General features: G+C 39.1%; 2 protein-coding genes across 7 annotated transcripts; one reads left to right on the top strand and one right to left on the bottom strand.

Moving 5' to 3' along the window:
* Nucleotides 1–410: 410 nt before the first annotated feature.
* HLTF (helicase like transcription factor) lies at nt 411–52,224 on the top strand. 6 transcript variants are annotated; one of them, XM_078432259.2, is made up of 26 exons: nt 411–791; nt 1,913–2,120; nt 9,547–9,713; nt 11,196–11,329; nt 12,115–12,212; nt 13,777–13,851; nt 14,012–14,203; nt 17,075–17,170; nt 20,226–20,298; nt 21,585–21,675; nt 23,217–23,296; nt 23,382–23,423; nt 24,452–24,541; nt 27,413–27,510; nt 31,491–31,634; nt 32,755–32,893; nt 33,517–33,652; nt 35,138–35,317; nt 40,327–40,451; nt 40,906–41,096; nt 43,058–43,183; nt 43,501–43,613; nt 43,923–44,103; nt 47,013–47,093; nt 50,047–50,218; nt 51,051–52,224. In XM_078432259.2, exons 1-25 carry the CDS (start codon nt 772–774, stop codon nt 50,197–50,199), a joined length of 3,033 nt encoding a protein of 1,010 aa, XP_078288385.1. In that variant the 5' UTR covers nt 411–771; the 3' UTR covers nt 50,200–50,218; nt 51,051–52,224. The 6 variants fall into 6 exon arrangements, with proteins under 6 accessions (XP_078288385.1, XP_078288384.1, XP_078288383.1 ...); XM_078432258.2 differs by having other exon boundaries at nt 50,047–50,213; XM_078432257.2 differs by having other exon boundaries at nt 50,047–52,224.
* Nucleotides 52,225–58,657: 6,433 nt separating this feature from the next.
* On the bottom strand, nt 58,658–93,435 carry GYG1 (glycogenin 1). Its single transcript, XM_060638906.3, has 7 exons — nt 93,105–93,435; nt 90,621–90,756; nt 88,615–88,789; nt 88,167–88,329; nt 76,510–76,636; nt 62,021–62,240; nt 58,658–59,568 (listed from the first exon to the last, which is right to left on the bottom strand). Exons 1-7 carry the CDS (start codon nt 93,418–93,420, stop codon nt 59,395–59,397), a joined length of 1,311 nt encoding a protein of 436 aa, XP_060494889.3. The 5' UTR covers nt 93,421–93,435; the 3' UTR covers nt 58,658–59,394.
* Between the last annotated feature and the right edge of the window lie 50,744 nt (nt 93,436–144,179).

The following is a 144,179-nucleotide window of genomic DNA, read 5'->3' on the forward strand; positions in this document are numbered from 1 at the left end:
ACTAGAAATGAAAATTTTCCTTAAAAAAAAAAAAAAAAATGCAGGAGGTTCTCCTGAACTCCGTATGCTCAGATTCGATAGCGACACTTCAAATGAATAGTTTGAGGGCAAAACACTCAGGGTTCGCCACAGGAAGTGAAGGAAAGTAACTCCATGCTATCTCCAGAGCTCGGAAAATCTCGGGGCTTATTTAGAAGACTCCGTCACAGGTCACATCAAATGAGGAAATTAGAGGCAGGATGAGGTAAGGCCTGAAAAAGGGGTCTGAGACGTGAGGCCCGGGGCAAACAGTGGAAAAGAGAGTCGTCTCCCTGTGTTTGAACCAAGGGATCAAACAAAACGCAGACACCGCCAACACGCCACGCGAGCTCCAAGGGCCGCGTGGCTTTCCCGCGCGCCCGCCTTGGGGGCGGGGAAGAACCCGGATGGAACCGCCCCTGCAGCCGGGACCCCCTACAGTCTTTGAATCCCTGCGTGGGGCGGAGTTGCCCTCCTTTCTGTGCTCTGATTGGTTTTTTTTCCTAGGCCCCTTCCTCGCGATTGGACTTTGCCAATGTCAGTCACGAAGCGTCGCTGGTCCCCCAGATTGTTGCTAGAAGGCGACGGCGTCGACGTTTGACTAGCCTCGCGTCTTCCAGTCGTGCGCTTTTCCTCAGGCGCTCGGAATCTGCCCTGGGCTTCTCGGCTGTGGGGCCTGTAGGGAGGCGTATCGAGGCGGCTCGAGAGCGATTTGGGGCGCCCAGGCGTTCCGCTCGTCATCCGCTCAGCGCCATGTCCTGGATGTTCAAGAGGTGAAGGGGGCGGAGGGGGTGGGGCGTAGGGGGTAACGGCCTGTCGGCGTCCCCAAATGAACCTGACCTTCCCCGCGTTCCCTTCGAGCTCCCTTCGCGTTCCCAGTGCAGCTTGTATTCGTCCTGCTGGTGGCTCGTATCGCCGCGGGAGAAATAAATGCATAGCCTTGGCTGGAGAGGGGAGGCTCCTCTGGCGAGCCTCATGCCAGGGCCTTGGGGAAATCTCTCTCAAGGGCTGTGGTGGTCCTGGGGTTCAAAGCTCCTCTCTTTAGCCCGGACCTTGATTGAGCAAACACCGGTTAGATGCCCCCTGTGCGCTAGGCGATGTGCTCGAAATAAAGGGCCGATTAAGACAGCCCTTGTCCCCCAGTACCTCACAGTTTATGTGCATTCTTAGGCATGGAAATATGTATTTTCAGTGGAGCCAGAAGATTAATGTACGGCGTAAAAGGAAAACGCGGGGAAATAGCTTCCATCTGTTCTTGGCAGAGTGGAAACTTCCTGGAAGCGCCTCAGCCGGCTTCCTCTTATTTTCCATTTTTCAGATTGGTTTACACGCCTATTCCTGAAACAGTTATCCATGAGGGGTTTGAGGATACCCTTAAACCAACGGAGTGGGAAGCTTGAGTTCAGCTTCCCGTGATGGCGTGGTTTGGGTGCCTGAATAAAACAAGGGTTCTGTTTGGAGAGAATTAAGGTAGTGGATGCTCGATTTATCTGTAACGATATTAATAGCTTCACGTATAATAATAGTTCTATATTTGCAAGCCTTTTCTAGTTCAATTTCTGTTGAAATTCGGTATGTAATTAGAGTTACAGACATCACATACATCGCAATTTAAATAGATGGTCTTCACTAGGAAGGAGATTTGCAAACCCTTGTTGGAGTTTTCATTTTGAGTACTTGGTGGGTAGAAGAGGCATTACTGAACAGGTAGGGTTCTTGGAAACCTTCCCCACTCCACACCCTGCTTTACCCAGAGAAACTCTATCAATATGCGGCAATTCCCACTAAAGATTTAACATGTTGAAATGAGAAAACAAATGGCCAAAAATCTAATATCGTCTTTGGGAAATACTTGATTAAATATTGTATCGTTTTTCTGTGCTTTTTTTAATAGAGATCCTGTTTGGAAGTACTTGCAGACTGTCCAATACGGAGCCCATGGAAATTTTCCACGCCTCTCATATCCAACTTTCTTTCCCCGTTTTGAATTCCAAGATATTATACCTCCAGACGATTTCCTAACTAGTGATGAAGAGCTAGATTCAGTTTTATTTGGAACTTTGAGAGGTCATGTAGTTGGACTACGCTATTACACAGGAGTAGTGAGTATAACATTAGATATTAAGATGAAATATACTTAGAAGATAATATCTAGAAGATAAGAATTGGAAGGTGGCTTTATAATTAATACTTATTTTAAGTAATTAGAGTGTATCTGAGCAAGAGATAACAAATAACCTAATGACTAATTGTTTTTTTCCTTTTTCTGGGCACTTGTATCCTGTTTATAATATACAAAACACTTTTTCCTATATGGTCTCATTTGATGGCTGCAATGATTGTGTGGCAGATAGGACATCTATTATCCGCCCCCCCCCCTTTTTTTTTTTTAATTTTTAGAGAGAGGGCACGAGTGGGAGAGAGGGGCAGAGGGAGAGAGAGAGAGAGAGGAGAGAATCTTTACCAGGCTCCACTGGGTGCTTGATCCCATGACTCTAGGATCATAACCTGAGCCTGAAATCAAGAGCTGGACGCTCAACCAGTTGAGCCACCCAGGTGCCCCTATTAGCCCCTCTCTGTAACTGAGGAACTGAAGCTTAAGAAGATAAGATGATTTGTTCAGGAAGTACAGATACTAGGTACATTTGCAAAGTGACTTCCAAGTCAGTTCTTTGCCTTCTCTTGTGTCCCTCAGGATGTTTCTGTACTCTAATATTTTTAATTTAGGAAGATTAATTCCTACTAGATAAGGGAATTATCTGTTTTTAGGTCCTTTTTTTTTTTCCTTTCTGTAGTAAGACTGTCTCCCAGTTTTTCTCCCTACGTCTGTCTTTCTGTGTCTCTGTTTGCAGTGTGTATGTGTATGTGTGAGAGTGTGTGTGTGTGTGTGTGTGTGAGAGAGAGAGAGAGAGAGAGAGAGAGAGAGAGAGGTAGTATATAGGACTTTCTCTGGTCAGTAATTTTCTTTGTTATGGTTATGTAGTATGTTTCTGTGCTCTTTGGATGATATGTCTCTAGTTTTATTTTTTAACTTTTTAGGAAATGTTTTAAACGTGTGAAAGTAGAATAATGTAGTAAACCACATACCTGTGATCCAGATTCAGCAGTTAAAAAATTTTTTGCACATTTGTTTCATCACTTTTTCTTTTTCTTTTATCCTTTAGTCCTAAAAATCTCTATTGTATTAGTTTACATCCATTTAATTCAGTATGTATCTCTAAAAACATTCAGACTTCTCTTGTCATTTTCATACTTAACAAAATAATAATTTCTTATTACATCCAGCAACTAATCCATAATCTGTTTTCTTGATTGTTTAAAAATGTCTTTTTATAGGTCATTTTTTTAAAAATTGGTATCAAAGAAAGTTCATACATTACCTTTGGTGGTTATGTTCCTTTTCTTCATGTCATTGATTTGTTGCAGAAACTACATTTGTTTTGTGGGTTGCTTTTTTTTTACTTTTTTATTTTACATTTTTTGTGCTATGCAAGGTTCTGCATTTGTCAGTTCTTCTATTCCCTCATATTTTTCTTATGTCAAAGCTTCTCAAATAATTTTTTGGTTGTCTGAAGCATATTCTTAGGAAATTCTTTGGGAAAGAATTTCATGATATGGATTTGTCTAGTGTTTAATTCTCCTGTATTTTCTTTATATTGCAGCTTCTTAGATTATTTTGTAATTGTCTGAAATGTGTTATCTAGAAGATTCCTTAGGAAAGAACAAGATTTCCTGAATTTTTGTATGTTTGTAATTGTGATATTTATACTTAAAGAGCACTTTCGGCTGAATATAAAGTCCTTGACCCATATGTTCTCTCCATGATAATTTGATGTTGCATAAATGTTGCTGGTGAGAATTCTGATACCAGCATGATTTTTCTCCCATATATAAGTGAATTGGAAATTTTTGCCTTGATGACTAAAGGGCATTTTTCATAAGCTTGAAGCCTAGTAGTTTTATTAAGGTATGTCTTATGATTGCTCTGTAACTTCATTTTCTTCTATTTCACAAAAATTTTCTTTAATTACAGTTTTAAATACTTGCTTTGTCCTTTAGGGACCCCATTCTACTCTGTATGTATTAGATCTCTTCTGCATATATGTATGCCTGTGTATGTGGTTATTTCTTTCTCTGAAATACTTTCATATTTTTTTCACTTTTTAATTTTTCGTCCTTTATTTCCCTTACCATGTTTTCCATAAAGTCTGTGGACTTTTGTGTTCTTCTTTAGTTTTTAATTCTGAAATAGTTTTTCATTTCTGATTTTTTCCTGAAGTCAGTTCTTATCATGTCCATCTCTTCTTTAGTTCTCATATCCATCTCTGAGCTTTCCTATTTCTAATTTGTGTTTTTTTCAAAAGTTAGATTGTTTTCTAAATTATTTTAAGCCATTGTGAAATGCTAGATTATGGTTGTTTCTGATCTCAGAACATTCACTATTTGTTGATCTTAGAATAATTTCTATGACACTGGTAAGCTAATGTAAATGTGGTAAGCTCATTAAAAGTAATCATCGCTTTTTTAATTTTTCAAAATGTATTTTATAGGTAATACATATTCATTATTTTAAAATGGCTAAAAGAAAAAGCACTAAATCTTCTTGTAGTCTACCATCCTGGACCATAACTTACTCATTTTATTTTTCTACACTTTATTCTGTGAGCATATGCATGTAAATTGAAATCACGTTATGTATTTAAAAAATGAGATCATAATAAGCCCATTACAGTGATTATCCTTCTTTCTCTTGGTAGAATATTAGGAATATCTTTTCACATCAATACAAGTCTATATGGTACCTTAAATTTCCTTATTGATGGACATTTTGGAGTTAATCATTATTATGAAAATGTATTGTAATAAAAATTGAGGTATTTATCTGTTCATACTTACTATTTTCAACTTTTTTCCAGCTCTATTGACATGTGGTTTACATGAGAAAATGCACACATTTTTAAGTATATTATTCTAATAGTTTTGACAAATACATATATGTGATAATCACCATTCCAGTCAAGGTATAGATTATTTCCATCATCCCTGAAAGTTCTCTTGTGTCTTGCTGCAGTCATTTCTGCTGTACCTGTACTAACAACTACAATCTAAGTTTGTTGTTATTGATTAATTTAGCTTGTTCTGGAACTTTATATGCATTAAATCAAACAGTGTGTACCTTTTAATTCTAGCTTCATTCAAACTGCGCATGATTCAAATACTTATTGAGTCAATTTTGGCAACTTATATTTTTAAAGAAAAGCATCTATTTTATTTAAATCTCCAAATGTATTGCTACAGAGTATTAGTAACATTTATACTTGAAAATATTTTAAGTGTGTTTATGGTTATATACAGGTCTTTATTCTTTGTGTTCTATATTTGTGTCTTGTTTTTTTGTTTTGTTTTTAAGAGAGAGAGCCCAAATGAGGGAGAGGGACGGGGGGGGGAGTGAGAGAGAGGGAGAGATAAGGGCAGAGAGAGAGAGAGAGAGAAGGGCAGAGAAAGAGAAGCTTAAGCAGGTTCCATGCTTGGGGTGGAGCCCGAGGAAAGGCTTGATCCCATGACGCTGGGATCATTACCTGAGCTGAAATCAAGAGTTGGACGCTCAACTGACTGAGCCACCAAGGCACCCCATATATTTGTGTCTAGTTTTTATTGATTAGCCTCGATAGAGATTTATATGTTTCATGTTTTCAAGCAACCTTTCTTGGATTTTTTTTTTTCTGGTTATTATTTTTCTTTGTTCATTCGTTTTATATTCTGTTATCCTATTTTCGTTTTATTTTTAGATATTTGATTTGAACTTGTAATAATTTAATACATTTCAATCTTTTAAACATTCTTCAAAGTACTGCATTGACTGTATCATTTAAGTTTTGATATATAACGTTGGCATTGCTAATTTTTAACTTTTTTTTAAGTGTGTTTTTGGTAAGTTCATGGTTAAAGTTTTTATATCTAGACGCATCAAAGTGTTTTATAATAAAGTAGATTACTTCTTTCCTATTCTGAAAGTATTGTTATGATTAGTTGTAATTCTTTTTGTTATTTTAATTTTTTTTTTTAAATATGTCCTTTCTTGTCTTGGTGCTTGGACCATGTTTTCTTTGTTTTTATAGTCTCCAAAATTTTGATTTGTATGTATTATATTTTACTTATTTATTTTAAATATTTATTTTATTTATTTTATTTATTTTGAGAGAGAGGGAGAGAGAGAATCCCAAGCATGCTCCACATTGTCAGTGCAGAGACTCACACAGGGCTTAAACTCACAAACCATGAGATCATGACCTGAACCAAAACCGAGTCTGATGCTTAACCTCCTGAGCCACCCAGGCACCCCTAACTGGAATGTTTTAATTTCTCCTGTACTTTTGAAGGATAGTTTTATCCGATATAGAAATCTTGGCTGAAGTTTTTTGAAGCACTTTGAAAAGTTATTCCACTGTCTTTTGGCCTCTGCTTTCTGATGTTAATCTTACTAAGGATCCCTTATAAATGAATTGTACCTCTTGTTGCTTTCAAGATTTTTTTTCCACAGCTTGACTATGATGTGTCTGGGTTTGCATCTCTTTGAGGTTAGTTTATTTGGAGTTTGTTGCACTTCTAAGTAAGATGTATAGATTAATGTTTTTTATCATATTTGGGGGAGTTTTTGGCTATTATTTCTTCCCCTTTTCTTCTCTTCTGAGACTCAGTATGTGAATGTCAGATAGGGTTGCTGTTGTCCCACAGGTCTCTGAGGCCTGTTCATATTTCTTCATTCTTTTTTCTTTCTATTCCTCAGACTCTGTAACTGTTCCTCAGACTCAATAATGTAACTGACCTGTCTTGAACTTCATTGACTCTTCTGCCTCCTCATATCTGCTGTTGAGCCTCTCTAGTGAATTTTTTGACTTTATTATACTCTTGACAACAGAAATTCTATTTGGTGAGACCTACTTATTTATTGTGCTTTCTCCTTTAGTACATGGTTTTCTTTAGGTTTTTGAACATACTTAAAATTAAAATTTTTTTTCTAGTTAGGGCAAACACCTGTGCTTTCTTAGGGATAGTTGGTAGCTTTTTTCCTATGAGTAAACCATACCTTCTCATTTCTTTGCATGTCTCATTTTTTTGTTGTTGAAAAGTGGACATTTAAGGGCGCCTGGGGTGGCTCAGTCGGTTGAGCATCCGACTTTTGCTCAGGTCATGATCTCCCAGTTTGTGGGGTTCGAGCCCCGCATCAGGCTCTGTGCTGACAGCTTGCTCAGAGCCTGCAGCCTGCTTCGGATTCTGTGTCTCCTTCTCTCTCTCTTTGCCCCTCCCCCGTTCATGCTCTGTCTCTCTCTATCTCTCAAAAATAAATAAATGTTAAAAAAAAAATTTTTTTTAAAAAGTGGACATTTAAAATAATGTGGCAGCTGTAAAAATTAGATTCTTCATCTCCAGAGTTGTTTGTTGTTGCTGATTTTGGTAATTGTTGCTTGTTTAGTGACTTTTCTGAATTAACCCTGTATAATCTACTGACGTCTTTGCATGGTTAGCTTAATGGTCAGCTTATGATTATACCAGAGCCAGTACATCTGTCAGTCTTTAGTAAGAGAGGGTCTGTACATCTGTCAGTCTTTAGTAAGAGAGGGTCTGTACATCTGTCAGTCTTTAGTAAGAGAGGGTCTGTACATCAATCAGTATTTAGTAAGAGAGGGTCTGTTTGCATTTGAGGCACTCCTTCAGCACTCAGCCAGGCAGTTGACAACTCTGCCTTAACCTTCATGTCCTGGTTGTTCAGAACCTCAAGTTTATCCAGAGGTGAGAGCTCAGGGTCTTCTCAGGTCTTTTCCTGATCATGTGTACAGCCCTATGCATGTATATAGCCCTATGCTTGCATATGGCCTTCTACATTCCCAGGAATGTATTGGAGCTTTTCAAAGCCCCTATGAACATCTTAGTCCTCAGCTTTCCTTTTAATCCTTTTGGTTATTGTATTGTTTACTCCACTTGTTATCCACTGCCTATAAAATTGTTTTTGACCAACATTCACCCAAGGGAGTTTTTTTGTGGTGGATGAGCTGAGAGATCAAAGAGAAATCACTGCAGGTGGGGATCTTCTGGAGCACCTTGATACAGGTCAAATAATGACAGTTCTTTGGGAATGAATCTTTGAAAGATTCTGTTCCATTATACTCCCTCCAGTGACTGCTAGACTACACCAAGAATTTTCATAGGTTATTATTTTTTTTTAATGTTTGTTTATTTTTGTCTGGGATGGGGGCAAAAAGAGAATCCCTAGCAGGCTCCGTGTTGTCAGCGCAAAGCCGGAGGGGCTGTACCCCATGAGCCATGATGAGATCATGACCTGAGCTGAAATCAAGAGTCAGGCATTCAACTGGCTGAGCCACCCAGGCACCCCCAGAAGATTGTTATTTTTAAAGGCTATCATGCAGCTGAAAGCTGGAGATGGTACTAGGGCACTAATGTTCAGCTGTTTTTCTTCCTTGTTTTTTTTTTTTTTAATTTTTTAAAAATATTTATTTTTGAGAGAGAGACAGAGACTGAGTGGGGGAGGGGCAGAGAGAGAGAGAGGGAGACACAGAATCTGAAACAGGCTTCAGGCTCTGAGCTGTCAGCACAGAGCCCGACATGGAGCTCGAACTCACAAACTAGGAGATTATGACTTGAGCCGAAGTTGGATGCTTAACCAACTGAGCCACCCAGGCGTCCATCAGTTGTTTTTCTTGAATTAACACCCCTGCCCAGGGTTTCTCCAATATTTTGGCTGGTTTCCAGATGTCTGGAAAAGTTGATTCTGACCATTTCTGTCAGTTTTTTCATTGCTTTTATGCAAGAATTTTCAAAAGTCCTTACTCTTCCATTTTCAATGATGTTATCTTCAGCTAACTTTTAGTCAAGTGAAATCAGAAACGGCATGAGTTGAAGGTTGGATATGTTTTCTTATTCAGATCCATTCTGACTTATAATTAATATCTTTTCCCCTTTTAGAGTCTGGAGAAATCAGACTTAGGAACCAGCCTTCCTGGATTTAAATTCTAGCTCTGCTATACTACTAGCTTTGTGACTTTGGGCAAGTTACTTAACTTTTCTATGCTTTAGTCTTCATCTGTAAAATTGGGTGTAATGACAGTATCTACCAGTAGTGTTGTGAGGATTTAAAAAGTCAAATCTCTGTTATGTACTTAGAATAATGGTATGTAATAAGCACTCCATAAAGATTACCTGTTTCCAGAAGTTATGATGTTGAAAATTTTAGATAGTGTGAATCTTTTATTTAGTTTTGATTGTATCTTTCAGATATCAAGGATTTGTTAACTTCCCAGTGAATGTAAGTTAAAAAAATGTTGTAAAAGAATCATTATAAAATATACTTTTTATATTACAAGTATGAATCCAAGAAAATACATATTTCTTATATGAAGTGTTATTTGGTAAGCATTAAAAAATGAATGGAAATCCCAGATAAAGTTTGATGAAGAAAGCTCCTATTGTATGTTTATTATTTATAATAATATCTGTTCATTATTTCATTAGGTTAATAATAATGAAATGGTTGCATTACAACGGGAACCCAATAACCCCTATGATAAGAATGCAGTTAAAGTAAACAATGTGAATGGAAATCAGGTTGGCCATTTAAAGAAAGATCTAGCAGCTGCTTTGGCCTATATCATGGACAACAAATTGGCACAAATTGAAGGGTAATGTACTTTCAGAGTTTAGTTTTAATAATTGTAAGTTGCAGTCTTTGAATTTGTTAAGAGTCAGTATAGTTGCCCTGACATCTTTTGTCACTGTGCCTTTAGTATGTGTTCAATTAATATGTTAATTATTTTCTCATCTGCCTCTACTACCTTAACCATGAAACAACTGTTCTTTCACTTTCCTATTGAATTATTACCACAGAGAAAAATTGACTTTGCTCAGATATTAGGAAGCCCACACCATCTGTCCAAGCCTTTTAGTGCATAGTTTTGGGAGTTGGGAACTGTTTGTTTAAACCTGAGGTGGTAAACTGGTAGCCTGTGATCATATGTAGGTGCATTTCATTTTGCCTACATGTTTTACAATTTTTCGTTTATTTCCAGTATTCAAATACCTGGATACCCTACATTTTATACAGGGTAACTTTTTCCCTAATGTAAAAATTATTTATGAATATTTCTGTTGACAAATGGCAGATCTGACCTTCATTTTCACAGGACATTAGTTGACTGAAACAGAGTAGCAGCTCCTGCTTTAATACCCTGCATAACGCCCTTACTGCCTCTCCCAGTTCTACCACTTCTTTTTTTTTTTTTTTTTTTTTAAACTCCCAGTCTCCTTGGTTACCTTTTCTCTTTTAGGCATTTAGTTTGTGATCTCAGTTGAAGTATGGAATATTGAGGATATGAAAAGGTGAAGTTTGATGATAAATGTTCAGTAATATCTTCTCACTTTGTTTTCTCCAATCTCAGTTTATTAAATTTTTCAGATACTGAGAATAAACTTTTAGTGAATCCTTGATCAGAAAAACAGTTGACCCTTGAACAAAATGGTTTGACCTGCCTGGGCCCAATTATATGCAGATTTTTTTTTTTAATAAATGCAGTATAGTAATGTGAATGTATTTTATTTTCCTTATGATGTTGTTAATGTTTTCTATAGCTTACTTTAAGAACACAGTATGTAATTCCTGTAAACTACAAAATATGTATTGTGTTGTTGGTAAAGCTGCTGGTCAATATTAGGCTATTAGTTGTTTTGGGGGAGTCAAAAGTTATATGTGGATTTTTGATGGCACCAGAGGGTCAGCGTACCTAAACCCCATGCTGTTCAAGGGTCAGATGTAATTCTTGCAATTCAGTCCCCATTCTCAGAATAGTTGCTACCTATAGTGGTTCCTTTAGTGAAAGCTCCACCTTCTCAATTAAATTTACTATTTTACCTGTCTTATAATCTCAGTTTTAGGCTATTCTGCTTTATTCCATCTTCTCCGTTTCTTCTGGCTTTCTATTCCTAAAAACCACTCATTTGTTCTGGTTGTTTTTGATCCTGTTCCCTGTACTTTTTCTGTCTTTCTACTTTGCCCAAATAGTTCTTTATTTTACTTCTTTGCAAAATTAAAATGCAACACTTCTAATATTTAATAGTCACATTCAGTTCTAATTCCCTCCTTTTTTTTCTGCCTTTAAATATAATAGGGTCGTTCCTTTTGGTGCAAACAATGCTTTTACCATGCCTCTCCATATGACTTTTTGGGGAAAAGAAGAAAATAGGAAAGCGGTTTTAGATCAGTTAAAGAAACATGGATTTAAATTGGGTCCTGCACCAAAAAGTAAGTTTAGGGTTTAAGCTTCTATTATTTTGATATCATAAGATGCAGGAATTGTAAAACATTTTTTCTTGAGTGTGGCTAATAAATTTGTGTTGAAGGCTCTGAGTTGTAACTTTTCTCAGGAATCTTTTTATAAGGAAATCCCTGAATTTTTTTCTCTTTATTTTGAACTAATTACAGATTTATAGGAGGGAGTATGTGTGTTCGCGTACACGCACACATATGTACAAAAAGGTCCTATATTCCCTCCTCTAATTTCCCCCAATGATAATATCTGGAAATCCCTAATTTGCAAGTATTGTCTTTGATAAATTATAGACAAAAAGAATCTCCCAATAGCGAATGAAGTAGAAGTATTTATCTGGCAAGAGTTTGTTCAAATAATGTGGAATTATTTTAATAATGTATTTTTTAAATGACTTTTATTTTTTATTTTTTTTTAATTTTTTTTAATGTTTATTTTTGAGAGAGAGAGAGACAGAGTGTGAATGGGGGAAGGGCAGAGAGAGAGGGATTCACAGTATGTGAAGCAAACTCCAGGCTCTGAGCTGTCAGCACAGAGCCTGACACGGGGCTCGAACTCACAAACTGTAAGATCATGACCTGAGCCAGAGTCAGAGTCTTAACCCGCTGAGCCACCCAGGTGTCCCTGAATGACTTTTAGTTTTTAAAAAAATCTTTGAAATATATTGATTTTTTTTAATGCAACTTATACAAGTTCTAAAAGTTACTTACTGAAAGGTAATTCATTTGGTGATTTTATTATTTTCATTTGTAAATTGCAGCTTTAGGATTCAGTTTAGAAAGTAGTTGGGGCTCTGGAAGAGCTGGACCAAGCTATAGTATGCCAGTTCATGCTGCAGTACAGATGACAACTGAACAGGTATGCTTCTGTTTTATAATCTTAAAAGTAAATGTTAAATGTTGAAGATTGATGTTTAAAAGAATAAGATAAATATGTATATGCTAGTATTTGTGATCTTCAGATATATTAAGTTATGAAACATGCTGTAGAATAAATAGAATATATATTAAAAACATTTATGTAAAAGGAAAGTAATGATAGGTAATGCATACACATTCATACATATTTTAAAACACATGCATTGTTGTATAGATAGGCATGGGATGTTTTAGTATGTTTTAATATTTTTGTATTACATGAAATTTTTTTAATGTCCAAATATTAATTTTAAAAAATTGAAGCTTGAAACTTTTCATTCAATAAGGTTGCAAATGGAATGCAAAAAGAAATTAATTCCAAATCTTAGCATTAGTATAGTTCTTACTTTGTCTAATTTGTGAGCTAAGATACTGTTAGGCTGAGTTAACTTAGAAAAAAAGATGTAAAATAAATCAACGGAGATTAGTCTATAATTCACATCAAATCTTTTTTGTCTTTACCCATCCGTGTTAGCCTTTTTGTCTAATTGCAGTTGCCATATTTTACCTGATCATTCATTATTAGTAGGGCTTGAGCCTGTGCTAATGTTTTTATTTATTTTTGAGAGAGAGAGCATGAGTGGGGGAGGGACAGAGGATCTAAAGTGGCCTATGCACTGACAGCAGCAAGCCAGATGTGAGGCTCAAACTCATTATCTGTGAGATCGTGACCTGAGCCCAAGTCGGCTGCTCAACTGACTGAGCGACCCAAGTGCCCCTAGACTAGATCAATTTAAAGAACCAGCTAAATTAGTGTAAGATTGAAATCATCTCTTAATATTTTGTAGCACATAGCAAGTTCTTTGTTTTAGTAATAGTAAATGAAATGTCTTTGACATGAAAAAAGTCAAATGTGCCTGGTAGGATCTGCCAAAATGGTTTGAATACAACTAATAGGCTCATAGAATTTCAATGGCAGAAGGAACCTTAGAGACACTCTAAATCTAAATTGTCCCTTTCATTTTACAGGAATAAGATAAAGGGCCATAAAGGTTAAGTCTCTCACCCAATGTTGTATATGGGTTAGTTTGTGATAAAACTGGGACAAGCCTCAGATTTCTCTCTTCTGTATTCTTTTGATTCTAACACGGTTACCTTAAAAAAAATTTTTTTTTTAATGTTTATTTATTTTTGAGAGAGAGAGAGAGAGACAGGGCATGAGCATGGGAGGGGCAGAGAGAGGGAGACACAGAATCTGAAGTAGGCTCCAGGCTCTGAGCTGTCAGCCCAGAACTTGATGCTGGGCACAAACTCATGAACTTGTGAGATCATGACCTGAGCTGAAGTCAGTTGCTCAACAACTGAGCCACCCAGGCACCCCTATGGTTAACCTTTTATACCCAAAGCACCTATTCATACTGCTTCAGTGAACAGTGTAGCAACTCAAAGAATATTTTAGGTACCTTTTGGTATTCAAATCTTTTAGTTAATTAAATGATTTGAAAAGTCTGAAGTGAGATTATTTTAATTTGTTTCATGATGTTTCTTGGTATTATTTGTTGTAGCTTAAAACAGAATTTGACAAATTGTTTGAAGATTTAAAAGAAGATGATAAAACTCATGAAATGGAGCCAGCTGAGGTACTGAGCCAATATTTTCTATTTAAAACTATTTGGAATTTTAAAATATGCTGTGTATCTATATAGTTTTTAGCACAAGATCAAGTGTTTTCCAGAATCTACATGGGGGAAAAAAAATGATTTGTTTTATTTCTATTTAAGACATTCCGTTTTTTTATAGGCTGTTGAAACACCATTGCTTCCACATCAAAAACAAGCTCTAGCTTGGATGGTTTCACGGGAAAACAGTAAAGACCTTCCACCGTTTTGGGAACAGCGAAGTGACTTCTACTACAACACAATAACAAATTTTTCTGAGAAGGATCGACCAGAAAATGTCCATGGAGGAATTTTAGCTGATGATATGGGTTTGGTAATTATTTTTTTCTTGAATTAATTTTATTTTATTTTATTTCTAAAAAAAATTTTTTTTAATGTTTATTCATTATTGAGAGATAGAGAGAAACTGAGCATGAGCAGGGGAGGGGCAGAGAGAAGGGGAGACACAGAATCCGAAGCAGGCTGCAGGCTCTGAGCTGTCAGCACAGAGCCCGACGCGGGGCTCGAACTCACCAACCGTGAGATCATGACCTGAACCGAAGTCGGCTGCCCAACCGACTGAGCCACCCAGGTGCCCCTTGAGTTAATTTTATTTTGTAATTATGATTTTATAGAAGTAATTTTGAAGTCAATAGAGATATGAATATGTTGGTGTCAGTGTGGGACTAGATTTCACTTTCAGTATGGAACAGTTTTCTCTAAGTCTTTTCACTTAAAATGTGGCTACTTTTTTTCTTTTGGTTTGTTTGGTTGATTAGCAATAATGTGTAAACATGTGTTTCTCAGTTTTCAAATTCAAGTAGATTATCTTTCATGGATTTTCTTTAAAAAAAGGGAAAGACAACAATGTTACATGAAACTGTATTCTATCATAGTATTGTGATATACAGAGTATTAAATATACCTTTATGATGCCTTACACCAGCAGTTTTTATACTTTTTGGTCTCAGTAACCCTTAATACTCTTAAAAATTTTTGAGGATTTCAAAGAGCTTTTTGTTTTTGTGAGTTATATCCATATTTATAGTATTAGACATTAAAACAAAAAAATATGTTATTTTAAAATAATAGTTAATAAATACATTACTTGTTAACATAAATAGTGTATTTTTAAATGAAAAAGGACTATTCCAAAACAAAAGTAGTTTTGATAAGAATGGCATTGTTTTACATTTTTGCAAATCACTTTAATGTTTGGTCTAATAAGATGAATTTTGAATTGTCCTAACTGCTTATTCATTCAGTCTGTTGTAACATGGTGTTTTGGTATAAGTACATAACGAAGATTAGTTCTCATGCAGATATGTAGTTGGGAAGCAGGAGGAGGATTTTAATAGCCTTTTTAGATAACTTTTATAATTCTTTGATACAACAGTGAAATTAAGCAAGTATTAGTTTATTAAAGGTTAGTAGTTACAATGTAGAATTTAAAAATGGTATTAGAATGGTTTTGTATTCTGTTCCATTAAAATTCATTGGTTTAGCTTGCCCATTGAATGGATATTTTAATCATGCATGATTTTATAACATCAGGCATTGCTTATTTAGAAAATATTGGTTCATTGAGTTACACACATCTGCCAGATGTTGATGCATTTCATTGTATAGGATCAAAAGTTTACACTCTGATATTACTGCTGATCATATTAGGCATTTATATTTTGGGAAGCTGCCTGTGCTCATGGTGTCAGATATAAGTGTTCCAACATTCTAATTTTTGCTTGAAAGTTCAGATCTTACCATTAACAACAAATTTGTTTATTTGCCCTTCAAGATAGCCTTACTTTGTTCATTTTTCAAGAAAAAGCCTACCACTCAGTCATGAATAACTGGTTATTGGTCATTCTTTCAAGTAGAAATAATGAAGCATGAAAGAGTGATGATGCATGGTGGTGCATGGTGGCTAGTTGAGGCTGTAACCTCAGTCTCACAAGTAATGTTTCTGTAGATAATCCTCATATTTTGGTGTGCAACAGAAGTAATTTATATGTATTTCCCATCTTGTTATACAGAATATTAAAAAGGTGTGTACTTGAGGCAAGATTTAATAAAATTCATGTGTACTGCTTCATCAAGAATATTCTTACAGGGGCGCCTGGGTGGCTCAGTCGGATGAGTGTCCGACTTCAGCTCAGGTCACAATCGCGCGGTCCGTGAGTTCGAGCCCCACATCAGGCTCTGGGCTGATGGCCCAGAGCCTGGAGCCTGCTTCTGATTCTGTGTCTCCCTCTCTCTCTGCTCCTCCCCTGTTCATGCTCTGTCTCTCTCTCTCTCAAAAATAAATAAACGTTAAAAAAAATTAAAAAAAAAAAAAAAAAAGAATATTCTTACAGAACATTCTTAAAATGAAACTGGCTTTTTTTTTTTTTTTTTAAACTGTGAGTATGTGGCAGCTAAAAATACAATGTATAATGTAGTGCCAATGGCTTTGATTCATGCTAAGGCACCAGCAGTTTTACCCACAACTCCCTTTTGTGGCATTACTAAAGATATAACACAAATAATGTCTTGGTAGTATTATGAAAATAGATTTGACTGCACATACACTCCTGAGAGGGTTCTGGGAAATCCTAGGGCCTGTGGACTACACTTAGAAAACTGCTGCTTTAACTTTTAAAATTGCCAGAGAGTTCTGTCTGTGTTGCTAATTACAAATTCAGCTATGGAAAATAATGAAAGATTATGTGTTTTTATTTAAGAAAAATGCATAAGAAACACCATGTCCTTTATGCTTGATAAGTTACAGGTTTTAAGTATTACAGTTATCTTTAAATGAAATAAAATGATTATATCATGTGCATATTGGAATTACTAACCATTTTAAATTAGCCCTGAACTACATGGCAAGCAAATAGCTGTAGTTTCATGATAAAGCTATTAGTTCAGAGTTAAATGTAAAATCTTAGGACAGCAATCACTTAATAGAATGACATTTCTCAGGGATGCTTATAGTATTTTATGGAGTACATCATTTAATAATTCTTAATAATACAGTGTGGGAAGGCATTTCCTAATCAACAAAATGCTTTTACTAATACACAGATTATTTAATACAATAGTATGTTCCTATGGCCTTGAATACTATATAATATTTGCTTACTTGATTTTTAAATTGGTTTTAGAATGTTCTATGGCCAACTGAGTTTCAGAATCTGACCATTTGTCTTTTAAAACATTTTTTAAGGGCAAAACTTTGACAGCCATTGCAGTAATTCTTACCAACTTCCATGATGGCAAACCTCTTCCTGTTGAGAGAATTAAAAAAAGTCAACTGAAGAAGGTAAAGTATTAGAATGTTTTCTCCGAAGTCTCTGGTTCATTATAAGACCTTTTAATTTTACCATTAAAAAATAATTTGCCAAAAAATTGATAATATCCAGTGTTTTCAGAGAAATGGTGAGAGGCCTCTCTTATGTGTTGCTGATAAGAGTGAAAGTTGGATACTAAATTCTTGAGGGTAATTGGGTAATATATATCAAGAATCCTAAAAGTGTTTATAATCTGTGATTCGGTAATGCCATTTCAGAGAAACTGTGTAAGAAAGTTATTAGAAATGCATTTTTTTCAGAGATAGAAAAGTACAAATCTCTCCCCCGAACCCCAGCATTATTTTAAAGGCACAAAAGAAACTACTTTCAATAAGGTAACAGTTATGTTAATAAATAGTCATAAAATTTAATATTATGCAACTACAAAATCCTGTTCTTTGAAGAATACTTATTTTTATGATATTTTTAGTTTAAAAAAAAAAAGGCCAGGTACACATTTATGAGTTGAGTCCTCATTTTGGAAAGGCATATTTATGTATGTCTGAATATAGTCATACACAGTGCTAATTGTGTCCTAGTGATGATAACATGGGTAACTTTCTTGGTACTTACCTAATATATATTTTTACACATGACATACAAACACAATATATTTATATTTAGTTTCTAAGAATTAAAAGTGAATTCATTTTAATGGAAAAAATAAATGTTAGAATGAAACAATTGTTTTTCATTCTCAGATGAAAATCCAAAGAACTTAAAGTAGGAAACAGCTGAGAAAATGGCATATGCAAAATACCTCTTTTTTTTTTTGTTTGTTTGTTTTGGCTTTTCTAAGTTTTTCTTTATTTTTTTAAGATTTATTTGAAAGAGAACAGGGGAGGGGCGGAGAGAGAGAATCCCAAACAGGCTCTGTGCTGTTAGCACAGAGGCCGACATGGGGCTCAAACCCATGAACCATGAGATCATGACCTGAGCTGAAACCAAGAGTCAGACGCTTAACTGGCTGAGTGACCCAGGTGTCCCGTAATTTTTTAGTTTTTAAAGAGGCTGCATATCAGTTTCCTGCCACTGCTAGTTGCATTTTCTTCTTTGTACTTTTATTGGGAGTTTAACTCTGTCATTTGAATGTCTGAGATTCAACTGCTTACCATGAGTAGTTTGATGCTTTACATCCTGTTCTTCCTAATTTGGTAATTAAAACAGAAGAACATCACCTAAGACTATACTGACAGCTTCGGTAGCAATTAATGCCTTAAAAAATTATCATCAGTAAGGCTTTCCCTCCCCACCACCCCCTGCCCCAGAATCAGCCATGCATTTAAGGTATTGTGTTTAAGTAGGAAGGTTTTAGGATATTTAGTTTGCCACATTCCTTAAAATTGAGGCTAAAAATGTGATTTCTAGCTAAGAATTTATTGCAACAAAAATTACACTGTTTTAAATAAATTTAGATATTCCAGGCTTACAGAGTGAAATGTCACTGATTTAAGTTCCATTAGATTGGAATGTAGTATGATTTAATAGGCTGGACTTCGTAGGTTTACATTTGAACTCTCAGAAGAAAAAACTTAGCAAAATCATTTAATATAAAACAGTAACATAAAGGACATTTTTTTTTATCATTTAATATAAAACAGTAATGTAAAGGACATCCACATTTATTTGTGGATGAATCTCTAGATTCTTTTTTCCATGTTGTTAAATATAAATGGTTGTACTAATTATTGAAGAAGACTAGGTATAACATTTGATGAGAAGCATTTTTAGCATCAGTTTCTTGCACTGGGTGTTGTATATAAGTGATGAATCACTAAAATCTACATCTGAAACTAATATTGCACTGTATGTGAACTAACTGGATTTTAAATAAAAACTTTAAAAAAATCCATTTGTCTAGCTTGTAAGAAAAAAAAAACAATGGTGTAATACTGCTATAATAAAAATGACAATTTTGGATTGTAGTGTATCGTATTTAATATTTAATGGCTGTGCAGTCTTAATAAATATTTGACATTGGTTAAAGTAAAAATACCCTGAGCTCTGAAAAAAAAGATAACTTATTTATCTAAAATAATTCCTCTAGTTACATTTTTCTACCTGTTGTATTTTAGATTTTCAACATATTTAGACTCATACCGTTAGAAGGAGATGGATCTTTTCAACTACATTTTTAGTAAAATTTAACTCTGGGATTCTATAAGATGTTTCAAACTTTATTTTTTTTAAACTAAAATCAAACTATCCATTATTTGCCCTAATCTCAGCAGAAATTACTTTTTACTCTTGACCACCAGTTCTAATCTCCATTCAATATGACTTCATCACCTCTCTTTTTCAATGGGAAGAATTAAATTCAAACCAATTGGCATTTGTCATTCCTCCCTACAGAATCATTAAGTCAAGAATTAAAGATTGGAGGAACCCTTCCCATTAGAATCATTTAAAAATATTTTTACAAAGAGATATAAAATTGTACTTTTATAGAAGTTTTTGTACACATGTCTGCATTGATACATTTTGAACCAAAGGGATATACATGAAGGGTAAAAGAAAAAGTCCGGGCTGGCAAGAAAATCCTCAATAGAATATGATAGAATAGAATATCCTAGTACTCTAGGATCTGTACTATTGCATCTACCCCCTGGGAGTTCCAGAGAACAAGGATGGCAATGAGGGCCTCATTAAAGATAAGTTATTTACTGAGTAGGGACTCTTGGTTTGAAAGTTTGTAGTCTGAGAATTACTTTTAATTCTAAAGTAAATTCCATTTCACAAGTGTTTCTTACATTAATGAATATGCCATTTATAACTGAGTTTTGTTATTTGTATTTCTTTTGAACAGATAAAGACCAACTAGTGTTCACTTTTGAGATAGCTGTGAAAAAATTTTTAATTGGTTTATTTTTCCTCTTCACTTAATGCATCTCCCCCAATTGCCCCAGAATGGGATAGCAATATAAGTAATCTTTATTATGTAAAGCAAAGCAGTATAAAATAGGATGCTTTTTAAGTTTATTTAAAACTGACAGCAGTGCTTTGTAAGAAATATGCCTTTTCATCCAGGAGTGTAATGTTAACGATCAAACTATGAAACTTGGAGGAAATACCAGTGAAAAGGCAGATGGACTAATCAAAGGTAAAGTTTACTTTTGAACCATGACCCCATATTTGATTTAAATTTTTCCAGTTTGATGATGTAATTCAAGCTCTGGCTTTGTAATATACAAAAATTTTAGATATTTTTTTCTAAAAATCTCGGGAGAACTGGTAGGAAAAATTTCATCAAGGAGGTCATGATGGAATTGGGTGGTTGTATACCAGTCAGAGAAGCTAAGGAAGAACAACATAAAGAACAACATAAACCTATTTTGTTCTGGGACCTCAGAGTAGTTTATGTTAATAATGTAATATGCATGAATAATAGCAGATAAGAATAGAAAGATAGGTTAGAGCCAAATTGTGAAGTTAGATGATAAATGAAAAGAGAACTCTGGATTTAGCAGTTAAATAGCTGGTGTAGCTGTTAATGGCCTTTGGAAAATTAATTTCTGAAGATTGGTTAGAACAGAAAAACTGAAAATATTTTCAGATAGAATAGTAAGTGAAGAATTGGAAATGACAGTTGTATGCTATTATGTATTTTGCTAAGTTTGAAATAGGAGAAACAGAAAAATCGTTGGAAATGAAGGCAGAGTTGAGGGTTTTTTTTTTTTTTTGCAGGGGAGAGCATTATGAAAGAAATCCGTGGGTAAGAGATGTGGGATAAAATGGAGAGAATAATTTTTAGGCCTCTTGGCGGGGGCGGGCAATGAGACCAAGAGCATAGATAAGTGAATTAACGTTAGAAGGAAAGAAAGTAAGGTTGATGGGAAATATTTAATTGAGGGAATTTTAAAAAGGTAGGAAAATTGGGATTATAGAAAATGGTATTCAGTTTTCTTTGAAGGTGAAGTAGGTCATCATCTAGGAGTCAAGGGAGTGAAGAATCTAGGCAAAGGGTCCAGTATATACCACTGTGGTGAGTGGGTAGGGAGGCTGAGTGATACATAAAAGAGTTGCTAAGTGACACAGGCAGCAGGTGAGATTTGAAAATGTAAACTTGTAATGCCACCTATTTATTGTTCATTTTTTTCCAGCAGCTCTTAGCTGCCTTGGTGTACAGCAGGAAATTCAGCCAGCCAGTTTGGGAATTGGCTGGATGACTACAGGGGAAAGACTGGGTACAAGAAATTGAAGGTATTTTTTAGTGAGAATATACTATACTTAAAAACTAGTAGAGAGAATAGCTGGCTGATTGAAAGAAAAGGAATGAAGATACTAAGAAAGTTGAACTATTGAGTTGGAAAACCAAAGTTTTAAGGATACTCAGTCAAGACAGTTTACTAATACTCTGTATATTTGTCCTTTTCTTTGAAATGAAAGGATCTAGATGTAGTGGAGAACCCAGTATTTCAGATGTCAAGGGAAAGAATAAATATCCCAAGTCAGAATTGTCTAGCTCCCGCCCCAAAAGGTAAATTTTGTTATGGTTTGATTGTATGTAATATTTGTTTAAACTCTTTCTCCATTTTCTTATATATAGGAGAGAGATAAGACCATTATATCTCAGTTATATAGTTCTTTCAAATTCATTCTGTTATTTGAAACTACCAAATCACTGTTACTTAGGCAGGTTGGGTGTTCCTATTTTATAGGTGAAGAAAAGCAATACTAATCTATAAAAGAAGTGAATTGATAGTTTCTAATAATCACTTAACCTTTCTACCACTTTCTTTCCTGTTCTTTTACATAGGAACTAAGATCTAGCTTCCGAGTTTTTTGTTTTTGTTGACTTTGGAAGAGTTTTCCTATTATTTTCAGGAGATAAAAACTGACAGCTATTTATTAGATGACTTGGTAGAAACACTCTGTTCATCTCAGTTCTTTCTCTCTTCACCTTTAGTAGAAATAAAATATGATGAAGTTATTTATGGAGACTATTGTGTTAATGTAGACTAGAGGGAGAATTTGAATAAAGCGCATAATGCTCCTCTGATGTTAACTTGAATCTGTTAACTTTATAAATTTCATTTACCCTCTGAAATAGGTCTAAATGACTTTTATTTGTACTGTATTTTCTACCATTAATATCTGCAGATGTGATTTCAAATCTGAGTCTCTGTTAGCTAGTCCAATAAGGATCTCAAAACTGGGGCTTTTAATTATTTTCTTCATTAATACCTGTCTTAAACTGAGCACAAAACCAGGGCACCTCAGTTTCTCATCTGGATCTCAAATCTTACAATTCTGAGCTGACCATGATGAGCCTGAGAGTAGCACTATTAGGTTGACCAGATAAGATTAAAGGACATGGAAATAAAAATAAAGAGGACATGGGAGAAACTAATAACCAATACATATGATAATTTATACGTGTATGTTACTGTGCAACAGGCACTATTTTAGGGGCTTTGCATATAGTAACACATTTTATCCTATGAAGTGAATTGTATTTTTGCTCGTATTTTCCAAATGAGGAAATTAAAGCATAGATGAATATTAAGTAACTTGCATAAAGTCACATAGCAAATAAGTAGCTGAATGGGATTTGAATACAGGCAGTCTGACTCCAGAGGCCATTATTTTTAGCAACTTAATCACTGTAATGTACTTTCTACACAAAATACATAAAATTTTTCATTGTGAAAGAATTATATTTTTCTCCTAGCTGCTCATTTTATTATATTGGAATTATTTTCTTTGATAAGAGTTATTCTTAGTTCTAGTTTTATATAGGTGTTTCGTTTGAATTACTGAATATTAAATTCAATATTAAAATGATTATTTTAGGATGGTTTTCTTTTTCAAATTTAATAATAGTGGTACTGCATTTTGTATATAAATGTATCTGGCTATGAAAACAAAATGCTTTTTAGGAAATTTTACTTTCATTTGTCAAATTTCCTTGAATTAAAACAAATAATAGGAAGCATTATACTGCTTTTATTAAAACTTATGTTTTCATATCTCATTTTATTTTGGTTTGATAAAAAATTTGTGTACACTTTATTTTAGAAGAAAAACTGTTGTCCAGTATATTGAAAGCAGTGATTCAGAAGAAATTGAAACAAATGAATTGCCACAGAAAATGAAAGGTAATGTGAAATGGATTTGATTTGATAATGTGTCCTTTATTCTGATTTCCTACTGTGACTATTTTTATATTTGGTTTTGTTGTAGGCAAACTGAAAAATTCACAGTCTGAGACTAAAAGAGTAAAAGGTATGTATATACATCTCAGTATCCATAATCTACTCTTAAAGATTATTAAAGTAAAACTCCATAGGTTTGTATCTCTCTAGCTTAGAATTCTTTAGTAGCAGATCTTTTTTTTAACTTATTTTTTTCTAATGTTTATTTATTTTTGAGAGACAGAGAGACAGAGCATGAGCAGGGGAGGGGCAGAGAGAGAGGGAGACACAGAATGTGAAACAGGCTCCAGTCTCTGAGCTGTCAGCACAGAGTCCGATGTGGGGCATAACCCACGAACCGTGAGATCATGACCTGAGCTGAAATCAGACACTTAACTGACTAAATCACTCAGGCGCCCCTCTTTAGACTCCTGTTCACGTTTGAACTATTCCATGGAACTTATCAAGGGTGGTAAATGAATGAGGTAAAGTGAAAGATTAGTTTCAAATTAAAATCTAAGAGAAATATTTAAACTAACTTTAAACACAGTAATTTTTACCACTTATAAAATTACTTCAATAAAACCTTATTTGTATATATATAAATTATAATTACAAAAGTTGGGTGGGAGCATCTTCTGGGTAATAATTGTTCGTATTGTCATACAGATGTAAAAATAACCAGTATCATTACTTTTATATGTTACTTTAAAACATAACTCTTTATTTTTCTTTTCTTGTAAATCAGATCATATTATATTCCTAATTAGTTGAGAAAGTGTATTGCATTTGGAAAATAACTCGTTACCACTAACTGATCTGAAAATTTGGCAGCTTCATCATTAGAAGTCAAACACCTGTTTCCTTGAAAGTATTCTTCCACCTGGAAGCTGATTACTTTGCATATGGCTGCTCCTACTTTCACATCTCTTCTCAAGAGAAGTAACACTTTATGATAAGTGACTACATATTCCTTCTCTGAGTTAGAATGATTCTTTTTAGTGTCAGGTCACCAGATATTTTGTTTTTATTTAGTAGTATAAGCTCTTAAGATACAGAGATATAAGCACAGGGGAGAGTTCGTTTTCTAGTATCTTAATGATTCTGTGGTTATTTCAGCAGGATCTTCTAAGGTTAAAGAAGATGCAGAATTTGCATGTGCACTTATTTCATCTACCCCTGCAACAAAAAGGAGAATGTTGAAAAAAGGTCAGTAAATCTTACGGTTTTTTAGCTTTCGTTTTTTTCACTGCAAAACAATTTTAACATGGTACAAGAAGTTTAAAAAGTAAAGAAAAGAATGGGGTGCCTGGGTGGCCCAGTCAGTTAAGCATCTGACTTCAGTCTAGGTCATGATCTCTCCATTCCCAACTTCGAGCCCCGCATTGGGCTCTGTGCTAACAGCTCAGAGCCTGGAGCCTGTTTCAGATTCTGTGTCTCCCTCTCTCTCTCTGCCCCTTCCCCACTCACACTCTGTCTCTCTCAAAAGTAAACATTAAAAGAAAATTTTTTTTAAAGAAAAAGGTACAGAATCCTGTTGTTCTTGGAAGTGCATGTTTATGTGTTTTCCTTCTAATACCTTTTCTTTTGTTAATTCTGTTTATTTTAGTTAGGTCAGAAATATGATGGAAAAGAGATCCTTTACTCATCTTAGTAGCAGAAATATTTTCTTCTACTGAAGGCCTAGAGCAATTGATGGCTATTTATTTTTTTCATTAAAATATATATTAGTGTTTATTTATTTTGAGAGAGCACACATGTGCAGGGAAGGGGCAGAGAGAGGGAGCAATGGCATCCTAAGTGGACTTTGCTGTGTCAGGAGCCCTATGTGGGGCTTGATCTCATGGACCAAACTGTGACATCATGACGTGAGCCAATATCAAGAGTTGGATGCTTAACTGACTGAGCCACCCAGGTGCCCCTTGATGGCCCTTTAAAACCTAATTTAATATGAATTCTTTAAATTGTAATATTCAGTTCTTAGTATGAGTAGAATTTTTCACTTATGAATGTTAGTGACCTTTATTATAATTTTATATTTTGTAATTCATAGGAAAACACTGTAAGACTCTAAATATTTGAGATGCAAAGAGATTGATCTCTAGGGTTAAGGAGATCTGGGATGAGTTACTATATTTCTGTCCCTTAGTCTCCTCTGTTTTACATTTTGGGGATATACCAGATAAAAGTCTGTTTCATAGCTTATGTCTAATGGTGGGGAAACATAAATAATTGAACACAGAACTTTAAATAATAAGCACTGTGAATAAAATAAAGGTGGATAGTAAAGAATGATGAAAGGGACCTGTTAAAGAGGTTATTTGACGCATCACAGAATGATGTTGGTCTAAGAATCAGACAGGAATGGAAAATAGGGGTGCCTGGATGGCTTCATCAGCTCAGGTCACGATCTCACAATCATGGGATCAAGCCCCCTGTTGGGCTCCACACTGAACGTGGAGCTTGCTTGGGATTTTCTGTCTCTCCCTTTCTTCTGCTCTTCCCCTGCTTGTGTGCACATGTGCTCCCTCCCTCCCTCCCTTCGTAGCTCACTCTCTCTCTCAAAAATAAATAAACTTAAAAAAAAAAAGGGATGGAAAATACAGGCATTTCAAGTAGAATACTCAACCCTAATTTTAGAAATTTTAAGAAATGTGGAATTTTCTGTTGAGATAGAATTAAGATAGAATTCAGTTAGAATTAAGTTCACACACAGAAAGTTCTTTTTCCTTGCAGGCACACAGCCATAATAATAGAAGAGAGAAACTGTAAAAAATCATAGCTGTGAAAAAACCCCAAAAAACAAAATAAGCATATTTCTGGAAGAAAAGCAGAATAGAAACAAAAATCAGTGAGTAGAGACAGAAGTGGTATTGTGTGGTAGACAGTGTTTTCTAAAATAAGACACAAAAAATTATAAGGAAAAAATTGATGAAATTCTACTACATTTTAAATTTCCATGCATCAAAGTGCACCATAAACGAGGTAAAAAATAAGACTGAAGAAGATATTTCTGGTAAGTGTAAGTTACAAAGGATTAGCATTTAGAATGTGTAAAGAAACCTCCACAAATCCATTGGAAAAAGACAATCCAGTAGGAGAAGAGCCACTAAGAATACAAATGTACATTCCAAAGAAAGAAAACACAACCAATAAATGTGGGGAAAGATAGGCAGATTCAGTCATTGAGGAAATCAAATTAAAGGAACAGACAGGTACTATCTCACCCATTATATTTACAAACATTTAAAAATCTCACAGTGCAAGTATAGGCAAGGTTGTGCAGCAACAGGAACTCCCAGGTACTATGGAGTATAAGTTACCATGGTATGAGCAATTGGGGCAAAAATAATGAAGATAGATAAATCACCTAGATATGTAAAAGGATACCTGAAAAAAAAGTTTTTATTGTGTTTTTTAGAAAAATGTTGAAATAATATAAGTACTGTCCAGTAGGGAATGGAAAATAAAATTGTAGTGTGTCCTTTTATAGGGTGCCTGAGTATCCTTGCAGCATGGCAGCTGGCTTCTTCCAAAGGGAGTGATCAGAGAAGGGGGGGTGGGAGCAGTGGGGGGGAAACTTAATCTCAGTAGTGGTGTATCACCATTTTTGCCATATCCCTGATAGAATGTGGGAGGGTACCATGTGAGGTTGTGACAGTCAGAAAGTGGATATTATTAGGGGCCATCTTGGAGTCTGGTTACCACATTAACTATAGCACAGATTCCAAAAACTGCATAGAACAAATGTTATCTTAATAACTATAAGTAACAAATACATATCAGGAAATATTCCAGATTTTTTCCATGTGCCCCCTCTCAATCATAGTTTTCTACCTCCCATAAGTAATCAGTGTCTAGATTTGTAGTTATTTAAAGTGACAAGGTAAAAAATAATAAATCGACAAGGTAAAAATCTAGTTCCTGTTACTTCATCATGGCTGGAAACAGAAGTCTATCTGCTTCATTTTAATTCTTCCTAATTACTCTTTTCATAGAAGCACATATTGCCATCTCTTTATTGACTTCATATATATGCAAAAAAAGCTGAAGACTGTTTCAACTGATTCACTCTTTTAGGAGCATCTGCAGTAGAGAGTTCAAAGAAAACTGATGTTGAAGAGAGACCAAGAACAACACTGATCATCTGTCCACTTTCTGTGTTAAGCAACTGGATTGTAAGTCTTCACAGCCTTTTAAAATGTGACATAATTTGTATTTTAGTTTTCATCTTGAAAAGTATTTTGTTAAAGTCATTCATTAGGAGAAATATGTTTGGTCAGCACTCTATGTCTAAGTCAAAATAATTTGTTAGGTGACTCGGGGTTTTATTTGCTGAATTGAAGTACTTCTTTTTTTTGAAGATTTATAGTAAAAGAAACATCATTAATTATTATCATAAGATTTGGTTTATAGTTCTTCCTCTGCCATTTCTGTCCCCCAAGGTAGGAAAAGTATATAATTTTAAGATTCCACTATGTTTATGAGCTATTGAAAACTCTTTTCTAAGAACTACACTAGCAATATCTTTTGTTTATATAACAACTTGTAACATTTAGTGAACTCGTATGTACTCCGTTATTCCCTAAGCTCTTCTCATAGACTTTCTCGTTTAGTCCTCACAACTATTACACTCATTTTCCCGGTGACCAAATTGAAACACAGAGAAATTCAGGAACTTGCCTAAGATCATCCAGCTAATAAATGATGGAGCTAAGATATAATCTCCAACATTCTAATTCTAGAGCCTATGCTTTTACGACTACCAGAAAATTTTTTTTCTTCCAGATTGAATTCTATTCTAGAACATTACATTAGAATAGAACCTCTTTCTGTGTTATGTATAAGGAACAGCTTGGTTGTGTTTCCTTTCCAGTTTGAGCTTCAAGCTGCATGTTATAATGAAATAATGACTATAGGAAGCATTGTGAACATAAGGACCACTGGATGTGAACTTCTGTTCTTGCCATGTCAAAGGTTATTTGCATCTCTCCTGGCCTTTTCTCCTCTAATCTCAGAGGTGGAAGAGGTCCCACTCTTTGTAAGACCATTATCTTAGTCTAGGCATTGGATTCCATCTCTTTCCACCTTTGCATTTTATCTGTTATTTTTCTCTTTCCCTGGTTATTTAGTCTCTTCCCAGTGGCTTTTTCTTGACACATACTCAGATCTTTTTCATTTTTAACTACTTCCTCTTGATTATTTCTCACCTTTAAGTTGCTGCTCTTATCCTTTCCTTCTCTGTCGTACCTTTTGGGGTTTAATTTCCACTTTGTGCTTTTACTTCTTAGCCTATAATCTGGCTTCTGCCACTTGTTCTCTAACTTGATTTGGAAAAGATTAGTAGTTATTGTCTAATTGTCAATTCTGTGCCTCTTTATTTTCTTCTTGACTTTATGTACTTGTGCCTTCTTTGGTTCTTTTTATTATAAGTTTTTGGTGTATATATATAGATATAGATTTTTAAAATTAACATCTTTTTCTGATTTGTGTGTCATTTTTCCTCTTGAGACCAGAGTGAGGTTTAGTTCCCTCTTGCTCTTTTTTTAATTCCAAAAAAACTATCCTCTTTTTTTTGAGATGTAGTTCATTGTGGGAAGGACAGTACACAGGTACTAGAATGACAGTTTCAGGGTGAGGTTTACAAGTATTAAGGAAGTATAAACAGAACTATGAGTCTTTAAGAGCTTGGGTTCAGGATATGTTTTTTAAAAGTGGCTGGTCAGTATTTCATTATAATTTAATATTTGGAAAACAGCAAAATTTTTATAATATAAACTTCAGAAAGGAAACCTTGGCAAAGTCTTGCCTACTGAGATTATGGAGAAAACTGATTTTTTAAGGAATGAGAGCTGGTTGGGCATATATGGAATCCTGGCTGAGATTAAAATTTTGCAATCTCTCAATAAGCTAATTCTTCCTAACCCCCAAGTAAATGACCTAGCACCCTAGTGAGTAGGCTAGAACTACCTTATCATCCTTTTGTTGTCTTCAGATCTGGGAAGGAATACAGTTAAAGCTGTAAGAGACCATCACACTTCCACCACATATTTATTCTGAATACTTGGACAAGTTACTTCTCCTCCCAATGGAAAACAAAATAGTATCTATTTTATTCATATACAGCACTTAGCACAGTGACTAGAAACTCAATACTGTAACTCTCTTTTTCCAGGAAAGTTAATTTTTTTCTATTTCAGTTCTAGTCCTTTCACAAATACGTTTTTTTTTTTCCATTTCAAAGCAGCCCATTGATTCAGTTTTCTATTGGATTCTTTCTCTTTTCCTTTTCCACCGGTTTTCTTAATAAAATTCTCTGCATTTTCACCTTAAGTCTTTCATGTTTTATCCTCTTTTCTTAATATTTATTCCTTCACTATTTCAGGTATCATTCTCTCTTCAGCTCATAGTAGTCTGGTTTTTGCTCTCACCCTCTATAGTAACTATGAAGGCCTTCAGTGACCTCATTGTTGCTGTGTCCGCTGAGTTCCCTTTTTCTTTACTTCTGCGCTTTTTCTTTTTACAGCATTTTGTTATGTTTTATTTTGTAAGACATCTGTAGGCTCCGTGCAGTGAGCCTGACGTGGGGCTCAAACTCAAAACCATAAGATCATGCATGACCTGAGCCAAAATCGAGTCAGATGCTTAACCAACTGAACCACCCAGGTGCCCCTAAACCTTTTTCAGAGAGAGGGAATGAACATAAATTACAAGCTAAAAAAAATCTACCTTGTATTCCTTCTTGAAATTTTAATACTTTTCCCCTCCCCACCCTGTCCAATTTTGTTGCTCCTCCAGGTTTCTGACCACTACTTTTCTCCCATGGTTTCTATTTAGTCTGCCTTTCCCCCCTGCTTAACAAGCACGGTATCTTTTTTGAAATATTAGAAAATTTTTTAAGCAAATCTGCATTTACTTAAACAAGATTCAAGAATTTCAAAAGTTTGCCACATTTGCTTTGTTTTTTTCTTTGCTGGAATATTTTAAATCCTGTCCTAGTAGAAATAGAGGCCGACTGTTTAAATACTATCATTTTGTAGGCTCTTCTCCTAACCTTCTTTTCTCATTATACATGTTCTTAGAATATCTTACTCATTCCTAAGCTTCGTGTACTGTCTGCTGATAACTTTATAAAGTCCATCTCTACATTGTATTACAGTCCAATATTTAAATATTTGTAGTATACATCTCTAGTCAGACATTCTGTAGTGGCCAAAAATTTTAAATGTCTAAAATAGTAATACTATCTTTTTCTCATTTTTATACCTACTTTCCCCTTCTTTTTTTAAACTTATATCTTTATCACACAGTTCTAGGCACTCACTAAGTATTAAGGGCTTTTTTTGTTCTTTGTTTTTTTCATATCCCATATTTATGAGTCCTCAAGTCCCATCAGTCTCTTTTTTTTGGTATTTTTCTTTCATACCTGTCCTTTTTATTCTCTTCTTACTTCTGACATTCTGGTTTAGGGGTTTATCATCTCCTACCTAAGAATGAGAGCTTTGTTTCTCTGGTGTCTTTTTCCCCCAATCTAATCATGATTTTTTTTTTCCTGCTCAGTCTCTCAGACCTATTGTTTTCATGATTTAAAAAAAAGTCAAGTGCTTTAAATTGATTATGTCCTCAGAGAGGGCAGGGACTAGGTCTTATTTTTCTTTTTAGCTATACCACCCTTCTGGTTGATAATCTGACCGATAGTAGGCCTGTGATAAATGAATAAAAGTAGATACTGAGCTTGAATCTCTGCCTACATTCTTGAAAATATTTGTTGTTCTTTTGCTGTTTAATTTTGATATTATCAAGTTTACTTCCTGGGAGCAGTAGAGCCTTTCTATTAATACTAAATTTTTAAAAAATTAATTACTGTTTAAAAGACTTGGTTGTTTTTCCTTCTAAAAATGAAGTGGCTGCTCATTGGTAGGGCCAGGCAAAATTTATATAGTGTATTATTATGGCATATATGTCAGTTTTCCTGACAATACAATAATAATTAGTGTTGTTACTATCATGGTTGTTATTTTAGTTTAAATAGCAGGAAACTTGATTTTATGCAATTTTAATAGTTTGATTTGTGATACTACTGCCAGGACAATACTTTTTTATATTATACCCGACACTAATCTGCTTACTATTTAAAATATTTCTAATTTTCTTCTAGGATCAATTTGGACAACATATAAAATCAGATGTGCACTTGAATTTTTATGTTTATTATGGTCCTGACCGTATAAGAGACCCAACCTTGCTTTCAAAACAAGATATTGTTTTGACTACATACAACATTTTAACTCATGACTATGGAGTAAGTATGCTGAGACTCCTATTTCAGAAGTTGAATTTGAGAAATACACTTCAGGTTTCTAAAGTGTTCTAAAAATCAGACTTTGTGCTCTTTTTTTCTAAATACTTAAGAATATGTAGGAAGTAAATAGGAGATTGTTTCTTAATACTCTGCAAAAAAAGTTCAGCTTTCTTCAGCTAATTATGAATATTTTCCATTTAGAACACTTAAAGCTACAGTTTTACATTAGAATTGTAACTAAGTTTAGATAGCAGTTTGTAAGTGAATTCTATTTTTTCTTGTATTCTAGAATATTATTTTCTATCACAATGATTTAATTATCTCAGTTTAAAAATAAACTTTTTTTTAATAGCTGAAATTTATGAGTTTCCTGATTCATTTAAAAGTTTAATTTTTGTTTGTTTGCCTATTCCAGTCATTAAAATGTTTTTCAAAATACCTTATTGTCAAAATTTTGGTCTTCTGGTAAGAACGTTAACTATTACATAAAAGAAACTAATTATGTTAAATTCAATAATTCTTACTACTGAAAATTTTTCTATCATTACAGTTTTAATCTGAGGTGAAATTAGCTCAGTGTATTGAACCAAAGTCGCAGTAGAGAGCTAGACTACCTAGGTTTGAATGCTAGCTCTGCTATTTCCTAGCTGTAGTACTTTGAGTAACATACGTACTTCACACCTTGGTGCTTCAGTTTTCTCATCTGTAAAATAGGAGTAACAATAATATTTTGTAAGCTTTTGAGCATTCAGCAATTAAAAAAATTGTTTTTAATGTTTATTTTTGAGAGAAAGAGACAGTGTGAGTAGAGGGGCAGAGAGAGAGGGGACACAGAATTGGAAGCAGACTCCAGGCTCTGAGCGGTCAGCACAGAGCCCGACACTGGGCTCAAACTCAAGAGTGGTGAGATCATGACCTGCACTGAAGTTAGACACTTAACCAACTGAGCCACCCAGGCACCCCGAGCATTCAGTAACTTAACGTGTGTACTGCTTAAAGCAGTATCTACCACATAGTAAGCATTGATGCTAAAAAATAGTAGCAATGTGTATTTACCAAATTACGTGAAATACTGTTTTACTTCCCTGTGTTTTTAATTCACATGAAACATTTATTTCAGACTAAAGGTGATAGTCCATTACATAGCATAAGGTGGCTAAGAGTGATCCTGGATGAAGGACATGCGATAAGAAATCCAAATGCTCAGCAGACAAAAGCTGTACTTGATTTAGAAGCAGAGAGAAGATGGGTATTAACAGGTAAAAAGGTTATATTTAAAAAATTCTCAAATATGTATCATTAAGTGAGTTAGGTAACTTGTAAGTTTTATGTGAATATAAAAAGTTTGTTCTGTAATTAATCATTGAGGTCATTTAATAAAATATTTTGACTTGTTTTTCACAGTTCCCCATGCTATGGCAACATTGAATAATATAATGGAACAATCACTAGATTTCTTTTTGAACCTTGGAGATTGATTAGACACTTTAATTCTCAATCAGAATCTTGATTTCCCTATTTCTCATCTTGAAGCCAAGCTTGTGTGCTACTTGTGACGTCTGTACTAGTCATTTTTTCCTTCTTGTTAGTACTGCTGGTTTAAAATCAAATAAATACATGTTCTTGGATAAGGAGAAAGTTGAATTCACTGGGCTGTGGTTTTTTTCTTTATTAGTATGGCAAGTAAGAGCTAAAAATTAGAGCAAAACTGTATTTTGAGATTGTGTATGTATTTAACAAAGGATTATAGTTACAGCTTGATAGAGGGTGTGCCTAGTACAGAATGCCTATTTTCAACTGTTGTTTTCTCTGATTGGGTCAGATGGATATTCTGAATGGATATTCTGGTTGTGGAGTTACAACAGTTTTCTGTTATTTTTAGGTACTCCGATTCAGAATTCTTTGAAGGATTTGTGGTCTCTTCTTTCCTTTTTAAAACTTAAGCCATTTCTTGATAGAGAATGGTGGCATAGAACAATACAGCGTCCTGTCACAATGGGAGATGAAGGGGGACTTAGGTAAGTAATTTCATGAAAACGGATTAATATTAGCAACAAATAACTGTAAGCAGCTTGAACCAATTGCCACTTTGAATACTATTTTAACTTCACTGTTGGCTTTCTTCTCCCAAAAGCATTTATAGCTTCATGCCTTTGGCTCTCAGAACCTAATGATTGTTGGCTGGGAAGACAAAGATTTCTAACTACCACTAAAACAAGCTTTTCCTTTCTTTGATATTAGTCTAACTAAAAGGAAAGGCAGAGCTTTATGGTCTTTGTGTGTTGCTGTTACCCCTGAAACCACCATTAGTTGGTTAAACAGTGGCAGGAAAAACTATATGCTCTGAACATCCAGTATGCACTAAATTTTCATAACTTACCTTGTATAACTTTATATAGTGGTAATCGAATGGTAGGATATACACTCGCATCAATAAGAGAGAAAGCTATTTCTCATGGAGACATAAATAAAATTCAACTTGGTGATAGCCATTTCACAGGGTACTCCTCTAATAATGTGGTTTAAGGTTTTTGGCTAGAGCAGTGGTTTTCAGCGTTTGGGATCCATTAGCAGGTTGTGAAATCATTATAAAGATGGCAGCTAGCCTTATAAAACAAAGTGAAGTAGAATAGAAGGTTTAAGAAAATAGAGCATATCACACATAGTAAGTATTGTTTTTGTGAGATGTTTCTGTTATATGTGTATGTGTGTTTATATAATAATGTTTGCTGGATGGTATGTGTTTCTTACTGTGGTTATAGGGAAAAAGGTTCAGAAGCCACCAACCTAGTTTGTAGTACTGTCTGCTTGCTTTTCAGAACCAACTATGTAAATTATAATTTAAGAAATTTTATTTATATTTCAGTGTTAGGAAAAACTTTCCCTTAAAGAATTGATGTGCCTCCTTTTTTTCTGATAATGAGAAGGGAGTATAAAGGTTGTAGAACCTAGAAGGCATTTCTCCCTTCTTCTGAATTGTCACATTGTGTTTTAATTTTTTTGGCAATTTTAAATTTTTTTAAATTTTTTACTTTGTAAAAATTACTTATTTTGTACTGTGATTTTCATATTACTGAAAAAATATTTTTGAAAGTAAGATGTTTTCTCATTTGGAGTTTATGAAATTTGTATAATGCCTTGCAATTACTGTAGGTACTTAAGAATTTGAGTGTTGAATATTGAGTGATGTAGTTAACAGAAATAAGTAAAAAAGTTAGTGATTAGAACAAAAATGGGGAGAAGTTAAGAAAAATAAAGGCAAGATAGAAGATTAGACTGTGACAAGTATTGAGTTGAGGGCAATCAGTGCATCGTTGCTACAATTTTATATTTGTAGAATATATTTCTTATGATATCATATTGGATAAAACTCCAAATAAGGGATTTTTAAAAAACTTACTAGGTTATAAAACAGTAATATATTAAAATACTTTTTTTGTTGTTGTTAAGTCAGCTTACACAGAAATGAAAAGTTATGTAATTATTTGTTTTATTTTGACTAGGCGTTTACAATCCCTAATTAAAAATATTACTCTTAGAAGAACAAAGACCAGCAAAATTAAAGGAAAACCTGTTTTGGAGTTACCAGAACGTAAAGTATTTATTCAGCACATTACACTTTCAGATGAAGAGAGAAAAATTTATCAGTCTGTAAAAAATGAAGGCAGAGCTACTATTGGAAGGTATGGAAAAAAGAAAGCCATTTTAGAAAATAATTTTTATTTTCTTTCCTATTTAACTGAATAGTATTTTTTAGAAATGTCAGCAGTAAAGTCTGAAGTATACTGAAAGATAATATGCTTCTTTATTTAAATTGTTTTTCATGAATTTGTAGTTGGAAGTAAATGAAATTGTATTACAACTTACCAGGTGAGTAATTCCTTAAGTTAGGAAAAAAAATGAAATGATGAATTATGAATGGCTAGTTAGACCTTGTTTGTTCTATTCCTGGCTCTCTATCATGGGAGTAGATAAAAACATTGAGGGAAGTATATATATAGAGAGAGAGACAGAGACAGAGAGAGATAAAAAACCTATTTAAGGACCAAAACTTTGGGGAATGTCCACATTTAAGAAGTAGGAAAATAAAGAGAAGTTTATGTAGAAGATTCTATCAAGGGCAGAATTATGAAGAAAAGTAAAGAAAACTGTTGGAGAAAGAGGGAATGGTTAGGAGTGTCAGATAGTATGGAGACTTAGAAAAGCCATTTAAATGGTGATTCAGGAGTTATTGGTGTAAAATCTTAACATAGGTTCACCAGAATAGTGAGGTGTGTACCAAATTGTAGGTGTAAGGGAATTGCAAAGAAGTAGCAGCTGTAGGTAGGGGTAGACCACTTTCATGAAGTTTGTAAACGGAAGAAGAAAGTGAGACTGGTACATAGGATTGCTGGTTGGTTGCTCTGTCAATGTTTTGCATTTTATTTGAAAAATCTGCCTTGAGAAAAGAAAGCATAGAAGAGACTACACATAGAAAAGAGAATAAAGCAGATTGGTGGATAAAAATGAAGCCTAGTGGGGGGTAAAGACTGCAGTCAGTGAAATATGAGACAAAGGGTATCTACAGAGAAAGGTGGTGGGAAGTTGAAGATAGCTGGATTTGCAGCCATTATAAAAAGTTGTTAAAGTTCTTAGAGTGGGATACAGGCTTCATGTAGTATTGAATATATGTAGACTTTCCAACAACACGTGAAATCTGGGACTTTCCAACAACGTGTGAAATCTGGGGAATAGGAGCTGATCACGTAGATTATAAAGGGATTGGGGATTGGTAGAAGGTGAGAAATTCTAGTCCAAGCAAGAACATGTTTGATGGTAGTGCTTATGGAACCAGAATGAGTAGGAGACAAGTAAAGGCAAAAGAGGGCTGAGAAAATAGGCGAATCTTCAAGATACGAGAACTTCATTGAAATACGAAGCAGGTTTAACAGGAATTAGTTTGAAAAAGATTATTCTAACTAAGTAAGTGATTTCAGATATCAGAATTTTGCAGTGGTGATTGAAATTTCATTCATACTCATTCTTTCAACCAGAATTTATTAAGTGCCTGTGTAATACATTTTGAGATACAACATAATAAAATAGACAAAAGTCTTTACCCTCAATGAGTTTATATTTTAATGGCAGGAAACAATTAAAAAAAATTAAATTTTATGGAAAAAAACTAAAGCAGAGAAAGGGGATAGGAAGTGTTGAAGCTAATAGGTTATTCAGTGAAGACCTTACTGAGGTGATATGTGGGAATAGGTCTAAAAGAGACTGGAATTGGGGACATTTCAGAGGGAACAGCAAGTATAAAGACCCTGAGTTGGGAGCATGTTTGGTGAGCTTAGAAAGCAACGGAGGCAAGTGTGGCTGGATGATATGAGCTAGATGGAATAGCAGTGATGTCAGAGAGAGATTGGAGTGGGGACTACATGGTGGTTTTGTAAGGCATTACTGCATATTTCAAGGACTTTGGCTCTTACTTTCTTTAGTTTAGAAAACTTTGAAGGGTTTTGAGCCAGGAGAGTGATATAATCTTACTTATATTTTAAAAGGATCACTGACTGCTGTGTTAAGATTTAGATTCTAGGAGTACGGGCATAGATAGGGAGAAGAGTGGCAGTAGTCAAAGTAAGAGATCATGGTGGTTTTCACTACAGTAGAGTGGTGATGAAGGGGGTGAAAAACGGTTGGATTCTGTCATAGTTTGAAGGCAGAGCCAACAGAACTTGCTGATGGGGAGGGAGACAGGAGTCAAAGATAACACTGAGCTTTTTCACATGAATGTGACTAGAAAGTTGAAATTACCATTTGCAGAAATAGGTCTGTGGGAGGAGCAGAGTTTTTTCAGGAAAGATCGGAAGTTCAGTTTTGGACCCATTGACTGATGCCTGTGAAACTTCTAAGTGGAGATGTCTCATATATAGGAAACTAGTGTTCATGGGAAAGTTCTTAATGTAAGTTTGAAAGTCACCTGTGTGTAGATGGTAATTAAAGCATGAGACTGGATGAGAAGAGAGCTAACAAGGAAGACAGGAGTGGCTGGTGGAAGAGGAGTGGTGGAGGCTTCTACTCTTATCTGGGACTCAAAAGAGATCGGTTAAACTGAAATGCTGACTATTAGTGTAGTAAGTGACCATGCCAAGGAATAGACTAGTTGTAAAGGTTATTCTATTTGAAAATGTTGAGAAGAGTTAACTATTGAAACCGCAGAAAAGAAATAGATTGTTTTAAAAGTTTTCTTTTTCTTTTTTAAATGTTTGTTTATTTCTGAGAGAGAATGAGCAGGGGAGGGACAGAATCCAAAGCAGGCTCCAGGTTCTGAGCTGTCAGCACGTGGGGCTCGAACTCAAGAACCGCAAGATCATAACCTGAGCCAAAGTTGGATGCTTAACTGACTGAGCCACCCAGGCGCCCCTAAAAGTATTTTCTTACTATGTAATACATTTAGTAACATTTATTGAGCACTTACTAGATGTTATGCATTCAAGTGCTTATATGTTTTAATTCACAACAATCTTACCAAGTCAATACAATGATTACCCACATTTTCTAGATAAAGAGTCTGAGGCACAGTAACTTGTACTAGGTCACACAGCTAGTGAATGACAGAGCTGGTATTTAGATTCAGGCAGTTTGGTTCTAGAGCTTGTGAGTTTAACCTTTATATTATATTGCCTCTTCTTTGTACTGTTGACTATTTAGAATTATTTGTTGACATAATACTACTATTACTAATAGTAACAGCAATAGATAGATGGATAGATATATGACTTAACCATAGTCCAGACACTATTCTGAGTGTTTTCCATGTATTAACTTTTTTTAATACAACTGTCTTATAGTGTCATGGTAATAATACATACCTCATAAAGATGTGACAGCTGAAGACACAGGTTAAAAATCTACCCGGAGCACCTAGGTGGCTCAGTTAGTTAAGTGTCTAACTTCGCCTCAGCTTATGATCTCACAGTTTGTGAGTTAGATCCCTAAGTCAGGCTCTGTGCTGACAGCTCGGAGACTGGAGCCTCCTTTGGATTCTGTGTCTTTCTCTCTCCCTGCCTCTCCCCGACTCATGCTCTGTGTCTTTCTCTCTCAAAAATAAACATAAAAAAAAGAAAAACCTACCTAAAGTTTCACAGTTAAATTGGCAGAGCCAGGTTTTCAACTCAGTCTAGCTCTAGAGTCTGTGCTCCTAATCATTAAGCTGTACTTCTTCTATTGCCTTAATATACTTATAAATGTGATTGTATATAATTTTTGGATTACCCATTCTTCTTTCAGAAACCTGTCATTGTCCTGCTGAATTTTCTGTTGGATGTTTCTATTGAAAACCCTGATTTTTTTTTAGGTTTTTCTTTAAAGTCCAGCACCAAGACCTCTCTCTCTTGATTTTTTTCTGGAACATGTGATACTGTTTAAATCTGTAGATTCTAGGCTTTTCCACCTCCTCCTTTTCCTGGAAAGTTTTCTTTAAATGTTGTTTTCTGTTCCATTTTTTTATCTTTGTATGTTTTAGATGTTTTTTTGTTTTCCATTGGTATCATTTTATTCTAATCCTTTATATCTTTCTGTTAAATTTTATTTTTTCTAAGTTTATTTTTGAGAGAGCGCATAAGTGAGGGAGGAGCAGAGAGAGGGGGAGACACAGAATGTGAAGCAGGCTCCAGGCTCTGAGCTGTCAGCACAGAGCCTGATACGGGGCTCGAACCCACGAGCTGGGAGATCATGACCTGAGTTGAAGTTGGACTCTTGACAGAGTCACCCAGGCGCCCCTGTTTAATTTTATTTTTTATCTTTCTGTTTCCCACATTCTTGTTTATGTTTATGTCAGTGGCTTGTCTCTTTTATGCTGATTTCAATGTGGCTTTCATTTCTCTGATGGTTCACTTTTCTCTTTCACACTTCTGAACTGTACCACCTCAGTTTTCATTTGTTTTGCCATGATAGTAAATCATGGCAGTATCCTTGTTCATAATTTTTATTTGCTCTGTGGCAACATTTTTTTGGTGAGTTTTCTTTCAGTGCCATTTGTTCCTCCCTTGCTCTTTGCTGGTTATTATATTTGAATGTCTCGAGTTCTTTCTGGACTATTTATAAGAAGTTAATATGAAGGGGGAGGGCCACAGCTATGTCACAGACTAGTAGGAAGTATCCCTATATAAATTATGACTCAGGGTTATATATGAGCCTTTTAGGTTTTATTCGTGCTTATACAACAGAGATCAGAAGCTGTAGATTCCTTGTAATATGGAATTTTATGCCCATAATCTTTTCTGTAAACACAGTAGGTCTGTTGTATTTCCTTATTTAGCTGGTCTTCTCTCTTTGGTATAAAACTTGTCCAGGGAAGTTCAGACCACAGCCATGTACCCTGTTCTGTTTTTGCATATGAAACATGTTGATTTTCCCCTAAGGGTTGTGCCATCTGTTTTGAAGAACTGTGCTCTGGCAGGTCTCTTTGAGATCTGCAGTCATCTCTCTCGGTATCTTCTATCCAACTTCTATTGTAACTGGCAACCATTTCTCATATATCTTGCTTCATTGTTACAAGTCTCTTATTTCATTAAAGGTGGTTTGCTTTTCTGTTTTCCACTGTTTTGATTTCCAGAGAAGAAGGGAACAATGCCATTTTTATTCCACTATTTTAGAATAGGGAATAATATTGTTTAAAGGCCTTCATAATATTTAACATTTTTATCTCTAGGTATTTTAATGAAGGGACTGTCCTTGCACACTATGCAGATGTCCTGGGTCTTTTGCTTAGATTGCGGCAGATTTGTTGTCATACTCATCTTCTTACGAATGCAGTGTCTTCCAGTGGTCCCTCAGGTAAGTAGATGTGATTGGTTTACACTATTATATTGGTTAGGGATATTTAAATCAGGATGAGAAATTTTTCATATTACCTGAATACAGTTTCTTATTCGTCAGATGAACATTGTTTTTAGAATAGGACTCAAGAATATACCCACAAATTCTTACCAATGAAATGGAGTAATAATGATGTCTTCCAGGATTTCCAGTGACAGATAACAGTGACAAATTGGATTTGCTTTTTATTCTGTGGTAGTATGTGCAGACTATAATGATGCTGTTGTGTAAGGTATATTATGTGGGTTAGCTACTATTCTAGCATCTGAATTTTTTTTTAATTTAAACCATGCTTTTTGCCTATGATAGAAAAAACCTAAATAAGGACTACCCAAGCAAAACTTTTCCCCATATAAGGAAGATTAACTTGTCTAGTCATATTACAAATCTTGCTGTGAAATTAATTTTTCAGCCTTTTCTCTAGGAAATGATACACCTGAAGAACTACGAAAGAAGTTAATAAGGAAGATGAAGTTAATTCTGAGCTCAGGTTCTGATGAAGAATGTGCAATTTGCTTGGATTCTTTAACGGTTCCTGTCATAACACATTGTGCACATGTCTTTTGTAAGCCCTGTATTTGCCAAGTCATTCAGAACGAGCAGGTTAGTTTATGCTAGGTACAGAGTCAGTGTTTGATGGAATGGTGCACTAGTGAGTCTTGAGTGTAATGAAAACCGAAGTCCAACAGATTGTAAAGAGTTGGATTTACTTAGACTTACTAGTGCACCTTTTATGGTTAATTATGTCAGTATTTTATAGGTAATCTGTTTCTTATAATTAAGTCCTTTTAAACATAAAAAGACACCACACATTTGGAGGCATGTTCACAGTTAATATCCTAGTTCTGTTAAGATCATTGCTATCCAATAAATGGATCAGTAATGTGAGACACAAAGGTAATTTTAAACTTTCTAGTAGAAATAGGTGCAGTTAGTGACATTTTTGTTTATCCAGTATATCTAAAATTGAGATTTTTACATGATTTTTTTACTTTAAGTGTTCAGAGTGTGGTATTGTACAGTTACAGCACACCTCAGTTTGCCTTTGCTGCATTTCAGGGGCTTGCCACATGTGTTTATTGGCTATTGGATAAGGTAGGTCTAGATTCTTAGATATGGTAGAATTTTTGAAGTGGAATAATCCTTTAAGCAGTTCTTCAGCTGAGGTAGAGTTTTTTTTTAAACATTTTTATTGGTATACTTGTAGGAAAAAATGCCTGTCATGATTGTGCAGTTGAGTGAATTATGAAGTAAACACATTCATTTAACTACTACTCTGGTCTCCCTGTGTCCCCTTCCAATCATTTACCTCCTCCCTCCTCCCCAAAGCTAACACCACTAAACTGACTTTTAACATTGTTTTAGTTTCACCATCTTTTTTATTATAATAGTATTTGGTATGTAGTTATTTTGGAGACTGTTTATTAGCTTGTGTTGGTACAAATGGACACAAAAAATGAGCCTGATAGGATTTAACAGGTCTTGACTAGCTTTGTAAGCCATCTAAAAAGGAAAAAAAAAATTTAAGTTTATTTATTTATTTTGAGAGAGAGAGAGAGAAGCAGGATGGGAGGGGCAGAGAGAGAGGGGGATAGAGGATCCAAAGCAGGCTCTGTGCTGACAGCAGAGAGCTTGATGCAGGGCTCAAACTCACAAACCATGAAATCATGACCTGAGCCAAAGTTGGACACTGAACCGACAGAGTCACCCAGGTGCCCCAGAAATTTTTTTTTTTTTTCCTAAAGAACAGTTTCAACTAGTGTGCTGTAATGTAGTTAGGTTCAAGATACTATTATTTCTGGTTTCTTTACTTGTCTGCAAATAGTACACTTCACCCTGAACAAGGCAGGGGTTGGGGTGCTAACCCCCTGTGCAAAAAATCTGCCCTAAAACTTAACTACTAATAGCCTACTGTTGACTGGAAGCCTTACTGATAACATAAACAGTTGACACATATCTTTGTTATATATTATATGTGGTATTCTTACAGTAAAGAGAAAATACTAAAATCGTAAAATTCATTTATAGTACTGTACTGTATTTACTGAAAAAAATCCTCATACCCATGTTCAAGGGTAAACTATATTATAATATTTGTTTCAAGCTCCTGTTGCTAGTCAAGATGACATACTTTTTGCTCCTTTTTTTACCCAGTCCCACTTGACACATTAGAACATTACATCTGCCTGGAGTTTAGCATGTACAGATTTATCTCAAGTGGATGAATCTAAAAAGTCTAATAAAATGCTAGCTATTAAGGTTTTAGAATTTACCATGCTTTTTAAAAATTGAGGTAAGTTGGGGCACCTGGGTGACTCAGTCGGTCAGACATCTGAGGTAAAACACCCTTGATTTTAGCTCAGGTCATGATCTCACGGTTCGTGAGTTTGAGCCCCATGTCTGGCTCTGTGCTGATGGTGCAGAGCCTGCTTGGGATTTTCTTTCTGCCCCACCATCGCGCACTCACTTGCTCTCTCTCAAATAAACTTGATAAAAAATTTTAGGTAAGTTGATATTTGTTCCTCTGATAAGCTTCATTCATATCTTATTCTTTTCTTATATAGCCACATGCTAAATGTCCTTTATGCAGAAATGATATACATGGAGACAATTTATTAGAATGTCCTCCAGAAGAATTGGCATGTGACACTGAAAAAAAGTCTAATATGGAATGGACATCCAGTTCAAAGGTAAAATATACATGGGCAAATATTTGAGTATTTGTTTTATATTTATATAAGGATACCATTTATTAAAATCTTTTCATCCTGTCATTTAAATATTATGCTCTGTTAGTGTTAACTTTTTAATTTTCTAGTGGTGCATTTGAGAGCAAAGAAGCTTCAGTTTATGAGTGCATTTTTTCAGTGTCTTTAAAAACATTGTCTTTTACTTTTGCATTTTTAGGGAAATAATGGGGCAGGGCCTTTCTTTTCCTAATAAAAAAATTATACGTATTTTGCCTATTCAAAATGGAATCCAACAGGTGTTCTAATTTTTTTTGCAGATTAATGCACTAATGCATGCATTGATTGACTTAAGAAAGAAGAACCCCAACATAAAAAGTTTAGTTGTTTCTCAGTTTACAACATTCCTGTCTTTAATAGAAACACCACTCAGGTAAATTCAGTATTGTTTCTCACTTTGAGTAAAAGGATTTTATGTAAGTGTTTTGATAGGGATAGCAAAAAATAATTGTCTTACCAGTTACAGTCATTTCATCTATGTAAAATGATAGAGTCACAATATTTCCTGGGAGCATAGGATTTTAAAGATAAGTCCTGAATTTATCAGAAAAAATACTGACTGGTGGTTAGTAAATATTTGTCAGAATAAATGAGTGGAAGAATTGGTTGAATGAAATTTGTAATTAACATGTTTTTAAAATAGTATAGAAGGTGTTACTTGTCTCTTTTGTCCTTCCATTAGAGCCTCTGGATTTGTGTTTACTCGTTTGGATGGTTCTATGGCACAGAAGAAAAGAGTTGAATCAATTCAGTGTTTTCAAAACACTGAAGCAGGATCTCCAACTATAATGCTTCTATCTTTGAAAGCAGGTGGAGTTGGTTTAAATCTTTCTGCAGCTTCTCGCGTGTTTTTAATGGATCCAGTAAGTAGTTCTGTAGATTTTAAACTTTTTTAAAAAATGAACTGTTTGGTAAATACCTTTATAGTTATAATTGATTGTGAAAACTCTGAGGCAAACTTTAGAAATAGATGATAACTTAGTAAATGTGTATTGAGGGCTTTTTCTTAAGCACTTTACATATATCAAATGAAATTGTCACAATATCCCTATGAGGTCAATGTATTACTGTCCTTACTTTACAGGTGAGGAAACTGAAGCACAGAGAAGTAAAATAACTTGCCCATCAAAGTCCATGTTTTTAATTTGTGTGCTGCAGTTTTCTACTTCTATATATATGCAATTAGTTTCTGTTATCTGTCATGCTTTTAATGTAGTGGTTTCATCCATTTGGCCAACAAATAATGCAGTCCTATGTTGTGTCAAGGAGTCTTACAGGCACTAGGAATCTGGCTATAAACAAGGTAGACAAAGTAGCTACCATCATGGTGCTAATAGTCTCAATTTTTAATGTGCAAAGAATTAGGTAAAATGTAATTTCTGACCTCTATCCTCAGAGATTTAGGAGTTCTTAGATGTGACCCAGGAAGCTGTTTTAATACAGACCATATGTGATTCAGGTGCAGGTGTCCAGCATCACAATTTTAGAAACTAATACCATTCATGGAATATTTTGGATAAATTCTAGCGTCTAATAGGGTGCAGTCACTTGTGGTTGGTATAATATAGGTTTAGCTGTAGAGTGGGAGCTAAAATTCAGACTGAATTTTACTCACTAAACTGACCTAGGAGGAACATCCACAGAGGAGCAGCACCTTGTTCTAATTGCTCAAAGAGGCTGTTTGAGCTGCAGGCATTCTGGACTAATTTAGTTTCTAATTTGTACTGGGTTACTGTTTGGGCTAGAGGCAACCGTATTTGCTATTTCTGTGATTCATAGATTTGAGATTTGTGGTTTTAGAGCTTGTTGCCTGAAACTCAGAAAATTTCATAACCAAGTTTACTGAGCTACAAATTTGAGTTCTTCTGGTTAGGCCATCTAGTTTATGTATGAACGCACCTCTTACCAAGACTTTTTCCTCACCTGAGGGTAATAACACCCACCCAGTTCAATATTAGCCAGAGCCATATTTTGGCATTCACAGACATTAATGTCATGGAAGGCAGTGGTCTGTTGTGTTTTCTTGCCTTAGTTTTGTGGATGAAGTCTTAAATCTTTGCTAGAGTCTTAACTAACCTGATGATATTCTTAAAAGATAATTTTTGGACAGATTCCCAAATTATTTTTTTCTTCGGTTATAATCTTAATATCTGATAAGGAAAAGATTGATACCAAATATAGTTTTATAAAACTGATGATCAAAAACTATATTCTTTTATCAGTTTACAAAAACTTCTGGAATGTTTTAGTAATTCATAGATTGATTTTCATTGAACATTTTAAATGTTTCTAACTTTGAAATGGAAGCCACATTCCAGGAAAATAACTCATGAAAATCTTTGACCTTTTCATGGAATATTGCATAAGGGCTAAGGTGTATTTTAAATGTTTGATTATGAACTTTTGATAAAGCTAATTACCTTCCTTCATCAGTACATGTGAGAATGAAAACTGTCAGTTTTAGATCATGAGATAAATTTAGATTCCTGGTAGTCATACTATACGTATATTGTCAGCTCATTAGAAGGTTCCCAGATAAAATACAACAGAAAGAACATTTTACCTGGGCTCTTGGTATAACGGTTTCTAAGCGTGTCCAATTGTGAAATACAAAATATGTACAAAATATGATTATCAGTTTTAGAAAACCATAAGCTAAATATTTCCTTAAAATCTGATTTCTGTACAAAAACCACCCAAAACTCAGATTACAACAGTAGTAAAATCTCCTTTTCCCTAGAGCTCAAAGGAACTTTAAATAGAAGAAAGTAACAGCCTGAGTATGAATCCTACTATAAACTTACTTACATGTGCATTTATGATTTTGTTTCATTTTCAGATAGTACTTTGCTGTGTAAATGTTACTTTTCCCTCAACAACCCATTTTCAGCTTCAAGAATCATCCCATAGTTTAAAATTTAATGATCCCTACACTGATAGTTCATAATAGTATTTCCAAACCATTTGACTCCTGTATTTCTAGACTGAAGAACTCTATATGTTTCTGCTTATTCTTTTCTTCGCTTCATTGTTTTAGTCTTCACTTTAAGACAGTCCCCAAACAGGTGCCTGGGTGGCTCGGTTGAACATCCAACTCTTGATTTCAGCTCAGGTCATGATCCCAGGGTTGTGGGATGGAGACCCCGCCCCCAGCATGAAGCCTACTTAAGATTCTCTGATTCTGTCTCTCCCTCTGCCCCTCTCCACAGCTCTCTCTTTAAAAAAAAAAAAAAAAAAGTCTCCATGAGAATGCCTTTAATGTTACTTTTAGTTCAATTTTGAAGTCACATTCAAATATAGATACAAAAAATTACATCAACAGAGCCGTTAGTTTTAGGACTTTTAACAAATGGAAGTAAAAAAAACCAGCAAAAAAAACTTTTTTTCATAAATGGACCCAATTATGTATCTTTTCTGATGTAAATTAAGCCATTTAAGAGGATGTGTAACCTTTTATTCCTTTGTTAAACATACATCAACTTCAAAATGAAAAAGAAAAGATACTATTCGATGACTTAATCACTAATGCTGGGTGCTTTCTATGCATCAGGCACTGTTATTGGATACTAGAAGCAGTGGAGTGAAATGATGGAGAGTAGCTGCTGGTCATAATAGCAGAGCTGGTGGGGTTCCCAGAGCATTTATGTCAGTATCTAATTCAGTCAGAGAAATTTGAGTCAGTAATAGATAAATGAGTAATACTGAGATGAAAGGATATGTGCAGAAAACTCACAGATCAGGGTGGTAATAAAGCCGTTCATATTCTTGTTAGGCCTGGAATCCAGCTGCTGAAGATCAGTGCTTTGACAGATGCCATAGACTTGGCCAGAAGCAAGAAGTTATCATCACAAAAGTGAGTTTTTAAGCCATGTGTTTTAAAATTAAGTTGATTTGGTTTTTAAAATTACACAAAAAAATGTATGAATATATTATTATAAGATTGCAGAATTATGCAGAACAAAATATGAAGATCACCTTTAATCTCCTCTAGAGGAAACCACCATCAGTAGTTTAACATGTTATTCAAAGTCCCTTTCTCTACTTTACATAGATTCATTTGTATGTATACACCTCTCCTTTAAAAAATTTCTTTTAAGGTAAATGGGATCATACTTTTATTTTTCTCCCTTAGCAGTATATATTGGGAACTACCATATAAGTACATATAGAGCCTATTCTTTTTTTTTCCTATACTAGTAAAGTATACATAAAAATAGCTGAAGTAAATACTGTGAAGTGTCCAGTTCAGTGGCAGTACTTACTTCCATACTGTCGTGCAGTTATCACCATCATCCATCTCCAGAACTTTTTCATCACAACTTGAAACTCAGCCCTCAGCAAACAACCTTCTGCTTTCTGTGTATTTGATGACCCTACAAAGCCATTTTCTTTTAACATCTGCATATAGATACATCATAATTTCTTTAACTAGTCTAATGTTTTGCTAATAAAAACAGTGCCAGGGGCGCCTGGGTGGCTCAGTCAGTTAAGCGTCAGACTTCAACTGAAGTCACGATCTCGCCGTCTGTGAGTTCGAGCCCCGCGTCGGGCTCTGGGCTGATGGCTCAGAGCCTGGAGCCTGCTTCCGATTCTGTGTCTCCCTCTCTCTCTGCCCCTCCCCCGTTCATGCTCTGTCTCTCTCTGTCTCAAAAATAAATAAACGTTAAAAAAAAAAATTAAAAAAAAAAACAGTGCCATAATTGACATTATATTACATAAAAGTACTTCTTCAGGATAGGTTAAGGAAACTAGAATTCTGGATTTAGAACTCTTACAGCTTTCAAGTTGTTTTCAAAATAGGCTTAATGATATATAAGCATGATATAAATTTTTCCTTACGTGATGGTCAAAAAGGTACCCTTTAAGGGCACCTATGTGGCCCAGTTGGTTAAGCATCTGACTTCACCTCAGGTCGTGATCTCATGGTTCATGAATTCGAGTCCCACGTCGGGGCTCTGTGCTGACAGCTCAGAGCCTGGAGCCTGTTTCAGATTCTGTGTCTCCCTATCTCTGTCTGTCCCTCTCCCAAGAGCTCATGCTTTCTCTCACAAAATGAATAAACATTAAAAAAATTTTTTTAAAAGTCCCCTTTCAATTTACGTATACCTAAAACTTTGAGTATATTTATATTTCGCTTATCTGTTAATATTTTTTTCTATGAATTGGTGTTTGCCCAGTTTTCATGAAGTAAAAATATAGTCTTTAATAAAGGACTCTTTTATACAGTCTGATTTAAAATTTGGTAGGTATATTGCAGACGGTTTGTTATCAAGCTTTTCCTTTGAACTGGTTGTGTTTTTTATGATTTTAAAACAGGTCAGCTTTTTAAAAATACCTTATGGATTTTAAGATCTTAGAATTTATCTTCGAATTTAAAAACAAATCCCTCCCATATTCTTTTAAAATGTTTTATCTTTTAGGAGTCATGATATGCTTCTTTTTTCAAATGAAGAGCGGTGTGCTCCATCTTTTTTTTTTTTCTAAAGTATATCCTTTTTTTCTCCTTATTTGAAGTGTCACTTTTATCATAAACAAGTTCATATATATAAACGTGAGTCTCTTTCTGGACTTTTGCTCCTGTGTTCCGGTTTCACTAATTTCTTTTCCTAAGCCCAGGACAATATCACTTTAATAATTATTATGGTTTTTTAAAGTATGCTTTGATAACTAGCAGGACAAAGTGTTCTCATTAACCCTTTTTTTTCAAGATTGGTTAATATGATTATTTACTCTTGAATTGAACTGTGGATTTATAAGTTACCAGATCCCATTTAAGAAATCTTTTTTGGGGTTTATTGAATTTATGATCAATTTGAGAATGGTCTCCTTTATAAATAAGGAGTGTTCCCATACAAGAATTTAGTATGTCTCTCTACTTAGGTCTTTTCACATTGTATAGTTCATCTTGTTTAATTATTACAGTTACTGGGATCTCTACACAATGTTGAATAGTAGTAGTGATAGTAATCATTCTTGACCTGTTCCTTTTATTGTTTTAAGTGTACTGTACTTGGTAAAGTTCTAGTGGGATACATTTAAGATTGAGGACATTTATTTGTAGGTTAATGAGGATATTTTTTAATCAAGGTTTTTATCAGAAATGTTTAATTTTTTTATTTTTGAGAGAGAGCATGAGTGGGAGAAAGGCAGAGAGAGAGGGACACACAGAATCTGAAGCAAGCTCCAGGCTCTGAGCTCTACACAGAGCCCAACGTGGGGCTTGAACTCATGGAAACCATGAAATCATGACATGAGTCAAAACTGGACACTTAACCTGACTGAGCCACCCAGGGCGCCCCTATCAGAAATTCTTCTTAGGCATCTTTTTTCTCTTTAACTTTTTCAGATTGTAGGTTAAACCAGGTAAAGGCTTATTCCATTTCTTGGAAAATCTCATTTGGCTATTTAAATATAATGCTAAATTTATATTGCTAATTCCAGTTACAGAGTTGCCTATAAAGTTTGCTGGTTTTGGTGCTGTTGTAAAGATGTAACTTTATGGCCTTACAGCCATATTCTTTATACAAGAAAGCCATACTGAGTGATGAGGGAAAGCAGTGTTCAGCTGTAGTTACTATGTCATGTTCTGAATATACTCACTGCATATTGAGGAAAAAAAGAGCTAAATAGTTTATAATAGATTATTGAGCAATTTTAAAAGCTTTGTAATACAGTAGAAAAGCAGATTTCCTTATAGTGGACCAAGATTTTATCATGTCTTAATTTTTTTTTTTTTTTTTACATTGAAGATTTTAAATATTGTAACCTAAAAGTACTTACCATTTTTTTTTTTTTTCTTTTTAAAGTTCATTGTGAAGGATTCTGTTGAAGAAAATATGCTGAAAATACAAAACACAAAGAGAGAACTTGCTGCTGGAGCCTTTGGAACTAAAAAAACAAATGCTAATGAAATGAAACAAGCTAAAATTAATGAGATCAGAACTTTAATTGATTTATAATTTGTGGGATTTTGGTAAGGTCAGTTTGATTAGATATATACAGAAATTTTGGAAATGAGAAAATACAGAGTTTTAGAAATGAGATCTAGAGAGTATGTCTTCTAAAAGGAGCATATCGTTTTATATTAGTAAAGTATGATCTCTTCTATATATGAACCTATTTTTAATGATATTTCAAATAGCAATAAGTTCTGTTACATACTGTGGCCTCAATTTTTTGAGAAAAAAAGTTACTTTTTCAATTTTTCATAGTATCTTTGCTGAGTATTTTCATAGATCTTTCAAGTACTCAGCTTTTTCATATTTCAAATAAGGTCAAACCTTTTATACTTTTGACTGAATAAAGAGTTATTTTCTGTGTTGGACATACTTCATTAATCACTAGAGCTTCCCATTTGTGATGCTATATAGATTCACAGTCCCTGTAAACGATTAGTATATATAGACTATATACAAGAGATTTTATTACTTTGAAAAACCGTATTTACATTCCAGAATCAAACCTTAAATGAGAGACCCAATTCCAGGTTAGCAAGTTACTTACAGTTTTTTTTTGACAGTTTGAGATACAATTCACATTGGTGACTTGCAGTTTTATGTTTATGAAAATATTAGGGACTGTGTTAGAACATTTTTTCTCCATTTTAGTCCAGTTAGTACTATTGTTGTTTAAATGTAATTTGATGTGTTAGTGTGTAAATACAGTCTGTGGGGGTGAGAAGTAACCAATTCTACCCAGTTTGATTTGAATATTTAAATTATGGCATTGCTGAATAGATATTTCTATATGTATAATTTTTATTTATGTAGCTTTTTTTAAAAAAATAACTTTATAAATTTTTATAATTCAGAAGACTACTATATGTGAGAGGCGTGATATCTGGATGGAAGTTGGGCTGGATGACCTCCAAAATCGTTTCAACTCTTAAAGACATCTTAATCCTGAATGGAAAAATTTCTTTGTTACTGTGTTTAGAATCAGACTTTGATTTTGGAACTTCAGTAATTCATCCTTACATTTATCTATAAAATTAGTCCTCTTTTTCTTCCTTTTTGTTAATAAGCAGACTCACAGTAGTTGCCATGGCATTCTAGAGGACTCTGAGTCACATTTAAAACAAGCTCTACATTTGGCAATCACATTAGGTAGTCAGTAGTGTTTTTCCTTAAAAGAAACTTTGTTCCAGAGACAGATTAATTACTGTAACAGAAGCTTCTGTTTGACGATACAGACTTAAGAACACCATATAGTTTATAGTGTTAAGAAATGACTTAAAGAGGATCTTGGAGGCAGTGTTGTGTTCCAGGGCATACATCTAGATATGTGCTAAACCCATCAACAGCTAAATTCTCCCCTCCCTGTGTTGTCTCTTGCTCCAAGGGCAGCAAGAATCTTTCCAGTCTCTTTTCTCTTTGGCATCAGGTAAGGCAGAGGGCTGGTTAAAAGATCAACAGACTTTTCTGCACAGATAAGAGTGGAATAATAACTTCGGGTTAGTCCCCTGGCATTAGGAGCAATGGGGAATTTCTGTACCTTGTAGAACTAGCATTACACAAAATCAGGTTGATCAGAATCTGATGAAATACAGTATGTGGATTTCTAAGTGCCAACACACTTGTGAGATTTAAGTACAAAAAGTTTTCAACAAAAAAGACATAATCTACTCTTCTTGCTTTATAAAGGCAGAGCCTTGCAAACATAAAAGTGAAGATTTTGCTTGCTTCTTTACCCATTTATAGACTTGTTTTAAAACTCATAATGATAAATTTGGCAAGTCATTTAAAAAATATCTTTTTTGTGAAGTCCTATTAAGTGGTGTTAAAAAATTTAATTCTGCCTAAGAAAATCTATAAACTACCAGAATGAAAAGTTCATATTATGCAATGCTGTTTCATCATTATGTAGAATAATAGCTTTAGAAATATCTTGAACACACTGTATTCCCACTTGTGGTTCAAACTGAATTTTGTGGTTCAAACTGGATTTTGTTTTGAATTTGAAATCAATAAAAGTTTTAAAAATTGGCTTCAATGCCATAATTTTGGTGACTTTTTCTCTGAAGAAAATTTATCTCATGCTGTGAAGATACCTATATTACACAATTGTGTTTTTTACTGACAGTACATAAAAAGTACTATGAATAACAAGAGTTTCCCCATTCTTCCCACCTTTTTTATTTTGGTCAATTAGGTTCCATTTCTTGTTTAGAAATCAGAGTGTATATGTGTTTAAAGTTTGTTAAATGTCTTGATCTTCTAAAACATCGGTTCCGAGTCTTTTTATTTTCTCATCTGCCAGAAAAGAGGGATGGTAATACCTATGTATAGTGGTATCAGTAGCATAGCACTCTGAATTGTAGGTTTTGCCTAATCTAGGATTGAAATAGTAATATCAAGAAAATGTTTATTACTAGTGAGTACCAATGAAATTATCTTCAAGCAGTATATTCTGTTGGGAGAAGTCAAAGGCTTTGTATTTTTTACATTCTTTATGGTACTTGCCGAAAGTTCTGTTCATTAGGATTTGGAAGATGCATTAAAAATATGAGGATGGCGTGCCTGGGTAGCTTGTGCTCGGTTAAGCGTCTGACTTCAGCTCAGGTCATGATCTCGCGGTTCATGGGTTCAAGCCCTGCATCGGTTTTGTGCTGACAGCTCAGAGCCTGGAGCCTGCTTCACATTCTGTGTCTCCCTCTCTCTGTCCCTTCCCTGCTCACACACACTCTCTCTCAAAAAATAAACATTTAAAAAAATATACGAGGACAAATTTTATGTTTGGTTTAATGAGAACTCAAATGTTCAGTCTTAAGTTTTTAGCTATATTAACTTTAAAATATTTGCAAAAGGCATAATACAGTTTTCCCTCATTCCTTAATAAGTGTGTAGTAACCTTCCTTACAAGTTCTACATTCTGGAATGTGGAACCTTATTTGTGCAGTACTTGTGAATAAGAAGAGCCAAAAATACTGGTAGCTGTGAATAATGACTGAGACGCTTCCCTACAGTAATGCCTACTTCAAAGGGGAAACTTGATTAGAAACCTTGTAAGCAGACAGGTTATCGTCCCGTATTAATATATTCATACTTCTTATAAGGGAGAGTAGCCTTTTATATGAAGCCATAATAACTTATTCCATTTTAAAGGATAAATGACTTATTCTCAGTTTTTGATTAAAATGAGGTATTTTTTTAATGTTTATTTGAGAGACCGAGCACGAGTGGGGTAAGGGCAGAGAGAGGGAGACAGAATCTGAGGCAGGTTCCAGGCTCTGAGCTGTCAGCACAGAGCCCGACGCAGGGCTCGAACTCAGGAACCCTGAGATCATGACCTAAGTGGAAGTCGGATGCTTAACCAACTGAACCACCCAGGTGCCCCTAAAAAATGAGAGGTTTCCAGTTCCTTATTCAACCTTCCTGATCAAGAGTCTCCTGACAAATTTAAACCCATTTCTACTTTTAATATAAAAATTGATTTCTATAGGAAAGGAATACAAGTTTAATAATGTTTGTATTTCAATATATATGGCATAGGCCACCCTCATTAACCTGAACCAAGTGTCCAAAAGTTTGTATTAACTAAGGTTACATTGGGACTTCATTTAGAAGGCCATCAAATGTCAAAATGATTGCTTAGATTGATGGCTAAAAAAGAAAAAATTCTAGGACAGGTCTTTGCAGGTTGAAACTCAATTCTAAGAGGCTATTTAATGGGACCAGAAAGGATATTAAGAGTCATCAAAGAGTATATGTATTGTTAAGTATGTGCTGCACTTACTGAAGAGAGAGGAATATTTCAAGAAGGTTTTCACAGTAAGTTTGCTGCCTTTTCAACATTCTAGTTAATTAAAAATAAAGGCAGATAAAATTAACCAGGATAAAGCTTCCTGAATGCTTAATTTATCCTTTTTATTAGGCGAGGGAAGGGCTATTCCCTAGTGGTACATTGTAGCATTTTAAAGAAATCTTGCCCTGGTATCATTATGTTGATAAAGAAAAGGTAAATTAAGTATTTCATGAGAAACATTCTAGTGAAGGAGATGGAGACCTAATAGGCCGCTTGCACATACAGGTGAAGTAAGGAGCTAAACATTTAATTTTTTTATTTTAAAAAGTATTAGCAGAAGAGAGGGACGGGAGGGGTGGGGAGGGGGGCGGGGGGAGAGAGAGAATCTCAAGCAGTCTCCACACTTGGCACAGATCCCACCTGGATCATGACCTGAGCTGAGATCAAGAGTTAGACTCTCAAGCTACTGAGCCACCCAGGGGCCCCAAGATAACCATTCATTTTGTATATGCATTATAGACCTCGAGCAAGCATGGAGCTAATCTCCAAAGGCATGAATCTGACCTTTGTGTAGGCAAATTTGTCTTACAGCCTAAAGCTATTCTACCACTGTTCACAAGTTTTTTTTTTTTAAAGGATACATTGATCCTCTACAAATGTTCTTATAATCCGAGTTATTTTTGCCATTTTACACATCTTACTAGGTGACCTTTGGTATTTTAGGATCCCTGGAAAAGATTTTACAGTGTAATTGTGCAACTTTGCATGGAAAAGTTAGTACTTTACCTTCATTAAGGCATATCCTTGGAAGATAAAGGAAAGAAATCTGTCTAGCCTAGTTCAGGGACTTCTCATAGCCTCTTGACACTTTTATGCACATGTTATGCTATTTTCTATAGTATGCTTATCCTTTCAGATTCCAAGTTAATTAGCCTTCAATATATACTTATTTAAAATAAGTTATGTAAGCCTTTTTAGAGTTTTAGCTCTTATGCAATGTAAAACAGGAAACAAAATATTAAGGCAAAAAACATGGAGTCATAGGTTTGATTTCCCCCACACACACCAAATTTGAGGCTTTCATATCTTTTCTCAATGGTAAAAAGAAAAGGCTTTGAATCTTGTAGTTCTTTTGCTACAGATAAGTTCCAAAATACACTTAACTATCTGGATTACCTATTGCATGGCCACAATAAAGCAGTATTCGTTGTCTGAAGACTGGGTTTCTGTTCATCTCAACCAGGGAGGGACCCAGGAGCCAGAAAGGCCTTGACCACCTAAAATAATAGGCTTCAGTAAATCCATATACAGTTGACCTTTGAACCAACTATATATGGTGCTGACCCCATGTGCTGTTGAAAATCTACATATAACTTGATTCTCCAAAAACTTAGCCTACTAATAAATAGCCTACTCTTAGCCAGAAGCCTTACTGATAACCCTCAACACATACTTAAAAAAAAAAAAAAAAATACAGTATAAAAAGTATATATAAAGTTTGTGCAGGGGGGCAGGGGAAGAGCAGAGAGAATCCTAAGCAGATTCTGCACTGTCAGCATGGAGCCCAATGTGGGGCTTAAACCCACAAACCATGAGATTATGATGTGAGCCAAAATCAAGAGTCAGGTACTTAACTGAGCCAGCCAGGCACCCCTATTACATACTGTATTCTTAAAATGAAGCTGGAGAAAATTATTAAAATCATAAAGAAAATACAGGACACTGCGTCCAAAAAAAAAAAAATCCATGTATGAGTGTACCCTCACAGTTCAACCTGTGTTGTTCAAGGGTTAACTACTAGCATTCAAAGGCCCTATTTCTGAACATTTGACTCTTCCTAGAGTTTTTATTCTAGGCAAACAGTAGTGAGAAATGGTAACTGTCAGAGACTGAACATCAAGAAACAAGTGAATACAGAGTAAGTAAGTAGATGACAAGAGCTGAACTCCTTAGAAGGTTTAAGGAGCCCTTGTCCTTATAGGTAAATGTTGACCCTGAATACATCACAATATTATAGCATAGTCCTATAACAGAAGTAGTGTCTCTTTTAGGCCCATAAAACTGCTGAAAACAGGATAAAGAGAGTTGTAGGAAACAAAGTATGTTCAGAAGCTGAATCATGTTTGTCTCAGCCAAAACTCACAACAAATTCTATCCTTGGGTTTTACCCATTTATTTTTACATTATAATTTCAGTCAGCCTATTAAGGAATGCCTTTGTGAAAGGTATTTCCCAAGTCCTATTTCAAGCCACCGTCCTTATCCCTATAGCAAAATGAAAGCTTTTCGATTAAATTGTGTTACTCCCCAGAGATTTCTGGCATTTGTATTTCTGGTTATATAGAGGTTTCTCTGATCTCATGGTCTGTTCTAACCATACATTTGTTTAAAGCAGAGCAGAGCTATGGAGCTTGGAGTACAAAAATTTGAATCGTCTGCAGAGTATTTACCTCTCTTATTCTCTGATTATCTGCAAAATGAGTACACTATATATACGTCATAGGATATGAGAATTGAGATGTAAATGCCCAGTAAGTTTTCTTTCCTTTTTGCTTTTTTTACAGTTTTATTTATAGGAGATTGAATTTCAGCAGCTGAAACTCAGAGAAATAAGTTAATCAAATAACTTACCCAAGTATAAAAAGACTGTAATCCATTTGTGTATTTGTAATAACAAGCCGAGAAAAAGCAACCCATAGCAGACTATTTTAAGGACAAGCCAAATCTTACTTAATGCTCCAAGTCTCAGTGACATTAAAAAGGTAAACGCTACACAAATACATTTATAGATGTTATTTATGGTAACGTTTCCTCTATTACTCACAGAGCCAAGATTGTCTTTTGGAAAGGCTTTAATCAGAAGGTGGCCCCCCGGCTATGCAACAATCACCTCACCGCTTCATGCCTCTTCTGCTGAAAACCTCACTCCCTATTGTATTGGTATAAATACCTCAATGTATCTAGTGGTTCTCAAATGTCATTTGGGACAGTCTTTTGGATTGCCTAGTAGTTACTTGAAACGGAGATACTATGGCCTCAACCAAGACCTACTGAATCAGAATTTGTAAGTGATGAGGTGTAAGAAACTGTACTCACAATTAAGTCTCCAGTGTTTTAGGGAGCAGTGAAGTTGGAGACACAGTTGCTCGAGCGCCTCATCTTCTGTTCCTCCTTTCTCCTCACTCCTCATCCAAGCCATCGGCGACTTTGCTGCCTTCATCCTGGTGAAAGTTATGCTGCATTACCACTGTCTCTCTCCAGGACCACTACAGTAAACTAACTGTCCTTCCCATCAAGTCTTTTGTCCTTCATTCAAGCTGTTTTCCACCAGTTGCAAAAGGAGTGTTCTTAAAACGTAAATCCTAAAGGTAAGGCAATTAGATCTTTAGGAACAACTGCAATGGATTGAAACTAACCACATTAAAATTCATTAATTCATAATGATGCTTAGAACATAATCCCCCCCAAAACCACACTGGTTACCTTTGGAGGATGCCAGCAAACCAGTTCCTTATTTGTATACACATCTTCCTCAACTTATGATAGGGTTACATCTCGATAATCCCCCCCCAATACAAAGATCCTGGGATTTAGGAGTATCTTGAGAAGAGCTATCAAAGCACCTGATGCATGGAGGCACTTAAATCTTTGGTAAAAGTGCTTTGTATACTTGAGGATTATAGCAACTCATTCTCCACCAGTCCAAATAATTGTAGTGTTATCTTCAGAAATCACTTATTTAATATTCTACAATTTTAGGGAAGTCCTCAGGTTCTTCTGGAGCTCTCCGATAGCCAGCCTCCAAGGTGGCCCCACCCATTCTTGCCTCCAGAATTCCATACACCCCTCTATTCATTCACACCCACATTGAATAGGGCTCACCTGTGTAACCCAAAGGATATTGGGGAAAGAAGGGCAACCTTGGTTGATTAGGCCATAAAAGCCATTGCAGTTTCTGCCCAGTTAACGCTCTCAAGTTTCTTCTCATCATGGTCTTCTCTCCTGTATTTTTGTTTTTCCCCAATAGAATGATCTCTGATTACTCACATTGGTTTTAAAAGGTCATTTTGGGGCACCTGGGTGGCTCAGTCAGTTAAGCATCTGGCTTTAGCTCAGGTCATGATCTCATGGTTCGTGGGTTCGAGCCCTGTGTTGGGCTCTGTGCTGACAACTCGGAACCTGGAGCCTTCAGCTTCTGTGTCTCCCTCTCTGCCCCTCCCCCACTCATGCTCACTCTCTAAAGAATAAACAAACATTAAAAAAAATTAAAATAAAGGTAATTTTGGATCCTGCCCTTCCCTGGCTTGCCACATCCTTGCAGCCTAGAATCATCTGTGCATTTAATTAATATCCTTTATACTTCTCATTTTAATTCATGAAGACACCGGTTCCAGTACTAACTGTCCTGAAAGATTATCAAATATGTTCAGAGACTGATAATGATTTGATGCTATAATATTTTCCAAAATCTGAATACTCAATATGGACGTAAAATGCGGGTGACAGATTAAATACATTTGATCTCACTTTCCTCCATCAATCACACCCATTACCATCACTGGAGAACACAATATTTAAATGTTTCTAGATATCTAGAAACCAATTCCAGTGTCAAGTGTTACACTGGTTTTTAAAACACTGACCAATTCTAAAACTCATGAACAACTACTTGATGCGTTTTTTTCAAGGGGAATGGGAATCCTTTATTTAGACAACCAGGATATGGCAAGAAGTCTTTATTTTCATACAGGGTGCCACTGCAGGTAACCATCAGAGAACACATGGCTGTTTATAGATACAGAGAACTGAACAAAAGCGTTTTCGCATGCTGTAAACTGTACATAGAAAACTGGTGAACAACTTCAGACACTGAAATTAGGAAATAAAATGGGTTAACACCATCTGTTGATAGGTTTATGAATCCCTCAGCAGTGTTCTAGGCTGTCTTTACCTGGAAGCACAATTATAATCGCTCTGGTGGCCTCTGGGCAATTCTAAACTGTGGGTCTAGTCAAAGGTATAACAAGCAAGCACGAGAGAGATACCCTGTCCCAGTCTGAAGAGAGGCGGATTTAGAGCCTGTCTTGGCACGTTTCTAGAGTCGATACAGCCAATTTAATAGCTTGAGTTTCCCTTACCACATAGGTCAGCAAAATCCAGACTCTCTGACCGTCTGCTGAATAAGCCTAGGGTTAAAAAGCAGAACACTGTCCACACATAACAGAACTGCTACTTCACAACTTTTGCCCAGTTCTCACCTGTTGTCCTGCCAAATCCCCTCATCTGATGAATTTTAATTTTAGCAAAGCTTCTAGCAACTGTAACAGACCTTGCTTAACCCAGCTCTAGATACTAAGCATCCGAAACAAGTGCCTGTGAAATGGATGTGTCCATGGGAAAATGGCAGCGTTTCTACTGGAGGTAAGTGTCAAGTTTCCTCTTGATGTTGTCAAAGGAATCTGCTCCCATGTAATCGGCCTGGCCCTGTTCCCACCGCTCCTTCCGTTCTTCTGAGGACACAAAAGGCTGTGCTGTAGCCGGGATCTCCCCGAGGGACAGATGTGATACGGCTCCTGAGACACCTTCCTAAAAAGGAGAGCATAATTAGACTCCTTGAGAGCTGCAAAACAGACTGTTTTAAAAGAACGCAGGAAGTTGAAGAAGGTGAGAAAAGCCAGGATGAATTATCATGCAAAGTAGCAAAAACTGAAAAGTATTACATGAAACAAACAAACAAAAAAGACACAGGAATACAAGGGTCATATGATTTTTTTCCTAACGAAATGAAGACTTCTGGACTCAGTGAAAACATTGGGAGAACAAAGTAATTAGGGTTAATGTTTAAGTTCTGCATACCTTTCTACAGAAGCCACAAGAGAAAGCCAGTGTATAGACCAAGTCTGAAAGCTGCAAACAGTTCATTAGAAAGTGTAAGATGGATGGACAAGGGAACACAAGTCTCACGATAAATTCTCGATCTGTGTGGGCTCTGAAAGGTTGAGAACTTAAACAAAATGATCCCTCAGAGTCTAAGCTTCACAAAGGACCTAACCAGAGAGCCACACCACATACACAAGTTGTCAGGTTAGAAACGTGAGAGCTTAATTGTTTGAGACTATGCACCAAACGTCTCTGCTTGTTGAAGCTTATTATCAAGCATCTCATCTTGTAGCATGTGTGAATTTAATTGGCTTAATCTGGATCAACTGTTTCCATTCCCATCGCTTTTCCTTGGTTCCTAATTCTCAGTCCTTGGGTTGTGGAAGCAACAGGGTAAATGTGCAGGAAATGGAGCAAACCTACTCTACGTTAAATTAGGTTCTCATGACTTATACAAAGGCAATTAACTTCAAGTGCACAATAAAAGGATATCAAAGCTATTCTTCAAAAAGCTCTGAGGTGAGAAGGTACTAGAACTAGCAGAGAAAAAGGAAGGCAAATGAATCCATACAGGTACTGCTCTATAATGGAGGAAACGGTAGAACGAAATTTTTGATTACTGGTTTTTGTTGCTATACATATGTAAGTGTGTATGTGTGTGTTTATATATACTGGAACTCCAAGGCATCTGGGCAGATTCCAGAAGATTATTTTATAGCTGAAGCAACATTAAGTCCTTACCCTAGATTAGCCCTGCCTTTGCTTCCACTTGCAACAGGAATGATACAGGGAGTTTCTCTACTTCATGATATCTGTCAGAAGGTAACAGTCTTGCAGACCTAGATTTGAGTCCCAGTTCTGCTTTTGATGAGTATGTTATATAACTAACAGAGGTTATTTAACTTCTTTAGGCCTCAGTTAATGTTAATATACAAAAAGAACATAGTAACAATAATACTTGATAGAGTAGTTGTCAGGGTTCTGTAATAATAGCTAACTTTGTTTAAGCACTATGTGCCAGGCAACATTCCAAGTACTGTGCCAATATTATTTCATAGTCCATAGAAAGCAATTAGAATAAGAATGTTAGTGTTATTTATTTTTCCCTTTCTCCATTTTACATATTGGTACAAGTGCTAATAAGTAAAATGGCTAAAATCTCTACTATGGCAAATAAAAGGATCTCTTACAACTTTTAGCCTCTTATAATTATACCAAGGTAATTAACTGATTAGATTGGATTATCATTCACTCATTCAATTCTATTCTTTATATCTTAATATGCAGCATAAAAGTATAATTTCTCATCCTCTTCCCATTTTTCCAAAAGAATAAACCTCACAGGAAGACTTTTAAAGTCAGAAGAGTCTAAGCAGTTTGGTGTTTTAAATGTTAATGTCATCTTCCTCTTACAAGGAGATTTTTTTCAAGATCCTACGTAACCATAAGAGCACAAACACAGCAAACCAAAATAATCCTAGAAAAGTATCTGTTGTTCCATGTTCATGTTATTGTAATGTTCACTGAAAAATACATTCTTCTAAGCAGATGGCAAAAATAAAATATATTTAAATGTTTGCAGTTTCTTTGAAAAAGTGTCCATTCATCTAAAGCATGAAACAGGGCACTATCTAAACCTTAGGAATAATCTCAGAACCTTAGGACAATGAGCTAAGAATTCTGTAGATTACACACACACACACACACACATATATATACATACCTCTAAAACCCTTTCTTATGCTCTCAGATCTAATCGAAATTTGCCACAAAATCTACTACTTTAATCTTTGCTGGCACTATTTCTCCCCTCTAAGATGGACAATTTTCTACAAAAATCTTTTTATTTATGTATTTATTTAAATTTAAATTCAAATTAGTTAACATACAGGGTAGTACTGGTTTCAGGAGTAGAACCCAGTGATTCATCACTTACACATAACACCCAGTGCTCATTCCCACAAGTGCCCTCCCCTTCATGCCCATCACCCCTTCAGCCTATCCCGCCACTCATCTCCCTTCCAGCAACTCTCAGTTTGTTCTCTGTATTTACGAGTCTCTTATGGTAAAATACCACTAAATACTCTACCTCTACCAGTCTATCAAGTTAAAAAAAATTACAGCATTAAATTACCGGAAAGGGTAAAACAGAACCTACCACATTTAGGTACGAGTGGGGATCTTTGACAAGGCCAAACTGTTGAAGCAGAGGTAAAACGTTGGTGGTGAAGATGTCCCACCACAGGTTGAGAAACTCTGGATGAGTCATGGTGGGATCATGGGACTCGCTTTTGACACTTTTTGTTTTAGGATCATAAGTATAATTCCATGGTTTGATTCGCCCCAGGAAATGCACAACTTTGGCATTTGCACCAAATCTGCCAAGGGAACACAAGTTGAAGCCATTAGTGGATTCCGAGCACTGACAAAAAGATAAATAGCACTTTGTTCTGTAGCCTGAACAGTGCACCTTCCATCTTGTAGTAGTGGTTGGTTGGAAAAGATATGAAGCTCACAAATTTTTAGACATGCTTTTTAAATCATTCAATTGTATGTTAAATATACACAAAAATCCCAGAGTAGTGGTGGATCAGTGCAACAACCAACACACCAATCCACTGCAGGAAAGGTACAGCACGTGGAAAGCCATTTGGTATTACCTCGTAACATTGAAAATGCTCGTGCCTCTGGCCTGGAAGCTCAGCTCCTAGGCACACATCCTAAAGAAGCTCTTAAACATGTGCAACAGGAGACATACTCAAAATGTTCACGGCAGCAGCACTGTTTGAAGCAGTCATCACTGGATACAACCCAAGTGACCGTAACTTACTGGGTTAAGATTGCTCAGGAAGTGTTCACTCCGTTTCCCAATCTCCACAGCAGGAATGAGATTCCTGCCTCACTGATAAATTGGGCATGCTCACAGCACTTGCCTTTGGCCATGAAATGTGGGCAGAAGTGACACTGCCTTTTAAAAACAGTCCCTGCTTGTTTCTGTTCCTTCTGAGAAGCTGTGACCTCTTCCAGCAGAAGAGTGGATGAGACCCATGGAGCAGATCTGGATCAAACCTGTGGCCTGGCTCCAAACCCTGCTGAGATGATCAGAGCTGCCTCAGCCTACCCACCAATATATGAGCAAGAAATACATACTTACTGTTGAATGTCACTGAGATTTTATGATTACTTGTCCATTTTTTTTTTTTAATGTTCATTTATTTTTGAGAGAGAGAGAGACAGTGTGACGGGGGAGGGGGCAGGGCAGAGAGAGAGAGAGAGAGAGAGAGAGAGAGAGAGATACAGAATCTGAAGCAGGCTCTAGGCTCCGAGCAGTCAGCACAGAGCCCGACGCGGGGCTCGAACCCACGAACTGCAAGATCATGACCTGAGCCAAACTCAGACGCTTAACCAACTGATCCACCCCATTTAATCTTTTTAAAGGATAACTTATGGTGTATTCAGATCATGGGATGTAATACAGCAGTCAAAATAAACAAATTGTAGCTATACATATCATGTAGCAAATGGATAATTTTTTTATATTACAACAGCAAGTTTAATTAACATCCATAACTGCACACAGTTACATTTTTTTCTTGTGATGTGATGTTGTAAGATTTACTGTCAGCAACTTTCAAATATGCAATACAGTACTGTTAACTACAGTCATCATGATGTACATCACATCCCCAGGTCTTTTTATCTGATAACTAGAAATTTGTATCTTTTCACCACCGTCACCCATTTTGCTCCCTCCCTACCCTCTGCTTCTTTCAGCCACCAATTTTTTTCTTTGTATTTGTGAGTTTGTCTATTTGTTTTTAGATTTCACATATAAGTGAGATTTTATAGTACTTGTCTTTCTCTGCCTTCACTCAGCATAATGCCCTTACAGTCCATCTGTGTTGCCGCAAATGGCAGGACTTCCTTCTTTTTATAGCTGAATAATATTCCATCTTACATGTACATATACATTTTCTTTATACATTCATCCATCAATGAACACTTGTCTTAGCTATTGTCATTAATGCTGCAGTGAACATGGGGTGTGAAAATGGATGAATTTTAAAAATATGATGAAAAATTCAAATTCAAATAGAAATACATGCACAGGAATCCACTCCCATAGTGCAAAGCAAAGTACTGCTTAAAGAGTAGAAACCTGATCAACATATAAGTGTCATGATGTTGGTTACCTCTGGGGGAAAGGGAAGCATGATGGGAAACAGACACACAGGGGCTTCTGAGGTACTGGTTGTGTTCTATTTTTTAACTTGCATTTAAAAAAAAAAACATTTTTTATATATACCCTTTTGTGTATGCACTGCATCTCACAATAGTATCCTAAAAAGACTAAGAGTTAAGAGTGGTCCTGTTCTGGCTGGGAGGAAATCTGTGTATATAAAACCAAATAATAAAGGTAAAGATAACATGTGCCAGAAGAAAAATGGGAACAGTGAGTGCTCTGGGAATGCAGAGGCAGGGAGGTCGTGGAAGGTAGGTTCACTGGGGCAGAGACTTAAAGCTTGTACAGCAGACTGGATCTGGGTAGCTAGCACTAATACGGAGAATTCTAGGCAGAGGGATAGCAAGTATCAGGTGAGCATATGTGTGTTAGATGGAGGGTCCTCCCAGTGGAGCCAAAGAGGAAATTTTGCTAGGAAAGGAAGAATGGGACAGGTACTTGGGTGTTGGGCTCAAGTGTTGGATTTTAGTGGATTTATCCTATAGGCAACCAAAGTAGCTGAGCATGATGTACAGACTGAAATAATGCAAACTCTATTCATGTAACTTTTCTGATCTTAAAAAAAAATTTTTTTTTAATGCCAGAGACCTATTACATAGCTATCACTATCAGAGTTTCCTATGTTTGGGGCCCAAATTCTTTTAGGGACATGATTGGGAATAAGAACAGTCTGGCACGGTAGACCTTACTAATGTGTTAACAGAGGCTCTTAGAGGCCAGTGAGTTGCCTGCAGCCCTATAGCTATTAAGTAGCAGAAAAAGGATTTGGCACATTTCTGCTTCTTAAGCCTGTCCTCTTAGCAATCCTACCATGCTGCCACTCCAAAACTGAGAAAAATAGAGCCTATCGTAAACTTCCTCCTAAAACCGCTGGACTATTCCACAGTTCATTTCTTCTGAAAATGCAGTAGATACCTGGTATCCGCAAGTTTACTCTTTTATTTTATATTTTACACACCTACACACATAACCCACAGGTACACAAACACATGCATACAAATACTCTCAACTTTATCCTTAAAAGGATAGAAGTCCTAATGCTCAAAATTTGTGCAGATAGGGCTATCAACTAAATAAGCACCTGCTACGCATAAGGCACTATGCTCAGTGCATGACCCCAAATGATTTTCGTCCCAACAGGGAGAGGGGTCATCTAACGTAAAAATAAGAAACGAGCACAAACGAGGCAACGAGTCAGGGCTAGCAGTGCAATGCTGACATTAGGGTCTATGAAAATGCCAAAGCAGTTAGTGCAGGTGGGGATTTTCAGAAGAGGCTTTGTGCAGGAAGTGGGGTCCAGAGGAGACCCCGGGCAAGATGGCAGTTAAGATAAAGGCCTTCGACAAACATTCTAATGGTGACGGGGGAGCCCACAGCCCAGAGACCTGACGCTTGTGTTGATGGGGCTGGCGGGCACTGCCTCATCTACAACACAAACACGCCTAAAACCAGAAGAGAGCACATGTGAAAGAACAGGTGTTGCTTCCGCCTTCTCAGACATCCCGTCCTCCCGACTCGTCTTGCCTGGAGCAAGAGCCTTGTGTGCTCCTCCTAGAGTAATTGGCCATTAATTTCAATCCACGATTTCGCCTAGACCTAATATGAATGTCATAAATTATATGAAAGGTAATACTACTTAACATATATTAAAACGTGAATATAGCATAAACTCTATTCCTTTCTAACTTGCTCTTGGGACGGTTTGCAATAGATCAGGCAGGAGAAACAGTAATAGCTAACATACATGGAGTACTCACACATACCACACTGCTTAACATCTGCATGGTTTATCTCATTTAATTTCCAAAACAACTGTGTGAGGAAACCAAGGCATGAAGGTAATACCTTGTCTAGGATCCCATGGCTGGGATCCCACCCAGGCGGTCTGGTTCCAGAGCCAAGGTTCTTAACCACAAGTAGGCTGTTACTGAAAGACACTCCCAGAATTTTAAGGACATCACCTGAGAGTGACATCTGTTACCTCAGGAATTCCCTGCCTACAGATGGTCAATCTGGAAAGTGGAAAGGATGTGCCTAATGAACCATAGAAATACTCCAAACATAGTCAAAGACAGGTAAAAGTAACTACCAGGAAAGAAAGCTACAGAACAAGCAACTTAGGGCCACCTGAGAAAGACTGTTCTCAGAAGGGTTCGGTTTGCACAAAGGTCAGGGAAGGTGGGTGGGAACAAGAAATGGATGGTGGTGTGTTTAGGACCAGCAGCTGACCCCTAAGTGGACTGTGCTAGACCTTGTCTAAGGGCCACCTCAGCCCATGAACTGGGCCTTTAAAGCTCATGCAGAGGCAAGGCACAGTGACCCAGTGCGGTGCCGAATGCCATTGGGGTCTGCAAACACCTCACAGTGAGACCGTCCCATCTCTTCTGGAGGCAGGAGTCTACACTTCTGCCCCTGGCTCTGTCTGTGCCCCCAAGGTGGCTCGGGGGCCTCTGCAAACTGCCTGGAGACTGGGCTTCATGCTGCTTAGATCCCACCCCATGTGGCTCAGGGCCTTCCCCTTGCAGGTCAACAGAAACACCATTTGGGGGCATTCCACATCCTGCATTTCACTGTGGCTCAGACCTGGGATCTACCTTCCTGAAGCTGTGATCCATAGTGTGTCTTTAATGTGAAATCATGGATACCCTCTGTGGCTAGAGGAAGCATCATCCTTCCTCAAAATTACCTTCTTTACCTAGTCTATCCTAACACTGTGAAAAATTGTATCCACTGGACAGTCTTTTCATAGACAGGGCAGTCTTAGTTTGAAGAAAGACCTTGATAAGCCTGTCTGAGGTAGAAACCGAGATCATAAGGGATCCTAAATGTGGACGGAACTGCCCTTTGTGCCCAAAGGCAAGGGATTCTTTGGTGCCGGTAAGATGGGCGGAGGGAGAAGAGGTGAGCAGGGTTGTGGAGATGTGATGTCACCGCCCAAGAGATACCCAAATTTCAGGAAAAACAAAACAAATCATGAAATGCATGATATGAATAGGTTTTTATTGCAGCCCAGGGGTACCAAGGGACAGACCAAAAAGAGCTCATGAGGATTCAGGAGTGTTAAGGCCAAAGCTGCAGGTGAGAAGAAGTAAGAAAGATGCTAGGGCACACAGGAGTCATGCACAGGCTCCAGAGGCCATGAGTTCAAGCCACGATTAGCCCTACTTCTGTATGGTGAAGAACGAGAACTCTTTTTTTCAGGTATCTGAGGTATTCCTTTAACCTAGCGGCCACACACCAAACAGATCTATGGAAATGAGTAGGGGCAGGAGAAAAACAAGTTTTAGAGCAAGGATTCTTTATGAGAAGTGCAGGCCTGGACAAGTCACTGAATGTGGAAGGTTCTGGCCAGCCCACAGGCCCTTTGAGGGTGGGAGGATGGGGGCAGGGCGCAAAGTAAGGCAGCTGCTGAGTGGGAAACATGGGGCTCTGATAGGAGGGTAGGAGGAAAGTGAAGACAGTCCTGCAGTTTTGCGTAAGGTGGTCATACACAGCTGTGTTCTGGGAAATCACCTGGGGCAGCCCTTGGCTTGATAGAAGGCGGACTGTTAGGCCTAACACTGGCCACTTTATAGGATGATGCGTGAGTTATATCGGTAAAACCATGTAACTGTGCTCTAGCTGTAAAAACAGAACAGTATTTATTTACACAGCAGAGCAGCCTCAACGGCTTGCTCTATTAACTTTCATAATAAAGCGCTTTGTTTGCAAAACAGATGAGCAAAAGGTCTCAGACACTGTTTTTGTATCCAGAGTTTCAATTAATCTAGATATGAATTTCATGTAATTATGTTTAGGTCTTAATCCTGCTCCCCAAGGAATGTTTCTAAAGATTATTTCCTATCATTTTAATCAATTCTACTTTTCAGTTATTTATGAAAATCCAAAACAACGATATCAAAATGAAATAAGTAAAAGCACAGGTCATAACTGAAAGGCGAAATTACTTGTTGCTTAAAAGAATTATTTTAGTCTGGCACCCCTGGGTGGCTCAGTTGGTTGAGAGTCTCTTGATTCCAGCTCAGGGCATGATCTCACGATCAATCGTGGGATTGAGCCCTGAGTCAGGCTGGGTGTGGAGCCTGCTTTGGATTCTCTCTCTGCCCCTCCCCAGCTCTCGAGTGTGCACTCTCTCTAAAAAAAAAAAAAAAAAAAAAAAAAAAAAAATCAGCCTAAATCCAAAATTTGGGTATATTCTTACAGGAGGGTAAACTCAGGGTATTTTTCTAATTCTCTCCCTCTCTCTCACCAAAAGCAGCAATCAGGTACCAGTCAGAATTTATATCACCTGGCTAAAGCAAAATAGGTAGCCAGTGAATAAGGGGACATACTGATGTCAAAAGATAAAGTTTAACTGACCTCGACCAGGAACAAGGAGAACTAGAAGATTCACTGACTCACTGCTTGATTTACCCACTAATTTTATCAGCCAGGAATAAAAACAAACAAACAAACAAAAAAAACATTGGGTACATATTACAATTGTCTCTAAATTACTGAGAGCCATTCATTCTGACCCAGTAATGGGGATTTGTCTCAGCTTGCATACATCTCTTAAAATAAGTGTTCTAATTTTAACTTGATAGAATCTCAAAAGAGACGTCCAGATCACAAGACATAGTTTGAACCTGAGCCAGCAATAATACTGCTTATGTTAGCCGTTAAAATAATCCCTGTGACCTGATGTTACCAAAAGATCAGATAGAATTTTCATGACTAGTTTAGCAGCTGGTAACGTGTGGATAAGACTACAGAAGTGTTTAGCATGGAAAAGGAACTACCTCCGTGACAGTGCACACGGGAGCCATTTTACTTCTCGTGAAGCGTTTTTACGTGTGATGTTCAATTAGGCGCCAAAAACAAGAAACACGGTACTGCTTGTGAGAACTTTCTCTGCGAAATGGGGCAGCACTCCCAGCCACCCACTGCCCACCTCAAGGACTCCTGTTCTCTGGCACATGGCCACTCACGCCTGTACCTCCTTACGCACAATCCCTTCTCCCACTACCAGTCAGCCACCCTTCCTCTCTCACCCTCTCACAGTCTAAATCAAGGGTCATGAGCCCAGTGCCCAAGGGGTGTGCTGGTCATGCAGAGTAGGAGTCAGTTTGGTGAAGGGGACCACAGAGCACAAGTGAATACATGTTCTATCACCAGAAGACAGTAGATACTCAGAGGAAAACATCTGTGGCCACCAGGGACCCACCTGATTTTTCCTTGCCTCTCAAGCTAAATAACTTTTCTCAATCATGCCCTGGAAATCAGAACAACATCAGTACTCAAATGTGGACTTTAATAACCTACACTAGGACCTCGTCAACTACTTCACCTACCAAGGTGGCCTGTCCTCAGAGTAGGCCTGGCCACTATGGAGACTTTCCTGGTAGTATGTCAATCTCAGTCCCTCCTGGCTGACTGCTTGCTCATTCATTCATTCAACCAAAAAATATACCCACCTACCTTCATCTGTATCCATACCCTCTGCCTTCCTTTGTGTTACAAGAATTGAACCATCCTGGCTCATAACGGACACCAGCTTCCCCACTTGTGCACCAGGACACATCCTCTTTCAGCTTCTCAAAGACATGACTTCAGTAAGTCTCCCTTCAGTTTCCTGCATTATTAGTGCACTCACTCTTTCTCTTCTTGATCATGCCCATCAAGATACCAATATGCTTGAACTTCTCCCATCTTCAAAAAAAACAACCCCTACCACCCTCTCTGGATCCTGTATCCCTACCTAGCTCCCAGCCCATTTCTCTGCTCTCTAAGATGATGCTTCAGAAGAGCAGTCTACATTCAGGATCTCTAATTCTCCCCTCTCTTGGATCCACTTCAAACTGGCTTCCTCCCACCACTCTACCAGACATGCTCTTGTCAAAGTCACTAGTGACCTCCACATTCTAGGTCAGTACTCATTCTCAACTGTCCTCTTATAGGAGTTATCACAGCATCTGAGACAGATGGATCCCTCCTTCCCCCTTGGAACATTTTCTTTGGCTGGCATGTGCAGCACCTCACTTTCCGGGGTCTCCTCTTGCCTTACCGTTCTTAGTCTCAAGTCCCTGCTCCTCCACATTTTCCTATTTCGGGACCTTCAGGACTCTTCCATCATAATCACTCTCTTGGTTATCAGTCTCATGGCTATAAATATCACTTATATGTTGACACTCCCATACTTAGGTCTCACTTGGACCTCTCTCCTCAACTCCCCACTCTTACATCTACTTACTTTTCCACCCTTTCACTAGGATGTTTAAATTTTTTTTAAATTTTTTTTAATGTTTATTTACTTTTGACAGAGAGAGAGAGACAGAGCATAAGCAGGGGAGAGGCAGAGAGAGAGGGAGACCCAGAATCCAAAGCAGGCTCCAGGCTCTGAGCTGTCAGCACAGAGGCCGAGGCGGGGCTTGAACTCACAGACTGAGAGATCATGACCTGAGCCCAAGTCGGACGCTCAACCAACTGAGCCACCCAGGCACCCCTCACTAGGATGTTTAATAGGCACCTCAAACTTAATATAACCCAAACTTGATACACTCAGTACATCTCTGGTCAACCCCTGCTCCCACAAACCTGCTTCCCCCACAGTCTTCTCCATCTCAGGGAATAGCAACTCCTTTACTCCAATTGCTTAAGGCCCCAAACCAGTAACAGTCATCAAACAGCTTTCTCCCACATCCCACCAAATATCTGATTTTTTTTCAAAAGAAACTGACAATCTAGGTTTCATGTGAAATTTCCTGATTTCTAAGCACTGGCCACGGAGTACAAAAAGAAGAAAACTATGTAAGGAAGACAAAAACACACTGCTCAGGCAAATACAGTTTGCAGCCCACCAGTCTGAGACCTCAGAGGAAGGTATGTCTTCTGCTCAATCCACACACTTTTCCCCTCCCAGCTCCTACTGAAGGCATTTCTCACTTAGACTTCTGTCCACGAGATATCACTCTTTGTGCCTTTTTTGCCCAATGTCAGAGCTGCTTTTAAAGGCTGGGCTGGGACTGATGGGGAAGCTTCTCCCTTGGTGATAAGGGCTGAGATAGGGGAATGGAACTGATGACAGTAATATCTGAGGACAGATCATCTGATGAAAAGAGATGAGGTCAGAAGGAGCAGAGGGCCATGCTGGAAACTGGGGTACCTGGGGCCCAACAGGCATCACTGACACCCATAAAGGAGGAACAGGACAGTCATGCAGCCACTGCTTGATTCTTCTCCAATGCTCAAATCATGGACTGTGCCACGTGACATACAGAAAACCCTCCACATGTAAGCAGATGCAAGGCTGATTAGACTCTAGCTCCCTCATTCATCTTTGCGGCCCTCAGTGAGCAGATTGTGTGGTACCAGCTCTGTGCCGCAGGCCTACCGACTGAATGAACGGGTGAGTGAACAAACAGAAGGCAGAAAAAATAAGACGGATCCAAACTATAGGGCCTCAGGGTTTTAGGTGAAGATGTAAGAGTGTGAAAGTAATGAGCACAGAAAGGCTAGGTCTTCAAGGACAATAGTCACAGTGGGGAGCTGGACCCAAGGGTGTCTCAGGGGCCAAGGAAAAATCAATCGAATCAGAAATACACAAGAATGACAGAATTCAGGACACCAAAGGTTCAATTTCATTTTTGGAAAACACTGATTTTAAAGAGGTCTGATAAGGTCTTAGTGAATAAGCCACATTCCTGAAAAAGAAATAATGGACACGAACATCCTCAGAAGAATTTAAAGCAGTAAACAAGTGGAGAGAAAGAAATCTTTTAGGTTTCTACACTTTTCTGAGACTAGACCAGGCCAGGTCTCAGATCATATCTAAACTCAAGTAAAAATATAAAGTTAAAATATTTGGAAATTATTTGGTAAAACAAGCTCTGTAGTCAATCAGTATGACTAACTAATTTGCATGGCAATTTGAAGCAAAACCAGTGAATTCATTCCCTTTGCTTTAGGCCCATTTTATATGGCATGAAATACCATGAACAGCTTTCAGTCAGCAGACAGAATAGAAAGTGAAAATGGAAGTAAATGGCTGATTTTTAAAAAGGCTAATGAGATTTTGCCTAGCACTATGCACCAGCCAAATTCTAAGTGACATCAATAAAACAGACCCTCTAGATGGAGAAAACTTCAAAGAAACTAATGTTGACTAAAAGCCTGTCATTTCCTAAACATCATGCTAGGCACTTTCAGAAATATCATTTCATTAAGAAATGCATATATGAACTTGTTTCTCAATATGTATATTGCAAATTACCTTAAAAATTACTAAACCAAGTATTTTAGCTCTCAAATTATGTTGTGTTCAAGAGGGTCTTCTATTATAGAAAACAGTACTCATTTGTTTTTCAGAAGCTAGATTTGAGCATTCATTCAAAGTGGTAGAACCATTAAGTGTTTCCTTTATGTTTTGTTCTATCTAAACGGTATGTAGAGGAATGCATTAGAAATGCTACCTTTGGGTGCCTGGGTGGCTCAGTTGATTAAGCGTCCAACTTCAGCTCAGGTTATGATCCTGTGGTTTGTGGGTTCGAGCCCCACACTGGGCTCTGTACTAACAGCTCAGAGCCTGGAGCCTGCTTCAGATTGTGTCTCCCTCTCTCTCTGCCCTTCCCCCGCTTGTGCGTGCTCACTCGCGTAAGCGCTCTCTCTCTCTCTGCCTAAAATAAACACTAAAAAAAAGAAATGCTACCTTCATGGCTCAAATTCATGTCAAATAGGATTCATATTAGGCCATCTTTAGCAGAAACTTCACATAATAACAAGGCTTCACTGTTATAAGTGTAGCATGTGTTCTAAGATCTCCAAGGCTCTAGGATTCTGGGGCATCTAAATACTGCTTTGGTGACCTCATGGCACATTGTCGCTTGGAGCTGGTAAGACAAATTCTCACTTCTTCTGCAAAGCCCAACTTGCCCTCAACCACTCCATGGTTTCTCACTCCGCCTGCCACCACCCATATGCTGTCCTAGTGACAGCACACCACAGGAAGGCTCTGTCCCGAAGACCCCCAACACTATTCTGAGCCCAGCAATGGAGCTTCACATTCATGCTGAGCTCCCAGAGGTCCACAGGGCAATCTGTGGAGTATCCCTGGCAGCCCAAATGTTCATCATCATCTACTTCAGTTTAAAAGATCTGGGTCACAAATTTTGCATTAACATGAAACATATATACATACATTTATACACACAAATATATATGTGTGTATATATATGCATATATACACACTACACACACACACACATATATATACACACATATACATATTTATATATAAACTATCTTTTTTAGCTCTTCCCAACTGAATGAAAAATCTTTGGAGATGGATCCATCTTTGCAGATGGATCTCTGTAAGAAAAACAAAAGCATTTTCTGGCAGAGGGAAGGGAAAAATGAGTTCTTTGATCTGGTTTCAACATTCCTACATAGGCAGCAATGGGGTGAGACAAAGCATCACCCCGGAAGGTCTTATCACAGAAATGTGGAGCTGACACCCCCCAGGGCGGACTGTACAGAAGCAGCAGCGGCTCCTATCAGGCCACAGGCCAGCTGACGCGCAATGGACAGAGTTGCTCCCAACTTCCCCAGTGGTTCATATACTCTACGGTTATGGAAATAAACCAGGGAGATTTCCAAAATTAGCATTAATTTGTTGAGCCAGGAAGAAGAAACCATCCTAACCATTTTGGTCATTTAGATCTCAAACCGTTTTTCTGGGAAATTCATTCAGAGGATATAAAAACAACTGGGTTTCTGAGAGAGGGGCCATCGTTCTAGCAAGTGAGTCCCTCTTCCCACAAAAAACGTAAGTCCACTCTACCTGCTTCTTGTTCTTCTTTGTCAAAACAAAACAAACGCAAGCAGCATCTGTGCAAACAAGGGTATCACTGAAAGGTACAGTGTGTTCAATTTTGGTAATAAGGAGAAAATCAAATGGAGTCCAAATGAACCATAGGGGAGACAGTTGCTAGGCATCAGGGGCCACATTACACGAAAAACACAAACCTTTAAACATTAGGTTGACTATTTGGGAACTGAGACCAACTGGAAGGAATTTCAGATTCATGCCTCCCCAACATATTCATCGCAAGACACATGCTCACTGTGCAGAATTAAGTGGGATGGTGGGTGGAATCGCTCACACTACTAATTATTCTTGCTCCTTCACCCTCTCATTTTTTTTTTTGCTTGCTCAGCTGAATCTAGTCAATTACATTAAGCGACTGCCCTATTATAACAAATTCAGTTCTAGGGGGTCAAGCTATCATGGTATGCAGGAGCACGGTTGAAAGTATAGGGCGAGTTATGAAGCAATACGAATTAAAAGAATCAGGCCCACATTTCCAAGCAAGACAGGTTGGTACTTGACAAGGCCAAGGACTGAGAGACAAAATAATAATAAGAAGAAGGGGAATTAAAAAATGCTTCTCTGAATCCACCCCTTGGTAACGAATCCTGTTCTACTTGCTTTACTCAGACTACAGTTGGTATGTTTCAGAGTTTGCCTGTTTCATTCTAGACAGGGAAGACAATCAAGAACCTATAAAATGTTGGAGACATACACCGAGAGAGAACAGTTAGGGAGGAAAGAACACAAGATACTCGAGACCCTTATCTGGGGGAATGTTGACAGAGTTTTCCCAGAAAAGAACAGAAAAGGAAACACTTCTGCCACAAAAAGCCAGACATGCTCATTACTGTGGTGGGAGACTTAAAGAGAGGACTTTGGATAATGAAACATGAGGAGTGAAATAAAGCCTTTTGTTTTCTGCTCACTCAGGAATGCCCATGTGGGACAGAGAGTGGAGAGCTGAGCCCAACTCAATGAAGAGCTTTGCTGCTCACGGCTGTGTCTCAGATCAACCTGACAGGTTGGCCTCCTTTCAAGAAGCCTGAATCATCTTCTTCGTTCAACACAAATGAGTCAGAGGCTAAAGAACAGGGCTCAGGCCCTCACTGAGACAAGCACTGCAACTAGGTTGTATTAATTGCTAAATCAGAACCACACCAGGGGGAGTGCCAAATAAGTAATGCTGCCAAAAACAAGATGTTCACTGAGCGCTTTGTGTATGTATGAACTCACTTCATCCTCATGGTAAGTCCAGAAGGTAGGTATTCTCTTCCTTCTCATTTTGCATATGGGTAAATGGAGGCACAGAGCCTAAGCCATATAGTAGGTAAACAGCAGAGTGACGACACACACCCTGCTTTTCTGGCTTCAGAAGTTACTCTGCTAGACCACCTCTCAAACAAAAAGGACTAATAACCTGACGTTTACTGAGTGCTAAAGGTAGGTCAGGTCCTCTTCTAACCACTTCATAAAATTACCTCCCTTAGTGATCACAATTAGCTTTGGAGGACCCACAGGCAGACAAGTTCAGTAACTAGTCTAACTTCCAGTGAACTACTACAAAGTTCAGTAATTTTTAATTTTTTTAATGTTTATTTATTTTTGAGAGAGAGAGAGAGAGAGAGAGAGAGATAGATAGATAGATACACACAGAGTGTGAGCAAGGGAGGGGCAGGGAGAGGGAGACACAGAATCCGAAGCAGGTTCCAGGCTCTGAGCTGTCAGCACAGAGCCCGACACAGGGCTCGAATTCACAAACCATGAGATCATGACCTGAGCCAAAGCTGGACGCTTAACTGACTGAGCCACCCAGGCTCCCCCAAGTTCAGTAATTATTAACCAATCAGGAAGAAGCTACTCCAGAATGTGAACTGAGGTGGTTTGACTCCACAGTCCCTGCTCTTGACCATGACACCACACTGTTGCCAGCACTTGCTTGGTCTCCATAATAACCATGGAGAAAGCTATTAACACCCTCATTTTAGAGGTGAGGGGGCTGAAGCTCAGCAGCCAATATGAAGCAGAAGTTGGGTTTGTGCCCAAAGTACGTATTTTTTTTGTGCCCAAAGTACGTATTCTTTTTTTTTAATGTTTATTTTTGAGAGAGAGAGACAGAGAGACAGAGTGAGAGTGGGGGAGGGCAGAGAGAGGGGCAGATACAGATTCCAAAGCAGGCTCCAGGCTCTGAGCTGTGAGCACAGAGCCTGACACAGGGCTTGAACTCATGAGCTGTGAGATTATGACCTGAGCTGAAGTCAGACGCTCAACCAACTGAGCCACCTAGGGGCCCCTTAATTTTTATTTATTTTTTTTAATGTTTATTTAATGGGAAACTTTTCCCATAAGGCAGGTAAGTGCTCTCTGGGTCACCGCAAACAAAGTAATTGATAACATCAAGGGCTTTCCAGATACAGCCATGTTTCTCATAAGAGAAAGACTTCCCCCAAAGTCCCCACTTGTTATTGCCCTCAGAATGATCATGAGGAACCCCCAAAATCTTAAATCCCACTCCCCTGCCCTGACCATCTCCAGTAACAGTTAAACCATTTGCACTTACGCTTTAAATGCTGGGAGGTAGGAGTATATAGAAATGCTGCTTAGATTATAAATAAATGGCAGGTGTTTTCTGATATCTGTTGTTGCCCAGCCACTAAAAAATGTGTTCAGTAAACCCTGGTCCCCACCTGAAAGAAAAAAAAAAGAATTAGTTATATACTTCAAAGAGAGATCACTTTTATATAAACGTATAACTGGATCTTTAAGAACAGGTACGAATTCCATTGTTAAAATAAGAAACTCCATGTTAAACCTACCAAGGTCACCAGTTTTTTTTAGTTAATTCACTAATTCAACATTTGCTGAGGAGCTGCTATGTGCTAGTCACTGTACCAGGTACTGAAGACTCAACAGTGAACAAAGAAATGGTCATGATCTTCATGATGGGCAGGGCAGGAGGAGGAAATATACACTAGTACCAGCATATTAAGAGTCCATAAACAGTATCACAAATGGGGAGAAGGGCAGCAAAACCAAGTACTGGGTGCTGAGGCACGTGTGAGTGGCTCAAGACCATATATGGGGTCAGGGAAGGCTTCCATGAGGAAGTTGTATTGAAGCCAAGATCTAAGGGGTGTATAGGAGTACTTGACTAATACAGGAGGAGAAGGGGAGGGCAGATGGTGTTTTAGGCCGAACAAACAGATGTACCAAAGATCCAAGGTGGACAGGAACACAAAGCTGTGGTAAGAAGACCATGAAGGTGGCCTGTGTAAGTGGACTGCAGAATGTGGGAAGGGGTTACAGAGCACCGGGGTAGTCTCAGAGAGGCAGGCATGGACTAGACCACACAGGGCTCACACTATAGACCTTATCCTCAGTTACAGATTTTGGACTTTATGTTAAGAACAATGGGGGAAAGGGAGGGTAGTAAAAAGCAAAGAGAGCAAACTGGGATAATGGAATTGTTTTCCAGAGCCCCCAACCACTAGCTCATCAACAGAGACCCAGAAGGACACATCACCCTAGTGTACTTTCCTACCACCGACCAAGCCTCTGGACAGGTCCAGGCCAGTCATTTCTGGGACCACAACCACACAGCATAGTACATGATCAGCCACTGGGGGTTCCTGATCTTCAGGTTTTCCTTGGAAAGTGCCAACCATGGCCATTCATTCAAAACAAGTAAGAACAATAAAAATCTAAACAGCTAAGCACCTGACCTAAATCATAAACATATCAATAACCAAACAGGTCACTAAGCCACCTGAAAACATATTCTGTCACATAGCCCATGTCCTTTCAGTTTCAGGCTCATGAGAGTTCAGAAAACATGCACAGAGCCAGAGTCTTCCTATATAGCAAAACAGTAGTTTGGGTATATAGGTGCGTGTGCGTGTGTGTGTGTGTGTGTGTGTGTGTGTGTGTACACACGTGCACGGGGGATGGCAGGCAGGGAGAATCCTGCTCTTTTGAAGTATGAGGCTAGTAACCTGAGCAGTTACTTTCCTCCTTTGCCCCAAGACCCAGTTTCCTTCCTAAATATACAGCAGGCTCAACTGGCTGTCATTATTTGGTTTTCACTGGTTTTGAAAGACTTAAACAATCTGGATATTTAATATTTGGAACGAAGTAGGAAGACCAAGCATTAGGTTTGAAGTCCAACTGTACCTTATCCATTTTCCGTATATCTCATCCTTTCTAAATACCCTCAATCAACTCTATGGACCAAAGGTATTTGTTGTACAAATGTCTATGGAATAACTTCTTTGTATTAGGAGGCTCTGATAGCTCCCCACTCCTCAAGGGACAAACAGCTCAACAGAAAATCAAGATTTTACCCTCATAAGTTCTAAAGAACAACAAAGATGGCATCAGGATGTGCTTCACTGGTTACGTGAACAAGAGCAGAGTTTAGCTGCATTGACATATCAACATTTAACATGTTGAGACACAAAATATTAAACCCATTCATCAGAGGCTTACTTGGGATTCTACAAAGAGACACCCCAACTGTGGGCATAGACAGTGGTGGTTGAGGTACAGAGACCTAAAGGTTTACTAATTTACTTTACATATAATAATCAAAAATAAAGGTTGAGGAAATGTTTACAGCAGTTTTATTTATAACAGCACAAAAGTGGAAACAGTCCAAATGTCCTTCGACAGGTGTATGAATGTGATACCTCCATACAATGGAACATTACTCAACAATATAAAGGAAAAAAGTACGGAAACCCACAGCAACTTGGATGGATCTCAAGAGAATTATGTTGTATGAAAAAAAATCCAGTCCTGCAAAGTTACATACTACATTGTGCCATTTATAGAACATTCTTTACATTACAAAATTATAAAGACAGAACTTGTGGGTACCGGCAGTTAAGGAGCAGGGAGATGAAGGGAAATGGCCATGACCATAAAGCGGGAGAATGAAGGATCCCCGTGAAGGAACTGCTCTACTTCAACTGTGTTGGTGGTCACACCAAACTACACACATAACATTGCATAGAAAACACACACACACACAAACATGTAAAACTGGCGAAATGTGAAAGGTGATGGATCCCATCAATGTCAATTTCTTGTGTGTGGAATTACGTAAGATGTTACCATTGGGGAAACTGGGTGAAGGGTACATGGGGCCCTTCTGTATTGTTCTTACAACTGCATGTGTATCTACAATTCTCTCAAAATAAGCTTTTTTGAAAGTCTAAGGATTAATGTGCTTAAAATGCAAAATACAATCAAGAACTGTTAGTCATCAGACTCTAAATCCACAAGGACTATGGCTCCTTTTGCTTAGTACTATAATTCTAGCACTTAGCAGAATGCCTTACACACACGTAAGTTACTTAATGTAATGAATATACTTGACGTTCTTTAATAGCAGAAAAGTTGAAAGAACCTGAATATCCCATTATAGCAGAATGGTTAGTACATTAGGATACTAACCACTCATGGGAATATTATTCAGCCATTAAAACTAACGGCTATAAAGATGATCAGTCCACCATGCAATATAATGATTTACAGTGACACACATCATAACTAAGACTATAAACACTCGTATTGGAAAAAATAAACAGTAATAGTATATAAGGTGATTGGTATTACAGATATGCTCTCCCCATGACTTTTACTTAGTATAGTTTTATTACTTTTGTAATTTTATAACTTTAAAATAGTATAATGAAGGGCAAGAATGAGAATTGTGCTAAGCCTTTTTCTTTCTAAATATTCTTTACCTGTTAACTTATTTTCATTATGAAGTATGAAGCTATCAAGAGAAAATTATATGTATAGTTTATAAAGCACAAAATTGTATGCTCAATTTAAAAACTTGTACATTACCAATGCTGTTTAAATTCTGTGTGTGCTCCCTAATCCAATCCCACTACCCCTCCCCCAGAAGTAACTATTAATCATGAGGTTTTTTTTTCAGATTTTTTAAATGTTTATTTTATTACTTATTTTTGACAGAGAAACAGTGTGAGTGAGGGAGGAGCAGAGAGAGGAAGACAACAGAATCTGAAGCAGGCTCCAGGCTCTGAGCTGTCAGCACAGAGCCCAATGCGGGACTTGAACTCATGAACCGGGATATCATGACCTGAGCCGAAGTTGGACACTCAACTGACTAAGCCACCCAGGTGCCCCTGAGTTTTGTTTCTAATTATCTTGATATCCTTGGTTTTACCACATATGTATGTATCCCCACACAACATATGTAGTTTCACTTGTTTCTGAAGTTTGTAAAATTGGGGATCATGCTATATATTTTCTACTAGTTTTTCTTAGCGCCACATTATAAGACCTTTTTGAAATTAAGCAATTCTACTGAAAAGGACTACTGAGTACACGCAGCACAATGAAGAAATCTAATTCCATGAAGGTCAAAATAGTAGTTGTAAAGCAGAACTTCCCAATCGGACAGGATGATCCTGGTAAAGAGGAATCAGAGCTGTTGATCCCTCAGAGCCCCTGGCCGGCTGCCTCTGGCCACAAAAGGCTGTTTCTGTTTACCCTCAGGTACCCTACAAACATCATCAGTCCCTCAGCCATGTGCCACAGCAGGGCAGAGATGCCCTGTGGGAGACAGGCAACGAGAGAAATGAAACAGGCAGAGACAACTTGTGAGTCAGTGGAACCCATTCCAATCATCAAATCTTTAAACATGCAGCAAGGACCTTGAAACTTCCACGGCCACTAACTTCATTCTGTGACTACACAGGGTCAACTTCTAGCCAAAAATTGTGGATTAAAAACAGAATTGAACTCTGCCTGGAAGGCTGTAGCTTCTCATATGATTTTTAAGTTTAGCATTCCAAACCTCTTTTTCCAAATGCCCATTTCCATATTTCAAGGTCAGGCAAATAAATGTTTTAACTTCATCAGAAAAATCTATGTTTAATGTTATCAATAGCTTCTTTTTAGAAGTCCCTAAGAGCACAACTCAAAGCAGAATGCAAATCTAAGCACATCTGTGCTACAAAACATACGGGAGATGCGAGGAAGACGGCTAAATTTTCACTACAAAACCCCCAGGACTTTTTAGTCCAGCACATTTTAGTCAGACTTCCCGAGGCAACATTATTTATTCTGACAGGTTAAGATACTTTTAATCTCAATCATCTATGAACCGACAAACATGATTAACAGCTGTGATCCACCAGGCCAGGGCGTGGCAACACAGGTGAGAGCTAGAAAGGAAAAGGAACAAGGGACACATGGCACCTGTTTTGCAAACAAAAGCAAAGATCAGATTCTACATCATCCTTCCACCTGGCTACCCAAGTATAGTAATAACCTTATAACCACTAGGTATTTTCCAGGCCTTTTGACCAGGGTCATGAACCTGGTAAGCATAGACACATCACAGCATTTATCAGTAACTCAGTCTAGTATTTTATAAGAAATAGAGTGGAGTGCTGTCTTTCAAATTTGTGCATTTGTTTTTGTGCTCTTCCATAGTTTGTTGGCAGTTGTCTTGCCTACTGTGGGTAATAGGGAGGGTGGGTCAATTCTGGTTTAAACATGAAGGCTAGTAGCTTAGCCACAGGAATGTTCCCCCTAGAATCATCCTCCTCAAAGCGGTCCAGGTCTCTGCACCAGGAGCATCATCTGAGAGCTTGATAAATGCAGAATGTTAAGCCCCAACCCAGACCTACAGAATCAGAATCCACATTTCAGTTCCCAGGTGACTTCTTTGCATATTAGAATACATGAAGCACTGGTTTAGAATCTTTCAGAGAATGACTCTTTAAAAAAAAATTAACGTTTTTTAATTTAAAAATTTTTTTAACGTTTATTTTTACAGAGAGAGAGAAAGAGAGCACGAGTGGGGGAGGGGCAGAGAGAGGGGGAGACACAGAATCTGAAACAGGCTCCAGGCTCTGAGCTGTCAGCACAGAGCCTGATGCGGGGCTCGAACCCATGAACCATGAGATCATGACCTGAGCTGAAGTCAGGCACTCAACTGACTGAGTCACCCAGGTGCCCCTCATTTATCTTTGAGAGGAACAGAGTGAGCACGAGTGGGGTAAGTACAGAAAGGGGGAAAGAGGATACGAAGTTGGCTCCACGCTGACAGCAGAGAGCCAGATGTGGGGCTCAAACTCATGAACTTTGAGATCATGACTTGAGCCAAAGTTGGACGCTCAACCGACTGAGCCACCCAGGTACCCCAGGGAATGACTCCCCCCCCCCCCGCTTTTTTTTTTTAAACTCTTACCAGAGAATGCAATGCTCAGTGTCATTTCTATAGAAAATGTCTGAAGTTATCTAAATTAGGTATAGGCATTATGGATAGGATGCTTAGTAAGAGAAGTTTCAGCTCTCAAATGGTTCTCAATCTAATAAAGGAGCACAGGAGCAGATACTAAGCAAATAAAGTAAAATATACTTAATATTATGAGAAATATAGGCAAGTGCTGAAATGAAAATGTGACTCACTTGTTAATACTGACTTCTACAATATACTAATATCATTTCTGCCTACCACAAGCATGCCAAGGATTATAGCTTATGAATGGCCCGGATCTTGGGAATATTTCCATGAGGTTTACTAAAGATGAGAGGATTAACCCCAGGTAGTTCATGGAAATCCAGGCACTTGAAATTTGGGTTTATCACTGCATCTCACCGGCCTCAACCCATGTAAGTCAAGAAAAATTGATTTTTACCACTTCATTATAGCTTTTTTTTTTTTTTTACTTCTTTTAAAGAAAGATTCTTAATCAAGATGTTAAAAAATAATATAAAAATGCAAGGAAGCGTTTATTCTTAGCTTAAATTTTACTTTCTCAATTTAAGGCAGGTCCTCCTAGTGTAGATTTGCTTAGCATTCTGAATTTATCAGAATCACAATCACATGATTATATGAGTTATGTAATTAGTTATTAAATTCCTGTAAGGTCTCCTGTAAGCTTTATAGAGGCAAGGATAGAAGTCAATTATTTACCAGTCTACTGCTGTCCATTAAATTCAGCATTTTGCCCAGATTAGTAAATTATGTAAATGCTGAATGGACTAAAGACATGTAGCGAGTAACACTTCCAAGAATTCTTCCAGACTCACAAACCAATGCAAGACCATCAACTGTGCAGCTGATTTAAAAAGACAAAGTACTTCTAGATACTGTGGTTCACTAAAGAGCAGTAAGCTGTAGACTACAGACTAGTAAGCCGTAACTGTAGTCTACTTGTGGTAGACTTGAGCTTCCATTTCTTTATCTGTACAATGCACAATGTATCAGCTGTGCACCACTCAGAGGAAGGAATTTTAAGTAATTAATCTGTAATAAGGGCTGTGTAATAGACATTCTCCTCCATCCTGTATCATCACCAGGGTACATTTTTGTGAATGCTGCAGTATGGACTAGCGGAGAGAAGGAAGCGCACGTACACACACACACACCCCAGCTACAGAGTCAAGGAACACTGTCTGGTTCAGACCTGGCTCTGCCAGCAGCTAAGGAACACTGGGCAAGCTGCTGTCCTGAATCATTATAGGAGGTTTCTAGTACTAGTCATACAGCAGGCCCTCAATAATTACCTGTCAAATGAATACATTAATGAGTGAGTGGGTGAATGAGTACCCTCACAGGACTGTTGAGAAAGAAGTAAAAAAAAGGAGTACGACCAGAAGAGCCTGTACATACTAACATGGACCATTAGTCCTTTCCTCCTCGTCAGTTTCTCACGGGGTTTATGATCTGCTGGTTACAAGGCTAGAGACAAACAGATGGCTAACTTAAAAGAAATACTCATGGGTACAATGAGATAAAAATAGCTCTTGAGAAAAAAACATGGGTGCTCATTTGTCTTGATATTACATGTCATGACTTTTGCTTTTTTCACTTATTCAAGACACTTATTACTCGATCAATTAAATGATATAAATGCAAGAGAACGGAGTAATTTTCAAAGCAATTGATGAAATACCCTACGGGCCACAAGCAGCCTAGTGTTTGGGCAGCTGGTGCGAGCCTCCAGGCAGCTGTCAAGGTAGAGCCCATCAAGTCAGCAAACCAAGTGAGGCACACTTGAATTTCTGAGCTCATTTGGGTTGAACAAGACAAGTGCTATCTGGAAATACCTCTCACCTTGATTCCTTTTTTGGGCAGGTCCAATCTGAAGCCTAGGTAACTTCAAAGATTAAAAGGAGGTCAATTTTACAATTTATAAGAATTTAACACCAAATCTTTTGTTGTAAGTTATTTTAACAACTTTTCATACTCTCTTGGTTTACTACATCTCTAAGCAGAGAAAAAAGGTCTTCTAGTTTAAGGGTCTCAATGACCACTCAGGATATGGAACATGTAGGTATAAGGATCTCACGGAAGATCTTGGATTCTACTTAAAGTAAAGTCATAGCTAATATTCTACTTCCAATTTATTGTCTCCCATTCTTTCTGAAAATTCAACCATAGACCAAAATCTCATTACTCCAATAACAAGTTTTGGGTGTTTAAGTTACAGTAACAATCTCCAAATTTTTTTCAAAAGAACATTCCAAGTTGGAAAATATGAATTCCTCTTTTTGACTTAGGTTTTTGAAACACATACAGATAAAATTTAACAGACAGTAATTATCAAGCACTAAACTCTTCAACTGTACAAGTACCCTTAATTTAGGAGGCTTCAGAGTAACAGAAAAGAAAATAAGCCTCAACTTGCATTCAGATTGGTTTCAAGAGCCAAGTGCATCATCTTCATCGCACTTGAGTATGTAGAGACAAAACTGTCACTTACTATCTAATATAATCGCTCTCTTCCTCTCATTCCTGAATTAACCTGATCATATCACGCTCTCGAAAATGTTAGTGCATATATATTTCACAACAGCCATTGTTCAACTTTCAGGAAACATGTAACGTCAGCTATGACGTAAGTGCCAAGACAGTCTGCAAATACAAACGGTATAGAACTTAGACGCTTCATTACGGAAAATCAGACCTCAGTCATGAACGAGGTGTGCAAGTCACTCGTAAATTCTAATACTCTATTTATATTTGGAAAGAAAAGTCAAAGTGTCTAGCGTGATTGCCATTTTAGGGTTATTCTCTTGGCCAGAGGCCCTGGGGCAGGGGCGGTGGAGGTAGTAATTAGAGGGCTGGTGATTAGAAGTATGACAGTCACATTCCTCTGCATTAGAAGGGCTGGGAAAGCAGCTGCCAACACTCAGCCATCAGCAGCCTGTGTGGCTTGTCAGCGGACACCAGGCCCCATAGTTTTTGCTGAATGTATGCAAGAGATTAAGCAGGACTTGCAAGATATTCAGACTAAGATACAATCACCTACAAATGGGTTTTCTTTAATACCAGTCTAAAGATGCTGGGTCCTAAGCCCCCTGTGGAGTAAAAATAGGGGATGAAGGTGGATGGTGAATACTTATGGAGATTAGACAATGTGAAAGGAAACATCTGAAAACGTTCCTATCTCAGTGCCTAGGACAGAACATCTAAACAAAATAGGGTAAAGCACTGAAAATCTGAAGCAAAGCAAGGTTACCACTGTCATGAGAAAGAGATGTAGCTCACAAAGAAATGTTACGTGTAAGTCTAGTAAGTCTTTATGTCGTACAGGTATTAATTCAATAGGACAGTAAACTTCTCCAGAGTGGAACAGGCTTCCCCAGTACGTTGTGAACTTTCTTTGGGAAGTAAAGCTTATCACACAACATGAAAACTACCTTTCATTTAAGAGCTGCTAGTCTTCTGTTGAATTTAAACAACATATTGAGAATAACTGTCAGTTTCCATCTGCATAACTGAATTTTCAACTCCTTTGGTTAAGCATTTCTATTAACAGAGAAAACTCTATCCTTCGCCACCAACAAGCCAGGAAATGGAACACCTTAGAGGAAGACCGGCTCCTGGAAACCTTGCTGAAGACTAAAATATGCTACCAGGCACACAGGGAATCTCTCAGTGGTCTCAGATTCTGGCTGAAAAAGCAGACAGTGCTTTCTAGTTGAGCACTTTTCACACATTCTGGCTTCTTAAAGAATTCATCAACTCCTCTAGTACCTCCTGTATCTCAAACAAGGTAGATGATCCAGATTGGTTTCTACCAGTTAATCAATTAGTTTTATATGCTAAAACTGTAACCTGGTACAGGTACCAGGTTTGGTACCCAAATTCTTAACTCTCAACAAAATCTAGTAGTACTCTTCTGGATTAGAAATTGAATGGATTCTCTTTACGCTATTACAATCATTGGGATTTCAGGCTGCTCCATCTACTTGAGAATGCAGTGTGTTTACTGGAGCAGAGAATTTACACTAATTTTCTGGCATATTTCCCTACTTCCTTCAAATCTGAGCAGAGGAGGTGAAGAAAGCTATATTTTGCCAGGAAGGTTAACAGTGGACTTCCTCTGAAAGTACGCTCACCTTCTTCCTTTTATGGCAAAGGTTTTAGTAATAGCAGCACAAATAGGGAAACGTATGTTTTGAACTCAAATACTAATACACTTTTCATTTCTTATATGGAGCTAAAAAAAGTCCATCAGAAAAGAAGTTGCATTTGGCCCTGACCACAGTGAACGTTCAACATGTTATTTTTTACTTAGGGTGCTTAACAGAAGACTGCACTTTTCAGATGCTGCCATTCATTACAGTTCACATATTCCTGCTCGTGGTTCTAGAGCATGCAGTGTCTTGGCCTAGCACAAAGTTTCTCAGCCTTGGCACTACTGACATTTGGGGTCTGATAATGCTTTGTCATGAGTCTGCCCTGTGTGTTGTAGGATGCTGAGCAGCAGCCCTAGCCTCTACCTGCTAGATGCCAGAAGCACCCTTCTTCCCAGCTGTCACAACCCAACAGGTCTCCAGACGTTTCCAAATGTCCCTTGGGAAGCCAAAGCAAACCCACGTGGAGAGCTCCTGGTATAGAGCATAAACTAGCCAAATCATGACTCAAGATCGAGACTTACACTTTCTTATTTTCAATGACATTTCAAAAGCTGCATATCCCAAATCAAGTGACCATTTTCTGTGAGTAGCAACAACAAATAGCAACCCAAGTTCAGTTCTTTGTATACCTTTATGTTTTAACTTCAGCAATCTGACAAACTTTTAATCTTTTAGTTTAAAACAAGCAAACTGGAGATTTTGACTTTTAACTCTATAACTAGTTAATGGAAATGAACCTTCCTATCTATATTGAGGGCAAAACCCAAGGTCAAATGAAGAAAGCGGTTTCCCCTAGTTTCAAAAGATCTACTTCCTGCAAATCTCAGATCTGCTCTTGGAGAGGAGACAGGGGAGAAAGAATCCCCTGGAGCCAAGGCTCTGCTTCAGGGCTCAGGGCTCTTTGCCATGATGTCAAGTATCTGACAGTAAGTCACTGCTGAGAAGGCTCCTTCTTGGAGCATACCCTTCATCTTTGATACAACTGGCTTTCCTCTTTATTCAAAAGATCCATCAACATTACTGTTAGACCTGCTTTTGTCTTGGGATGGTTTGTTGTTGTTAAAAACAGAAACAAAAACAAAAAACCAGATTATTTCAGAGACTGGCCTGAAATGGAAACAGATCTAATTCATTCGATTAGATTTCTCAAAAGGATGTGGGGCCTTAAATCCACAAATAGTCAGGACCTTTCTATATATAGGTGTAACTACAGATACACTTATACATTATGGAAAACAGATGCTGACCTTGCCAATGTTCGGTTCTTTGGCCTTGCAAACACCACTCTGACGTGCAGCCTTACAGAGAATGAGAACTTGGAGACAAAGATTAATCATGTAAAGTTTCTATCTTCTATTTTTGTAATGTTTCCCAAGAGAATGAGAGCCAAATTATCAGGCTTGTTCCTCCAATTTCCACAGAGACAATGCTTGGTCCTCCTGTTAGCTCTTCCAAGTAAGCTTACCCGGGTTTCAAGATAGTTGTTAAAGCTTTTAAAAATAGTCTTTTGAATTCTTAAATAACCATGGTTCATTTATCATACTCTTAGATGCAAGAAAGCCAGTTAAAAGCAGGTGTGTAAAACTGCCTCTCCTTGTTTAGGTTAATCCCATGTACTTAATAGAAGAAAGAGGCATGTATGCGAACACACAACAGTATTTCCAACAAAAACAAATGACAGTGTTTACTACATCTCATGCGTTGCTGTCTTCCAGGCATAAGAAATCAAAGCAATTAGATCCCAGAGAAGAGCAGCCCCTAGAAGTTACTAACAGCTCAAATATAAAGATAACAGACACATACCATCGAAACTGCCCTGCTCGGAAGCAAGGTGCAACAGCTGATTGTAGGTTTCAACTGAGGGCTGATAAACAAAGACTCCAGAATTGAAGCAGTCAGGCCACCCTGGGTCTGGTGCCGCCGACAACTCTTCTCTCTCAAAAAGATCATCAATATTTGCTAGGACCTAATTCAAAGGGAGATGGGAGAGGAAACATTACAGAGATGTTCTGCCCCAGCATACTCTTAAGTTCTCCCTAAGTTATCCAACACAAAAGATGCAATCTGCTGCTGATCTTAACCATTCGGATGACAGCTGTAAGGCAGCCTGGGCCAACTCTCCTTCATCACCTGAAGCTTTTAATGAGTGGCTTTATCTGAACTTTACAGTCGAGTCTTAAGAGCGTTCCTCAAATGCCTAACTGGTCTCAGTTACTATATACATCTTTTCAGTCATCAGACTTACACTCACCAGAGTATCTGCATCCATGAACACACATTTTGAATACTGTGTAAGTGACCAGCAGTGGAGTTTAGTTAACGTGACACCCAATTCAGGCCTCCTCATTAAGGTTAGATGAGCAGAATCGCCACTGTCTAAGACATCTACTGTGAGGACTTCATCGAAGATGGTCTCTAAAACTTTTCTGTCAAGATAAAATCCAGAAAACAGCGCGCTTAGTGTCTTTTCAGACAAGTAACAAGTAATCCATTATTACAGCCTTATTAGTCTATCCGTCAATTACTAAAGCCATCTGTTACTTTGATATACTATCTTAAATAGGTCTTAATTTACTTCAGGCCAAACTGTATTAATTTGCATATGTAGTTAACATCACTAATAAAAATTGCTTTGGTGAGGCTGAAACACTGGTCTTAAACTTTATTACAGAGGTTTCCTAATTTTTATTACACCACTGAATGCCAAGCAAATTGTAGCAACAGCCTGTCAAAATGGGACTCCCATTTGGAAAGAGCACATCTTTACAACAGCCTATGTATTTAACAATGATACTTCATTAGAATGGATGCTTGCTGGCTACTGCATGTTTTTATAAATGATGCTAAATGCACAAAATACCTGCAGTGAAGCCTACAACTACCCATTTTCGCTAAAGCAGATGACAGAACTATGTGTCCCAAAAGAAGTTAAAGGACTCAGTTATTCAGTTGCCAAGTTTTAGCACTGAATATAACCCACACTTATATGCTTAGCACTTCTGGCATGGTGAGAGACTCACTGTGGTTTGTGATGTACAACACTCCTCCGTCCCCAAAATTAACTCAAGATTTATTTTAGAAAGCAATCTTGAGGTGGGTTAAGTGGGGGTATACTTCCATAAAACACTAGGCTCAGCACAAGGGAACACATATGATAAAAAGATCATTCAAATTTATAACAATATGAAACATGCAGAACAAAACTGGTGTTGTATTATCTGTCCCCAAGCTGTAGAAAAATATGTTCTAATTCACATAGTAAACTTGATCTTTTTCAAAATAAATGGTCACTAGAGCTATTTTCCACAGCAAAGGGGGATCTAAGACTCCGTCTTCTTACACACATCCTCACTAAATAGACTGCAAATTAGGACATACACATTAGGAAACAGTCTTTTTGGCATTTTCCTAAATTACCCTTTAGAAACAAGGTTAGTATTGAGATTATTTATATATACATAAGTGGTGTGTGTGTGTGTGTGTGTAATGCCTTTTCAGAGATCCCTGGCATGTGCTTACACATCTTGTAAGAAGTTGCAAAAAGTGCATCTTCAATTTCTAAGACAAATAGAAAAACTAAACACCATACAGAGCTGTAAGTGTGCCCAGATATTTTTGTAGTATTAGGATCTAGGCAGTTCATTCAAATACTTCAAAATTTAATACCAACAAATCAAAGTGAACTAACCCAATCACAAGCAGTGTGTGTCCCCCAATCCCCACCCCCAGGAGGCTCACTTAGCATAATCCTTAGTTCAGAGAGCCCTTTGGTAAATATTCTAGTCTATTAAATGGTAAATGAAGGTCTTTAGGTTACAAATGTTAACTGACAATGGAGAAAAATGCTCCTTACTTTCAGTCACCGAGAGGTTTCCCTAGTTGGGAACAGGAAACAAAGTAGCCCTGCTACATTTGGGGAAAGGAATGTAAGTGAAGTGTGACCACATAAAAGGAATGCCTGGACTAAAACTTTCACTCAGGTCATCCTAGAAAACTTGCTTACTGGAGAGGCCTTCTCCCAGCTGGAATCAGTTAAAGCATGGGTCAGAATAGCACCTTCCAGAAGGAAGATCAGCTGGAATATCTCCCAAGAGCTAGGAAGAGGTTTCAGATCCAGGAATCCTTCACTCAGCGACTCTGATCCTTCTCCACCTACGGCTCAACCCCTGGAATGGGAATGACCTCAATACCCACTGACACCAGAAGTGGGGTAAGGATGTGGGAGCCCCACCAACAGCTAGGCAGGGAGGTCCTCACCTCATGGAGTCCGAGACCTGCGGTGTGGCAAGCACGACCAGCTTCCTGGTTGTCCTGTGCTGTTTCAGAGAGGAGCCCAAGACCAAGGCTCCTTTGGCATAGGCATCGTTTGTGGTCAGTGTCACAAAGGCCTGATCTTAATACAAAGAGAAAAAAAAATCCACACTCATTATAATATCCTACCCGGAGAAAACTACCCCAGGAGTCTTTTCAACCACTAACTTGGGAAAACTTAGCTCCTCTGAGATCAATTTCCTTTGTTAATGAAGGAGCAGCCTCTTTGGGAGTGGCGGAAGAACTTAAATGACCACTTTAAGACTAACTCAAGACCATTCTTTGGCAGAAGCACAGGCCGAGTAAGTTATAAAAATTAAATCCAATTTAGAGTTCGAACATGCACAATTCTCAGACTAAATGGTAGCTTAACACCAGGTGAACCTCAGGCAATTAACAGGTGGTAATGAAGAAATCAAGAAGTACATTTTCTGTTTCTCCTACAAGTATTTTCAGCCAAGCACAAATCCAACTAACGACCTCAACTGAGAGCACCTGAAAGCAGAGGCCACATTCTTCATTCTGATGCTTAGGCTTCTGCCGAGCCTCGGGCTTTACAGACAATTTCCTCAACCTGGAGCAAAGGCTCCCACACCACCCACCACATCTCAACAGTCACTTTGAGTCTCTGCTCAAAAATCACCTCCACAGGCCTTCCCTCCTTGGTGCTTCTATCTGAACAGTGGCCAATCACTGTTAATTGGATTTAGGGACCACTTCGTAATCACAAATAAACCTGCTTCCTTTTCCTTGGAGAAGCAAGCAGCACCCTTACCCTGCACCCTGGGACCCCCCTCCCCCAACACACACACTCAATAATCACTCAGTTGCCAGAAGGGAAGGCAAATACACAGATTATTCTTCCTACTGAACAAGCCCCTCCCTCCCAAGACCACCACCCAGCCTTTAGGATTTCTCCAGTTCTTCCCTGGGAGGATTCTGGGGCACACTCTATCTCTAAGGGGATTTTGGCAAGTTGGTAGGCATCCAAATGTATAGGATACATTTGGCAGGGGTCACCTGGGACACTCTGTCCAACCAAGGAGTTGGGACATTTTGTCACGAAGTCATGCGCCCTCTCATTCTCCCCTTGCCCATTTTCCAATGTGGAGGCTAGAGGCAGAGCAAATTCCATGGAGAAGTGGGAGAAAGCTGTAGGTTATCAAAGGGGCTAGCACATGAGCCAGCCTCTAACCAGAAGGCATCTTCATACCCTGTTGGACTCTCTTCCCAAACAGGCTCACTATTAAATTGTAGAAAACTGGTGTCCCTCAACACCTCAAGGGCCATGGGCTTCCTGCCTAGTCACATTGTAGGAAAGTTCAGAACAATGACACCTGTCACTTGACATCCCCATCAATGTCTGCCTTTACTTGTTCCTTAAAACTATCGTAAGATGGCAACATTTCAGGCAGTCGGTCCAAGAGTATTTAATATGGAGGGGCGGAGGGGACGGAGGTGGGATAATGACTAATGTTTTAACTGAAAGGCAGTCCTGATTCCAGGGGAACCTGGATAAGAGTTTAATAAGGTAAACAGGATTTAAAGAAACAAGGATATGTATGATATCCAAAACGAAGTACAGGGCAAATGCTTAAAAACATAAGCTGGAACACCCAGCAAACATTACAAATGAACAGAAAAGACCAATGACAGTTGGGTAGAATATAACCGAACTCTGGGTACATCTGCAATCTTTTAGCAGTTCAATTGCTGTAACAACCACGCGATTAGCCTCGTCAACATTGGAAGGACCGGTTATCTTGGAGCTTCTTTTTCTCGGGGCAGATTCGACCCCTGCAACAAGTGGGCCGGCGCACGCCCACCGCACGGGGCCCGCTCCCCCAGGGCACTCCCCTGGCTCTGGCTTTCCGCAACCCAGCCCCAAAGGCCTAAAAATAGTCTCAGCGTGGCGGCCAGCGCCGGGGCGGGCTGCGGAGGTGCCGGGCCGGGGCCGCAGGCGTCCCCGTCTCGCGGCCGGCCCTTCTAGGTGTTCCTGCTTGTGGGAGGCGGGGGCGGCCGCCCACGATCGCGCCGCGCTCCGGGGCTCGGGACTGGCGCCCCCAGGAGCCGGCTCCCCACCCCCACCCAGCCCCGCCGCAGCTGCTCCGCCCGTCCGCCCGTCCGCCCTTCACGGCGAGAGCAAGAGGAAGGGCACGGAGACGGAAGCAGGAGCGGGGGCTTCGGCAGAGGGCCCAGGCCCCGCCAGGCTGCCCCCCATGACGGCGCCCCGGGCTCCAGGCGGCAGCTCCAGCGCCAGGGGCGGCCGGGCAGCGGCTGACGCAGGAAGCGGCACGCCCGGCTGCAGCCAGCCTGCAACTTTGCGGCGGTCCTAGTCCTGCCGGCAACTCCCCCGAGGCTGAGGGGCGGGGAGACGGCGCGGGACTGGGAGTCGGAGGTCCGGGGTCGGTGGGCGGCGAGGCGCGTTACCTGTCATGGTGCTGCCGGGTAGGGGCGGGCGGCCGCCGCAGCCGCAGGTTGGTGGCTGGGAGAAGCCGGGCGCCGGGCGGGAGCGCGGCCAGCGAGGAGGCGCGGCAGGAGCTGAGCGTCCGCCCGGAGCGCTCTTATAGCGGCTGTCACGTGGCCGCGCACGCTCCCCCGCGCCCGCCGGCATCCTCCCAGCTGAGCGGCCGGCCCGGGTCCCCTGCCAGCCCCAGCACCTTCGGGGCTGGGCCCGCGTCCAGCTCCCTGGCACCTCTGGTCCTGCTCCCGAGGGGCACCTGCCTGGGACCTCGTGCCTCCGCATCCCCCACTAGACCGGGGATTTGGAGCGGGACTTTGGGACCGAGCGTGACATCAGCAGCACCAACTCCTGAAGAAGCAGCCTTGGGTTAGAGAACCCTAAGACACAAAAACCGACGACCACTGTGGTCACAATAATTCACTTGAACTGTTTGAAATAAAGTTTAAATTTCACTCTTTTCACCTACCAATCAAATTACAAATCAGCCTCTGTAAACATTTCTCAGTGTTCTCACAATGGTTTTGTGGCTTTGACGAATGAAACTTCACTATAGGATTTACATTCTTGGAGCCCTCTGCATCGATTAGATAGTATTTCATTTTAATCCTTGTATCAGCTCGATGAGGTGGGTATTACAATCCTCATTTTACGGATGAAGAAACTGAGTTGCAGAAGGGTGACATTACTTGCCTTGTGGTCATTTCACTAAGTGGAGAAGGTAGGCAGTTTGGTTTACAGAACTGACCCTTCCTGCCAGTATGGCCATGACATTGCTGGTACCTTGGTGCCCTAAAAAATTTAGCAAATTATGGTAACTGTTGTTGGGTAATGTACTTGTTCAGGTTAATCTGTTTCACAAATCATTTCCCTAGGAAGTTGAGAAATGTCTCTCTGTTGTGATCACACCCTTCTCCTCTCACCATCCCCTCCACCCAGTCCAAATATACCAGGAAAGCAGCAGGTAGTACATTTCTCTGCAAATATTAGTTGCCCTGTAAATGCTGAATGGGAGCCAAATAGGAAATTACCAACATCAATACAAAAAATGAAATATATTCTTAAGAATAAGCATTCTATTGCAAAGGTGGTATTACTATTTCTTAAATTAATTATCTCACTGTTTCCTCAAGTGTAGGCCTGGACCTCCTATATCAGAATGCTTAGGGCACTTATTAAAATGTTAAGTTTTGGTCCTAAGTCCAGACCTCCTGAGTCATTTTTTTATGTTTATTTATTTATTTTGAGAGAGAGAGAGAGAGAGAGATTGAGCAAGTGAGGGGCAGAGAGAGAGGAAAGAGTATCTCAAGCAGGCTCCCCGCTGTCGGTGCAGAGCCCCACATGGGCTCCACCTTATGGGCTCCACCTCATGAACTGGAGTGGAAATCAAGACTTGGTCACTTAACCAATTGAGCCACCCAGGTCCCCCCTGAATCAGAATCTTAAGGGCAGAACCCAAGAATCGGCATCTTAATTATCATCTTCCAGGAGACTCTCTTGAATCCTTCCCCTTCCTCCAACCCCACCCTGGCATGGAGACCACTGATGCGCTTGGGAAGACATCCTGGTTAGCTGGCTTTATCAACTTCCTTTGCAGAAAGTAGAAATGGGGGGGGGGGGGCAAAGGTACCGTGCATGGGTTTCCATATATTCAAACCCTGTGGCTTTAGAACAGTTGGCACTCTTTAAGGAATATGAAGCCTGTACTTGAACTGTACCTACCCGGGAGAGAGAAAACAGTTGTATTTAAGGTCTAGATTGTTTCTTTCCATGCTGGTAAGTGGACCTGGAACAGTGAGGTTTTCATCTTTCACTCAGGAACTGTGCTGCCATTAGTGACTTTTTTACCACCTACTGCTTGACAGCTAAGTGTCCAGGCTGGGCTTTCACAAACGGTGAAGCTGGGCCCAAAAGGGCAAAGCCAGGAGGAAGGTCTGGGGACAACTAGAATAGCAAGGAAGCTTTCCTAAGGAACAAGTTCCTCTCTCTCCATACTCCAGGATGTTTAAGTAAGATTGGTCACCACAGCCTTCTTTCCTGTGTTTCATGCATATTTACAGTGAGAGAAAGTGTATAGCTTTCCCCATTTTATATCAAATAGGGGCATTTTGAGGTTGCTACAATGCTGTCTCAACCAAGATTACTAATAGCGGCCCACTGCCTAGTTTTCCTGAGGCTGCTCTACATTGAGGTAGGAGGGCAACGCCTCTCAAACTGTAATGTACACACAAATTGGGGAACTTGTTAAAATACAGATTCTGACTCAGTAGTTTGGAGTGGACTTCCCTGGGTGATATCCAGGTTGGGGACCATTTTGAATAGCAAGGTGTTTGAACATTCGAGTTGTAAGGATTTAGAAGCAGTGGATACATGTAGTGAGACAAACATTTGAGAATTTAATTTGTTAACTTTTTTCTGGTGAAATTTGTGTAGCAGAATGTCTAAATCCTAAAAGAAAGATTTGTATAAGTTTCAAAAGAAAAGCTACATGAGTACTAGTAACTATTAACATAACTATTAACCATTTAAACCTATGCTCAATGTGTATATTTAGCATGGTTGGTCCACAATTCATTTTTAGTTAGTTTTGGAATGCATTATGTAATTTTTTTGGCAGGATGCTTACCTTCCTAATTATGTTTTGTTTAAGATAATGTTGAAATCAGTTTGCATTCCCTTGAGCACACACTCTAATTGATGGAGGAAGCAACTGACCTGGAAATATATTGTAGAGCAGAGGACGATCTGCTGGCCTAAGACACAAACAGTTCCCACGGATAGTCCATGAAACAGATACACCACATCTGGCTAGACACAGGAACTAACTGGTTAACTAACTATTTAAAATTTTGCCCTTAATTGGTAACACACAAAATCTGCACCCAGAATTGTTGCCAGTGATTCCAATTGAAAGCTTATTCAAGAAACATTATCCTGGGAGGCCCAAAGTTGTTCATTCTTCACTTGAATGAAACTGGAGTCTCAAACTCGACAAGTTGCAAGGGCCTGTTGACTAGTTACAATGCCTTTAAAAAAATTATTGAGATATAATTCACATACCATAAAATTCAGCCATTTAAAGTATACAATTAGATGGCGTTTAGTATATTCACAGAATTGTGCAAATATCATCACAGTCTAACTTTGGAACATTACACCACTCAAAAAGAAAACTATAGCTATAAGCAGTCACTCCTCGTTCTCTCTTTCCCTAGCCCTCAGCAACGACTAATCTTTCTGTCTCTATAGATTTGTCTAGAAAGATTTACCTATATGTGGTCTTTTGTAACTGGCTTCTTTCACTTACTTCCATATTTTCATGGTTCTTCCATGTTGTGGTATCAGTGTTTTATTCCTTTTTACTGCCAAATAATATTTCATTATATGGATATATAACATTTTAGTTATTCATTTCATGAATAAACATGCTGGTGAACATTTGGGTAGTTTCCACTTTTCAGCTATTACAAATAATGCTGCCATGAATATTTGTGTCCAAGTTTCTGCTCACTTGTTCTCTCTCGCTCTCTCTCTCTCTCTATATATATATACATATGTTTTAAATTATATAGTGAGGTATATATTTATTTATATATAATATATATTAACCTCCTCCTGGATATATACCAACCATGGAATTGCTGGATCATATGGTAACTCTATCTTTAACATTTTAAGATGGCCAGACTGTTCTCCAAAGTGCCTGCATCATTTGGCATTACCCTTGGTATGAGAATTTCTTAGCCAATATTGTCTTGTATTATAGCTGTCCTAATGGGATTGGAGTAGTAAGTATCTCGTGGTGCATTTGATTTGCATTTCCCTAGTGACTTATGATGTTGAGCATTTTTTCATGTGCTTATTGTCCCTTTGCATATCTTCTTTAGAGAAATGTCTGTTAAAACACTTTACTGATTTTTAAATTGAATTGTTTTTTTTATCATTCAGTTGTAAGAGTTCTTTATATATTCTGGGTACAAGCCCTTATCAGGTATGTATGATTTATGATAAAGATTATAAATATATTATACATTTTTATTTATTAATATATTATAATTATATATATATACATATGGGTGTGTGTGTCTGTGTGTGTGTGTGATTTGCAATATATCCTCCTATTCTGTGGGTTGACTTTTTGACTTCCTTGATAGTATTTTTTGGTAGCATAAGAGCTTTAGATTTCTACACAATCCAATTTATTTATTTTTCTTTTTGCTTATGTTTTTGGTGTCATGTCTAAGAAACCACTACCTAACTCCCCATCGTGAAGATTTGCCCTTATGTTTTCTTCTAAGAATTTTACAGTTTTAGCTCTTAAATTTAAGTCTATAATCCATTTTGTGTTAATTTGTGTGTGTCACATGACATGGAAGTCCAACTTCCTTCTTTTGCATGTGAATACTGAATTGTCCCAGCACCATTTATTGAAAAGACAATTGTTTCTCCTTTGAATGGTCTTGGCACCTTTTTTGAAAATCAGTTGAACATAAATGTGACAATGAGTTCTGGACTCATTCTACTCCACTGATCCATGTGTCTATCCTAATGCTAATTCTAGATTGTCTTCATTTCTGCAGCTTGCAGTAAGTTTGGAATTGAGAAGAGTGAGTCCTCCATTTTTGTTCTTTTTTCAAGATTGTTTTGGCTATTCTGGGTCACTTGCATTTCCATATGAATTTTAGGGTCAGTTTATTGATTTTCGCAATAAAAGAAGATGGGGTTTGACAGAGATTGTATTGAATTTTTTTTTTTTTTTAACGTTTATTTATTTTTGAGACAGAGAGAGACAGAGCATGAACGGGGGAGGGTCAGAGAGAGAGGGAGACACAGAATCCGAAACAGGCTCCAGGCTCTGCGCGGTCAGCACAGAGCCCGACGCGGGGCTCGAACTCACAGACAGCGAGATCATGACCTGAGCCAAAGTCGGCTGCCCAACCGACTGAGCCACCCAGGCGCCCCTGTATTGAATTTTTAGATCAATTTGGGGGAACTGACCACTTAAAAACTTAAGCCTTCTGATCCATGATCATGAGATGTTTTCTCATTTATTTATATCTTCCTTAATTTTTTTCAACAATGCTTAGTAATACATTGTCTTTTAAAACACATAACAAAATTAAAATAAATTACATCTGTTACTGGGGTGCCTGGGTGGCTCAGTCGGTTAAGCGTCTGACTTCAGCTCAGGTTATGATCTCGTGGTCTGTGGGTTTGAGCCCCGCATCGGGCCCTGTGCTGACAGCTCAGAGGCTGTAGCCTGCTTCAGATTCTGTGTCTCCCTCTCTCTTTGCCCCTCCCCCACTCACACTCTGTCTCTCTCTCTCTCTCTCAAAAATAAATAAAAATTTTACAAAATTTAATAAATTAGATCTGTTAGCTGTGTAAACTCCACAGGCATGACAACTGATTTTCACATCTAGTAGAGACTCTAAATTTATATTCTTGACTCAAATGGGATTTTCACTGAGCTTTATACAAGGAACAACACTGTTTTGCTTCATGACAAGACAATCTTTACAAAATTCCACTTCGGCATTGTCATTAGTGACAGCTAACACTTACCTGATGCTAAGTTTTTTATACATGTTAAATCATGTAACCTTACCAACAATCTAATGAGATAGATAGTCTCTAGCCCCCAATATAGAGGTGAGACACAGAACCTGCCTAACATTATGCAGCTAATAATTTGTAGAGGTCCTTCCCACTGCTTGGTTATGTGTGTAGGTTGAATACTATTCAAAAGCTGCAAAGGAGATGTGTGCAGTGAAAAGTCACTCCCCTGCCACCTTTTCCCTCCAGACACCATGTTTCCCTCTGTAGAGTGGCATTATGTTCTTGGCTTTTTCTGTGGATGGAGGATGCCACAGAAAAGTCACTGCGGCTTTTCGTATGTGCTGTTGATGATATTTGCTGTGTCACACTGTTTCTTCTTTCAGAGGATCCATCGGAAAGCTTTCATCCTGGTCTTAGTATCAGAAAGAATGTTGCATCTTCTTAATAGTTTTTTCTTTATCTTGTAGACATTTTGAATCTTATATCTATACAGGTTTCCCCGTTTTTTGGTCCGCTTGGAAACTCATGGCAAAAATTGCAGCTACTTCTAGTTTTTACCCTGCACTGACTTGTGCTTTAAGTTTTTCCCTCATTATTACCCTTGCCTCATGTATGAAGTGGATCCTTTGGAAGTGGGGGAGGCATGTTGAATTAATTAGTAAATAATTAAATGATCAGAGCTTTCTAGTGGGAGTAGAGCACAGAAAATGAAATTTCAGCTCAATGTGGGTGACTCTGGAGATTTTTGTAGTGGTTTGTCAGTAAAATGAAGATTCCATAAATTAGAGAGGCTGATTCAGACATGGGAATAACTTTCTGTAATTAGTTTAAGATTAGTTAAAAAGACAAAGTAATTGCTTGATCTTTCAATCGTACTTTTATTACTTATTTTACCACTAACACGATAACAACATGGTAGGTGCTCAAAAAGCAGGAATAAAGTTGTCCAGGATCTCTAACCCTGAACACTTTGAATATATACCACCTTTATTATTTTTTTTTAATTTTTTTTTTAACATTTATTTATTTTTGAGACAGAGAGAGACAGAGCACGAACAGGGGAGGGGCAGAGAGAGAGGGAGACACAGAATCTGAAACAGGCTCCAGGCTCTGAGCTGTCAGCACAGAGCCCGATGCGGGGCTCGAACTCACGGACCATGAGATCATGACCTGAGCTGAAGTCGGATGCTCAACCGACTGAGCCACCCAGGCGCCCCTTTATACCACCTTTAAAACTTTAGTTACCATATTTGTTATCTTTTAGTTTCTGGGTTAGTTTCTGGGTTAAATCCTTTAAATTAGTTGGTTATAAGACTAAAACTTAAGATAATCTCTTTGGCAGTTACCTTTTCTTTAAAATAAGCTTTATTATAGCATAATTTATATATAATAAAAATTACTTTTTAAAAGTGTACAATTCAGTGAGCTTTGACAAATATATACTATCATATGACCATCAGCATAATCACCCCCAAAACTTCCCTCTACTGCCTTTGTGGTTAATCCCATCCCCCTATCTTGGCCCCTGGCAAACACAGCTCTGACTTTTGTCCATTTATCTTTGCTTTTTCTAGAGTCTCATATAATTGCAGCCATACAGTATGTAGTCTTTTGCATCTGACTTCTTTTAGCATAAGGTTTTTGAGGTTTATTCATGCTGTTGAGTATCAATGGTTCATGCCTTTTTATTGCTGAGTAGAATTCTTTTGCATGCATAGACCAAGATGTATTTATCCATTCACTAGCAGATGGACATTTGGGTTGCTTCTACTTTGGGTTTTATGAATAAAGCTGCCATGAATACTCAAGTGCAAGGAGCAGGATTACTGGATTGTATAGTAGGGTATGTTTAAGTTTATAAGAATGGCAGTCAGCTTTCAGAGTTCATTGCCAAAACTGGACGAGTCACAAAGAATGGAAGTTATTGTTTTTATATAAAGTTGATTATCTGATCTGAGGTCCATTCATAATACACTGAGAGGGCAGGGGACATAAGTCCCCACACGTATTACTGGAGAATTAACTTTCCTTTAGCATGCCAATGCCATCTGCTTCTAACTCTCCAGCATGTGTACGCTCAGAGCCTCATCTGAGAAGGATTAGAGAAGATGACCCCAAAGTTCATTACGATTCAAAGACGTAGTGACCTGTCAACTGTAAGCTTTTGCCTGAAGAGAGAATTCCATTGTCACCAAACCTCTAGGGCACAATATATATTATAGAAAGTACTCTCTTGTGGATTGTATCATTTGATCCTCAAAAAAGCCTATCAGGTAATCTAGCTGGATGCATATTTTCACAAGGCCACTGGAACTCTAGCAATAATTTTATTCTTAAAAAAAATTAAACTTCCAGCTTAAACAACATCAAAACTATAGGTTGTAGCAGGCATCTCTGCACAGTCCTGAGTCCTCTTACATTACTGGACATCACCCAAACCCTCAGGCTCACCACGTCTCTGAGCTCCGTCCCAGCCTTGAACCTCCAAGGTGAGTGTGAGGTTGAGGGATGTCTGTTGAACACAATGTTTAGAAACCCAAAAAGTTGTTTTGATTTTTCTTTTCCACCAGGCGAAAATGGCTTTCTTTGGTTCGTGCAGAACTACTGTCCCTATATGACAGATGATATAACTGAAACTCAGAAAAGTTAAACAATTGCTCGAGGTCATTTGACTAGAGACTGGCATGTCTGGGTCTTCTTAAACTCCACTGCCTCCCTGGAATTTGAGTGGGAAGCAGAGCATTCCTCGGAATTTGGGACCTCAGAGACACTTGTTGCCAATTCAGGCAGTGTGTCAGAAAGCTCTCTCCAGCTGCTTCTCCTTTTGAGACAGAGGAAATGGAGGAATGAATGAGGCACTGGATTTTTGAAGAAGGATCAAAAGGGGCAGAAAGTAGAAGACAGACAAATGTTGCAAGCAGCTTGAGAGAGTTTCTAGCCCACAAGCTGGCAGGGAAGGAGTGAGTTGAAGTGAAAAAGAGCCAAGAAGGCTCCAAGGTCCTGAAAAAGCTGGTGTCAAAGGATACCGCTTCACTTTCGGTAACTCCTAAGCAGCTTCTAGAATAGTTCCAGCCGCCTCTTGTTCCAGGGAGGGGGCTCACCTGAACAAAGACTTAATGATTTCTTGGAATGTCCTAAACTCCTAAAATATCTTTATCCATCTGGAATTCCTTTTACAGAGGACAAACTATTTCATCTATAATTAGAGAGAAAAATAAGTTCTGGTTGAAGGAGAAGAGACATTTATTTGAAGAGCTAATTTTATAAGGCACAGTAAGGAATACATACTACATATATATTCTCGTTTAATCTTTTCAACAGCCCTGTGCAGATTTTATTAGCTCTATTTTGCACACAAAATGATGAAACTGAGGGGTTAAGAAACTGTTTACCTTTGGTGTGTGAATATGCCTTTTATGGGCCAATAAATAGATTCTGTGTCCAGAGGTATTTTTGTCATACATGAATACACACAGTTTTGCTTGAAATGATTACTGAAGATTTTTGAAAACAAGCTTATTATTAAAAAAAAAACTTCTTAATAAAGCAACATGTTTTCAGAAGATCCATTCATTGATGTATTGCTATTTTGCACACAGAGTAATTATAGTAACATATAATTCTTAGAATGATGAGTCCCTAGCGCTATTGTGGTCATTTATAAATTAAAGAGGTGTTTATATAGAAATAGACGTTTACTGAGTCCTGGCACTACAATTTTTTAAGGAATATTTAAGGTTTTTTCAAAATCTGTATTTTAAGGATTTTTTAAAAGTAAAGTCAGAACAAGTAACTTTTTATTATTCCACACAGATCAATATAGCCCTTGAGCTTTAAAATACTTCTTCATGGGGCACCTCGGTGGCTCGGTTGGTTAAATGTCCAACTTCAGCTCAGTCATGATCTTGCGGTTCATGGGTTCAAGCCCCATGTTGGGCTCTGTGCTGACAGCTCAGAGCCTGGAGCCTGCTTCAGATTCTGTGTCTCCCTCTCTCTCTGCCCCTCCCCTGCTCATGCTCTGTCTCTCTCTGTCTCTCAAAAATAAATAAATGTTAAAAAAAATACTTTCTCACTTTTGTTTTACATGGCTCTTAAACATATGCTTCTGGTTGTTTTCACTTTTGCTTCCGATGAACTTTCAAATTCTTTGTTTTTGGATTTTTTTTTTCTTGGTGTGATAACCAGATAAATCTTTGGCTCCCAAAGTTGTTCAGGTTTTGTTCTGTTGGATGATTGAGATAAAAGTTTTGATTTGGATTTAAACAGCTCAAAAAATGTACTAAAATGTCTACCACGTTAACTTTCATTGGCAAGTATTTAGGAAACATCATCTACTAACATCTATATTCCGGAAACAGATTTGTGATCAATAGTTTAAGGGCTGGGGGGTACACGGAATCTGTGCAGTTTGGACTGACCTTGAGCTGAAGATTTTTTTGCTGCCAGTACGCATCAGGAAAACCCTTCCTGCAGGCCAGGATCTTCCTTGACTACTACAGAGCTGAAAGCTGTTGCCAGAATTTGATAAAACTACACCAGACTATTGCCAAACAGGGCGCTACAGCCCAAACAGTTCGGTCACGGTACATCATTGGGATACACCCAGCTTCTGGCCGGGCCAAAAGCTTAAGAGGTGGTGATTGCATCTAACCTCACTGGGCCTATCAAAAAATCAGCATGTGAACTCTTTGGCAAGTTCTGTTGGTGTCAGCTGAGGGCAGCCCTTTCTGGAGGCAAGGGAGTGCTCCCAAAGGAAGGAGGGGCAGAGCCGCCCTGCCACCTGCTAGAATCAAATTCAGGAAAGCCTGTGACCACTGTCTGTGAAACTCATAAGGGCATATCTGTAAGAAAGGTATAACTACCTGACCGACAAGCAGAGGAACGGCTTTTACCAAACATATCCATTACAGCAATTTGTCTGACAGACCTGGACTAATCGGTTCTGAAAGAAATGGCATTTGTCTAGAGAAGGTGTGTGGATGTTTTTTGAGGTCAGGAGAAAAAAAAAATACTTTTAAAGGTCCAGAAACCCCGCTACTAGTGGTTCCCAAGGAATATGCTCAGCTGGTGAGGACAGCTGGGTGTTTTCAACACGCCCACGACATAGCACAACATGTTCCCTGCCTGCAGAATCTTTTGGAGTGGAGGCTTTACAGTTAAGACCTTAAACAGCAGATAAATCATCAAGACTGATAGTTGATGTTTAAGGTAAAGTTTAAATAAGAAAAAAAAAATGGTGGAGGGGCACCTGAGTAGCTCAGTAGGTTAAGTGTCCGACTTCGGCTCAGGTCATCATCTCGTGGTTTGTGGGTTTGAGCCCTGCATCGGGCTCTGTGCTGACAGCTCAGAGCCTAGAGCCTGCTTCTGATTCTGCGTCTCCTCTCTCTGCCCCTCTCCTGCTTGTGCTCTGTCTCTCTCTCTCTCTCTCTCAGAAATAAATAAACATTAAAAAAAAATAAAAAATAAATTTAAAAAAATGGTGGAGGGTCATACAAGAATCCACATTCTTTTAAGATCTGATTTTTCTCTTTTGAAGATTTTATAAGATTTTCTTTATACTTTTATTGGTTTCAAGAAGATTGAAAATTGGGCCCAAATTTTTAGGGTTAGAATAAATAGATCACTGTGTGATGGTCTGTTAAAAAAAAAAATGAAAAGAGTTAACTGTTTGAGGCAGTATTTCAATGCTGAGATTTTTTTTTTAACTGACTGCAAGAAAGGGATAGGATAGACTGTTTTCATACATTTTTAATCATTTTAATTTTTTGAATAATTTTTTTAATCATTCAAAAATAAGTATAAAAAGGTGTATGGTAAAAAGTCTTCCTCCAACTCCTGTGCTACTCCCCACAGGTAACCATTTCATGCATCAGAAAAGTGAATATATAGGTAATCCCTTCCCCCAGTTTACGTGAAGGGAACATCTTATACATCTTGTTATGTGGTATGTTTTTTTTTAACTAACAAAATTTATTTTTAGAGTGGTTGTAGGTCACAGGAAAACTGAACCGAAAGTACAGAGTTGCCATATACCCCCCCTGTCCTCACACACGCACAATCTCCCCCCATCACCATCCCACGCCATAATGCCATGTTAGTTATGATCAGTGAACCTCCACTGACATATCATTATCATCCAAAGTCCATAGTTTACATTAAGATTTAGTCTTGGTGTTGTACATCCCATGGGTTTAGACATATGTATAATGACAAGTACCCAGCATTGCAGTATTGTACACAATAGTTTCAGTGCTCTGAATTTCCTCTGTGTCTGCCTATTCATCCCTCCCTTCCTCCTCACCCTGGCAACCACTCATCTTTTAGATTGGCTTTTTTCACTCAGTAATATGCATAGAAGATTCCTTCACGTCTTTTCATGAAAGGCTTGATAGCCCATTTCTTTTTAGTGCTGAATAATATTCCATTGTGTGGACGTACCACAGATTATTTGTCCATTCACCTCCTGAAGGACATCTTGGCTGCTTCCAAGTTTTGGCAATTATGAATAAAGCTGCTGTAAACAGCCACGTGCTACGTTTTCAGTTCCTTTGGGTAAACACTAAAGAGCATATTACACATACAATGGAATACTACTTAGCAATGAGGAAGAATGAAATCTGGCCATTTGTAGCAACATGGATGGAACTGGAGGGTATTATGCTACGTGAAATAAGTCAGGCAGAGAAAGACAGATACCATGTGTTTTCACTCATATGTGGATCCTGAGAAACTTAACAGAAGACCACGGGGGAGGGGGAGGGGAGAAAAAAGTTACAGAGAGGGAGGGAAGCAAACCATAAGAGACTCTTAAATACTGAGAACAAACTGAGGGTTGGTGGGGAATGGGGGAGAGGGGGAAGTGGGTGATGGGCATTGAGGAGGGCACCTGTTGGGATGAGCACTGGGAGTTGTATGGAAACCAATTTGACAATAAATTATATTTAATATAAAAAAACTCTAAAGAGCATAACTGCTGGATACATGGTAAGAATGTGTTGAGTTCTGTAGAAATTGCCAAACTGTCTTCAAAACTGTATGTGCCATTTTGTATCCCCATTAGGAAAGGGTGAGGGTTCTTGTTGCTCCGCATGCTCACCAGAAGCTGTTGTTGTCAGCGTTCTAGATTTTGGCCATTCTAATAGATGTGTAGTGGCATCTCATTGTTTTAATTTGCATTTCCCTAATTATTATTTCCTTTCAAGTGTTCTTTGTATATTTTGGGCAACAGTCTTTTATCAGATAAGTCTTTTGCAAGTATTTTCTTCCAGTCTGTGGCTTATCTTTTTATTCTCTTGATAGTGTCTTTCACAGAGTGGAAAATTTTAATTTTAATGAAGTCTAGCTTATCAATTCTTTCTTTTATGGACTGTGCCTTTTGTGTTATATTTAAAAAGTTATTGCCAAACCCAAGGCCATCCAAATTTTCTCCTATGGTATTTTCTAGGAGTTCTATAGTTTGGTGTTTTACATTTAGGTCCATGACCCATTTTGAGTTAATGTTTGTAAAAGGTGTAAAATCTGTGTCTAGTCTCGCATGTGAATATCCAGTTGATCTGGCACCAATTGTTGAAAAGATGAATTTTTTTCCATTGTAGTGCATTTGCCCCTTTGCCAAACATAAATTGATTATGTTTGTGTGGGTCTACTTCTGGGCTTTTTATTCTACTCCATTGATCTATTGGTCTATTTATTCTACTCCATTGATCTATTGGTCTATTCTTTTGTAATACCACATTGTCTTGATTTTTGTAACTTAATAGTAAGTCTTGAAGTCAGGTAGTGTTAGTATTGCAACTTTGTTCTTTAGTCTTGAGTTTGTTATTTGGGTCTTTTGCCTCTCCATATAAAATTAAAAAGAAAATTTTTTTAATGTTTATTTATTTTTGATACAGAGAGAGACAGAGCATGAGTGAGGGAGGGGCAGAGAGTGAAGGAGACACAGAATATGAAGCAGGCTCCAGGCTCTGAGTTGTCAGCACAGAGCCTGACATGGGGCTTGAACTCACGGACTGTGAGATCATGACCTGAGCCGAAGTCGAATGCTCAACTGACTGAGCCACCAGGCGCCCCTCTCCATATAAAATTTATAACCAGTTTGGTAATATCCACAAAATAACTTCCTGGAATTTTGACTGGGATTCTTTTGAATCTATAAATCAAGTTGAAAAGAACCTACATCTTGACAATATTGAGTCTTCTTACCCATGAACATGGAATATCTCTCCATTTATTTAGTTCTTCTTTGATATCTTCTACTAGAATTTTATTGTTTGCCTCATATAAATCTTGTACATACTTTGTTAGATTTATACTTAAGTATTTCATTTGGGGGGATGCTGAAGTAAATAGCGATGTGTTTTAAGCAAATTCCATTTGTTCACTGATGGTATATGGGAAAGTGGTAAATTTTTGTATATTAACCTTGAATCCTGCAGTTTTGCTATAATTGCTTATTAGCTCCAAGAGCATATATATATATTTTTTGGTCAATTGTTTCAGATTTTCTACATAGATGATCACGTCATCTGTGAACAGTTTTCTTTCTTTCTTCCCAATATGTATACCTCTTATTTCCTTTTACTGCCTTCTTGCATCAGCTAGCTAGGATATCCAGTGTGATGTTGAAAAGCAGTGGTAAGAGGGAGCATCTTTGTATTCTTCCTGATCTTAGTGGGAAAGCTTCAAGTTTCTCACCACTAACTATGATGTTAGGGGTTTTTTTGTTGTTGTTTTTAATTTATTTTATTTTATTTTATTTTTTTATGGTGGCTCGTTATCAAGTTGAGGAAGGTCTGCATTTCTAGTTTGCTGAGGGTAATTTTTTTTTTAACAATAAAGTTTGATGAACTTTCTATTATGAACATTAAGAGATGTCTTATTAGTAGTATTGTTACTTACAGCTGCATAGTACTCCATTGCATGGGTATACTATAGTTTATTTAACTGGGTCTTTGTTAATGAGTATTTAGGTTATTTCCACATCTTTTGTTACCACTAACAATACTTCAGTGATTACCTATATAAATAGATCATTTTGCCTGTGTAAAAATTCCTAAAAGTTGAAATAGTGAATAAAAGCATGTATATACATTTGTTATTTTAATTACTAAATTTTACTCTATAGGGGTTGTATAAATTTATACTCCTATCAGGAATATATGAGATATTTGAAAAGTTGTATTTCTAATGCTATTCTCTCTCTTTTTTTTTTAAATTTGCTTTCTTAATGTTTATTTATTTCTGAGACGGAGAGAGACAGAGCATGAGTGGGGGAGGGGCAGAGAGAGAGGGAGACACAGAATCAGAAGCAGGCTCCAGGCTCCACGCTGTCAGCACAGAGTCCGACATGGGGCTCGAACCCACAAACTGTGAGATCATGACCTGAGCTAAAGTCAGTCGCTCAACCAACTGAGCCATCCAGGTGCCCCTGAAAAGCTGTACTTCAATGTGGTTTTAATTTGATGAGTGAAGTTTAGCATATCTGTGTTTATTTCTTTTTATGTTTATTTATTTATTTAGAGAGAGAGAAACACTAGCAGGGGAGGGGCAGAGAGACAGAGAATCCCAAGCAGGCTCTTCACTGTCAGAGCTATTATGTAGTAGCTCTCCGTGTTATAGATTATCCATTTGTCTGATATGAATTGCAATTGTGTGTATGTGTATAGACTATTTTAACACAAAGTAGATGCTCTGCTCCAGAGTTCACACATATGATTACTTGGGGGGCACCTGGGTGGTTCAGTCGGTTGTGTCCGACTTCAGCCCAGGTCATGATCTCACAGTTCGTGAGTTCGAGCCCTGCGTCGGGCTCTGTGCTGACAGCTCAGAGTCTGGAGCCTGCTTCGGATTCTGTGTCTCCCTCTCTCTCTGCCCCTCCCTAGCTCACGCTCGTGTGCACTCTCTCTGTCTCTCTGTCTCTCTCTGTCAGGAAATAAATAAACTTAAAAAAAAAAAAACATATGATTACTTGGTAGGAGTATTATGGCAGGTATTCTTGGATTAGATCTCTGGATCATATAACTTTTTTAAAGTTTTATTTATTTATTTATTTGAGAGGGACAGAGACAGTGCGAGTTGGGGAGGGGCAGAGAGAAGGAGAGAGAGAATCTCAAGTAGGCTCCACACTGCCAGTGCAGAGCCCAACGTGGGGCTCAAACCCATGAAACCGTGAGATCGCGACCTGAGCTAAAACCAAGAGTTGGATACTTAACTGAGTTCCCTAGGCACTCCAAGGCCATATGATTTTTAAAGTACATTCCCATTCTCAGCTTTTATGATTCACTGATCACACATTGCCTTATTTAGACTAGCAAACATAGGTTTGATTAACTATTTACTCTCCACATAAAGCAGTTTGCTTTAACATGGTCTACTCAGCATCTCCTTAGAAGACAGAGCCTGAACACTTGGCAATCACACGTTTGTCAAGTATCCAGTGCCTCGCATCTTTGCACCATTTTCCTTAGGAAGAAGGAAGCAGCTGCAGCCTATCACCTTTGTGTACTTTGGCCCGAAGCCTGGCATCTTGGGAATTTATCCCGCATGCGTTTCAGAGGTATTTGGGCACTTTTAGAAGAAAGCAGAGTCACTAAAGGAAACCAAGAACATTAAAGATTTATGCATCTTGTGTAATTTGGCGGCAAGAAACAAAGCCAGTTTCTGCTCAGCACTTAATCTAAGATGAGCTGAAAACTGCAAAGAAACATGTTTAAAGGTAATTAATAAATTTGTATAATATTTTTGTCAAATCACTCACACTCCACATTCTACAAGCAGCTTGAAAACATTTTTCTTACTAGAAAGATGAAAGCATTTGATATTTGTTTCCTAGAGGTGGAGGGACTAGAAGAGTCCGGGTTTTTGGAGTCCCCAGAAGATGAATCTGCATATATTGCACATATATTACCGACTGCTTGAAATCAGCAAGGCCTCATTTGGGACTTTGGACATGTCAAGAAACAGTATGGGGCTGATTGAAGTGAATGGCAATGAGAGATCAGCAATTGCCAGGGATTTTTGTTCAAGTGGTTTTTTTTTCTTTCTACTTTTTACTTTTTAAGTTTAACAGCAAGACCTCACTAACTTAGAGTACTTAAAGGCAGACATTTTTCTGAAAAGGAAGAAGTTAGTTCAGATGATATCAAACAGTTTGGCACTTCATTTTTTTTTCTTTTTTTTGAGAAGTTTTCCTTCTCTCAACTTTTTTCTAATCAGTTTTCTGAACCCTATAACCCTGCCCCTCACTTTTTCCCCTTCAAATTTCATCCTTCCCTATCTCCAGCAGGTCTAATCAAAGGAATATGTTCTTTTACTTTCTTTTCGCCTTCTTTCCTTGAGGGCACATCCCCTGTGTTTATGGACGACCTGACATTGTTCAAGAAGGATGAGTTCTGGATCCAAAAATAGTGCTAGATGCAGCAAAGTGCACAGTTGTGACTACAATGCTCCACTGGGAGGTGGTGTTAGGAGAGGCCAAGAATGAACTTGGTTATTCTGGGCATTTGTCATGGCTGATATGAAGGCTGATCGGCTCCATAATGGAGCTGATGCTCTGGGAAACTGTGGACAAGCCAGGCCATGCTAGGATTCATGAAAGCCAAATAATAGTTGGGCCCACTATATTTGGCCCGCCATGAAGAACGCCCCAAGACACCCCACCGGTTATGCACCAGGTAGAAACAGCCAATCTTCTCTGTTGGTGAAAAAAGTGAGGAGGGTGGATGAGAGGGAGGGAGCAGGGGAGACGGAGAGAGAGAGATTAAAAAGCAGCAGCATTTCTTTTCTCTCCAAACTTACAAGACTCCCAGGTTGAATTCACAATAAAAACAGGGAGGAGAAAGTTCAAATGGATATATCCCACGCATGGCATTAAAAATGGAGCCTGAGCATATGCAAACAGCATGTCGACTGCAGATCTGAAGTGATGGCGAGGCACGGGCTCTGGGGGTGAGAAATAAGCTTGTGCTGAGAAACCATCTGGGAAAACTCTTAGACTAATTTGAATTGAACCAAGCTGAGACCTTAAGCATTTCTTTCCAATGAGATCCAAGCCAAACAATGACACGAGCTGATGTTCAGTTGTGGAGATGCCCATGTGTCCTCGCCTAACAGCTGTCACGGTAAAGTCCACATCGCTCCTGAAAGCTAGATAATTAACTGCCGTTTTCTTTGAAGTCCATGGAAAGCTGCTTCCTACTGTGGTACATTTACAAGTTCTACAACTGCCATGTCAAATGTTCAGTGCCTTGACTGCATCAGTCCCACTAACTCCTTTAGATGTTCAGGTTTCTCAAAGGTATTCAAATCCCTGAAGCTGCTATGTGAGGTCTTTCAAGACAGGTGTTTAAAAAAATATGATGTATTTTTAAATCATTAGATTATTAAATAAGTTTGCCAAAAACATGACTAGGAGTCATGGATGCTTGTAGTTGATTTTTTTTTTTTTTAACTGAGGGAGAGCTGTTTCCAAAGGCGTCAGATTTGGAGGAGTGGATATGGAGTCGTTAAATCTATAGAATTGTCCAGCTAGTGCATCACACTAAGAAACATGAATAAGAATATGTTAATAATTTTTTTAAAAAGCTTAATAAGGGGGCCAATTTCTCTTCTCTCCACATTAGAAGTTTCAAAATAGGCCTTGGGAATATTATTTATAAAAATATGCAGACGTAGGTTCAGAACAAAAATAAGTTTAAACTAGTGCATGTATGTGTTGAAGGTAACAGGGAAAAAAAGCACAAATGACCAGACAATCTGAGTTACCTGCATTCCACATATATCTCTCTGTGTCAATGTGGCAGTGCATCTCTGTAAAGGACTTTGGTTTCTAGCTCTTCATCATTCAAGCCAAAGTGAATATAATTTTACTTTGAGACTGTTGTAAAGGGAAAATAACTGACATGATAGTTTTAAAGATAATGCTTCATAGCATAAATGTGAAATGGATTACTAAGACTCTTTGTGAAATTACTTCAGTTAATTCTATATAGATTACACTATAGTAGGAAAAACGCCAGTGTTTTCACGCTGAGATTATTTGGTAAGGTTAGCAAAGGGTAATTGCCAGTTTGAGTTTATCTTTGTAGTAAAAATCAAATATGGACTGCACTGAGACAGAAATTCAGGACTTAACCTGTCCTATGGAAATCATCTGCACTGAGCAAAGCTTCATAGTTATTTTTCTTTTAAATTTATGTTGTTTTGCCTTTAGGGAGTTGATGGAAAGGCACTGTGAGTGTTTTTGTGGGTAAAGGTAAAATTGTTTCATTAAATGTTAATGGACTTAATAGTCCAGTTAAAAAGAGCCCATATATTAGCCTGTATCCAGCACTTAATGCTGACGTGGCTTATGTTCGGGAATTGCATTTGGCCCACAGAGCTGAACATCATATGTGAGCATAGGTTAGTAACGGGTTTTGTTCTTTTGCTATAAGGAAACAACCATTCTGTTTATAAATGACTCTGGTTTTTAACAAAGCAGCTATTTCTGATGAAACCAATTGGTTTATTTTGGCCCAAAGAAAGATTCGGACATCTATTTGAACATTAGGAACACAGCATGGCTCACTGGACCCAACAACTGAATAGAATGTGAGTTATAAAAAGTCCATAATATGTCTCAAACTTTCTTTAGCACCTTCACTACAAAGTGAGTTAACAATACTATTGGGAGGAATTGCTGATTTTAAAGTATTCTGCAAATGTGCAAGAGATTTTTGTTGATTTTTTTTTTTTTTTTTTTAGAAAGGGAACTATTAGACTACAATAAAGCTGTGTCTTGAAAGCTGCATTTTTTTTCTTGGCTGGTGTAAGAGATTTAAAGCTGTGCCATTCCTAGGGCACCTGGGTGGCTCAGTCGGTTAAGCATCTAACTCTTGATCTCAGCTCCGGTCATGATTTCCCAGTTCGTGAGTTCGAGCCCCACATCAGGCTCTGTGCTGATGGTGTGGAGCCTGCTTGGGATTCTGTTTCTCCCACTCTTCCTGCCACTCACCTGCTTGTGCTCTTTCTCTCTCTCAAATATTAAATAAACTTTAAAAAATAAAGTTGAGTCATTCTTTCAGATGAGATGAGAATGTATATATATATGTATATATGTATATATACATATATATATACATATATATAGTAGTTTTGAGCAGTTAAAAGTAGATTATATAGAGAGAGCAAGGCATGCAGGCTCAGCATAGCTCATAATTCCACATGACCTCCCTTATTCTTATCTTCAGGAATCACCAAATTATGTGGCTGTGGATACATTGTTGCCAGCTCTTTTGCAATCAAACAACACTCATTTTAATATATCTATAAATATTTGGAAATAGAAATGCTTCATGGCACATGTGGCTATGAACCATATGGAGTACATGCAGACTGAGAACCTGATAATGCACGAGGGTCTCTATTTCCTCCTCCTGCTTTATAAAATGCTGAGGAAGTCCATGATCACAAGATAACATGAAATGACAGCTTAAAGGACTTTTGTTCATTCATTTAACATGCAGTTTTGAGCACCACTTTTTGCTTCCACCAAAAGAAATGTAAAATCTGCACAAAAGTCTGTAACTGCCTTTAGCTGCAACAATTCTAGCATTACAGGTATGGATGGATTCATAGAAAAGAACTCAGGATAAGCAACATATGCAAAATGATGACAGAGATGGCAAGACTAGACATGGAGAGCTTGAGACTCACCAACATGACCTTGAGGAAGCAACTGTGTGTTTAGCAAATGAGGGATGGGCTGATAACTTGAGAGACTCCTGCTCACTCTATGCCTCTCTGGATAAAAACAGAAATCACCGCTGACGATTGCCCCAGGACAACGAGGGAGATCGGCACGCTGGGTCCTCCCAGTGTCATGAAATTTTCTAAAATTCCCTCTTGTTTTTAGCTAATTCAAGTGCATAACATTGTATAATGTTTGAGTGCTTTGAAGGCTGCTAGGCACTTGATAAATGCAAGGCATATTTATTGAAAGACCATATCTCTTCAGGATATAAAACACAATCCATGGATAAGTTTCTAAGTTCAAGTCTCCACTTTGAACTTCTTTTAGAGACAAATGGGGGAAATCAGGAAAGAAAGAACACAAAATAAAATGAAAAGTTAGCCAAGCCAAGCCTGCATAGATATTCATCTACCTCTCGAATTTTATAGAGTTGTTACCTTTAGGGAATCTAGATAAAGCTATTGCCTTCGTGACCAGAGAATGCTTGGTTCTTCAAGAGTTTTTACATGTTAATGCAGTAATTTCATCAACATTCAGAACCATAAAGCCAGTCAGTTGTGGGAACACAACAGAACAAAATAATACCTAAAGTTTGTTTCTTCCTTTTGCCAGGTGACTTTCTAAGCTTTTTACATATACTAACCCATTTAATCCTCACGGTGATCCCCAGAGAGGTACTGTTATTCTTGCTTCATGGATAAGGAGATCAAGGCACAGAGAGGGCAAATGACTTGCCTGATGTCACTTAAATTACAAATGGCAAGGCTGGGATTTGAACCCACGCACTCCATTTTTATGGCCTATGCTTATGTCCACAGTAACGTAGCTGCCTCCTCACGTGACTACTGATTTGTCATTTTTACAGTGACACGCACCAGTAGCTAATAACCAAGAGTTTTCACCTGGCATTTAAGCCAAGCACTGCTGCGCTGGAGGCAGGACCAACTTTATCTTTTAGGCGCTGTAAGCCCGGGTGTAAGGCCCGAGAAAAAAATGTAAATTTCTTTTAAAATCAGAAGAAAAAGAAATGAATATACTCTAACCTGGTTCATATTTGACTTTATATTGGCAACGCCATAACTTATATATTTTTAAATGTGCCCAGGAATGGCATAAGGTGGGCCTGAACGAAGGGTGGAGTAGAGGCAGAGAGGCTGTGGGCGAAGGGGCCTTCAGGGCGAAGGGGCTGTGGCAAAGGCTGCCACCAGAGGCTCCTTGTGTGATCCCTTCGCTCCCGGTGACCGGCTCCCATGCAAACTGCTGCAGAGCACATTTTTGGCAAAGCTGCTCAACTCACCAGACCTTTGCATTCTCTCTGAAGCACTGCCCCTCCCTCTTGCCTTTGTCCACCAGGTGGATACTGGCTCTTACCCACCCTTCGCCCACAGGCTGTACTGAGACGGGCTTGCGAACAAGTTTCACTGCTGGCCTGCAGCTGGATTTGGTCTGGTTTGTACAGTTGTTTTTTTTTTTTTTTTTAATGTTTATTTATGTTGAGAGAGAGAGAGAGAGAGAGAGAGAGAGCACACGAGCAGGGGAGGGGCAGAGAGAGAGGGAGAGGAGAGAGAGAATCCCAAGCAGACTCCATGATGTCAGCACGGAGCCCGACACAGGGAGCAAACCCATGAACTGTGAGATAGTGACCTGAGCTGAGTTTAAGAGTCCAACGCTTAAATGACGGAGCCACCCGCCTGCCCCTGGTCTATATGGTGTTTTAACAAGCCATAGTTAGTTGTCAACATTAGAAAAAGGGAGGGGGTGGATTTCACATAGAAAAGTGGCTTTTGGGCTTCTTTGGGAACATCAGCAGACTTGGCAGGAGGAAGGTGGGCCATGTTGCCGGGGCTCACTGGAGCTGTTCGCTTCCGTCCCCTCCTAGCTCTGCCTGGCCCTGTAAACCTAGAATTTCAACCTTTGCCCTAAGATATACAAGACAGCTTGAAGTATTATCTTTCCTTAGAATTCCTGTGGGCTCACGGAGAAGGAAGAAAGCTGTACATATTATCCAATAACGAAGGAATTCGAGGCTTCAGCTAGTGGAAAGACCCGGAGTGTACACGGGCCTCTGCATCTTGTGTCAGGAAAGGCCTTTGCCTACTGTCATCATGAGCAAGTCTTGTCCTGAGCCTTCATGGGGGGGAGGGGGAGGGGGTGTAACCAGAGCAGCCTGGCTCTCCAGGAATCAAGGTAAGAGAAAGGGCAAAGTTAATGATTTGCCACCCAGCCCCGCCCAGCCACCTACACACCCACCTGTCCCTTCAAGTGCTTCATCTTGCCGAAACCAGATGAAATGTGAATTGAATACAGAATTCTTGCATCCTTTATTTTAAACCTAATTATGATTATTATGATTTTGAAAGATAGGACTTCAAAGACTCTAGCAGGTGCTAATTTCAAAGAACACACATAAAATATTGTCCAGACAGTTCAGTTCTGCCGGGCAACTGTGTGCAAGGCCATTAGGCATTCAAAGGTGGAAGGAATTTTTACTTTGGTTTCTTGTTAGAAACGTTTTGACTCACGAATGAGATTTTATATTTTCTCCGTAACAATGCAAGATTTATGAACTTCGCCTATGTTTTTACTGGCACCCATGTGAGCTTTCTGTGTAGGAAAAAAATATTGCTGTTGCCCACCTGTTGATATTGGTACTGAAGACTGAAGAAATGTATCTTTTCACTTTTATAAAGCTCTTCAGATCTGTTAGCATTCCCTACTAGAAGTCCACATCGCTGTGCACAGTTTCTACATTTTATTCAGTCACGTTGATAGCATTTCCCTAGAAAGTTTGTAGTTACGTATACTCAGTGCTTAAAATAAATATGTAAGATATCTGATTACTTAGGTAGCTAGTTACTGAATACAGGGGTGAACAAAATAAGATGTCGGAGACCATGCTGCTGGGCTACCTTCCTCCGAATGACAGGGAAAATGACCTTGCATCGAATAGCCCCTTTTGTCTGCAGAAAAAGGATGGCTTCACTGACATAATACGATCATTTTATTTTGTTTTTTCCCCCAATTCAATGCCTAACAACCTAGAACTTTTTCTGTGTTAGTATTTATTGACCACATATAATATAAAGAATGGCTTGTAAATACATGACACTCAAATGATGTATAGGATGTAGAGACCTGGTTCCCGGCCTCAACGAATTTAGTATAACCAGTAAGCTAGGACTAAGGAAGGAAGCTCTGAGCCTTATATAGTGCTGTACATTAGGCAGTAAATTGGAGATATGTTTGCGACTTAGTGTGCCAGCTGTTCAAGAGAGGAGACAATCTTTTTGGGAGGGGCTACAGTGGGTCTTCGGCTGGGCTTCAAGGCTTGAGAGTGAGGACACCCAGTATACGGCATGATGGGGGGGGGGAGGTCGCTGGAGTTGGGAAGGTGGGAACAGAGACACAGAGCGATGGAGTGGAGGCCAGATTGAGACAGGAATGGAGGAAAGGCACGCTAAGGAGCTTTGTCCTATAGGTAATGCTAAGCCATTTTTATGCAAGGGAGGAAAAGATTTGATGAAAGCAATGCTCTAGGAAGATTAATCTGGAAGCTTAAAGTGATTAGAGCAATAGATGCTGCTGCACGGGTTTGGAAGGCCAGTTAGGATGCTCTTCAGTAATCCAGGCATAAAGCGAATGGAGCCTGCATTCCAGTGGGAGAGTGGGGAGAGGGTGATTTTAGAGAATCATCCTTTAGAAAAGATAACCAAATATAGCGGGATGAAGCAAGGAAAGGGTTGGAGGAGTAAAAGGCATCTGTAGTTTCCATGCTGGAGGGGGATAAGAACCGAGAGCCGTGCCCTACCCCTCATCCCACTTGCTCACTTTGTCCAGCCACACAGATATCCTTGCTGCTCCTTGAACAAGGCCTGCAAAATCCCACCTCAAGGCCTTTCTACTTGCCAGTTTCTCCATCCTGAACTTTCTTCCCCCAGCTATCCACCTGACTTGCTTCCTCACTCTCAGTCCCTACCTTGCCTCTCCCCGCATTTATTTTACCTTCCTAATTTGAAAACTGAAAATTTCAACCAATACACTAAACATGAAAATATTACTCTCCCCTAAAGTTCTTGCAGGTTCACAGACATTGCTAAAATGTACCCTCATTAGAGAGGCCCTCCCTGACTACTCCATTCCTCTCTTTCCCCTTACGCTGCTTGATTTTTCTTAGTATGTTTCCTCATCTAACAATATATTATGTATTTAGTCATTTGTTTGGTTATTTTCTGTTTTGTTTGTTTGTTACTAGGATGTGAGGGCAAATGGACAAAGACTATGCCTCATTTTTTTTTTTTTAACAGTTATTTATTTTTGAGAGACAGAGAAAGATAGCGTGATAGGGGAGGGGCAGAGAGAGTGAGGGAGACACAGAATCTGAAGCAGGCTCCAGGCTCTGAGCTATCAGCACAGAGCTCAACCTGGGGCTTGAACCCAACGAACCGTGAAATCATGACCTGGGCCGAAGTCAGAGCTTAACTGACTGAGCCTCTCAGGCAACCCAAGACTGTGCCTCAGTTTTAACTCTGCCCTTAACACTGTACCTGGCACATAGGTTCTCAACAGATAGGCGAATTAAGTAAATGAAATAGGAAAGTTAAAAAAGGAGGCTAATTTGGGAAGAAGAAGAAAAGGAAGATGATGAGTTACCTTTAAACATAGATCAGCTTAGGGGCTGGATGGCTCAGTCAGTTGAGCATCTGACTCTTGATTTCGGTTCAGGTCATGATCCCAGAGTCATGGGATTGAGTCCCTTGTCAGGCTCCCCACTGAGCATAGAGCCTGCTTAAGATTCTCTCTCTCTCTCTCTCTCTCTCTCTCTCTCTCTCTCCCCCCCACTCTCTCTCTCTCTAAACAAACAAACAAACAACCTCCCCCCCAAAACCCAACTTAAAAAAAAAGAAAAAAAACACGGATTAGCTTAGAAGAAACAATAGTTTAGATGGTGGGTGGCAGGATTACAAGGCTAGGGACCCCGTTTGGTGCTCTCTAGGTTTACCTTCTTTATAAGTATCAGAAGAACCTCTCCTAAGACAGTCCCCTTCTCTGGGTGGTTATCTCAGTGTTTTTCACCTTCCTTTAAGAGTCCAGTTTTCCCCCTGTGTGGCCTATCTCTTTCCCGGGAGAGATGGGGAGAGAACAGCTTCAGAATAGGTTATTTACCCAGAAGCTGCTGAGTCTCCAAGAGAACATCCTAGAAACCACATTTTATATCATGTGTGTCCATCAAATAAATATCTGATGCTTCCCAGAAATTTGAAATCTGCTTATTGGGATGATCTACTACAAACTTTTTGAAATATATTTGATATAGCCCATAATAATCCAAGTGAGACCCAGAACAAAAACAAGGCACACCTGTAGCTCATTTGTTTCCACTCTTTCGATGGCTCCAATTCCCACTTTTGCCAGGAGCATATTAGGATCACCTGCCAAACTGACTTACGATTTAATGAAGCATCTCACGTACATGCATTTGGTTCTCCAAAATAATCCCTTTAAGAAAACACATTTTCCCTTTTCAAATGCAGTTCACAGCCTTTTCTTGATATGAACCACTTTCTAACATTACTACTGACTATATTGAAATGAATGAATACATTATAAAGCACTTTATCTTTATTGCTGCCTGAAGTGATCCACAGAGAGTATAATTGCCAGCTGTGTATCCTAGGCACATAATTTCATTACCGGGCTCTTATGGAGCCATCAGTCCTGTGGATGGTCCTCTGCCTGACAAACCAGCCACAGAATTCCAAACTTGACTTAATGTCAAGTGCAGTATTGAGGTCAGTTCACCCTAGCCTGAATCCAGGAGATGCTACAGAAGCCTGGGGTGCCTGGGCCATTCTTAGAGTCTGCTCAAAAAGCCTGTCATGTTTCTGATAACCTGAGGACACAGCTTCTGATCAAAGGGTCCCTCTAGGATGAAGTTTAACTATGTTTCCTTGGACTGTCCACAAATATTCTTAACAGGTGGTAACCCTAATTTTAATTCTCTAATCATATTTGTGTTCAAGGCAAGGGCCAATCACCTTTCAGAAGTGGGGTGGTGAGGAGCTTAATACTGTTGTGGTCTTCGTGTGGGGGCTGGGGGTAATCCAGTTTCTCTCAGTTTCTTGAAATATCACTTAACCTACCAACTGGAGATTAGTCCCAATTAGAGGGAGTGTGGGTGGTTAAAACATTTCTGCCAGCATGCAAATATACCCTGGCTTCACACTTGGCTATGAATTTCTGTGGAATTATAGGAATTTAGAGGTAACCTTGTTCAGATCTCTCATTTCATAGATGAGGGATGAGAACTCACATTTACCTAGACCTCTTGAGTGTCTAGTGCAGTTAGGAGATTTTCATTTACTCTTTAGTTGGCTGATGAGGGAACTGATGATACCCTTGCCTGAGCATGTACAAAACATCACAGTCCTGAAGGAAAAAGAGTTTTGATTAAAGAGGAGAGAAAGGGGCACCTGAGTGGCTCAGTTGGTTAAGCGTCCGACTTCGACTCAGGTCATGATCTTGCAGTTCGAGACGCGAGTTCGAGCCCCACGTCGGGCTCTGTGCTGACAGCTCAGAGCCTGGAGCCTGCTTTCCGATTCTGTGTCTCCCTCTCTCTCTGCCCCTCCCCCACTCGTGCTCTGTCTGCCTCTCACAAAAATAAAAACAAACATTAAAAAAGAAAAAAAAAAAGAGGAGAAGATAGGGGTGGTTTAGTCAGTTAAGTGTCTGACTCTTGATCTTGGCTCGGGTCATGATCTCACAGTGTGTGACTTTGAGCCCTGCTGACAGTGCAGAGCCTGCTTGGGATTCTGTCTCTTCCCCTCTCTGCCCCTACCCTGCTCATTCTCTCTTTCTCTCTGAAAATAAATAAAATTAAATGAAAATAAAGAAATACATTTACGTAAAGGAGAGGGTAAGAAGAGGAGTAGCCTTGGGGCAGGGCAGATATGGATGAGTTTGCTGGAAGATGGAGGAAGGGTGACAGAGGGAGGTTGCCCAGGATACACTGAACACACTCTGTACCTCAGTGAAAGACACTGGAAGTACAATCTCTGAGCCCACACCAGGACTGCCTTTGCCACAATATTCCAGGTTGTTGGTGTGCACTTTCAAGGTAAGTTTGATTGGAATCTAGAGAGGTGCGTTCCACCTCTCAAAAGATAACGTGCTAACAACTGCTATGTGTATGATGTATCTTTATTTAAATTAATTTTTACAATCACCTTGGAGGTTGGTATGGTCCTTATTTTAGAGATGGACATTTCTTGGCCAGGTTCTCCCAGCAAATGGCAGATCTGGGATTAGAACCCAGGTTTGTCTGGCTCCAAATTCATGCGACAGAATTTCAAATGAGTAATTTAATCTCTCCTCATTAAAAGTAGATGAAGGGGCACCTGGGTGGCTCAGTCGGTTAAGCGTCCAACTTTGGCTCAGGTCACGAGCAATGGTTCGTGGGTTCAAGCCCTGGGTCGGGCTCTGTGCTGCCAGCTCGGAGCCTGGAGCCTGCTTCAGACTCTGTGTCTCCCTATCTCTTTGACCCTCCCCCACTTCCACGCATGCATGCTCTCTCTCAAAAATAAACAAATAAAACACTAAAAAAAAAAAGTAGACTCAATGACCTGATCCCTCCATTTTTAGGCTGTTTAAGTCAGTGCAGAGCACAATAGCACTGAGCATGACAGCATCGGAGGAAACAACCAGCAATAAGATAAGATGCCCCTTCAGCTTTTTCTAAATTCATGGTCTTAAGTACCTGTGTCATGTTTGTTAGCCTTCCAAATTCCTGGTGTAGTCTCCTTGAGTCCAGATGTCCAGCAACAATTTATGACCTATAATTAAACAGAATCCCCTCTCCTTATCATACCCTTCAGATAGAGTCCTACCACACGAAACACAGCATCCCAAAACACTTCTCTTTGATTTAATGTTGACAGTCATTCTTGTTCTCATTGATTAATATAATCATATGAAAATATGGTACTGAGTGCCCTTAAAAGTCCACCAAGAAGAAAAATGTAATTAGGCCATACCGGGGTAAAGAAGTAAGTCTTGGGGGGCGCCTGGGTGGCTCAGTCGGTTAAGTGGCCGACTTCGGCTCAGGTCATGATCTCGCAGTCCGTGAGTTCGAGCCCCGCGTCGGGCTCTGTGCTGATAGCTTGGAGCCTGTTTCGGATTCTGTGTCTCCCTCTCTCTGACCCTCCCCCATTCATGCTCTGTCTCTCTCTGTCTCAAAAATAAATAAACATTAAAAAAAAAAAATTTTAAAAAAAAGAAGTAAGTCTTGGGAAGGTGGCAGAAAGAGGAGGAAAGACGAATTCGGGACTGAGCAAATGTCACAGACTAACCAGGCAGGTTTTACCTGCACGGGGTGTGTGAGGGCATGTGTTTATCTGAAACCCTGGAAATCCTCCAGATTCAGTCCCACGAGCTATGTGACAACGGGCCGTCTTTGAAAGGAGCAAGGACACATCACTTTGGTTGGAATTCCTGGTCAGAGAGTGTGCGAGGAAAGATAACAGGCTGGCTTCCAGGTCTGATTAGCCCTCTCCGTGGGTGCACCTGGCAAAAAGAACTCGCTATGGGTGGATGTGTCCAGGGACGGGGGCTGGGGGGCTTTGGGCCACAGAGGGGAAAGGACGCACACAGGAAACATCCAAGACTTTACCAGTGTTGTTCTGCCGGGGGATTCCTTGGAGCCTGTAGCTCAGGTTTGCCAGAGTTGCCAAAGACAAACGCTTTCCCCTGCTGTCCCTTTCACTTCCCAAGTTAAGAAAATGTTAAGTCAACACAGAGGCTCCTAGGAAATGTCCAGCTGTCCTGCGAGGGCAGCTCATCTCTGTCCTGGAGGACCATGACTCTGCACTTCTTAAGGAACAGGTTGTTTGTTTGCTCATGTGTATCTATTTGTTTATATATCTTCAATACCCCTCCTCGTTTACTGGAGAAAACCTAGCTTTCTCAGTATGTAGCTGCAAAGCACATGATGGGGAAGATGTGGGTGTTTATAGCCATCTGTGGCCTTGAACATATTACCAGAGTCATTTGGATTTCTGTGGCTTTTTGTATGAAGCGAATCTCATAGGTAAATACAGAAATATTATATTCTTCGTTGAGCAACATCACATCACCATCTTCTTAGAAGAGATGAAAGTCTTTCACCTTACAGCTCGTTCTTTCACTGTGAACAATCTTTTCTAACAGGACTTTCTTGGGATCACAGAATGTTACAACCAGAAGGGAGATAATGAATGAAAAAAAGAACTTTTCCACTGTAAAGGTCCATTCAAACACAGAAGTCCTTACAAATGCCTATATTAGGGGGAAAAACATCCAAATCCCCATGCTGCATTTGGAGTCTGTTTTCTGTTTGTTCTGTTCTCAGTAGGGAGAACAGCTCATTACTGTCCTGGGCACAAGCCTTTTATATACTTGAAAACCATTGCTGGCTAACCCTGTAACCCTCTCGCCTCTGAACGGAATTACCTTGGCTCCTTTAACCTCTCCTGATCTTTATTCCTCAGACCTCTAATCTCTTCTGCGGTTTTCTGTGAACTGACTCCAGTTTCTCCCTCTCCCCTATTAATTGCAGCCCCGAGGAAGGGTCTGCCCTGGTTTGTGTGGCTGAGCAGGGAAGACGGGAATGGAGAGGCGGGCAGTGACAGCAGAACTTGTTAGTGGACAAACACAACAGAAAACGGGGGAGGAGTAGGCAGTCTTTCCAGAAGTTAGAAGTCAGACTTCGCCACCAAATCATTTTCATTTCAGAGCTTTCCAAACAATGGCACACAAGTACATCAGTGAACCATTTGCTTACCAAACATTTAACAAGGCTTTGCTATAGGCCCGGCACTATAGGCCTGGGATCCGGGACACTGCCAATTCTTGGTCCCCAGGCAGAACCCTGCCTGCGGACGGTATATGTTTTGCTGTCATAAGTTAAGTCTGTGTTTTAATTGGTTACCGGTATTTTAAATTTAAGAGATTACACCTACAATTTCACCTACAATTTTCAGTTTCTTTCAAATCCTGAAGGTTGGGGAATATGAGGCTTGTGTGTCAGGCCTGGGATCGTGTGCTAGAGCTGAGTAGTAGCTCCCCCATACGAGTGGGGAACTGCCTTCAGTTTTCCTAAGTCCCATCTGGCCCTTTGTTATGGACTGAACCGTGTCCCCCAAAATTCATGTTTTGAAGCCCGAATCCCAGTGTGACCATATGTGGAGATAGGGCCTTCAAGAAGGCAATTGGAGGCAGGGGGACGGGGTGCCTGGATGGCTCAGTTGGTTAAGGGTCTAGCTCTTGGTTTTGGCTCAGTTTGTGAGTTCAAGCCCTGCATCGGGCTCTGTGTTGGTGATGCAGAGTGTGCTTGGGATTCTCTCTCTGCCCCTTCCCTACTTGCACTGTCTCTGTTTCTCTCAAACAACAAACTTAAAAAAAAAAAAAAAAAAAAAGAAGGCAATTAGGGCCAGTGTCCTTATAACAAGAGGAAGAGACACCAGAGAGCGCTCTCTCTCTCTCTTACCATGTGTATACAGAGGAAAAGGAAAGGCCCTCAGACAGAGAGAAGGCAGCCATCTATTAGCCAGGAAGAGAGCTCTCACCAGAAACTAATTCTGATGGCACCTTAGATCTTAGACTTTCAACCTCCAGAGCTGTGAGAAAGTAAGCTTTTGTTGTTTGCGCCCCTGCTCTGTGGTGTTTTGTTATGGGGCCCAAGCAGACAAATACACCCATGTACTTCACTTTCTGCCTAGCTTCTGTGGGCATTTGAGTTTGAGACCCCTGCTCTATGTGCTTGGGAGTTAAAATACTGAATATCTGGTTGAGGTATTTTGTCTACTTGTAGAGAAAGTTAAATGGAGAAATAATTTGTAACACAGGACATAATGTAAGAGATGTACAAACTGATGTCAAAGGATGGAACTGTCAATGGGAACTGTCATCCCAATGGCTGGGATGGGAGGGAGAATAGAGGTGTCTCCTCTGTGGGGAGATAGTGTGTCAGAAGGTTTTCGAGAGATTAGCAGGATTTCAACAGATGATGATGGAACATAAGGCAGCAGCAAAGGCTTGCAGGCATGAGAGTGGAGGGTATATTACTAGGTTTGACTAGCGTTCAGGGTCCATTGCGGGGGCGAAGGTGTGGTAAGATAAGGCCAGGAAAGGAGAAGAAAGTCAGATTATGAGCCATGAATGAATGCCACACCGTAGGGTTTGGTTTAATTCTGGAATGAATGAGGAGTACCTGAGGGGGTGGAGGATAGAATTGAGTGGATGAAAGGTATGGTTTAATTAATTCATTGAGCACATATTTGTTGGGAGCACCCAAAGTGCCAGGTACTTGCAAATACAGCCCTGGGCAAGGTGGGACGAAGTCTCTGCCCTCATGGAGCTGGCAGAAATAAACAATCGGCTGCATAACATAATGTCAGGGAGTGATGAATCCTATGAAGAAAAATAAAACAGTGCAAGAGGAGTAAGAGGGTAGAGGGTAATACGGCAGGTACTGCTTTGGATGCCCATGGTCAGGGAGGGCATGATATTTAGGCACAGCCTGAATGAAGTGAGAGAATGAATCATGTGGGTATTGGAGAATATAATTCCAGACAGAGAGAACAGCAAGTACAAAGGCCCTGAGGCAGCAGCACAGTTACGTTCATGGAACAACATAGAGGCCAATCTGGCTGGAGTAAACAACGGGAAGAATGATGGGCAGTGAGGTTGAAGTAGTCAAGGATCAGATCTTTATCTAGGAAGGGAACTCCAGTGCAATGGCGGGGGTGAGGGGGTGGGGGCGGAAGGGGGGTGGGACTGATCGAGGACCAGGACTGGAGCAGGGAGACACCCCCTAGGAGCTCATAGGAATGAAGAGGGCTGGATCAGGGTGGGCAACTGAGTTGCAATTGTAGAGTCATACATACTCTAGGAGAAGGATATATTTTGGACACAACGTGAAATCCCCAAAGAGCTAGTCTTGGGGAAGACAGGACTTTGGGGACAGGATGAGATGGGGTACCAACCTCTCAATCTCTGGATCAATCATGTGCAATAACAGCTGTCAGAGGAAGAGGATAATCAAAAGGTCTACAGTCTGCAACTGTCCCAAAGAAGGGTGAAGGCAGAGATTAGGGTTCATCTGTTTCCACAGCTCAGAAGCCCAGGCACTGTCCATGGGGCATAAGGGAGAATGTAACCGTTCTTCCCCTAAAAAGTAGAACACTATCACTTAATACTACAGATTTCTGGCAAATGTCCCCAAACCTGGTTTGGTCTGGCCCTAGAATGAAATGACTTGTTCTAATAAATGGAAATAAAAAGAGTTGAAAGGCAATACAGAGGGAGGGGTCAATGCAGACCAGAATGTGGTTGGCTTGGTATAGTTTCCCTTGGGCATTTTTTTTTTTTTTTTTTTTTGAGTTTTAGTGAGGAGGAGGTAAATAGTCCTTTGAGAGCCATATAAAGCTCTGCTTCCAGACTGCAATGGCCAGGGAGCATGGTCATCACCTTTGGCATTGTTCTCTAGATTTTTTACCCTTGGTGTTTTTCCTTTTCCTTGCTTGGCTGGGAGAATTATGAGCTCCTTTGGAAAGAATGCCGGGCTTTCTCCCTTGGCCCTGCTGTGGGCAAACGTTCAAAAAAATGTTAATTGTAAATATCTGTGATAAGAGTGCCCTCTTCTGGTATACCCTATTTGTCTTCAGCTGCTGTTTCCCTGACAATGCTGCATTTTTAGGCTTAATTATCTTTTTTTATTAAATTGACAAAGGAAAAAGGCAAAAGTCATTGTTGGGGATAAATTAATTTTACCCATTGTTTCTAGAACTTTCTTCCACATCCTAATCCTTATTTGGCCATAGTCTCTGAATCTTCTGACCCAATCTTTCTTTGGAATTTACACATAACCTTTTATTAATTCACACACACACACACACACACACACACACACACACACATGTAAAAATGGCAGAAAATCAAAGTGTGGAAGGGGTGTTGATACAATTCATTTGATCGCTTTTCTGCCTGTTATTTATTGAGTGCCTGTTCAGTTTGTTGAATGCTTGAGGCATAAGCCTTTTCCTAGGACCTTCCAGATCCTAAATGAGTAAGGTACAGTCCTCATCTTTGCCGAGTTTGGTGGTGGGAAAGATGGATGAGTAAATATAAAATTATAACAGCAAGTGACAAAAAACTGAGGTGTGAACTGTGAGGTGGGTGGTCACAGGGGGACGTGAATTAATATCTTTGGTGACTCAAACACAAAGATGAAAAAAATGTATGCCTCCCTGACCCGAATTATTTCTCCTGACAGTCACATTTCTCTGTGCACTAGACCTCTGGATTCTACCCACAAATCATGATAGGTTTAATATATTTCTGTGTTACTAATGTCACAAAGTGAGTTTGGATCTGAAAGGGATGTGTGTGTACACACACACACACACACACACACACACACACACACACTCAGTTTTCTCCTAATTTTTTTCTTCTGTGTTCAAGGGAAAATGTTTCCTTTTATACCTTGAATATTTGGAGAGACTCTACATATCTAGCTTCAGCAAATTAAATATTGCTTTTAATTGCAGAATACCAGTGTACAATGAAAAAGGTTATGTATGGGTTTTTTTTTTGCTAGAAAGCATTGTTCTGATAGAAATTATTTTCCTCCATATAAAGGAAGAGTTATCTTTAATGAGACCCTCCAAATTTTGTTCTTTGCAAAGGAGAGGCTTGCTCCCCTCCTGGTCTCTTGTGACATTTATCCATTGGGTTTAACCCACAATCTTGTATCTATGGGGCTCTGAAAGTTACCCAGTTTCCCAATGACTCTTAACCTTTTATTTTGTTTTATTTGGAAAATTTATTAATGCAGTTTTTCTATGTCACTAATCTTCTGCATAAGAAAAGCTTTAATTAAAACTGGGAGAGAGAGTGAGTATACAGTGAATTACATTGGTTCCTCATATCTATCCCTTGGCTATACATGCAAATGAAATGTATTGGTGATATTTTGGGGGTATACTTCTCACCAGACATAGATGGTATTGTTTATTATTTTATTTTTATTTATTTTAGTTATTTAAAGTATTTATGTTATTTTTAATCACTTAGGATTCCTTTTGCATCTGCATAAATTTGGTCATCTTTTTAATTTCTTTCTCAATAATGGCTTTAACTCTCAACTGTGTACTAAAAGAAAACTTTTCTTTCCCTTAAAGTCAAACTGAAAACCTTCCTTTCTCGTAGGACAGCTATCCCTAGGACTCTTGTTTTGGTTCACTATGCTTCTGTTGCTCATCCTGCACCCTGTCCAAAACTATCTTCTAAACTCAGGAATTTCTAAGAGAATCTTAGAGAAGTAGCCACAAAATCTGTAAGTTATACCCTGAGAAACACTGATTGGGGGCATCATCTTGGTGATTTAAAATAAAAACCTCAAGTGGACTTGGAGAATGCAGAAGCTCAGTGTAACTTTGAATCTGGTTGGTCCTTAGTCTGTCTCAATGATCCACTATGGGTGGAGCCTCGAGGGCTGTGCCTCTACACCCATGGTGGACAACTGAGCCTTCCAATTCTGTTGACTTGGTTTTTTTTTTTTTTTTTTTTTTTTTTGGTGGCGGCAGAGGTGCTAAATCAAAAATAGAAGCGAAACACAATATTCAAAATGGCAGTGAGAAGTAAACAGAGGTGAGGGAATCAGCAAGACAGAGGGGACAGAGTCAGGGCACTCGAGTTCCATTGGCTCTGTCACTCATGCGCTATTGTCCTAGAGCAAACCATGCATGCGCTCGGGGCCTCATTTTCCCTACTCTAGAGTGACCAGGGCATCTTGTGGGAGGTTCAGGTAGGATGAGGAAAAGGAGATGGGGTGAAATATTTGAGGCTTAGGGTCCCCACCCTGGTTTCAACCTAAGCACCTCACTTTCATTCTGTTTTACGTGTTTTGCTTCATCATAAGACCTTGTGTGAAGAAAACAAAAGATCTTTGATCCAGCAAAACAAAACAAACACCTTCATTAGACTTAACGATTTCCAAATTTCCTACTAGCTCTAGAATTCTAGGAGAATCAGAATGGTGGTATTCCTTGTTTTCCTGCCCAGTATCAAATGATGACTTCCTTCTGATTTTCCTGCAGTCATCTTGTGACTATTATGGCAAAGCCTGAGGCTGTCAGAGGCCACCACAGACAGCCTAGGCATCGAGCCAGTCCCAAGGCAGCCAAACAGAGGTGGATCCTGGTAGCAGACTTTAATTTCAGGATGAAGCCTCACCTGTGGCTATAGTGTCTTCCAGGATTTTCAGTTACATGAGTCAATAAATTCCACCCCCACCTCCCTTTTTGCTTAAGCCATTTAGAATTCAGTTTTTCTGTCACTTGCAACCAAACGATTCTAATTGGATCAGATAGTGTTTAAAATATAGTCAACGAATATTTACTGCAATGTCATAGAGTACCAAATAATAAATGCTTGAGATACAAATCAAGGAACTATTTTTGTCATCAACAACTTAACTTTAACATGCTGACCTTTGTGTACGGAAATCAGTCCTGATTTACTACCCATAGGACATTCCCTTTGACTTGTTTAATTAACTAGTGATGAAAACTCTTACTTGTGAAGCAATTAAATGGATAGTTTTGGTCTCACTAACATGTTGAGGCCATCTGAACTCATATGGAGGTGGATAAATCTACCAAATGTAAAACCAATAAAAGCAGATAATTGCAACACTGCTCACATTGAAGGAAACAGGGCTAAAATCTCCCCTACTCATCTTTGTGAGAATGTACATTGTAACAACTATTTTAGGGAGATTTGATAATATTGCCCAAAGCCTTAGAACTGTGGTCCTATTTGGATTTGGCAATCTCACTTCTAGAAATGTATGCTAAGAACTAACTGTGGATATACACAAAATCTTAGATATGGAGATATCCATAACTACATTGATTACAAAAGCATAAACACACACACACACACACACACACACACACACACACACACAAACTGTTATGGGTAGAACTGTGTCCCCCACCCACCCAGCCCAATGCATATGCTAAAATCCTAACCTTCATTACTTCAGAATGTGACTGTATTTGGAAATAGAGCCTTTGAAGAGGAAATAAAAATATAAATGAGGTCATATAATTGGGCTCTAATCCAATATGACTGGTGTCCTTATAAGAAAAGGTGATTAGAACACAGACACACACACACACACAGAGAAGATCATAGGAGATACCAGAGGAAGACAGCCATCTACACACCAAGGAGAGAGGCTGATAACCTTGATCTCAGACTTCTGGTCTCTAGAACCTTGAGAAAATTAATTTCTGTTGCTTTAGCCACCAGTCTACGGTACTTTGTTATGGCAGCCCAAGAAAACCAGTGCACGCACACACATGCACTTACACACACACACAGGCATGTGATGTCGATCAGTATGGGACTAGTTAAATATGCATGGCTCATCCACACAATGGAAACCCATTTATCCCATTTAAAACTATGCAGATAAATACTGTTATGAAAAACTCTTGCTGATATGTTATTAGGTAAACTAGATTATCACACAGTATGTATAGTATACTCCTTATTTATAAAAATATCTATGTGTACATATATAATGGATATTACTTTGGTCTAAGAGAAAATACATTCCTTTGTTCAGAAAAGTGAAAAATGGCTCTGCTAGCAGTTGTTGGATCATGATGTTGTCAAGTGGAAATTAACAACGTTTACAGAATATAAAGAATGCTCATACAGTGACATTCTGACTATGTCTGGAACAAGATGAAGACAAGGCCACTCTATAACCATAAAGATAACTAAATATCTTCTCTAACACTGATGACTGCTGCTTTCTTTTTATATTTTTATTAAAAAATTTTTTTAACTATATTTATTTTGAGAGAGAGAGAGTGAGCAAATGGGGAAGGGGCAGAGAGAGAGAGGGGCAGAGAGAATTCCAAGCAGGGTCTGTGCTGATAGCAGATGTGGGGCTTAATCTCATGAACCTTGAGATAGTGACCTGAACTGAAATCAAGAGTTGGTCACTTAACTGACTGAGCCACCCAGGCGCCCCATCTTTTTAAACTGATATCTCTCACTTCAGTTTTTTTCCTTTCAAGGTGAAAATTAAGATAGTCATCAGCAAATTCCCTTTCTTTTTGACAGAATCCAATCCAAATTTGATCCCTGTTGCCCTAATGTCTCCTTAAAAGTATCCATATAAAACCTCAATGCCCTGAGAAGCCCCTCTCAACTCCCTTTTCAGTGGCTTTGGTCAATAGGCTTTAAGAGTTCTAGATGAGGTAACTTTGGCCCCCTCCCACTCACCAGAACTGGCTGGAAATTCCATCTCAGCTGACTTTTATATAGTGGACAGCAAACAGAGGGGTTACAAATGGTCAGGTCTTTGTGGGAGCTCATTATCCTTTTTCTAAGATGGCAGCTTCATTTCCTCAGCCAAACTGGGTACGAGGATCTTATGCTATAGGATAAGGCCAAAAATCTTGGGCTCAATTCCCCATTCACAGAAGGCTCTGTGGGGTGGGCCCTGGGTCTTCCCCATTCACAGAACCCACTACCACTGGCCTCCTCCCTAGTGAACCTTCTGTCCTCCTGGCTTAGACCTCCTCTACTCAACACCAGCCTCAACACTCAACACCCAGTACTCCTTCTGGGTACGTGAGGCCTCAGCCTTCTTGCGCCCCCTAGCATCCATTTCTAGTTCTGCAACTGAAGTGTATGAGCTATGGAGCTCAGGCTCAGGATGCAGAGTTGGCTTAGGAATGAAAAAGAATAAAATACCTCTCATTCTTTTTTAGCAGTGAGTTCAGCACACATCAATCTGTGACTAATACCCTGGCACATATTCTAGAAAGGGTTCTGAATATATAACCTGAAGGGTTAAAATAAGTGTCTCTACAGTTGTATTATGGACCTTTAAAAAGGTTTCTGTGGGTTACTTACTTTTTCTTTCTAATTTTTGTTACATCGAATATTTGCTTTCAAAATAAGAAAAAAGTATGTCATTTATTTTTAACTAATGGAAGGGAAAATCAGAGAATAAGAAGAGGTGGAGGGTGAAAGGAAGAAACCAGGGCCTTCCATGGTGGGTGCAGAGGTGTATCACTGCAGTGTGAACACAGGACAGCCCTGGAGGTTGGTATTCCCTGGAATTCTGGAGTAAAGACATCAGCCTTTTCGCTCTGATTTGCACTTGTAAGAATATTTCAAGTGGCTTTTTTACCCTCTGTTTATCAATGAATACAAGGTAGTCCCATGGAGGCAGCAGGTGGTAATGGGAATTCCTAACTGGGGAGAAACTTTCTTTGGAAAGGGAAATGGCATGATGGGTTTTATCCCTGGTTTTATTTTTTTATTTTTTTATTTTTTATTTTTTTTTAACGTTTATTTATTTTTGAGACAGAGAGAGAGCATGAACAGGGGAGGGGCAGAGAGAGAGGGAGACACAGAATCGGAAGCAGGCTCCAGGCTCTGAGCCATCGGCCCAGAGCCCGACGCGGGGCTCGAACTCACGTACCGTGAGATCGTGACCTGAGCTGAAGTCGGACGCTTAACCGACTGAGCCACCCAGGCGCCCCATATCCCTGGTTTTATATTAGACTTACTGATACCTGGGCCATATCTCCAGTGATCTAGTTGGTTATTGGTTAAAGGAAGCAGAGGGTGGGTGAAGAATGGAGCCCTCAATACAAAATTCTCCTATTCATAATTTTCCCTAGGGCCATCTTTGAAAGGAAAAGTGGGACTACAGATTATTTCTTTCCATCAGTGTTTTCTCGGGTATGGTATGTGTACCATTGGTACAAAAACTATGCATGTCGTTGCAGGGAAAAGCATTTCAAAACAGTTTTTAATGGTGTATACTTATTATATTGTATATTAGAAAAATTAGAAAAAAATATACATCAAAGTTATGATTTTATAGTAGTGAAAGAACTTTTAAAAAATGACATTCATTTATATAAAATGCGAGTCAATCGATATATTAGGTAAATCAGATACAGATAAATTAGATAAATTAGGTAAATTGCAGTGCAGGTGGTACATGGATATGGCAAAAATCAAGTTGGTATGCATGTCTTTAGACTGGGAAATACAAGCAAAAATTGCTTTATCACACCTTTTTGAAAGAGGTGAGCTTTGGGCAGTGATTCAGAGCCGTGCCTCCAAACATTGGACTGAAAATATGCGGGGCTGGCTGAGAGCTTGCAGAAAAAGACATTCCAGGTTTTAGTTCCTAAGACCTGGGATGGGGTCCAGGACTGTGTCTTTTCCTGAAGCTTTCCTGGTGGTGCTGGTGCAGCCTGGTTTGGGAACCTTAAAGAAGGGAGCAATACCTCTTTGGGCCTGGAAGAGCAGTAGTTCTTTAAGATAATGAAACTTATTTTAAGTATTTGCTGGCTGTGAAGCCTATTCATTGTTGTTGACTGTCATCATCATGGCTTTGTAAACTTTTAATTTTTAAACTGCGCCTCTGGGTCTCAGCATTGAGCGAGTGTGTGAAAATTAAAATACACACAAGCAAGCACACTATACCCCTGCCAAAAACACATTTCAATCTGATTTAACCAATTAAACAAACAGGAGTGAATTACACCATTAGGCTCCACAGGGCTGCCAGAGCAAACCGACAGCGTGGTGCAGACCGGGCATGGGAGTCGTAAAGTGCATGTTTCTAGTGGAAAGGAGATGCTCGAGTGGGAGCTGTTTCACGGCAAATTGATGTTTACTCAGTGAGTTTCAGAGGAATCATTGTGAGGCAGCTGGGAGGGAGCACTCTGGGATGGAAACCCTGCATTGGGGCCCAGAGTCCTGTGAGAAGGCGATAGAGAGGAGTGCAGAAGAAGAGACATCAGACACTGGAAAGCTGCAATCCCACCAGATTGGGGAGGGGGGCGGGGACAAGGGGGAGATGAAAGACTAAGAGAAAGCTGGCAGCACCAGAGGGCACAGAGACTTTACTGAAAGGCTGGTGAAGTCCTCCACTTGAACAGCAGCAAATAGTTGCTGTTGGGGAGAGGGGCGCAAAATATTGTCCTAGAGGACACTTAAGGAACAGAATAAATTCTTTAAGGAAATCATTAAGAGCAAATACCCATCTAGGTAGTTTCAGCAAGTGACTATCTTGAATCTCCTGTGGCAGTCCTTAGTTCAATGGCTCTGTTTTATGGTCCAACTGGGTGTTAATGTCATATGCCCTGATTTTAGGGTCAGAAAAAAATGAGGAAAGGATCTGGGGTTAGAAGGCCAAGATAGCATCCCGATGGCCCTGCTCCAGTGTAAGCTGAGACATGTGAATTGCAGAAGCTGATAGACTGGGGGCAAGCGTGGATTCCTGGACCTCCCAAGCAAAGGGGACAATTGCCAGGGGCCAGGCCACTCAGCAGGGTTTCCAGAGGTAGTGGCCACTGTTTTTCACCTACTTCCAATTCAAAAAGTCCTACTCACGGACTCCTAGTCAAATTCAAATTGTTCTCTTTATCTGATGGAAAATTTTCATACCATGCCAAAGAAACGGGACAAAGATTTCTCTTATTTCTATTTACTGTTGTCTTTCCTTATCAGTTTCTTCATACATACATACTTTTAAAACTAGTTCCACTATTTCGGTCCCCTTTTGCTGTTATTCTTACGGAGACTGATGTTACAGGATTTTGGATGCAATTTTCAAAGACATGGGCATTATGACACTTTGATTATACTGTGGAATAATTTTATAAAGTAATTTGAGTTTTGGGGGGAGATAGAAAATAGAGCTTAGCAAAGTTTTTCCACTAGGTGTCACTCTTGATCCAATTAAACCCGCTAGCGGTGTTTATAAATAGAAGTATATCTATAAAACATTGATATCCTTGGTTACGTAAACATGAATAACAAAATGTCCCCACCTGTGTGTTCTGAAGTCCTTTCCCGGTAATCTCTGTCATAAAAGGCGACCATACATCAGTTCTCTGGAGGACTAATTCCTATCACAGCCACTTCTGTTGTGAGACCTTGAGACTTCTTTGGTGTTGCCGGCTGGCCGATGAAGTCGGAGCCTTAATTCGCTGATTTTTTTTTTTTTTTTTTTTTTTTGGTCACAGGACCCTGCCCCTTCGGGATCACGTTGGAATCTCTTGTGATTAGAGCTCATGTTTCCAGAATGCCACGTTTCCGGTTGCTGCTCCCAGGAGTGCTGTCTGCGGGTCTCTCCAGGCTGCACCTTCAGCGGGCCCCACGTGTCCTGCATCCCCGCGCGCTCCCACCCCGCCGCTTCCACTGGCCGCAGTGAGCCTGCCAAAGGGCATGGGGAAGTTCAGGGACACGCGGCCCTGGGAGGTCGGCTCTTACCGCGGCCGTTCTGGGGCGGGGCTGGTAAAGTCGCTGCTGGCAACTTTGAATTTCAGAATATGGGATTATTGGATTGGTCACGAGTACTGGCCAAATTTGACTCATTTCTCGTTTGCACTGCTTCAGGGATAGAAATAGCAACGATCTGATTCAGAGAGACTGTCTGGGGTTTTAATTTAAAAATAGGGCTTATTCTTATTTTAAAAATGTTATTCTTCAATATATAAGGAGATCACCTTCAGAGAAGGAATAGGGCATTGATAACTAATATTTATGTAACACTTTCTGATTCATGAGGTTGTCTCAAATTCATTACCTGTGTTACCTTCAGCATAACCTTGGGAGTTGAGTATTAATACTACTGTGTTTCTGACTGGGCCTACAGCTGTGGTGTTCCATGCTTGCTAAACTGGAATTTTAATCCAGACAACCTGATTCCAAAAGCTATGAAGTCCCTTAAACCAGGTTCTTAAGTAAGGCGTACATCAAAATGTCCTGGTGAATTTTTCAGTATATGTGCTCCCAGATCCATGCTGAACATTGTCAGAATTCCCTGATATTGTGTTCATTCAACAGTAAAACACAAAATAGGCATATACTATCACATTAGGTAATGATAGATGTTTTGGGAAGAAAAAAGAAAGCAGACTGAGGAAGTAGAGGGTGACAGGGGTGCTATTTTAGGAAGGATCAGTTGGGGAAAGCCAATCTCTCCAAGGAGGGGATATCTGAACTCAGGCCTGAATGAAGTGGGGCCGTCAACTTTGCAGCTGTAGGTGGGAAGGATGTTTTAGCAGAGGGACTAGCAAGTGCAAAGGCCCTGAGGCAGGAGTGTGCTTGGTGTGTGAAAAAAGGCCATGTAGCTGGAATGGAGTTAATTAGGGGAGAGTGCCAGGAGATGGGCTGGGAGATAGCCTGGAGCCAGATGTTAGGCCTTCAACTGGTGTTGCACGACTTTAAAAACAGGTGCGAGCACAAGTCTTCACTCCTCTAATGATCTTTTTTTCTTTTACCTTGCTGAGCAATGAAAAGGAAAAACAGGGAAGATAAAAGCACAGCTAAAATACAGCCCTGATGAGCTGCCACCATTGCAATCACCACGAAGCTGCAGTCAGGGCTGTTCGAGAGACCAAGAAGACTGAAAATGGTTAGTGGTGAATGAGTAGCTGCTAATTTGATAATCACCGTGAATCCGAGTGAAACAGATTTGTTCGCCTCACTGTCTACAATTTACTTTTATTTGTGATTGAATTGTAATTTCCATTTAAAATCATTATAAGGAAACAATACGTTCCCATCACGCTCACTTAAGTGCCATCCTGGAGTTTTTAGTTTTGCTTTAACATTAAATCTGGTCATGCTGACTTTCATCCCCACCATCAGGATTTTCTCTTAAGATGCTGTTCTTTTCCTTGTTGTGTTTATCACATGGGGGCAAACTACGCATGCCTGGAGAAACAATGATCACATTTCACTTCTAAGATAAGTACGGATTGGTTACATTTGACATTTTCTCTTAAGAGCATTAAAGATCTCCCATAATTTTGGGAAAAACAATCTTCCACAGAGGTAATTTTAAAAATATTGGGGCCCCTGGGTGGCGCAGTCGGTTAAGCGTCCGACTTCAGCCAGGTCACGATCTCGCAGTCCGTGAGTTCGAGCCCCGCGTCAGGCTCTGGGCTGATGGCTCGGAGCCTGGAGCCTGTTTCCGATTCTGTGTCTCCCTCTCTCTCTGCCCCTCCCCTGTTCATGCTCTGTCTTTCTCTGTCCCAAAAATAAATAAAAAACGTTGAAAAAAAAATTTAATAAAAAAAATAAAAAAATATATATTTATTAAAGCAGGAATAGAATGCCATATCCACACAGTTTAAGTCCAGGACAAATACAGTTACGTTAGATAGTACTCATGTTAACTTGTTTTCTATATGCCCAGATTTATTATTTTAACTACCATCTGGAAAATAACATGATATGCTATGATTAGTCACTTGTTTAAGCTAGCTGGAAAAGTCAGAGGAGGGGGACTCTAGGTGAGAAATGCAGGTAATTTTGTCTGGGATAGCCCACTCATGAGCCCACACTCCGTCCGAGTGGCCGGCACACCACAGTTAAGGAATAACTTCAGAAAACACACACCTTCGATGACATCAGAATATGGCAGTAATGAAGCAGATTGTGAAACCAGACGTAAAATGTGATCCTATATTTGGTAAAACAAAGTCATATGTTTATATATGCATTAAATAATTTCTAGAATTATATTCTCAGAATATTGCCAGTGGTATTCTTAAAATTTTTTTTTAATGTTTATTTTATTTTTGAGAGAGAGAGAGAGACAGAGTGTGAACAGGGGTGGAGCAGAGAGAGAGGGAGACACAGAATCTGAAGCAGGCTCCAGGCTCTGAGCCCTCAGCACAGAGCCTGACATGGGGCTTGAACTCACGAACCGTGAGATCGTGACCTAAGCAGAAGTCGGACGCTTAACCAACTGAGCCACTCAGGTGCCTCACCAGTGGTGTTCTTTTAATGGAAGGTGGTTTCTGAGTGATTTCATTTGTACTTTTTGCGTATCCATACTTCCTAAGATGAATATCTACTTGTGTAACAAAGAAAAACGCATACAATAAAGTTTATGTACTTTTATATTATAGAAAAACACCACTAAAAGTTTTCTTTTCTTCTTTTTTTTAAACTGGTGTTTGCTGCATGGTTTCCTCTCAGCCTCATTGCTTGTTTAATATCTCACCAATGAATTACTGATTCCTACTTATTTTACTTCAGCACAAACTTTGCCTTCCACAATAAAAAAACATAGCTTAATGCCTCTGTACATTTTTTCTGTTTTTATTATAATCACTCCATGTCTATACCACAGAGGAAGAGATGATTTTTCCATGTGACTGTTAATGGTCTTCTGGAGATAGGCCTCAGGGAGTTCAGGATTCTGGATCCCACTGTCTGCTATTTCTCTTCCGTCCACTAGAGGGAAGCAGATGACAGAAGGACTCTTGGGCCATCAAGGTTTACTTGTGTTGACAGCTTTCTGGGAGTAAGTGAGAAATGGCCCAGGCATAGTTGGCTGGGTGTCACAGTGACTCTGTCATTCAGAAGGCCATATGGTTTATTTGTATTGGTGAAAATTAACAACAGAATGTCTCCCTCTCCCCTGAACTGTGGAGATGCAGAAAATTAACTTCTGCCCCGTTGTTAGGAGTTTCCGAAGATACCAACAACACGGATGGGCACCCATAGGAATAGGACTTGCACCACATAAGGTTTTGTTTTGTTTTTGTATGAGATTTGTGCTCGCTACACTACATACTGTTGGAGGTTCTGGTTAACTAAATTTGAGGCAGGGCTGACCTAAAGTTGAGGTATGAAACAAAGGTGAACTGTTCTTGCCCTTCTGGTGTATAGAATACAAAATCCAGATAATGGGGGTAGAAGATCTACATACAATTAAGGGGATGTAAAGGGATGGTGACTAGTGAAGAAAATACTGAAGAAATACATTTGACTCGGAGTCAGGATTTAAAGAAAGTAATGCCTACAAGATCAGAGTGCAAGCAGGGGTTGAAAACTGGTGCCTGCTGAATACAGGCTGTGGAAGTACTTTGAGCAAGCAAACATTTTCAAGTTCTTAAAATTTGAATTTATTTATGTGGGGCAGGAACCTTTTAGTTTGCTACACTTCTCACCGTTCCCACCATTGTGCACTTGGCACTTCAGACATTTCCCTGACCTTCCTGGTCCTCAAAGACAGTTGTGATTGCAACCCCATCTTAGAGGAACTGGTGGGGGGGAGGACATCCAGGAGCTGAGGCATGAATATTGGGCCAGAACTGGGAACGGGTAAGTTGTGTGGAGGGTGTGTCCTCATAGGGCTGGTATATACAGACAGAGTTGACTCAGATCAAGGGGCCATGTTGGACAATAGATTGCAAGGAGTTGAGGGTGACTTGAGGAGTAGTTCAGTTGTGGTACTGCTGTGGGGAGCTCTTAAGTGCTTGAGAATGAGGGAATCAGGGAGTCCTAGAAGAAGATGCAGGAATAAGCCTGGAGAAGCACTGGAGAATCTGTTTCCTGTTCACTCTGATACGTGTTTTCCCTATGGGTTTTGATGACTAGAACTGCTCTGCTGGAGAGAAACGGTGAACTCTGGAGTTGAACATGACTGACGTGTATGGATGTTGCCCCTTACCACCACACCGGACCTCACCACTTTCCTGCGTGTCTCCAGAACAGGTGGGGGCTTGAGATAATCAGCTCCCCACATCTAGGACATGGGCTTCTCCTTGCCAGATCTACGAAGCACCAACACACTGCAGTGGAGTCAGTGCTGGTCCCGCTCCAGGTACCGAGCATCAGAATTTAAAGGGATTGCGTGAGGCGACCTCAGAAGATTTGTTCAGCATTAGTTTCCGATGACTGGAACTCAGGTAAGAAAGGCTAAGACCCAGCTCTTAAAAATAAGCCAACCAGTCAACCAGGCACTGTGCTCCGGAAAGTATTGGTAGCATTACGTTATGGGAGGAAACAGTGGCAGGCCGGGGTGAAGAGGGACAAAGAGGGTAAAGTGTAACAAGAGTAGACATGGGTTCCAATTCTAATTCTGCCTTTTCCGAACTGAGCTACCTTAGGGAAGCCACCGAGCTTCTCCCTGCATCAATCTAATTTGCCAAACGGCGATACTGAGATGTGACTGGCCGGGTTCTCTGGGAACGTAAATGAGAAGGTGTTTGTAAATGTCGGGCACGTCTTCATTTCCAGCCTCCTCCCAGTAGGAAGTCATTCCTGTGAATCCTGGACTCCTGTCTGGGAGAGGGACTTTGAGTGAGAAGGAGCAATGTCTCAAGGACGCAACATCAAGAGTTCATCTATATGAGAAGAGCTGCAGAGACCATATGTGCTGACGTTCCTTGATTAACTCAATTAAAACTCTGAATGGTTAATATGCTGTTTTCAGGCGGTTTTGATTGCCACAGCATTTTCCTGTTGCTTTTTCATCAAGAGAATCAAAGGAAGAATTGTGTTCAGTATCCAGAGGCTGCTTCTAGAGAAAGTGGGGAAAGCGCTGGCTGCCCACTGTGGTGATGTGGTGGGTGTTGAAGAAGAGCCTCTGACCCAGACACGGCTCTGCCTGTCAGTGAGGCCTGTAGGTCCTCACTGGGGCTTTCTGACTTGGACATAGGTTGTCTTGTTCTCCCCAGAGTCATTTAATTATCTCCAGCAAAAGCCATGCTTTTCAGTCTATCAGAGGGATATGATATCCACTCCTCTCTTTAAAAAAAAAGTTTTTAATGTTTATTTATTTTTGAGAGAGAGAGTGTGTGTGAGCAAGGGAGGGCAGAGAGAGAGACACAGAATCCAAAACAGACTCCAGGCTCTGAGCTGTCAGCACAGGGCTCAATGTGGGGCTCGAACTCATGAGTTGGAGGTGATGACCTGAGTCGAAGTCAGACGCTTAACCAACTGAGCCACCCAGGCACCCCTGCACTCCTCTCTTTAAGAGAGGCCCAGTAGAGTGCAATTGTTCATAGGGGAGGAAGGAAGTAGAGTGAGGAGGAGTATCTCGGGGTGATTGAAGCAAGCCCTTAGCAGGTGCCTCTGTGATCTCACAATTGCCTCCAGAAAATCTCAGTCAGGAGTCTAAACTAATAATAATGTAATCCAACCAATAACTAACTAGAAAGGCCTGTCTTGTTAGACTTATCATCTCCTTCGATAAAAATCTGTTTTGGGTAGAACTCTGGATGGTTTGTAAGGCATGATGTCGCTCATTGTGGTTTCATTGTTTCACAGCCTAACAAAGGAAATCTCTTAGGCTAATTTTCTTCCTTCTTGAAGTGAGGTCCAGAACTACTTGTTAACCTGTACAATTCTTGGAAGCTTGTCCAAAACTCAGCCGCAGATTCCTGAGGCCAGGGCAGCTTGGTTGAGTTAGGTGAGAGCAAGGCTTGGGATGGTGTGGGAAGGAGTTGGGGGCCTAGGGTGAGATTCAGATGGGAGAGGAGCCACAGCAATTGGTTTTTAGATAGAAGAAACAGACCTGAGATGACTGCCAGGGCTGAGGAACACTTGTGGGAGCCCATGGCAGGTCTGGGCTAGGGTGAGTAAGGCACCTGGGGTGCTACATTTAAGGAGGCACCCACTGTCAGGTTCCTGCGGGTACAGGGTGGCAGACTGAGAGTGAGCACCTCCTTAAATTTTCCTCTTGGGTGGGGCTTGGCTTGCTTATCCTACTCCAGGGTCATCCAGCAGTGCAGGATAGAGGGACCTTCTGGTTCCTCCAACATAGTTTCAACCTTAGCTCCTATTTTGGTTACCCAGAGGTTCAGATGAAAAATCTAAATAGCACACCTTTGGGAAGGAAAGTCTCAGATCATTATGAGGCTTATACTGTAGTAAAGATAGAGATCACAGCTTAACAAGATGTAGACATTTGTCATTTAAGGTAAAAAAAAAAAAGTAAAAAAAAAATCTTCCAAATTGGGGTCTGTTTATATCCCAGGTATATGGCTGGAGAGCTGAGATTTTTTTTCCTCTTTCCTTCCCTTCTTTTCCTCTAGCTTTCTTCTTTTCTCTTTCAACTCTTTCCTTCTATTTCTTTCTCCCCTTTTCCTTCTTCTCTGTTTGATACTACTGAAGTGACTGCCCTTCTTTTTTTTTTTCTTCCTCCTTCCTTTGCTTCCGTGGCTTAAAACAGATTCTGAGGGAAGAAAAGAATCAAATATCTGTTTCACAGCCATTTCATAAACAATACTGGCTCCTTTCTTTCGGTACCACAGGCAATGAAAAACACCGTGGGAGGACATTTGTGACAGTATAGTGATGAATTCATGACGACTTGGCAGAGTAGACTTGAAACAGGTCCACTGTGTTTCTCTGCATTTAGCTAAGACCAAACCAGAATGAATGCCCATGGGTGCACAGCTGGATACGTGAAACAAAGAGGTTTTCTAGTTTGTGATGAAAGGAAAATAATTTGGCGGCCGGGAGGGAGAAACGCTACCCAAACCAGAAGTGGAGTTTGTGTTTGCTTCAGCCAAACTGCTTCAAGCCCTGTCACACACTTCCGTGGACCTCAATTGTTGCAGAAATGTTTTTAAAGCCTTTCAGCTTTTGTTAAACCTCTCCAGAAGTTTATTTCAAAATAAAGGAGTTACTAACACAGCTTTTCCAACATGAGATCATATTCAACATATTTAACTTTTAAACAACTTGAACTTTTTGAACTAAGTTCTTTTTTCAAAGATTGCATTTGGGTGTAGTCACATCTCAAGTGCAACAGATTTTCAGAAGGATTAAAATATTTCAGTCTATCACACAGGAGGAAAGATTAACATGGTTCATACCATTCTCATTTTTCTTGCTGTTTAAAACTTTTGGTGATAAAGGATATGCTACAGACCGTATGAAGACAAGAAAACAAACGTGCAGTGGGAGCTGGAAGGCTGCATGTGATTGTGTAGAATGCGCACTACACAATGTTGGCGATTCTGTTCACATCAGAGCCATTGTACTTTGGTGTACCTATTACACTAATTCTCACCAAGCAAATCACTTGGAACCGTCTTGGGCAAGTGACCCCTACCCCATCCACACCCTCCAATTTGCAAAAAGGTGCCATCTGGGAAAGCAGTGGCCCTGATGCTGAGTTGATATTTGAATGGTTTATTTTTGCTCCTTTGGTCCTAGGCCTGTAACTGAATTGAAATGATTAGTTTATGTTGGTTGTATCCTGCTGTGCTTAAACTTAGGACCTTTCTCCTGACTTGCAGATCATTCGAAAATAAGCAAACCAAAAACAAAGCATGGGGTATTTGCATTCTTCAGGTCCCCTGGCTTCCACTACTTTCTCCTGAGCCTAAATTGCTTCTTGCTGGGTTCTTCCTTAGTCCTCATTTTATGTCACTATGCTTGAGTCTTATGTTCTTAACCCCCCCTCCCCTTTTTTAAGGATGAGGAAACTAAGGCCCAGAGAAGATAAATAATTTTCCTTTGGCCACATAGCCAGTCAGTGGCTGAGCTTAGGATTTGAACCCAGGCAATATGGCACCAATGTTCCTGCTCTTAACCACTCTACTCTTCTGCATCTCCCAGGTTGGTCTCTTTTCCCTGAACCCGGTGCCTCAGTTCGTAGTTCTAATTAAACTGCTCTGGCCATGTACTGCCAGACAGTGGACATCCCAAGGCCTTTACTGTGCCGCTCAATTAGATCTCTGCTGGACACTCATATGGCACTTGCTAGACCTCGTTGAAGACCAGCCCCAATTTGGACCGATTCCCAAAGCCCTGGTCCCTTCCAATTTCAATTTTCTCCTGTCTTCTGCTGACCTACAGCTGAGGTCCCAGCATGCCTTCTGGTGGGCTCCCTCAACCCCCACCCACCTTGAGACAGCTGAAGACAGGAGGGGGCAATTGCGTTGAGGACCGTGCATTTCCTGAGCCTTGATATGCTGCCGAAGTCAGGAATCCTTTCACTCTTCTTCAACCTTCAGACTCACTGTGGCAGGTTCCTTCTTTTTAAGGGACTTATCTTTATATCCTCAGCACTTCACATGCCAGCCCCAATATCTCTGTTACATAGATGGAATTTTATTTCTTTATAGTCACTTATCCCCTGACTTATTCCAGAAAGGATTTAAGAGAGGTCTCAAGTACATGCATGTATAAATGCAAAATAATCAGATACATAAAATAAAATAAGTGGATAAGGAGAGTGGGACAGAAGAAAAGTGAGAGGCTTTGGAAGGGTCCGATAAAACCATGAGTAAGGCTGGTACACGATACATGTGCTGTAAGGCCCTGCACATTCACTGGCGACAGGGTTTGGGCGGGTAGGTGAGTGGGGCGGGCAGGGCAATGTGGAGAGAGGAAGAGAGTAGGCAAAACAATGCAATCCAGGATCACTGCTCTTGGCTGGATTGACAGACACTGGTATAGATCTTACAATGTTTAATGTGATTTTAAAACCATGTTCTTTTTAAAAAAATGTTTATTTACTTATTTTTGAGACATAAAGAGAGAAGGGAGGGGCAGAGAAAGGGAGACAGAGAATCCCAATCAGGATCTGCGTGCCCTCAACATCCTCAAGCGCAGAGCCCAATACAGGGCTCGAACTCACCAAACATGATGAGATCATGACCTGAGTCGAAATCAAGAGTCCAATGCTCAACTGACTGAGCCACCCAGGTGCCCCCAAACCATGTTCTAAGTAAAACTAGTTCCATGGAATTTAATAAGGAATAAAAGGAAAATGAGGTGATGGCTGTGGTTTGTGATTTAGTAAGTTTGGAAAACATAGAGTTAGCAAAGTAAATACACTTCTTTTTTTTTTTAAATGTTTATTTAGTTTTGAGAGAGAGAAGGGGGGGGAGAGAGAGAGAGA

The sequence above is a fragment of the Panthera onca genome, chromosome C2, assembly GCF_046562875.1.
Source record: "Panthera onca isolate mPanOnc1 chromosome C2, mPanOnc1 haplotype 2, whole genome shotgun sequence".
NCBI classification, from domain to species: Eukaryota; Metazoa; Chordata; class Mammalia; order Carnivora; family Felidae; genus Panthera; species Panthera onca.

Excerpts from the sequence above, each read along its gene's own strand:
- HLTF (XM_078432257.2), top strand. The coding sequence starts at position 772 with ATGTCCTGGATGTTCAAGAG. Across the intron at positions 17,171-20,225 it reads AAAAAAGTCAACTGAAGAAG|GAGTGTAATGTTAACGATCA; the intron begins GTAAAGTATTAG and ends CTTTTCATCCAG. Across the intron at positions 27,511-31,490 it reads CTGTGTTAAGCAACTGGATT|GATCAATTTGGACAACATAT; the intron begins GTAAGTCTTCAC and ends ATTTTCTTCTAG.
- GYG1 (XM_060638906.3), bottom strand. The coding sequence starts at position 93,420 with ATGCGGAGGCACGAGGTCCCAGGCAGGTGCCCCTCGGGAGCAGGACCA. Across the intron at positions 62,241-76,509 it reads TACCTCCCAGCATTTAAAGC|ATTTGGTGCAAATGCCAAAG; the intron begins GTAAGTGCAAAT and ends TTCCCTTGGCAG. Across the intron at positions 59,569-62,020 it reads CCCACTCGTACCTAAATGTG|GAAGGTGTCTCAGGAGCCGT; the intron begins GTAGGTTCTGTT and ends TCTCCTTTTTAG.